Raw genomic sequence first — 144,179 nt, forward strand, 5'->3', positions numbered from 1 at the left:
CGGCCTCCCAACTCCAGCACACCCTGCATTCTCGTCACTCTAATCCCACAGTTAACACTTTACAGCATGGCAGAATTCCTTGAGCTCCAACCTCCCTTGCCCTCGCGCACAAAATGGGCTGCTTTCCTTCCCATCATGGTCAGTATCTCTTTGACCACCTCAGCCACTGAGGCAAGATTTTCTGGGGGAGCCTTGGGTCACTCTCTATGGACAATTAAAGATCTCAACGCCAAACTTGAGGGAGCCCTGACATCCACTGCCAATTCCCTAGCCTCTCTCCAAAGACAGGTCACTTCGCTAGCTAAAGTCACCCTTCAAAACCGGCGGGCCCTAGATCTGCTTACAGCCAAGAAGGGCAGCACCTGCGTCTTCCTTCGAGAAGAGTGCTGCTATTATATCAACGAATCCGGCATTGTAGAAACTGACATTACCAAACTCACCGACTTTGCCTCCAGTCTCCACTCTGCTTCCAATTCCAACCCATTCTCGTCAATACTAACAAACCCCTTCCTCACCTGGCTCTGGCCCATTGCAGGCCCCATAATAATCATTCTTCTTGCCTGTCTCTTCTTACCCTGTATAATAAAGTTGATCAAATCCCAAGTCGGAAAAATCTCTAATCAAACTTTCAACCAGCTTTTACTCAGGAACTATCAGCTTCTGGCCACAGAAGATCCCTCACCCTCACGTGACCTCCTCACCACACGCTGAGATGGACCCCTCTCTCCACTAGAAATTGTTCCTGGAAACAATGGCCGCAGACGCCTGGCTTCTGGCACCCGTATCCTCCTGGTACCACCATTAGAATCAACAAGTCCTCGACCTATGGTTACAGGGAACCTTCATTGATTTCCAACCTGAAGAAGTCCACATCTACTGGTCCTTACTGTGGGGAGTCCTATCAACCCTTTCCCCCCAATCCTCAAGCCCTTACTCCCTTCTCTGCCCGTTCAGCAGGAAGTAGTCAGAGAGAAAAACAACGTCCACAACCCCATAGAGGAGAAAGGGGGGAATGAAGGGCCCCCACCAGTAAGATGGCAAACTTCCAGCTTCTCTTCCAGGTCCTCAGTTCTCGCCGGCACCACCTGAAGCCCAATCACCTCTCGCCCCCCTCCCAATCCCAGCACCTAGCCAACAGCCACCAGCCCCGTAGAAGTAACACCACAATCACCCCATGCCCCTTCCTATATAACCCAGCACCTTTCCCTAATAAAGCGGAATTCTCCAGTGAATTGCTGCTGTGTGTCGCTCCTTTCCTTTCACTTGTAATCTCATCAGTCTCTGGTAATTGTTACAGCAGGCCAGAGAAACTGAGACACATGCCAAGCACTGTTCCAGCACTGGAGAACCAGCAGTGATCTAACATGTCAAAATTTCTGTCCTCTTTGGCCTAAATTTACAGTCTGGGGAAGGAGGAGGAAGAGGGGGGAAAAAGCTGAGCAAATATTTGTCAGCTGGCAACTGCTGTGGGGAAAGACAACACAGGTTAGGAAGTATCCAAAGGGATTGGGTAGAACTGTAGCTATTGGATGTGCAGTGGTCAAGGGTGGGTGTCTTTGATGATATAATATTTGCATGAGCAGAGACTTGAAGGCAGTCAAGGAGCCAGCGCTGGGTTGTCTGGGGAAAGAGTGCTCCAGGTAGAGAGACTAGTAAGTACAAAGTCCCCGGGACAGGGATGTGCTTGGTATATTGGAATAATACCTGGGAGGTTAATGTGCCAGCAGTGTCAGTGAGCAAGGCAGGGAGGCAATGGGAGAGGGCAGTGCAGGGCGAGGAAGAGACGAGACTAGAGGAAGCTGACACTAAACCACAGAGTCTCTTAGGTCACCATAAAGGCTGTGGATTTCACACTGCAGGAGATAAACCACTGGACAGTTTTCATCCAATGCAGGACATGACTGAGTTGCATGATTGCACTTGCAGCTGTGAGGAGAATGAACTGCAGAAGGGCAAGGGAAAATCCAGGAAGACTAGGTGAGAGACTCTTGCTAAAGGCTAATTAGACGGACAGTGGTTTAGACTAGTCTGATGGTGACAGACACGTGTGACTGCAAGGGTCTCGGCCTGAGCACAAAGAAACAGGTCTTCCATTGACTGAAATGACAAGACATTTAGGGGGGAAGTTCAGGAGTTCAGCTTTAAACGTGTTACTTCTGAGATGTCTTTCATACAAAATATCAAGAAGGCAGCTGCTTACCTTAATACATATTTTAGAGGACAGTCCACGGTGCAGAGATAAATGTGGAGTCTGTCAAGGTGCTGATGTTAAATATCATAGACAAGAGCACCTAAAGAGGAAGTGAGCTGGAGAAGAAGCCAGGGACGCTCTACAGTTCAGCTTTTAGAGATGAAGAGGAACCATTCAAGGAGACTGAGAAGGGCTGGGCAGGGAGGAAGGAGGGAAACTTCCTGAAACTTCAAGAAGAGCGCATTTTAAGGAGAAAGTCATCAATTTGGTCCAATACCACTGATGGGTTAAGGAAGATGAGGGCCAAATTGACCTCTGAACTTAGAAGTCATTGGCCAATGGATGGAGGTTATTCGTTTCAGCTACCCTGAAGATGATGCTGGGGTTCTTGTTCACGAAGCCAAAGAATGAACTTCACAAACACTCAAGGTAGGAGAGCAAAGTACAGGTTTTTATTTAGAAATAAAGTGAGGGAATAGAGCTCCCGGCTCACGCCAGGAGGGGACAAGAGAGCCCGGTGGTGCGTTGTCTAGGGGGTTTTATAAGCAGTTGAGGATTTTTCGAGAACATGAAAAAACTTAGGGGTGTGCACTTGCATCACCTGCCCTGTCCTCAGGTGGGCTGGGTCATAGTCTGATTGCCAGGGCTGACAGCGGAGTCAGGGGTTATGCTGATACCCTTGCAGAATACTCAAACATTCCAGGCCAAGTTGCTCCTGGCCTTTTGACCTTTAACTGATCTCACTGAAGATGTCTATATCTTTACCCTAGAGAATTAGTGTGACCTTGACTTTGCATAATGCTTAGCACAGACTTTCAATAGGGACTTCTTTGCCCATTGTTACATTGCTCTGACTGGAGTGTAAATATTCCGCCCTGCTTTTCCCCCCAGAGGCCCTCACCCTACTCTGACTACACCCACGTCTCAAAACGAGTAAAACAAAGTTCTGAGAGATTAAATAAACTGAACAACCAAGGTCATATAGCCAGTTAGCAGCAGAACCCAGCCTGGAACCAATCACTGAACACAGGCCTCCAGAAGTTCGCCATGTTTTTTGAATCGGACTCTTCTTCAATAACAGATTACCATGCCACTCTCCCAATTGCAATTGTGATTCGTGAGAGAGGCTCTCAAGGAACACTGAGACTATCAACAAAATGAAATTAACACGAATAGTAGAATTTCAGGACACAATGGCAGTCAGACAATGGTTTGGAATTTCAGGACAATGAAATCAATCACATGAAATAAGCAGACACCAAAACCAGCGCCTGCCCATGTGTCAAAGAGAAATGTTTACATTTTCTCAAAATAAATTCTGTTCATTGTATTTCTCTAGATGATTTTTATGTATATAATAAACACCTCCAGTCCTGACTGCAGTATGTCACTAGGATAGGGAATGTCAAGGCTTGAATAATGGGGATCTGAACTCGTCAACCTCTTTCCTTTCCCTTGATTTCTTTAACAAGGTGCCCAAAAAGAGGGAGGGAGAGGACATATTCTATTTTAGATTTTAATAAATCAAACAAAGCTCTAGGGGACCAAAGACACAAGAAAGGGTTACACTATTCAGGCACAGAAGCAACAGTCGCTGCTCCTCAGATGCCCAACCACCACAAAGAGGCCGTTTAAGGGGTCCATTCCGTTGCCAACGTCTGCTGAACAATTTTGCAGACTAGGAGGTGAAGATTTCCAAAAGGAGGATGTGCGGGGGGTATGGATGAAAAGGAGAACATAGTTCAGAACAGAAAAGTTCCTCGGGACAGGGCGGGGGGAGTTGGGTGCTGACCGCCACAGGGCAGGAAAGGGGAGGAACTGGCAGGCATTTTTCCAGGGAGAGATGGAGCGAGGGCCGGCGTCCGGCCAACTCTACCTCTGGAGAGGATACAGGTCGGTGCAAAGCCGGGACGCGTGGCGCAGGGAAGCCCAGCCGTGCGTGGGGCTCCAAGCTTTGCAGAGTTCAAGTGCCGTCGCTCAGACACCTGGCGTCTCCCTGCAGGGCTGCAGCTAACCCGTCGCGCTTCCCTTCCCGCCTTTCTTTCTGGGCGCGCGGGGTGGAGCGGGTACGGGGTTCAGCGGGAGCGAAAGCGAGGTGCAGGTTACCGCTCGGTTACCTGGGGGCGCAGGCCGGCGGCTGGCGCGCGGCACAGCGCAGCCTCCAACCCGGCGGACCACCCGCGCCGGCTTCCGGCCGGGTGCCCAGCGTCCAGGGCCCTGCGTTCGTGGGGGCCGCAGCCGGAGCCCGAGGTCCAGCTTGAGAGTGGCTCGGCGCAGGTGCAGCGCCCCCCGTCTGCTCAGGGCCGCGCGCCGGGGAGCCAAGGGCAAGACGCGCGCTCGCTGCGCGGCCCCGCTGGGTGGCGGCACCCGCGCGCCTCCTGCTGGCCAGGCCCCGCCTGCGCGCCGATGCCGGAGTCACGTCCCCCAGGCCTGGGGCTCTGAGCTCAGTGTTTTCATTGCCCGCAAAGCATAGTGCACGGTTGCTGACTAATCAACTTTCCTGTTTTTGGAGTTTGGGCCAGCGATTTTGAGATCCTAACCGCCCTCCCCAAGTCCCTCCCAATTTTTGAGTTTGAGGAGGAAAAAAAATCTAACAAGATAAAGATAAGGAAATCCCCATCTGCCCTTCCGAAGGGCTGGAGAATTGACCTAGGCCAGCTTGGTACTCTAACCAAGCCCCTGAAAATTCCGGTTTTCCTATAGTTATAAGTACCATCCCAGCAAGGCCTACTGGGGACCCAGGATCACTGCAGATATTCTTTCCTAGGGAATGAGCAGGATGCAAAAGAAGTTCGGACAGGGAGTTGACAGACCAATTTCTAGTGGACAAAGAAAGAGGACCTACTCTCCTTTTTACACTTAATATTTGAGCCATTTTGTTTTCATTAATACTCATGTCTTTCTTTTAAGTCCCATGGTGCTGCCTCTCTTCCTAGACTGAATTTAGCAAAGCAAGAGTTTAAGTTTGAGGAAGCAGAATTTTATACTACAAGGAAGAAAACAGAAACCAGGCCCTGCTTTTTCATAGGATGATTGATAAAGTTTATGGATTATGTGACTAATAATAAAATATTTAACATTTATTAAGTTCTTACTGTTAACCAGAAGCAGTTCAAAAAGCTTTATTTTATAATAAAATTAAGTTCATAAGATACTTTTTTTTACATTCAGCAACACATTACATAAAACAACCATCTGAGATAGATAATATAATTATTCCTATTTTACAGTTGAGGAAACCGAGACACAGGGAAGTAATTACTCTTCTCAAGGTCACACAGCTAGAAGTCCCAAAGCTGGAATTTAAACCCAGGTAGTCTGGCTCCAGTATCCATACTCTCACTCTCATGTTATACTGCCTCAGTTAGAAAAGAAATTACTATGATCTCATTTAATCCTCACATGGATTAAAATCTGTGGTGGGTACTACTTGTCTTCATCATACAGACAAGAAAACTTAGGAGAAGCTGAATAATTGTTCAGGTTAATGGAGCTGGTAAATGGTGCAGGCAAGATTATAATAGTCGGTCTGGTCAAGGTTAGTTAAGGAGAGGAGATGCTCTTTTTGTTCATTCAACTGCACAGAGGCAGAAGGAATTGCCTAGAAAGTGTGAATTTTTCATAACTCAAATTCTGAGCCCCTGACACACCAGGGGCACCAATGCCACCCAACTCTCTTTGCTGCTGTTTGGGAAGAAGTGTTGCTTTCTGGAGGGGAACAAGAGCCATCGAACAGGAGACACAGAGGATGTGTAAGGCCGTGATCGTGTGAACAACTTCATCTATCTGTTTATGAAGGTCATTCCATTCTCCCTGCGGAGTCAAAGCCTGTCTTGCCCAGTACAGCGAGTCTGAGGGATTCTGGGGCTGATGAAGGAAAAAGGTATGTCCGTGAGTTGGGAGCAGCATACTGCAAGCTTTATTTGGGCAACATTTTGACAGGTTCAAATGTGGAAGATGGGGTAGGGAAGTCCCACGCCACACGGGACTATCCAAAGGTTTAGGCAGCACAGGGGCCACCATCCAAAAGAGTAGAGGGTAAGGGAGCTCCCCTGAGAGAGGAGAATGGAAGAGGGGACTTCCATGTCTAGGTGAGGACCCTCAGCAGCGCCTCTGGGGGAGTCTGGATCAGGGAACTCCAAAGAGCAGCAGCAGAATGGAGTGTTTGATAGCTACGGAATGTCTCTTATGATGGCTAGCAGATGTTGGATGCAGTTTGTCAGGGTATGCAAAGAAGGCCCATTCTAAAAAGCTAAATATCTGCTTATTTAGGCTGTGTTTAAAACAATCAAATATGTTTTAAGAATGGAAGTTTGGGTTTGGCGCCCACAAGCTCTGAGTTCATGGGTTCCAGCCTGTCGTGAAGAAATCAACAACCTAGGAGTCGCTGGACCAGGGCCGTCTTGGGCTTATTTATGCAACAGCCTAAGCCCCACTAGGAAGCTCGGCCAAATGCCCCGGAGTCCACAGCTCCACCAGCTCCAGACTGGTGCCCAGGTCTCTCTCGGGCATGTCACCCACCCAAATTCTGAGTTCCAGATTCTGACCTAAGGACCCCCTTGAATGTTGGTGATGGACATTCCTGCTGCTGGCGGTTGATGCCTTTACCATCACAAAAACAGAGAAATCTAACTTTCTGACAATGAATTATACGCAGACACAAGAAATGGGTAGGAGGGTAACTTACCTGCAAGAATCTACGGGGCAGTTTGGATTGGTATGTATCCACACAAGTCAGCCAGTTGTCGCATAGGCAATAACTTCACCAGCAGGTGGCTCTGTTACATTACATATCAGATGGTCTGCTTCCCAACATGGGCTTTACAACAAGGCATATTTATAAGTGCCTCAGGTTCTGGTTCCTAGTTCCAGGAAGTCCTATGTCATCTTCGGCATCTGCAGTGACATACATGAAAGGCATCAACTGCTATGTTAAACCCATTCACTGTGTGATCCAACAAATTACTCCAAGCCCTTCAGGAAATTCAGAACTGGGAGATTAATTTCACATAACAAATTAATGAACAAATCTATTTACTAGATAATCTACTGGCTTCTGGCTCCATAGAACATGAAATAACTAAAATGACTACTCGATGAATCAGTTTGTATTATCAGACATATTACCCAATAGCAAAGGTTCTCTCTACATAATACTGTTTATTGTTCTTTAATTTGAAAAGATTCTGAGGCCCTGATAAATAAGTGAACTCGAGTCCAAGAGATTTCATTTGGATTCTTTGGCATGTCTATAGAATCGGGGCATGAAGCACGACAGACATTCTTTCATTTTCTGTCTGTTCCATCAGCCTTAAATTCAGGCCCAAGTTCTGTCCACGGTCCCTTTAATTCTATACCACATTTCCTTCAGGGGAACCCTCCCTCTCTCCCATTGACTCAACACCAGCCTCCCTCCCAAAGCTCTGTCTCCAGCGTTCCGGTGCCACCTGCTTAGGGATGGCACTACTGCTCCACCTGAAAACGCTGGAAATCGGATTCATCACCTCTTTCCCCAAAACCAGTTCCTCCTCCTCGTCCCGTGGCTCCCATTGCGCCAAATGTTATCTTTGACCCATTCCTCCCTTCCCCTTCCTCCCAATTCAATCCCCCCTGAGTCCTTTCTAGTCTATTTCTGTCAAGTGCTGCCTCCCTACAAACTATTTCTTGAACACCTGTTTGCAAGGAGTTTTGAGTACTTGAATGGAGTGGGGTTCCCAAATGTAGGCCGTGACCCCTCTCCCTTTGGGTTTGCTTAAGGCATATTTGAGCTGCCCCAAAGCATGGGACCAGGACAGAGAAGCCTAAGGGTGTCCTTGGCTTTCTTTACCACACCCACTAAGCCTAGGCCTGTGTGTTCTAGACATTTTTCTTAAGTTAGTACAAATGCCTGACAGAGCTCCAATACACAGTGCTCTATAAGCTCCTTCATTTCCCCATCTTCTAGTATTTATTTAACTTCTAAGTTTCTACTGTTGGCTAGGGCCTAGTTCCAGGCAAGTGGGAGTACTCAGAGGCCTGTGTGCAGCCTTCTGTCCTTACACTTCATAGAGTGGATCAGTGAGCACTGATCAGAGAAGCAGTGACCACAGCTCTTGGAAATCCTTCCAAGTGTCATGACACTGGGACTTGTCCAACCTGTTTTATGGATGTCACCCAAACTTGGATTTGTTTTGAAGTGTCATATGATTTTGCTTTTGTTTTCCAAAAAATTAAACACACATGAGGTCTTCTTCCGTCAGAGTCACAGTGATGTCTCTCTCTCCTCCTGATGCCACTCAGATGGGGTCATAGAAGAATCACTGTGGTTTGTTCAGGGGCAGCTGCTCTCTGCCTGTTTTATAACTGACCTGCCTGTGGTTTCTGATCACCTTGCTATGCTTGTGAATCGATTTTGCTCTGTTTTCAAGGCTGAGATACATTGTCTTCTTTTCTTCACTTTATCTTATAAGCCCCTTAATGGTCATCTGTTCTGGCCCAAATTGTATTTTAATATTTTATTTTAGTGTTTTAGTAATATTTAGTATTTAGCAATATTTAAGTAAAACATATTTTATTCATTCAACAATACCTGTATTGAACAAGTGCATTGTTTTAAGTGCTGCAGATAATAGTCAATGAAGATCCTTGCTTTCATAAAATTCCCTTTAATTAATTTATTATTTCATGATTATAATATTGTTTTAAACTTTTATGGGTTTGTAATACCTCAGTCCAGTTTTGAAGATCTGGCTAATAAGTTATATTGGGCGTATTTTTGTGAAAAAGCTTAAATACTAAGCTGAGAAGTTTGTATTTGATTAGGTAAGAGATAGGGAGTCCTACGGAGTTTTTGATGAGGAGGATGACATCATCAGCACTCCATGACAGGATATGGATGTGGCAGGAGTGTGTAGATGGACTAAATTTAACCAGATTCCTCTACTTTATTCCTATTCTGTCACTTCCCTGGGCTTGTCAAATCTCTGACAAACCCAATCAAAAAAATATGTTATGCTGGCTGTGGACCACCCACCCTGCTGATACATGCTGACTGCGGACCACCCACCCTGCTGGTACCTGGAGGCCGGCAATGATGAGCCAGCCAGGAGCTTCCTGACGAGTCCGTGTGCCTCCCAGCAAACCTCTGTTAGGGCACAGGCCTTCCCAGACCACCCTGTACCGACTGGCCCAGCCTCTCAGTCCTTTAAACTTCTTTATTTTTGTTCACAGCTTTTGTCACCGATTCACATATATTATGTATTGCCTTTTTCTCACCACCAGAGTGTAAACTTCTTGACAGTAGGGACTTTGTCTACTATGTTCATTGTATTGAACGAGGAGGGCCTGGCAAATAGTACATGCTCAATAAACATTCGGTTTGCGCGTCCAGAGGAGGATCATCATGGGACAGTGTGCAGTTAGTTAAGCTTTAACCAAAATTTGGGGTGCATGTTTGATTAAGCTTTATTTCAGGAATTCCTAGTACAATTCTGTGCAGTGTCTGTGTCAGAGCTAAAGGCAACTAACTGTATCAGGAAGATATGAGGAGGGGTGTAAGGAGTATTAAATATCAAATCTTGCATAATGAGATGGGTGTGGAAGTATTAAATAGCAATACAGTATTTAATATCAATGAAATGTTAATGGAATAATTAACCTCATAAAGTATATTGGTGAGATCCAGAGAAAGTATTGATATGAGAATATTGGGTAGTTTTCTGATTCAGAGCAATGTGTGATTAAGCAGTTTGTTTCCTGGATCTGGGTAAACAGAATTTCCTCGGTATTATTTATAAAACATGAAACTCGGTGTTCTGAATTTTGACTCATTTTGTTTCTTTATGGATGAGCTTGGCCTACTTAGCCCTTCAGTAACCAACTGGCACAGTAATTATCAACCCAAAGTGTGGTTTACACTCTGCCCTGCCTTGCAAAACTTTCAGTAAATATTTGGGCTTTTGCAAAGTCTTTGTTCAGCAAGTGGAGGTCAGTGCCTTACCACTCAAGGTAAAGCACACACAGCAATCTACGTTTGTAGAAGGGTAATGTATGTCACCTTTCATGGGTGAAGCAAGGTTCTTCAGTAGGTTGATAAAAAGTTAGCCTTTTACACAGAGTATTCTTTATGGATTTAATTATGAATTGAAAGGACTAGAGTGTATCACAGTTAAGTAGTAAACTAACCCAAGTAGTTAAAATTTAAAACAAAGATACAAGTCTTAAAAATATTTTATTTGCTCTCATTCAAGACCGAAGGTTAAAGCAAATCCAAGCATTAAGCAAGATAAGATGAATCCTTTTGTTTATCCGAAAGCATTTTCTATTCTTCCAACCTTCCCTCCTTCTTTGGGAATGTAGAATTTCTTTTCTCTGAAGATAATTTATTTGACAAAATGACCAGAGTGCCCTCAGAGTGATGCCTCCTGTCACCAGAGGTTGGTATCCCTACTCAGAGGCTTTAAAGTTTCCTTCTTTCTGGAGCATATTCTTGTGAATGTGATTTGGCCCTTCAGTAAATTTTTTTTAACCACACTCACTTGCTATTGTAAATCTTCTGTTGATCACATTTAGCACCATAAATCATTTCATAGGGTGAGGGATCTCAAACTGTAGACTACATGAAGACAGAAATAAAGAAACACACCAGGAACTCAGTCACAGAGACCAATTTGGCACAGCAAACACATTTATCACTTCAATCTAACTTCAGTCTGCCCCAGTTCAGGGTGGCTTCAAACATTCTTTACTCTGCAGCCAGTATTAGAAATGGCTGCTTAGTGGCCATTTTTGGCTCTGGAGGTAATTCTGATTGGGATGATTCTTCTTTCTCTGGACACTCGGTGGCTTAGTTTCCCAAACCCCATCCAGAGCACTTTTGAACACTCCTGCCCCCTAAACCAAACACCCTAATGGATGCATGGGATGACTTTATGAGGTTAAGAAGCTTAAAAATCCAACCTGTGGTTGCCACCCTGCCCCCAGAGAGAACTCCATATTATATGCCCCATGTTGTTTCTCTGTCTTTGATTTACATAGTGAAACTAAAAGCTCATTGTTTATAGCCTGTCACAAACATTTTCATTTTCACTTTCCCTGGGCTATTTTTATGAACAAAGCAAATATCCTAACAGACAACATTGTTTCCCTGAATGGGATATTTTTACTATTTGATTGGACTGATTTTCAACATGCCAACAGGCTGTTTTCTTTCTGCCTATTTTGAGGAAATCTAATTCTGAGGAGTCAGGCTATGAATTTATATCTATAAATGGTTTACTTATTAGAAAAACAGACATACTGTCAGCATTGATTTGAGCTTCCTTGGACCATCTAATGGACACATCTTTCTTTAAGCTACAAGGAGAATTCAATTCGTCAAGTCCTCCTGAACTCGAGCCATGTGTTTAGTATTGAAAAACTGCTTCCATCTAAAATGGGACTAAATATTCAAGTATCATATGACAGTTAAAATCTAGGTTTGAGAAAGAATGTAAAAGACCATCCAGCCAACCTTGTCTTTAACCCAGAGAAGATAGGCAGATTAAATAGATAAGACAGATGTAAATATAGGCCATAACAGACACACACATACATATCCTTGCACATATGCATACACAGGTTATTTTTCAAAATTCATAAACTTCATCAAGAACCTATTCTGTCAGTAAATAACTTCTCATAATAATATCTGGCATCTGTGCATCATCTTAGATTAACAAGTGCTTCATGGTTAAGAGTACAGGTGTAGGGCCCATAGGTTTGAATCCCCATTTTGGCACATAACCTCTCAAAGACTCTATTTCCTCATTTATAAGATGCAGATAATATCTACCTCCCAGGCTTGTGAAGATTCAGTAAGAAAATATACAAAACAGCAACAGGTAACTACAGCATGACATCTAGCCTAAAGAAGATGCTCAAGATCAGAGGCTTTTCCTATCATTCCTTCAGGCTTATGTAACTTGTCACCAGGTCACGAAGTCTTAAATTAATTCTACATAATCAAATTCAAATTCAGCAAACAATTATGGAGCAGAAATGAACAAAACAGGACGGGGTTCACAGAGTAAATTATCAATATACGTGAAGACTTATCAGTAGATGTTATATTTTTAATCATAACACAAAAGGTTGGATAATAGGCAATTTGAAAGATTATTATTTCAATAAACAAGCCCATTGACCTCTGAATCAAGTTAAATGATAGTTTTGGCTTAAATACCACCTATGCTGTTTCCAGAAAACAAACCTGGAAGTAGAGGAAATTTAAGAAATATTCTTCTTTCCTGGAATTCATTAATCATTTGTAATTTATCAGGGAAAAACTTGGCCCAAACGCAGAGGAGAACAAGTAGTTAAAATTTAATAAACTGAAGTGATACTAGACTGAATGCAGGGCCAATGTAAGCCACTCAATCACTGTTGGCCATTTCCTCTCAGACATCTTGTCTAATAAGATTCTTATTTAGGACTTGGATTGTGATAAAAAGCAAGTCTTTTCTCTAAAATTGTGACAACCTGTCTCAGATGCCAATGAGCGTCAGTACAACCCAGGAATACTCCTGCTGAATTTCTAAATATGGATAAGATAGAATGCCCAGTTTCCTCAGTTTAAGTGTTTATCAACCTTGTGCAAATGAGATTTTATGTGTATTTAGTTTAACACAGAGTTATGAATTGTTACTTTAAATTCAACAAATCGACATTTAATGTCTTCAACAAAAAGAACCACAATTACATCCTCTATCTGAGCACACTTTGCTTGAATTCTCCTGCTGAAGGGAAGTACATCTCACAAGGCATGTGGTCTAGTTCTATTATCATTTCATCTTTGATTGGTGGAATTTCCACCTAAATTAGACAACCAGATGCTTTCTTCTCTGGGAAACATTATAGAATCAGCCTGCAGCTAGTTGTAACAGATCATTTATTAAAGAGAACTTTCTATAGCTAGAAAAACAAAGCTTGCTCCCCATGAACCAAATCTATGAATAATGGTCCCTCTTACAATTCTGTGAAATGAAATACCTACTTACACAAATTCCATTTGTTACTGAAAACATTTGGCAATTCATAAACCTTATAACTATTTACTTAATGCTTTCTATAAATCAAACGTGTTCGGCACGATTCCATTGAATCCTGATAACAATTCTATACAGTAGGTACTGTATTATAAAACTTACGTCTATCTTACCAACACAGATACTGAAACTCAGAGAGATTAAGTAACTTGTACTGAGGGATACAGCCAGTAAATTGTAGACAGAGGATTCTAACCCAAGTAGATGTACTCCAGAGCTCAAGATGACTTATGCACTTTCTCCTCAGTTGAGCTATACTCTCCTTAAAAGACAGTGCCTTTGTTACTTTTCATGTTCAAATTAAAAAATAATCAAGGAATAATTACTAGTAAAATAAATAAATTATTGTGAATGATCAATAAATACATATTTTAATCATACATACTTTTTGGGTAGGTAATATATGCATATATTCAAAATTCTAAAGATACAGAGTATATAGAGAAAATGAGGCCTTTTACCCAATCTTGTCATTCATCCTGCCACCCTGCACCTCTCCACAGAGACAAACACTTGTAGTTGCTAGTGTGTAATCTTGAAATAATATTCAATGCATATGCTAATATATATGTGTATACATTCTCTTGTCTTTTTGTATTTTGCCTTTGATTTTGTATATAGTGTTTTATTTTGTTTTGTTTGGTGGGGAAGAATTTTTTTTTTTAATGTAGTCAAAATTCACCAGTCTTTTCCAGGGTTTTGTGGCATACTAAGATTGACATTCCATATTCAAATATTATGAAGGATTTGTCTCATATTTTCTTCTAGTATTTTTGTGGTATCCTTTTTATATTTAAATACTTGTTTAATCTGGAAATTACTTTGGTACAAGAAGTTAGGTATGTATGCCACCTAATTTTTTTCACCAGATAATTCCCAATTGTCCTAACAACATACCAAGGCCATATATTGAAAAATTTTTTTCTATTATCACTAATATGCAATGCCAACTTTATCATACTAAACACCAAAATATCTTTAGGCCTATATCTAGACAATACTTATTTACCTGTCCACTATGGATCATTGTCATATTGTTTAAAAATTATAGATTTTTAAAATATGCTTTAATATTTAAAAATATTTAATAATTTGGGAGATACGTTTGCCCTTATCCTTCTTATTCAGAATCTTCCAAAATAATTTTCATTTTTTTCATTTGAGCTTTAGAAACAGACTATTTAATTCAACAAAAAAAAGAAAAGGAGAAAGAAGAAAAAAACCTTATTCATAGTTTTATTCAAATATCAATACAGTTCTAAATTAGCATGAAAATAATTGACATTTTTATTGATTCCTTTTATTTATAAATAGAGCATGATTTCTGTTTTTTCCAATTCTTATTTTATACCTCTGAAGTATTGTTTGGAGTTTTTAATAATATCAATCCTGCTTATTTCTTCCTTATTTTTTCTTAGGCATTTTGTCTAGTTGTGTGTGTGATAGAAATTATAAGTGCTATTTTTTTCTTCCCTTCTAACTGGTTGTTGTTTTTAAAGAAAATGGCTATTGATTTGTGATTAGTAATTTTTATATACCCACCATATCAATAGCTAGTTTCTGGTTGATTATTCATTTACTTTACATAATTACCCTTCTCAAAGTCATTTATTTTTGTGTTTTGTAAGTTTTGAGAGACATAGAAGTGTAAGCTTTAAAGGCTTACTTCCATCTCAATTCAATTCAGTGCCATCAGTTCATTAATTACTGTGTTAAATTACTGGTGCAGTAGCCATAAAGATAAGTAAGTTTACAGACTATTGAGGTGGATATGCATGTATTTGTATGCAACACAAATTTGCTATAAATGCTATAAAAGAGACAGAGCTGGCCTCCAGAGTTTGAGTTTTTAAGAGGGAGTAAGGATCATAAAACAGGACCTTAAGGTTGTATAAGATTTTGACAGCCAGAGATGCAGGCATGTGTATGAGGCAATACAGACAGGGGATCAACAAATAAAAAGAAAAGTACAATGTGAGAGACAGGACTATGTGGTGCACATTAGGGGATGCTATGTGAGTCAGTTTGGTTAGACTAGAGGGTCTAGGAAACAGAATCAAGAGATAAAAAGCAGCAGAGGTAGGAAAGGACATTTATTATGCTTACATTCACTATGTCGGGAGATAGGGAGTCACTGAGGTTTTTTCAGCGAGTTAATTAATTTTATCTGTCATAATCAGAGCTACACTTACAGGAAGAGTAATCTGATGTCAACAGGGCAACAAATGGTTTTGAGCAGGAAGGAAAATCAGTGACAGGCAGTCTGGACAACAGTCTAAGCAAGAAATAAGGGCCTCTGCTAGGATGCTGGCCATGCAAATAGAAAGTAGCAATAAAATGGAAGTGACGATGTGAAAACAGTTTTGACAAGCTTTGACAACCGATTAGATGCATAGCTAAGGATGATGAGGGAGACAGTGACTCTCACTGGCTGGTGGTATGGTGATGTGATTGGCAATAACTGGTGAGTCAGAAAGGGCAACCATCAACGTGTAAAGAAAAGGCAACAAATTTGATTTTTGTGTATTCCCTTTGTTATAATTATTGTTATTTACTGAGTAGGAACATTTATCTTTGTTGCAAGTCAAAACAAATATTCCTTTGTAAAGGTTTAGGATTAACATCAAAGCGCTAGTATTTCCTTCAATTTAGATATATTTTGCCCATGAATAATTTAATCAAAATTTGCAGTAAGTTTGGTTCCCCCATTTTGAAGGAAATGAGGGATAATAAAAAATAGGGATATTAGTAATAGTGGTAATGCACAGGTGTAAATCATCAACAGGAGATGATGACAAACAGGTTTTTCCAGTAAGCGAGGCATCTCCAGAGACAGAGTGCAGAGGATGGTGTTCCTAGTCACACGTATGGGAGGTGGATTTTCCTAGCCTTGTCCCTTCTATCCAGGCTTTCCTTGGAGATACCCAGAAGAATCTCAGGAAAAACAAACTAGACTTCTGTCTGTGTTCCCTCTGTGGCAGATGAGCTGCCACACCAGCCACTTCTTCCAGAGGAAGGGGAGAGTTGAGCTCAAAAGCCAACTGTGACTGAGAGCCTATGAAAATGGTCAACAGATGGATGAAGGGGCCAAAAGGTACAAACTTGCAGTTATAAAACAAGTCAGTCCTGGGGATATACTGTGCAGCATGGTGACTATAGTTGGTACTATTGTACTGCATAATTGAAAGTTGCCAAGGGAGTAGATGAAATAGAAGCAACCAAAGTGTCCATCAGTAGATGAATGGATAAAGAAGATGTGGTACATATACATGATGGAATATTAATTCAGCCTTAAGAAGAAAACAAATCCTACCATTTGCAACAACATGGATGGAGCTAGAGGGTATTATGCTCAGTGAAATAAGCAGGCGGAGAAAGACAAGTATCAAATAATTTCACTCATCTGTGAAGTATAAGAACAAAGCAAAAACTGAAGGAACAAAACAGCAGCAGACTCACAGAACCCAAGAATGGACTAACAGTTACTGAAGGGAAAGGGACTGGGGAGGATGGGTGGGAAGGGAGGGACAAGAGGGGAAAAGGGGCATTACGATTAGCAGACAAATGTAGGGGATGGGGGGCATGGGGAGGGCTGTACAACACAGAGAAGACAAGTAGTGATTCTACAGCATCTTACTACGCTGATGGACAGTGACTGTAATGGGGTATGTGGGGAGGACTTGAGGATGGGGGGAGTCTAGCAACCATAATGTTGCTCATGTAATTGTAGATTAATGATACCAAAAAATATTTTTTAATTAAAAATTAAAAAAAGAAAAGTTTTCATCACAAGAAAAAAGTATTTTGTAACTATATGTTAACCAAAAGTTACCTAGACTTATTGTGGCAATTGTTGTGCAAAACAAATCATGGAATCAGTATGTTGTGCACCTGAAACTAACATATTGTTATTCATTGATTATATCTCAACTGAAAAAGAGAAAAAGCAAATGGTCAATAGAGAGGGGCAGGAATAAATTTCCAGTGTCATTCATTCCTGGGAATGAATGACAAATTGGGACCTAGTGGAAGGCAAAGTCTTCTCCAGCCATTAGCTACGCATTAAAAATGAGTAGGGTTGCCTCATGCCCGACCTAAGAAAGGACTTGTGGTAAGCTGGGCTGGCACCAGGCTCCGTCTGCAGGTGGGGGTGGGTTTGCTCTGGGCTGGGGCGGCCCGGCCTCCGTGTTTGCTATCTCAGCCGTGTACTACCGGAAGAGGTTGCATCATGCAGCCTCCCAGCTTGCCCTCCCTCCTCACGGCAGCAGCTAGTGCTTCAGGAGCCTTTGCAGATGAGTTTGCCCCAGAGGGGAAGAGCTGAGCTGGGCCAAGGAAGGAGGAGCTTAAACCTGTGTGTAAAATCTGGGAACCTGACTGAGCACAGGTTGGGGGCTAGGATAAAGAAGAGACGGGAAAGACATCCCCACCCTTTGGTCCCGTGATCAGCTCCAGCCACTGGCAGTGCGAGCCATCCTCGGTGAGTACATAAAGGGACAGTGGGGGCCCGAGAGGCCACTGCGCTGACGCTACAGGGCTCGGAGCTCGGGCAACTCTGACATCATGAGCTGGTCCTTGCACCCCCGGAGTTTAATTCTGTATTTCTACACTGTCTTATTGCTCTCTTCAACATGCCTGGCAGTAAGTGCGCTATTGATAAAACATTTGTTTTAAATGCAAACCTGAAAAATAAGAAAATTTATGATAAACTCGGGAAATTTCTGTTTTTCTCCTCTAGTATGTTGCTACCAGAGACAACTGCTGCATCTTGGATGAAAGATTTGTAAGTAGTTTTTATGTTACTCACTGTGTCTGAACTGGAGAAGGGCAGAGGAATAGAAGGAATTCCATCACAGATATCATTTGGCATTTTAAACATCTTTTTTTAACATAGCCTAGGGTTAACCTATTTTTATTAATATACTTTTATGTAGCTTTTTATGGTAATTTTTAATCACTCTATTGTATTTTTAGGGTAGTTTTTGCCCCACAACCTGCGGAATTGCAGATTTCCTGTCTACTTACCAAACCAATGTAGACAATGATCTACAGACTTTGGAAGACATTCTGCGTCAAGCTGAAAACAGAACATCAGAAGCCAAAGAACTGGTCAAAGTGCTCCGAGCCAGCTACGATCCTGATGAACCACCAAAGCCAAGTGAGAATCTAAATGCTACTGTCTGAGAAAATACTTTGGGAAGCTCTTCTGCTGCTGTCTTTGTGGTTCTCTTGGCTTACGTGTTTTTATGCCTCTGACCCCACATTACAGATAAGATAACGAGTGCTACTAAGGAATCCAAGAAAATGATGGAAGAAATTATCAAATATGAAGCACTGATTGTAACACATGCATCAAGTATTCGGTAAGCATTTTTGTTGTAATTTACTCTCCAAGACTGAGTTAGTTTTTCTTCAATATTCCAAGCTTCAGGGGAAGGAGTTAATTTTTTTCCACTTACAATATCCAATTGGTATTATGTTTAGCCACCTTGAGCAGAGTGGAGGTAGGAGTTTTTAGAGCAACGTGAAGTATATTGGATTGTAATTGCTTTTCAATAATCATGTGGGAGCAGGGTGTTCTAGACGTCTTCAGATGTCTTCAGATGTTATGACCATAATATCAAAATGTTCACCTCACTCCCACCTGCCTCACATCAATTCAAACTAATGGGAATTTGCATAAAATATTTCATATAAGAATATCAACAAATGTATGGTAAGGCATGAGCAAGCAGAAGCATAGAAAGGATCTTGGCTACAAAAGTAAATTACATTGAAGGAAGAGCACAAAAAAACACATGTTTAAAAGATTAAGTGTAACAAACATGGTAAAGCTCCCTGTTGATCATGGCATAGAAACTGGTACGATTGTTTTCTCCTCCCTTCACTTGAAAGTAAAGTGTCTTTAACAACGTCCCAGGGACTCATAGACTTTCTGAGCATAGGGTCTCAGATATGGTTTTAGTTTTCTTCCTCAATTTATTTCTTAAATTGTTCTCAAAGTAGCATAAGAAATTAGGTAAATGGTGCTTGAGGAGAAGTGACCAAAAAGGAATCTATCCTTTTCTTGCTACTGGAGGGCCATTGTTACTATTTTTGTGATTATTATTAGCATTATAATTTGCATGATTATTGCCAATCATGAAGCTGAAGGAGACTATTGGGCAGAAATTTGCTAAGGTGCCCAAGAGAAAAGAAAGGGTCCAAGAGTCTGCTATTCTTCACTTCTCAGAAAGCACAACAGTCCATGCACTGCAGATAGTTTTGTTCCATTCCTGAATATGTACAAGCAACCCTGTGAGAAACTACAAAAGCCAGATTTTTTACTTACCCCAGCCTTTCCAGAAGCTATGTAAACAGAAGCCTTAAGAAGAAAGGGAGTGTCTGTTGTTTTATTTTGTGTAAGATAATGCCCCTGATGGTTTTTCCATGTAAGTGATAGACTGAAATCCATAAGCAGATCCTCAGTAGAGCCACAAGTGTGTAGGAATAATGCTGCAGCACATGTGAATTACTGAGCAGAGCCTTTCCTACCCTAAGAATATCCTGTCCTTAGTATCTTAAGGCAGTCTTCCTAGTAACCAGAACTATCACTCACATCTGCTGGTCTTTATTCAGAAGGTAAAAATCAGAATGACTTCTTAGGATGTCAAAGTTTATTGACAATGAGTTTGTCTCTTTTTTTTCCTCAAAAAGCTTGGAGTTTTAATTCACCTCAATTTAGTAACATGATTTAACAATTTTCCCATGAATGGAGTAATTTATCAAGAAGTAAATAAGGCAGTATTTTTAAAAGAAAATACAAAATTACTCCTCTGAAAGGAATGCTATGTTATCTTATTCTTCTGCTTATAGATTTTTGCAGGATATATATAATTCAAATAATCAAAAGATCAGTAACCTGAAACAGAAGGTAGTCCAGCTTGAAGAACAGTGCCAGGAACCTTGCAAAGACACAGTACAAATACATGACACAACGGGGAAAGGTAAGTGAAAGGTTTATATTGGGGTTATGTTCATCAAAGCATTTAGAAAGTTAAGGAGATGTTATGTATTGGAATGTATAGGAATAATTTGCAAAGCTTAGCCATTAAGATTAAAATGTACAGTTGCTTAGACATTTCTTGAATAGCCAGAACTAGTTTCAAAAGAATGATGATGTGAGAATAATATGCTTCTGGGAAAATGAATAGTTTGCAATATCTTAGAAACTCATTTTCAAGGCTGGAAGAGCTACCTGAATTTGAAACCATGAGGAAACTTCTTCTTCTTCAGATTGTCAGGACATTGCCAATAAGGGAGCCAAAGAGAGTGGGCTTTACTTCATCAAACCTATGTCAGCTAAGCAGCAGTTCTTAGTCTACTGTGAAATTGATGGGTCTGGATTTGGATGGACTGTGCTTCAGAAGGTATCTGTCCCTCACCACATGTATTTAAGAAACACCCAAACAAACACCTGCCATATGCCAAATACTTTCGTAAGCACCTTGTGAACATTAACTCAGTTAACTCTTACAACCTCTCTCTGAGTTAGGTACAATTATCACCTCTATTTACAGGGGAGGAAATGCAGGCACAAGAGGTTACGTAACTTACCCAAGGCCACATGACTAAAAAGCAGCAGAGTCAGGATTGGAACCCAGGCAGTTTGGTTTCAGAGTCTGTGCTTTGACTCTGTACTAAGCTGTTGTAGAGTCATGAGAGCACATGATCATGGCACCACAGTGACAGAGAATTAGAAGGGACCTCTTTCATTAGGTTGATCAGGACCTTCAGCTGCCCATCACAAGAAGATGAAAGCCCCCTGCAGATACAGTCAGGCTGCTCCGAGACAAGGGCCCACTCTTGCTTCTGCCAGCCCCTGGCACCCGCTGTGGGTCCTTTTACCTTGTTTACCTTTCACCTTTGCTACAGCCAATCCTGCAGGGACTGCTCGGAGGGAGTGTGTGATGGCAGTGCTTGTTGGTAGACAAGATTGAGCAACAGGCTGACCTTTCTACCATTAGTGCAGGAATCACCAAGAGCAAGCCAGAGTCCTGAAGTCCTCTGAGTATCTGCAAAATCCACACTAATTTAGAATTTACCGTATGAAGACACTCTTTTGACTATTTCTCTTACATTCTCTTGTGTAATCCCGCCAACAACCCTAAGAAGTAAGCATCATTGTTCTTGTTTGACAGATGAGGAAACTGAGGCAGCTTGCCCAAGGTCACTATGTTAGTAAATGATGGAATCATATCATCCATAGTTTTGACTATTGTTTATAATATTTTCTTTATGTGCACTGATAATCCACTCTCTCCTTTTGCCCATGCAATTGTGTGATTAGAGGCTTGACGGCAGTTTGGATTTCAAGAAAAATTGGATTCAGTATAAAGAAGGGTTTGGACATCTGTCTCCTACTGGCACCACAGAATTTTGGCTGGGAAATGAGAAGATTCATTTGATAAGCACACAGTCTGCCATCCCATATGTATTGAGAGTGGAGTTGGAGGACTGGAATGGGAGAACCAGGTACTGTTCAGAAAGACTTCTTTTTGTTTTAGAGGTTGTCTGGAATGTGCACATTCTGAATATTAATAGACCAGTAGCAAAGAGAGCCTGACAAATGCAAAGAGCACATCTAACCATTCTTTGAAGAAGTCGCTTTGGTTTTTGGGCAGCCCAAACAGGTGGGTCCTATCCAAGATGGAGACGAATTTTCTGGTACAATCTATTATCCTGGAACCTTACAGAATAATAGCTAATATGTACTGAGCATTTGAAATGTACCAGACATTGAACTTGAAATCATAATTTAATCTAATTCAAATAATCACTGGGCAGATACTTTTATTAATCCCATTTTATAGATTGACTTTCCCAAGGTCACATTGCTGGTCTATGGTAACAGCTGGACTTGAACTCAGGTGGTTTGATTCTACAGCTGGTCCTTTTAATGACTATGCTGGTTGAAAAGCAAATCCAGCCTCTTCAGGTTTCTTGGTGTTTTAATGACCATTTATTCAGTCAAATCCATGAACCATCTTAAAATTAAGTCAGTTAGCTCTTTCAGTGAGGTAGAGGTATCTGGGGGCTTTGACCATTGTATACCTAGTTAAAATTTAGGTGAAATATCCAACCCTCTTGTTATATCCATGAAATAATGAAATGCATTGTCTGAAACATGTATTTTTGTTTTAAAATGTTTTACTTAGGAAGAACCATAATCAGTAGACCTTTTCTTATGAGAACGCCTTCCATTTCACTTGTATACTAGAGATCTGAGAAGAACCTAAATATTTTCTGGAAATCTCTGTTCATGCACCAAGGCCCATCCTTCTCTGCAATTCGATAGAATTATGACTCTCATTCACAGTTTTTTTTTCCCAGGGGAGAATCTCTCTCTGATCCTACAGCTCAGGTTTTGTGGGCCACAGGGACCACTACTTGATGTGACACTCTAGGAAGCCTTCCTCATTGCCACTTCCACACTGTCTTGGGAACGAAAAACTCCTTTAGGAACTCACCATTCAGATAGTATGAGTGGCTTATGGAGCTGTAACTCTCTCAAGTTTGGAACATTAATTAATGGTTAGTTACTGTCAGATAATTATTATAGTTTATGATAACTGTGTGCATAATGCTAAACACTTAGATAAAAGTGGAAAATGTGGAACTAGTCAGATTCACCCACACATTTGGGTTTAATAGTAGGATCTTATAGGCAAAAAACATCCAAATGGCTGAAGTTTTAGTTTTCACAGGGATGCCCAAAAGGCTTCTGGACCTATCCTGGGTGTTGGTGGTAAGATCTGAACTGGTTTACACATCTGTTGCCTCTTGCTGGATTTGTGGAAAAATATTCAATGAGCACATTTCACATTTAAGAAGCAAAATCAAAAATTCCGAACAATTGTCCTATGAAAGAGGGACCTTCTGAGATCTTAGTGAAGCTCAGGATATGATGTCTCTATTCTCATTTTTATAGTACTGCCGACTATGCCTCGTTCAAGGTGGCACCTGAAACTGACAAATACCGCCTGACATATGCCTACTTCATTGGTGGAGATGCTGGAGATGCCTTTGAAGGTTTTGATTTTGGTGATGATCCTAGTGACAAGTTTTTCACATCCCACAATGGCATGCAGTTCAGTACCTGGGACAATGACAACGACAAGTATGACGGCAACTGTGCCGAGCAGGATGGATCTGGTTGGTGGATGAACAAGTGTCATGCAGGCCACCTCAATGGAGTTTACTACCAAGGTAAGACTTTCTTCATAAGATACATGAATTAGTGTACTGTCTATATTTTTATGAAGCAATAAATAGATACAAGGAAATGAGAAATAGCTAGTAAAGATATTGGGATGGGAGAAATAGCTAGGAAAGATATTTCGCCCCAGCCCAGAGCAAACCCACCCCCATCTGCAGACAGAGCCTGCAGACGGGGAAATTTACAGAATATATAACAGTGGAAGAATGGACAAGCAAGATGATATATTAGTACAGTGGAATAGAATGATTGCATAGTAAGCATAATATATCCATATGAACTTGAAATATTTACAAGTAAGGGAAATTTTAAGATGAAAATTCTACAATGATAATTATGTAAAAAATCTGTGCATATAAATAAAACCATATAAATATATATAACTATATAAAGAAATATAGTTCTTTATTTTAAACCAGAATTGGATTAATACTAAATTTATACTTCAAATTCCTTCTACAAGAAACCCACCTGCTGCAAAATACTGAGTGGCTTGTCATTGTGCCTGAAACTACCACCATCAGAACTGACACTTTCAGTTATGGTATCTCCTCTAGACCTGCCATGTATATGATCCTGATGGACTAACATCACCATATCTTTGTAAACAGATTAGTCTTGCTCAGTTTCCCATGAGCTCTGCATCAGATATGATCAGTGAGCAGTGAGCAGGTGTTTGGAGGAGTGGAATAAAGAGCAAAGAACTATTGGTAAGGGCAGGGTCCATGAAAGCTTGAGAGGAGAGGCATCCAACCTGAGGACTGTAGGCACTTATTTTGGGGTGGGGGAGCGCAAGCTACAGTTTTCTCTAAGGCTGAAATAGTTCTAAACACTAGACTTACTGACAAACAATTTTTACCACTCAACAGTTACCTGTGGAGAAGCCCTACTGAAGCTAAAAGATGCATTAGACTAGGCAATCCTACCTCCTTAGGGCACTATCCCAGTCAATATATAACATGGAATCCTCTTAAAACTATTTAAATTTACCTTTTGGTTTTCACAGTATTATTATTATTATTTTTTTTAGAAGCATATCTTGGCACCTACAAATCATGTAATTAGAAGAAACTCTCAGGGAAGGTGTTTGATCCGTATGACCCAGGGTATTCATGTTGACAGCCTGTGGTACACTCCAGCGTTGGACTTAGACAATCCCTTACAAACTTACATGAGATCTGGGTGCCCAGAGACAAGGAAAAGGCAAATCAACCTGGTCTCCACTTTATATTGGAGATGTAAAATAACGTTCTAGATCCATTTTCTGAAGTTCCTCATATTTTCCAGGAAAACTGTGTTTTCAGATCACTTGAGATAATAAGACCAGGAAGTTTGACTCCTGCTATTCTGACTTGCTTGCAGAAAGATAATCTATAATCACCGTGTCCCAGATGGCTAAGCTTAGGGAGAGAGACCAACTGGGGAAATGTAGGATTCTAGACCTACTGGTAGTGAATACATTTAAAGTATGGATGTGACCAAGAAGCACCATACAGACATAGGAGTTGTTTAATATTAAGTTTATTTATATTGTAAACCAAGATTTCAGGAAATCCTTAGGGATATTTTCAGTAAGTAGATAACACTATATATTTGATGTGAGTGACAATGGACTTCATAATGGATAGTTTTTTACAGATTTTCTGAAGCAAGGGAATTCAAGAGCAATGATATGTACATCTACAATTTGTTTTAGGTGGTACTTACTCAAAAACATCTACACCTAATGGTTATGATAACGGTATTATTTGGGCCACTTGGAAATCACGGTGGTATTCCATGAAGAAAACCACCATGAAGATAATCCCACTCAACAGATACTCCGCTGGAGAAGGACAGCAACACTTCCTTGGGGGAGCTAAACAGGTTGGGCCAGACACCATGTTGAAATAGAATATAAATAAATCATCTTACCATGCAAGATAATTGCTAATTTCTGTTAGTCCACAAAGCTTCAGAAACTCTGAAAGTTTCTTCTCATTTATCTCTTACTATATTTATTAATTTTAAGTCTTTTATTAAGGATAGTTAGCCTTAAATGGAAATTAAAACTCACTTGGACTGTATTCCCACATTACTGAACTTGGAGTTATTTAAAATTTATTTGAGGAGATAACATTTTAGCTCATTCCCTATGTATATAATAATAAAATTGTTGCCATATTTTGCATTTTGATATTTGCAGATTGTTGACATATTTTGCATAATGATCATGTCATTTTCTTAGTGATTTTTCATTTTTATTATTTCTTAAATATTTAATTATATACCAGAAATATCCAAGTAAATGATAGCATTTTAAATCCCTAAGTATTTTTCCATGTTTATTACTCCTATGTCATTCATGTTTAATTCTTCTTTTTAAATGGAGAGAATTATACATGTTTAATATTCTTTTTTTTTGTTTTGGTCATAGGCTGGAGACGTTTAAAAGAGCACTTCAACAGTGATTTACTTTTTTTTAAAGGACTTTATCTGAACAGAAAAATATAATATTTTTCCTGTGGGACAATGGACTTGCAAAGTCTTACGTCATTTTAAGAGTAAAAACAACGACCCATATTGAAAACTCCACTAACAGTTTTATTTTGGTGATAATTTATCTACATGCCATTGCAATAAACATTTTGTTTCCTAAGACTAGATACATGGTACATTTTATTGACTATTAAAAACCACCACTTTGATTCAATCTAGTAATTACAATTGGTCAAGCATCAGTAGTTGCTGAGTCCTTATTTCGTGTTAAATACACTCCTAGGGATTTATGAAGGAAATAGCAATTGTTGCCTTTGCCTTTCAGGGGATATAAGACAAATAATGGGAAAATATAGTAACCCAAAGTCACAAAATTTGACATAAGAACATAAATATAAGTCACAATCACATAACTGGGGTTCATGGTACCCAAAGTACAACTGGAGATAAAAGGCAGTTTGGAGATTCTCTCCAAAAAACCTTTTAACTCTGGACCCCTGTGGCCACATGTGGGTGTACTGAGAGGACTACAGCTCAGAGCAGGGGGCTTTAAGGAACAATCTGCTTGGTCCCTCACTGGTGAATGATGAGGTGAGTGGAGAAGAGCCATTACTTCATTCTGAATCCAGGGATATTGACTTTTTAGCTGCCGGGGATTGGCAACTTTCTGTAAGGAATAGCAAAGTCTATATAAGTTGGTGTAAGGCTGACAGGGAAAGTAACTAATTGACTTTATGAGAAGAGAGTGTGGTTGTTCTGAAGCCCTGAGCTATTGCTCTGGATTCTCTTTTTCTCCAAAATTTCCTTTCTAATTCTCTCACTTTCTTGTCCTCCTGAGTCCTGATTTTAAAGTATCCTATTGAGGAGAGAAAACAGTATATCAACTTCTAAGTGTACAACCAAATACGTGTGAAGCTTTGAGAAACAGGAATTAATATTCATTGTCTGCAGCACTCAATCATTCACGCATGCATGAAGTGTTCATTCAGTGAACACTTACTGAATGCCTTCATTGTCCTAGGGTACGGGGGATATCACACAGAGTAGGACCTTCCTCTTTCCAAACCCTTTCTATTCCATCCAGGTCTCAAGTTCCAAAAACCCACTGACTCATATTCTAGTCTTCCTTCTTCTTCCCTCCTTTGATCATCAAGCCTGTCAAATACACTTCTAGATATTTATTATATTCATTTTTCTCTCTATACCTGCTGCCACCATTCTAGTTGGGATATGCAACATCTCTTGCCAAGATAATGGCAATCTTGCTGTCTTGCTGTCTTACATCTTGCCTCCGGCCTTACCTGCTCCTACCTTGTCATGCTCCAAACAACCATTAAAGTCAGAATGCATACAGTCTACCCATTGTAAATCTATAAAACCCATTGGATGAGCAATTTGGTCGTAGATAGGAAGAATTCTATAAATATTCATACGTTTGGATGCAATAATACCACTCTAGTGATTTAGCCCAAGAAAATAATTTTTGAAAAACAAAATACCTATGGACAGGAATACAAATACAGACATATATTTAGTGACAGTGGGAAATTTACAGAATATATAACGGTGGAAGAATGGACAAGCAAGATGATATATTAGTACAGTGGAATAGAATGATTGCATAATAAGCATAATATATCCATGTGAACTTGAAATATTTACAAGTAATAAGGGAAATTTTAAGATGAAAATTCTACAATGATAATTATGTAAAAAGTCTGTGCATATACATTTCGAACAAAATATAATCTTGACAGATATGCATTCTTGGTACATATTTGTTCTCCCCCAACCAATCTATAATGTAGAATTTAACAAACATACTAAAACACAAAATAAGTATAATGAAGTCCAAAAACTTCTGATTTTTCCCATGATTGCTTGTCCAGTGCTTCTTCTGAAGTATCAACTACAACATTCTTTCAAAAACACTTTGGAGCCCCCTTTTACTGTGAGTGTCCCGACTACATACTTGGTTTACATGTTGGGTAATCCAGCATTGATTGGTAGAGGGGGACCTCTAACTTTCTCTTTATAAACCTCTGTATTGTTTGACATGCTATGAGTACATATTAATTTTGAAGTTAATTTTAAAACCTAAAGGTAGAGAAAAGCAGATGAAATTCAAATTTTACTTAGTTACTAATATTTGGTGGTGAACATTAAAGGGCTACAGTTTAAGAACAAATGCATGAGAAATACTTCTAGGTTCAGTAGGATCAGGCCTCCATCAATAAAATGGAAATTGAAAGAACTATCTTGATAAATCAACTTTAAAAAATCTACTTTTAAGTGAAACAAAGAGTTTGGAGCCTTCTAGAGACAGTTCATTTTTTTCCACAGCTCAAATCACAGGCAGTTCTTACTCAATCCTTTCCTAGGCATATAAAAACTCAGGCCACTGCAAAATAGGGAGCCTAAGTGCAAAGCAAATGTGTGTGGTCATGCCCTTCAAAAAACCTACAGAGGGAAGCTTCCATGAGGGAAGGTACTGACACACATGTACAGATACCATGACTTCAGGTCATGCAGTTCTAAGGCAGAGTTGTTTAATCAGCAGACAGAAGTAATCCTTTATTGGACAAATATCAAGCTTTATTTTAAATATAGTTCTGAAGTGTTGTAACTTTTTTCACAATTCTTCCTATGTTTAGTACTTATACATTTGTAAAATAAAATGAAGTCTGTGACCCCCCATGATGGTCGCCCCACAAGCAAAGAAACTATGCCAGCCCTAGAGGGCCCAGGCTGCCGGGTCAGCTCCCGTTCGCTGTGAAGATGCCCTGCAGCCATCCTTGCCTGTCACGAGCAAGTCACAGACTGTGACAAACATTCACCTGTAACAAGTGGGGTGTAAAAAACAGCCTGGCATGCTTAAAGAACAAAAGACAAAAAAAAAACTGGTCTGGTCTTGTCTTTGGTAGAATTTTTCAGGAGAAAGATGAACAATCCTAAACCGTGATTCCTCTCACACACAGATAGCATCAGAATGCTCAGACTGTTCTCTTAAGACACGCCCCTGATGTATGGATTAATGTAACCTCTTTCTCGCACATAATTCCCACCATAAAAAAGTATTAAATTGTCTCCAAACAAAGGGCTTTGGAGCGGGTACACAGAACTCCCTGACTGATTGTGGTCCTCAGTAAGACTCTGAATAGCTTCTATCTTTCTTAAACACATAGCCAGGTTGATTTCAGATGACACTTTAAAGGTTATTTTTCAGATTTGTGGAGATGGGTAGACAGTGAATGGGAAATGAAGAAATATAGTACAGACAAAATACTTGAGAACTTTACAAGATGTAATGTTCTTTGACTCTGACCTTAACCAATATAAACTAGCTAAGGTATTTATAGTATATACATTTGGTTTATTGAGATGATAAGAGTGAAAAACAAAGTACACAATTTAACCCTGGAGAAAATATATCTCCCTGATGATTTCTTATCAGTTTGATGTAACTCAAAAAGAATGGGGGAAAAAAAATATAGAAAGATGAGTTAAAGTAGATGGAAAATAGTAACTTGGTGATAAAGAGACCAAAAGTCTGGGAAAGGCTGTTTCATATACCTTTTTGGAATGTGCGTGTGTGTATGATTGTGTGCGGGTGTGCGTCCCTCAGAGGCAGAAGTTGAGTTAATCTTACTCTTTGTACACCATTCTCATTCATCTGTGCTGGGTCTCTCTCGGGACTGATTGATTCTCTTTTATTCAAACTTCCTTTTCTTCCCTTTATCCCCATTTTAAACAATCATTCCAATAGATTTGATGTGTTTCTTTATTTGAACACATTCTTGTAAATTGTAAAGAAACACAATTCTATTGAGTAAAACTGAAGATCTAATTGACTTTATCAAGTGATACATGGATCAGGCAGTACCTCTTCTGCCAAATAGAGAGATGCTCCAAGAAACTGTACAAAATGGAAGGTTTTTATAGGCTGGAGGGTAGGGCAAGAAGCTATTAACAGAAGAAAAGAAAGGATTGTTGGCAAGGTCACCCTCTTTTAGGGTCTTATCATAGGGATTACCTCATCCTTTGGGTGGGAAGGAGAGGGTTTCTGTGCTGACCAGAAAGTTCCTGATTGCCTGTTAAGACTGCATTTCTGGGGGAGGTTGAAACTACCACTGCGTTAAGCACTAAGCCCAGGTTTGGTGACTTGGCACAAGTACCTTGCTTTTGGGCTCATGGCTTTCTTTTTAACAAAATCATGGATTGTTCTTTTGTGCTGTGTATTTTAAATTATTATAAATGGCATTGTGGTATAAACCAGTGTTACTCAGAATGCTGGTCCTCAAATCTTTTGTCTCTGGTCTGTGCTAAATTAAAAAATTGAGAATCAGCATGTAGAAACATTTTTCCTATATTATCTTTGCTCTGATCATATTCACTGAAATGCAACTTTATGTCTTTGGGATCTAATAATAAAAATTTAGGCCCATATTTTGTATATCTTTGGTTCTTTCATTTGATTTTCTAATAATTGTTTTTATTTCATCTTATAATCTAATGGGTCTCTGTGATTGGTTGGAAATTAAATAAAAATGATCCTTTACCACAAATACTTCAGGAAGTACTGTTAAGGTCTACTTGGTACTCGTTTTCTTCATTCAGCCTTATGTTAAGATCTACTCATGATCTGAGTAATTTATCACTTCCCTTGATTTCTTTTAAACCCAAGGGTTATAAAGTAAATATTATTTGGCTCCAAAGCTTGTGATTTTTAAAACTGTTTTTTAATTATTTACTATTTATTGCCTGTGGTCAGAAAACATAATTGCCATGATACTGATTCTCAAGAGAGAGATTTCACAAAGTATTTTGGAACAGAGAAATTATCAGAGAGTTAATTGACCATAAAAGTGTATATAAACCATAATCACTCCCCAGTCATACCAGAAAGCTATTTATATTTTTTCCTTTAGAAAGGACAATGAACAAACTAAAGATAGACAGTTATTGGCCTCAAAAACAAGAGTTTTGGTCCAAAGGGTGGGTAGCCATGGCCTGGTATGAGTGTTAATAGTAGGTATGGCCGCTGGCTTTTAGAACAAGTCCTCTGTATCAAGTTTGAAAGGCTTTTGGGAAAGGCTGGCTGCACCATTTCAAGCTCTTGCTTCTCTCAGTTTCACTAGGAAATATTTGAAGGTACAAAGTAAGAGAAATTTAATTTACGACATTTAATCAGGTCTACAACTGGGTCAGAAATGTGTTCCCAGAACCCAGCATTCAGTATTCTTGGCCCTTATTCCCATTTCCCAGGTCCTCACCCAGGTTTTCTTCTGCTGACAATTTCAAAAGCACAAAGTGACCCAAGGTAGATGGGAAACCTCCCTAAAAATAAATCTGAATGTTGACTCTCCCTAAATAAACACAGTAGGGCAGATTCCACTCTGTGATGTAAGTGGCCTCTTTCAAATCCTCCGGGGCAAATAGTTAAAGTGTGACTTTAAAAAAAATATGGCCTAACATGTCAGAGACCTTGGACTGGAAATGTTTTTCTTCCTTACATCACAAAGCTGTCTGTGGGAAGGGTCAAATGGGATGACACATGAAATTTCTCCAAGTCAAGAATGAAAGACAGACTTGAATGGCTTTGCTGTGAAGTTGGTATTGCGGCATGGGATTTGAATCCCATGTCAGTTCAGTTTGGAAATACAACTTTAAAACTTTAATATTTTTTGCTTTGACTTCTTGATGGCCTTCTTATTTGGGAACAATTTTTCTACTTACAGAACTTTATAAAGATCCTGCAGAGAGTTCCCCATCATTGTCAGCTCACGTCCTCTCATGTTAACATGCAACATTCCCACGGCTCCTTTGCCAAAACTAAGATATCAACCCCAAGTGGTTACTTATTTCCTAACTTCCACAGTTTATTCAGATTTCATCAGCTTTTACATTAATGTCTTTTTTCTGCTCCAGCATCTTATTCAGGAGACCACACTGCATTTAACTGTCACATCTCCTTAGTCAACTTTGGTAACAGCTTAATCTTTTCTTGTTTTTCATGACCTTAACACTGGTCAAGTATTTTGTAAAATGCCCTTCAATTTGGGATCCTCTGCTGTTATTATCAATAATTTTTTGATGAATTTTATCTAAGCAAAATTTTACCCAAGTGTCTCCTTTAAGTTTTACTATAGACTGGCCCATTAAAAATAGGTAATAAGAAAAACCACAGAGAATTAAATGGATCTTGTAATTAAATAACCCCATATTTGTCCTATAATTCCTTGGTATGGACAGTCTAAGTGGCTTACAGATGCTGTTCTCCCAGATTTCAGTATATCACTATTAAAGCAGTAGCAGCTGACCGCTCGTTTGCTAATCTTAATAGAAGAACCCCAGTGAAACCAGCGGAGAAGAGTGCCAAATTTAAGGTTTAAGGTGTATGAAGTTAGAATGAATTCACTTTTCAAGAATAACATTTATGCTTTAATATGTATTCAATGCAAACATTTTATGAATCTAGTAAAATTTAGGAAAGCACATTATAAGTTAAGTTAATTTATCTTGAAAAATAAATAATTAAAAATGAAAAGCAATAAAGCAGAGGGAAAAACTCAGGAACCTCACTTTCACCCATCTCTCCTCTACATCCCCATCTCCCTCTCTCTCTTTCTTTTTCACAAACAGACATCACACACACACTCATAACTACTTAGTGGAAAGTTGATTAAAACTGCTTAAGTAAAAGATCATGAAAATTATGCTTAAGGACAAAAAAAAAGAGAATGATTGTTATACTATCCGGGCATTATCTAATTTAATTCCAAAAATGCAAAAAAATTATTCAATTAGAAATTATTAATCTGGTGACAGTTCGATTATAAGAAACAAAGTAGGTTTATTTCCTGAATAAGGAGATTATGAACTACAGTTCTCCATTAAAGTTCTTTTTTTCCCTTCTCACTTTTGTACTTACAGTTCAGAATCATGGCTGTGTGTTTAAGGAAATTTCCATCTTCTCCCCACAGCTGTAACTTCTAGGAAAACCATCTGGCGTCAGGGTATTTATTGATGCGTTCTGAAAATGAAAGTTCCATTAGTTAGTCTTACATAGATTATCATACCAGCTCATTCACCTTTCATAGTAAAGAAGCTTGGTTAAAAATAGGCTTTTGCAGTAGCCTTGGAATGCAGGAGACAAGTGGAGAAAAGAAGATACACAAAGCTAATTAGCCTTGTCAGTGTTTTCCCATGAATCCTTTTATAGCTCAGTTGCTGTTGTAAAAAGCTGAGGCAGAAGCCCTGAAAGTATTGAGCGCTAGAGTCTCCTAAATGTTTATAATTCAGGCATTTCAAAATTTAGGAGTTAATTTTAGTACTTTCCAATTGTGCATTAATATTGTTTTAACAAAATATTTCCTATCAAAATACCATTATGTTCATCATATTAGATCAATAATAAATGTACAGATTCATATAGATTGTTATGCTAGAAGACGTAATGTGCATTTTTCAGAAAGATCTGCATTTTTAGACCTGAATGAAATCTGACATTTTTAAGGAATATTTTTAAGGACACTTTTAAGGAACATTTTACATAAAATGTAACAGAAAGCAATACAGAAATGGTATATTACCCTATGCGCTGTGTTCTAACAGTACTTTGAATATACCTTACAGAATTTTTTCCATTGTTTTGTATCAGGGTAAACCACATGAAATGGCAGATATTCATCTGATCTACAAAAATGACAATTTTTATAGGGTTTAACATTTTAGCTGCATATGTATTGGATTTCCTCACCAATTGCAAGCAACTTAAGGTATAAGACTACATTATTTGCATTTCTATCTCAAGAACATAGCATGCAGGATGGACAAATAATAGACATACAATAAATAAATTCATTTAAATGAATGAATACGGGAACTGCTCTCAGAATTCCATACATTTAAAACAAGTTTGTTAAGAAAGGGATATTCTCTCACTTCCCTGAGATGTAACCCAAGGACAAGCACGCCATTCAGAACAAAGCCCCTGAGGGCTTGTTTTGTTCTGTTTTGCATTTTTAAGTTATGTTTACATATGACAAATATTTAGATTGTTGGCTATATGTTTTACTCTTCTAAGTTTTGATGTGTAGATAACAGTTAAAATTGAAACAGTCACAGCTATAGAATTTCTATTCTTTTTACATACATTACATGCCACACAAGTAAAACCTATGCCAGTGCAGCCAGATGTTACAGCATAACAAATGTATGAATCCCTGCACTTAAATATTTATACTTTGTGGAACATTATGTTAATTTCAAAAGGATAAATAAATGAAACATCACTCATTGTTGCTAAGGGATTTAGGATATAGTCATCTCTGGAAAAAATGCAATAGATAGAAGTTGTGGTTTAATAAACTGAAAAATCCTCAAAATTATTCCTGCATTTTTACATTTGTAAAGATAACCTTATTTTCACATACTTTAAAAAAATGATACTCCTTGTATTATTGTGATTTGTTCATCTGCATGGCCTCCTAGCTAAACAAAACCTATTTCTCCATAGCTTATGCTATGACTTGCTTATGGGGAAGGGGGCCGGGCTAGTGCTCAGTCCTGCAGTGCCAAACCAAAAGAGTGTCTCACAGAAGTGCCTGATTAGAGGATTCTGGCACTGGAGAGATAATCTGATAACTTTTCTATTTGGTGGGACATTCTAGGAACAATAAAAGCAACCATTCTGGGGGTCCTTGATGTGTATATCTAACATGCTATGTATGCCATTTTATGTAATCCTCCCGACAGCCCTGCAAGATAAATACTGTCAACCCATTTTACAGAGGAGTAAACTGGCTCAGAAAATTAAATTTGTCAATGTCACTTATCTAGAATCCAGAACTCACTCTCTGCAAAGTCCATTCCCCTTCCACCATCCTGTGCTGCTTCTGTGAGAGCCGCCATTCCTCCAATCAATGCTTGTTAGTGTTTACTCTCTACCTAACATTGTACTAGGCAGCGTGTCTTGACATCATGAAGCTTAGTGTTGGGAGACATAATTCATTTTCCAAATACATATCGTCCACTGGGGATAAAGTACTAAGAAGGAAAACAAAACTGGGTTAATGGAATGGCTATACGTCAGGTAAGATAGTCAAAAAAGGCCTCTCTGAAGAGGTGCCATCTGAGCAGTGCCCTGGATGATGCAAGGGAGTGAGGTGCACAGGTACTTGAGGGACCCACTGGACAGCAAGGATCAGCCCTCCAATGGTGCCTCAGACATGCCCTGACGTACTCCCAGAGAGGTGGCCCTCAAACTGTTTTTTGTTAACTTACTTTTAATCAGATTATGTTCAACTAACTCGCCTGCAGCCTCCCAGGTTACTCTTAGAAACTGCTTCCATACACCATGCTCACCTCCCAAGAGGAGCCCTTCCTGTGGGCAAAGGAAATCATCCATAGAGGTCAAGCCTTGAGTTGCTGTGTATGCCTGGCCACTTGAGTCACTGTCGAGTGTAACCCAGCTTTCCATAGAATCACTGCTTTCCAGGACCTGGGCAGGGCTCTGGGGCTTCCTCTGGGCACTGCAGCTGCCACTAGAAATCCAAAAAAAGTCACATCAGGAGTGAGCTTGATCAGAACAGGGACTTTCCATAAAGCGAGCGGTGAAGGAGGGTTCTGCACTGTGTGCGCCTTTCATCCATTTACAGCAAGCTGCACATGGTGGCAGTACCGGAGGGGGAGCAGGCCAACCTCACAACAGTGGAACCTGTTCTTGCTTTCTTGCTCAGCGAAGGCCCATACCTTCAGGAGAGGGTATAAAGAACAATAAAATATGCCAGTTGTCAAGTTTGTGATCTAGTGGAAGAGATGACAAGTCTCCCACAGCGATAAATGCCAAAAGTGGTACATGGTCAAAGGAAGCATGGAGGAGTAAGGTTGCTATGAACTGCAGAGAAGACAAGTAGTGACTCTGTAACATCTCACTAGGCTGATGGGCAGCGACTGCAACGGGGTGTGTGTGGGCGACTTGATGATATGGGTGACTGTAGTAACCACAATGTTCTCATGTGAAACCTTCGTAAGATTGTATATCAATGATACCTTAATAAAAAAAATTTGCTGTGACTTGGAGAGATGAAATCAGGTACTATGTAAAGTGTCTAGCAAAGTGCCTGGTACTTAGCGAACACTCAAAAAATACTAGCTATTACTAGTTTTGAGGACTGGCTTCACATAGGAAGCAGACTTTGAGGCAAGGTAGGATTGCCACAGATTAAAGAACTACAGGGTGCCCAGTTAAAGGTGCATTTCAGAATAAACCTCCCCCTCAAAATTTAAAGTACGTCCCAAATATTACATAGGCATACCTAAACTAAAATGTATTTGCTATTTATTTGAAATTCACTTTTAACTGGGCATCCTGTTTTTTTGTTTGCTAAATCTGGCAACTTCGAGCCAAGCAAAATTTTTACATGGAGATGAAGAGCCGGGAAAGTAAGTAAACATAACCAAAGGCATAGAAACAGGAGGGAAGTGGTATTTTTCATGGCACTTTATGTTCTTCTGTAATTGTTAACACTCCCTGAGTGCTTACCATGTAACAGTCACTGTTCTGAGGGCTTACAAGGATGAACTCATTTATTCTTCATAAAAACGTGTGGTAGGATGTCGTTACCCTTATTTTTAAAATGAGGAATCGGAGGCATAAAGAGGTAATCTGTTTAAAAGTACAGAGCTGGGAAAGGGTGTAGCTGGGATTCTAAACCAGGATGTTTGCTTCATGGGGTGACTGTCTCAGCCCTCTGGGTAGAGGAAAATCATCTGCTCAAGGTCAGCATCTAGAAGCCCTTCAGAGTGAGCCTATCATCACAGTCATTTTTTAAAAGTCAGGTCATCCAGCCATGACTCCTCCATCAAGTGAAATGTCACTCGCCAGCTCTCCGCTTCACAGTGGGCTACAGCTGGCCCGTGCCAGCTGCCTCCTACGTTCTTTCCTACTCCTGTACGGTTATGGGCTGCTGTGCTTCCATATGCATTTCCAAAGTCCCGCTGTTCCTGGAATGTGGGATCTTCCCCGAACTGCTGCCGCCTTTGCGACAGCTTATCAGAAGCAAACACGCTTGGGGAGTTGAGCAAGAACTTCCAGGACACCAGCCTTACAGAAGGGGCAAGGGACGTAGAGCGCATGTTGACTGTCTAAACAGGACAAAGATAATGATTAATCAAAGGTCTCGCAGATTTAAATGGGATGGGAACCAGGAGTGGAGGTGATCCTTCTCTCCTTCAGCCGGAGCCCTCATCAGGAGCCAGCCCCACCCTCAGAAAAGATGCTCTCCGGGAGAATCTTCTGCCTGGTCCTGAGTGTGGTGGGCACAGTTTGGGTATGATCCCCTTGGTTTTCTCTCTTGCTTTCTCCCTGGTGTTTCTTCCATAAAGAGCTTGCAGGTCTAAATCAGCCTCTTGTATGCCCTCCCACCCTGTTGGCTTTATAAGCCCTAGGCCATGGAGGCCCCTAGATGGGCCTGACACCTCCAGACTGCAGGGAAGCAATCACATCTACAACTCAGTCTTAGAACTTTGGTGTTTTCTTTTAAAGGGAAGAAATCTTTGCCATCTTTATCACTATAAAGCCTCAGGAGAGTTAATGTTAGTGAACAGAACAAAGTATTCTAATGATAAGAATTTTAAAAATCTACTAATTTATTTCTATCTGTCCATAATAAGCAGAACAGTGGTTTGAAAACATTACATAGCAAAATAAGAAGAGATTAATTGATTAGGTAATATGCTTTTTGGGAAGCAATTGTATTCTTTTAAGGTAATTACTAAATATTGAAATAATTTGTAAAGTTTGACTCCAGGGACTTTTAGAAAACAAGAGAAACTGCCTTCCAACAAGGCTTTTGGAATACTTTGGTCTTATAAAAACATGATAAATCTGGTCAAAAAATTCAGTTACTTCCAGACTGCAAATTATTCTAGTCTATTTCTTCCCATTTACCACTCATAAACCATAGTAGCAGAGCAGAACAAACTAAAGAGGGTTTCTAACTTAACTTTTTCCCTTGTAATAAGATAATAAGTAAAAAAATTAATGCTGAATAAAACTAATATCATTTGTTAAAGTGGTATTCTGTATGCTGCTTGAGCTTCAGTTATTTCTCTCTTGCTGGCTAATTTAACTTTTGCCAGTTTTTATAATTGTGCCATTTTATTCTGAAGTATGTTTGAATTAATAATTATATTTCTTGAATGAAAAGATTGACAGTGACTGTAATGGGGCATGTGGGGGGGGCACTTGATTATGGGCGGAATCTAATAACCACAATGTTGCTCATGTAATTGTATTTTAATGATACCAAAGTGAGTGAGTGAATGAAATAAATAAATAAATAAATAAATATATGTATATATTTTTTTTAAAAGAAGAAATATTGTACATGTTCCCTTATATATATATTGTTCTTGATTGCTTGAATTAGTATTATTATTACTGGGGTATTTTTAAAACAATAACATGGCAAATTTTAATTGATTATAAAAAATAAATTATTCAAGGTTCAAATAATCACAGCAAAATCCTTATAAGCTGATGATACAAAATAAAAATAGTAAAACCCACATTGGTTTATGAGGATATAAAGCCATGTTGGAAGAATATTTTTATAACTTATTTCACCTTACACTAGATCACAATGGAAATTTTTTTAAATCTGTATTTCTCATTATAGGATGTTTAAAAAAAGTTGTCAGTCATAGGCCATTATTTTTGCTTTCAGTCCTTTTTCGTTGCAAATAAAAAAATATTATTGGATGAGTGAATAACCTTAAAAGCCTTAAGTCTGAATTGGCCACATTTTTGTGTTTGGTATATATGACTCAAATTATGGACCCATAAGGTCATAGAAGAAACTTGAAGGTTAGACAGACATGAAGATGGTGTAAGTATTTTCCTACTGAAACAAGAATTATAGTAGAAGGAACTCTGAATCTGTCAGTTATCATTTTATCTCCAGACATTAATGAAAGTGATAAGGTAAATTTAGCTATGTTTTTATTTAAATAATTTTCCTTATTATAGTGAACCCTTTAAAATGCCTACCATTTATTGGAGGCTTTTCAGTGTCAAACATAGTTACAAAATTTGTACACTTTTTCTCCTTTAATTCTCACAACTCCATAAAAATGGGTATTAGGATTTTCATTCAAAAGATAAACCTGAAGCTTGTAGAGGCCCCGGAGCTGGTGCTCTTAATTTCTGCCAGAGCCCCTCCTCGTTGGACGTTATAGGCATGCCAGGGTGTCCTCCACACCTGACTAAGGGTGCTTCTCTCTTTTATGTGTGTAAATGAACCTCTGAAGACGGCAGAAACCGAAGGAGGTGAGTTTTTAGCTGAAGGAGGAGGTGTACGCGGTCCAAGACTTGTGGAAAGACAGCAATCAGCCTGCAAAGAGACAGACTGGCCCTTCTGCTCGGATGAAGACTGGGTAAGCTGGGGGCATAGGGAGCACATGCTCGAAGAGTGCACAGCATGACCCCTGAGGTCACAGAAAACCTTTCCAATGGGAAATAATGGAATAGTTCCTTATATGTTAAATTATAGAAAACACATGAAAAGGAACCTAGTCTTGAGAACACTACTTCAATTACCTTCCGAACTCCAGAGCCCTGGTGCAATTAACAGATTGAATTTTAGTTCCATATTCAGGCATATACTGGGAACCTGAGTATTATGGCCTCAAGATTTTGTGGGGCCGAATTTATGGTTCAGTGGACCCACATTCCAGAATTTCTCTAAGATCTCTGACTAGCCCTCTTAAACTACTTATAAGTTGATAGATGATCTGAAGATAGAGGGGAAAGAAACAATGGGGGCTGTATGGAAACCTTCTGAACTGTACTGGATCCAAGACACAGACCCTTAATGTAATTTTCCTCTTCACTTGCAGAACTACAAATGCCCTTCTGGCTGCAGGATGCAAGGGTTGATAGATGAAGTCAATCAAGATTTTACAAACAGAATAAATAAGCTCAAAAATTCACTCTTTGACTATCAGAAGAACAATAAGGACTCTAGTTCAGTGACCAGGAATATAATGGAACTTGTGAGAGGGGATTTTGCCACAGCTAACAGTAAGTATTATATTTAGTGCTTTGATTTTACAGCATACAACAAAAACAACAAGAAAAGTCCTAAATAAATATGATGTCTCCACAGAGCAACTGCAATTTTATTCCAAAGTACCTAGTATAGAAACACATGCCTTTACAATATCCCTAAATTTTTAAGAGGGGCTTGTTTTTTGTTATTTTGATAATATAGAAAAGGTTAGGTTAGAATTGTTTAGTCACAAGGTAAATCAGTGTTTTGGATTGAGGATTAGAATTTAAGTGTGTTCTTTTCAAGAGCATATACTGAAAATATGATGGGCCCAACCTGTTGAGTTTCTGTTTTTTGTTTCTATCCTTCAGAGAGGAAACTTCCAGAGGTTAAAGGACTTGTCAAAGACACAAAGTTATCATGTAATGGAGCTGGAAATTCAACCCACAGACTTAACTGAGCTGATTACAGCTTTCTTTAAAATTTTAAATGTAGAGCTATATTTCAGCTCTCTCATAGGATTAGGACTACGTCCCATTAGGACTAGGAAACACTGGATTCACTCAGGACATGGGCAGCAAGGTTAGTGAGGCCTCAGTTCCTGAAGCTTTGCTTTAACTTTTTCGTATTTTTAGGAGACAAGTGACTAAGTTAAAGTCAGTGGTGCAATAGTAACTGGCAAGTGAGTAATCCCATTGACCTAAAAATGCTCAGGAACAATTTAAAATATACAGGTAAGAAGAAAGACTCAGTAAGAATATCCAAGAATATGTTCAAGCCCCTTGATTAAGGATATGATGAAATAATTGTAATGTTCAAACTTACTATTTTACTTCCTAATTACAGCTTTAAAATTCCAAAGATATTTCTTCCTTTTCATTTAGTTAGATCACTCCTTGCTAGTAGGGCATCTTAATTGACATCTATTACTAACAAGGACATAATATTGTCCAAAAATCAAATGCTTGCTACATTTGGAACTCACAAATATAATGTCCAGAGAAAAAACTATTATCAAAAAAAAAAATGGAGAATATTTGTAAACAAATTTCCTTCTTTTGCTGGCTATTATAAGCAAATCACTCAGCAGCTACTTCAGTATCCATATTTTCTGTTTCAGACAATGAAAATACATATGGCCAAGTAATAGAGGATCTGAGAAGCAGAATTGAGGTCCTAAAGCGCAAAGTCATAGAACAAGTACAATATATCCACCTTCTGCAAAAAAATGTCAGGGATCAGCTGGTAGATATGAAACGACTGGAGGTAAGTAAGCATGTGGCTCTGACACCAGATTACTTTGTTTCTAAATAACAGTGAAAAGAAAGGCAATGCTCATTCATTGAATACCTACTGTACATATATATAGCAAAGTATTATATCCATCATCTATCTACAAAGAGGTATTATTGCCCCCACTCTACAGATGAGAATAAAAGCTCGGCTACATTAAGCAAATTTTCCAAGGGCATATAGATAGTAAATTTCAAAAGCAAATATTCAGTTCCTGCTTGTCTTATTCCAAAACCCAGATAGTACCTTGCCTCTGAGACTTCAGCCTCAGTCTCATGAAGGATCACTTCTTTGTTTTCTTTCAGAGGAAATTGTACCTTACTCTTAATCTGCTTTAAGTCTAAGACGAATCCAAATACCTCCTATTGCTTATGCTGGCTTGCTTATAATACTTAACATCTCTTTCATTGAGGATACTATATAAATGGAAAATAGAGTATTACTTGGAAGGTCTCCAAATCAAAGAAATGAAAAGTTTCCAAAAAATAAACAAACTACAAAGAACTCAATAGACATCATTTGTTTATTTATAGCCACCTTTTTTCTTAATTGTTCTTCACCTCTCTCTAGGTGGACATCGATATTAAGATTCGATCTTGCAAAGGGTCATGCAGTAGGGCTGTACCACATGAGGTAAATCTAAAGGACTATGAAGATCAGCAGAAGCAACTTGAACAGGTCATTGCCAAAGACTTATTTCCTTCTAGAGACAGGCAATACTTACCAGTGATAAAAATCAGCCCAGATTCAGACCTGTTTTCCAGAGAGTTCAAGAACCAGCTTCCGAAGCCCCCTCCGGAGTGGAAGGCACTAATGGAAATGCCACAGGTAAAAATGGAGTTAGTGGGGTCTGGTAGAGATGGAAATACTAGAGGAGACTCTGCATCTCACGTACCAGGATCAGCACCTGAAAGCCCCAGCAGCCCTGGGAGCTCCGGACCTGGTAGTGCTGGCCCTTGGAAGCCTGGGAGCACCGGAAGTGGAAGTTCCAGCACTTGGCACTCTGGGAGCTCAGGAACTGGAAGTTCCAGCACTTGGTCCTCCGGAAGCTCAGGAACTGGAAGTGGGGGCAGGTCTGAACCTGGTAGAGCTGGCACTTGGCCCTCTGGGGGCGCCGGAACTGGAAGTTCTAGCACTTGGCACTCTGGGAGCTCAGGAACTGGAAGTGCTGGCACTTGGCCCTCTGGAGGCGCCGGAACTGGAAGTTCCAGCACTTGGTCCTCTGGGAGCTCAGGAACTGGAAGTGGGGGCAGGTCTGAACCTGGTAGTGCTGGCACTTGGCCCTCTGGGGGCGCCGGAACTGGAAGTTCCAGCACTTGGTCCTCTGGGAGCTCAGGAACTGGAAGTTCCAGCACTTGGCACTCTGCGAGCTCCGGAACTGTAAGTGCTGGCGGGTCCGAACCTGGTAGTGCTGGCACTTGGCCCTCTGGGGGCGCCGGAACTGGAAGTTCCAGCACTTGGTCCTCTGGGAGCTCCGGAACTGGAAGTGGGGGCAGGTCTGAACCTGGTAGTGCTGGCACTTGGCCCTCTGGGGGCGCCGGAACTGGAAGTAGCAGCACTTGGCATTCTGAGAGCTCTGTCTCTGCTGGTGTTTCTTGGAACCCTGGGAGCTCCGGAACTGGAAGTGCTGGCAGTTGGCCATCTGGAGGTTCTGAGCTTGGGATTTTTAGGCCAGACAGCGGCACAGGACATGGGAGCACCAAGCCTACCAACCCGGACTGGGGCACATTTGACGAGTTGTCAGGAAGTACAAGTGCAGGGACAAAGAAAGAGTACCACACAGGTAAACTGGTCACTTCCAAAGGAGACAAAGAGCTTCTGATTGGTAATGAGAAAGTCACCTCTGGTAGTACAACCACCACGCGTCACTCATGCTCTAAAACTGTTACTAAGACTGTTATAGGTCCTGATGGTCGCAAGGAAGTGACCAAAGAAGTGGTAAATTCTGAAGACAGTTCTGAGTGTGGTGACTTGTCCCACATGTTATCTAGCAGGGGTAGCCTAGATGAGCTCCTTGCACAACCTGGTAAAACTTCTTTCTTTGACCTACCCTCCACTGGAAATTCATTCTCGAGTAGATTCTCATCTACAGGCTTAGAATCTGACATTTTCACAGACTTAGGGGAAACTAGCTCTCACTTGGATGTACCTGAGTTCCATTCCAGCGGCAAAACTTCAAGTCAGAGCAAACAATATGTAAGTAGCAGCACAACTTTCAACAGAGGAGACTCCTCATTTGAAAGCAAGAGCTATAAAATGGCAGATGAGGCTGGAAGAGAAGCAGATCATGAAGACGTCAGAGAAGCACATACTACCAAGAGAAGCCATGTTAAAACTCGCCTTGCCAGAGGTATCCACACTTCTCCTTTGGGGAAGCCTTCCCTGAACCCCTAGACTAAGTTTATTATTCCTGCAATGTGCTCCCATAGCACCTTGAATTTCTTTCCTAACACTCTAAATGCATTATTGAAATTACACTTCTTGTTATTTTTTGTGCTAGACTGTAAGTTCCATGGGGGCAGGGTCTTTGTCTATAATGTTCATCTCTGTATTCCCAAATGCCTAACAGTACAGAGTTATCACTCAATAAATACATGTTAAATGAATGAATGAATCCCTTTGAAACTCGATGTTGAGTTTGTTTAACCAAATTTTTTCACCATTCAAAATGTGTGCTGTTGGAATTATCACCTGATTTATTAATGATACTTTTAGTGTATGTCTCAGCTGACATCTAGATCAGGTCATAAACAAGGCATATTAATATTAAATGATGCTTAGATATCTTTCTTTGTTGGTTACTTGCTATTAATCAGTAGATGCAAGTAAAGTTCCTAATTCACTGAGGAAAATCCCCTTTGAAATGTGTAGGTTTAAATGACACTCACTTGCATATTTTCCATCCTAGTGTAAGTGAATCCTTTTCCCATTATGGAGGAAAGGAAGGAAGAAAGGAAGGAAGGAAACAAGGCAGTATCGGCCTTCATTTAATCTGGGCTATGCCTATCTTTGTAAAGTTAAATGAGAGTAACGTCCTCCAACCAGCTTAATTTTTCTTTTTAGACTGTGATGATGTCCTCCAAACACATCCTTCAGGTGCCCAAAGTGGCATTTTCAATATCCAGCTACCGGGATCCAGTAAGATTTTTTCTGTTTATTGCGATCAAGAGACCAGTTTGGGAGGATGGCTTTTGATCCAGCAAAGAATGGATGGATCACTGAATTTTAACCGGACCTGGCAAGACTACAAGAGAGGTTTTGGCAGTCTGAATGACAAGGGGGAAGGAGAATTCTGGCTAGGCAATGAATACCTCCACTTACTGACATTGAGGGGTTCTGTCCTTCGGGTTGAATTAGAGGACTGGGCTGGGAATGGGGCTTATGCAGAATATCATTTGAGGGTAGGCTCTGAGGTGGAAGGTTACCCCCTGCAGGTCTCCAAGTATGAAGGCACAGCAGGTGATGCTCTGATTGAGGGTTCTGTAGAGGAAGGGCCAGAGTACACTTCTCATGCTGGCATGGAGTTCAGCACTTTTGATAGGGATGCAGACCAGTGGGAGGAGAACTGTGCAGAAGTCTATGGAGGAGGCTGGTGGTACAACAACTGCCAAGCTGCCAATCTCAATGGCATCTACTACACTGGGGGCTCCTATGACCCGAGGAACAACAGTCCTTATGAGATTGAGAACGGAGTGGTTTGGGACTCCTTCAGAGGTGCAGATTATTCCCTCAGGGCTGTTCGCATGAAAATCAGACCGCTGATGACCCAATAGGCTGAAAGAGTGAAAGTAAGAGCACTCTGTTTTCTTTGTATGATGGAGTAGAGAAAAAATAAGGAAGCTAAATGAGTCAAGATTCTTTACAACTTACTAAAACAATTCTCAGGTGCTAGTTTAATATTCTTTGTACTGTAGCTAAAACTGAGACATATTAGTGCTTTAAAAAATAAAGTTACATGAATTTTTTACCTTTAAAATAGGTCTGTGGGTTTTAAAGTTTCTTTAAGGACACATCAAGGAACAATCTTCATAGCAGGAAGATGGAGTCAGTGGGAAGCTCCTTTCTATAACCCTTAAGGGTGGTGTTTTGAGAACATCTCCATTTCACACACCACTCAAATTCATAGGATCATTGTTAAGTAAAAATTTTTAAAAATCATTTCATCCATTCTCTTTAAATGGTTTTAAACCAATATTTTAGGTTACAAATCACCGAACTAACAACAAGGACTGGACTTTGTATAGGAATTTACAAATTATAAAGTATATTCATCTCTTCTGTTAGCAAGCAAATCCAGAAGGCAGGAGAAGCAGTCTTTCCTAACAGAAGTAGAAATTAATTCTTTATGTACTTCAATGAAGACCATAATATGCATCTAATATTGTTCCCCAGGGTCTAACCAATTTCTTTCAAATATACATGGAAGAATGCATTTAAAATCTTTTAAATACTTGCAAGTATTCCAAAACCTGATTGAATTTATACACTGATAAACAATCCCCACAGCATTGGTTTGACCACATTTTTCCACAAATCATAAAGCTGAACTATATTAAAATATCCCAAACACATTGGGATCCCAGTACATTTACTTCACTTGCATTATTTCTATCCCAATGTACCTGCTTCCTTTCTCTTAGAAAATAAAAAAAGAAGGAAAAGAAAGAAGGAAGGAAGGAGAGGGAGAAGGGCTCAGGGTGAGGCTGTGAGCCGGAGCATGGGGGGCAAAGGGAAGGAGCATCAGAGCTTGCAGATGAGTCACACGTGAAGCCTGAGTGTTCTGGCATTTCCTTATGTGCAATTAAAAATCCTCGGCATGACATCTTCAGAATCAACAGAAGTTTCATTTTTCAGTTCCAGGTCATCTCTGTGCCCATTCTATTTACACTCACGCATATGCCCCCACGGACGTCGAAAAGGGAGTAGAAGGAATTTTATTTCTCAGAATGCTAAGGGACAGAATAGGGTCCCAAAACGAAAGTGACCTTGAATGCGAAGCACCATTCTTTTCTCATTTATTTGAAGGCTTTGCGTTTATTAGCAAAGAATAGGAAACCTCTTTTGATTTAACAAACATTAGCAAAATCATTATAATTGATGATACAGTTTCCTTGTGAGAACAAACACAAAATGTCTCTTTTCCCTTGTCCTTTCTCTATAACTTTTTTACTCTATTTCCCTTATTCTTGAAATTAAATGTTAGTTTAGCTTCTTTGACTTTTATTCACATGGAAGCTCACTTTAACTTTGTTTTCACTGAGTTACCACTCCCTTGAAATTACTCTCCTCAAAGTCAAGGAAAACTTTGTAATTCTAAATTTTTGTGTGTGTGTGTGTGTGTGTGTGTGTGTAATTCTAAAGTTAATGTCCTACATTGAAGGCTCTTCCTGTTTGACCTCTTTTAAATACCTGCTACTCTCATGCCCATCCTACCTCTTCAATCTTTTTTCTCTTGGTTTCTGTTCTACCATTCCCATCCGTCTCACCCTTCTGTCTTTGAAACTGACAATTCCTTCCTAGACCACTCCTTAAATGTAGTAGTTTCTCATTTAAAACCTTTAGTATTCATTTTTAGCAGTTGTAATTAGTTTTGACAGATGTGGCTCAACTAAGACACTTATTTCTTGTTCACAGAAAAATCTACAGGCATATACCCCCAGAGTGTCTTCAGGGAGCCATCATCCTCACAAATGGCTTCCATTCTCAAATTTACCTCATGGCTCAAACATCATGTCCATGGAAATCTGGAAGAAAGAGGAAAGACAGTAGGGAAATGGAGTGACTTCTCTCTTTTAAGGAACTTTCCTGAATGTTCGGTACAGCACTTCCACTTAGATCCCATTAGCCACGGGTCAGTCACATAGCCTTACCCAGCTGCAGGAGAGATTGAGACTCCTGAACTGTCAGCTTAGCTACAAGGCTATCCTAATTAAAGTTAGGATTCTGTTAATAAGGAGGAGAGGGGAATAGATATTGATGTAGACAGTTAGCAGTTTCAGCCAGACCATGTTTTTTCACAATTCAGGAGAGTTTCTCTTCTCCTTGGTTAGCTTGACAATCACCATAGCTTCAAGTTATCATCAACAGGCTGACTGCTACCCAAATCTAAATTTCAGTCCTGACCTTCAAATCTCTATTTGCAGCTCGTATTGAACATACCCTGTTAGGTATTTCTCATTAACCTGTCTCTGATGGAACCTTCCCATAAAAATCGATTGCATTTTCTGTATGTCTTCTCCTAGTCAGAGCCATCATTAGCCCTCCAGTTTCCTAATATGGAAAATTTGGGCTTCTTTTCAGCTTCTACTTTTCCCTTAATTCCCACATCCAATCTATTCCCAGACTATCTTCTATTCTAAAAATGGCCATTCTTACAGTACTTTCATGCTCTTCTGTAATCTTTTCTCATTTGGGCTGTTTAACAGTCTCTTAACCTTTCCATTTGCCAGTGTTCTTTTGCTCATTCATTCTCCACAAATAACCTTTCAAAAATAAGTCAGTCATGTCTTTCTGCTGCTTCAGGCCTTACCTTACTTAAGGTTAAGGTAAAACTTCTCAGCTTTGCATTGTTGGAGAGGAAGAATTTTCCTCTACCCTTCAAGGTTCTTCTAGCTGACCTAAGAATCTAATAGATAAGAGATAGATTAACAGGAGAAAAAAAGATAATTTAATTATGTACAGATGGAGGCCCAATAATATAACTGACACTGAAAGAAATGACCATGGCATATAGCTTTTACACATTTTAGACAAAGAAACATTAATCTGTGAGGAACTGACAGTACAAAGAAAATTTAGGTTTGGGAGTTTCTATTACCTAGAAACTCTAAACAGCAATTGGCTGGAGCAGAAAATTAGTAAAAAGTAATAAGGTTTACTCATATAGGCTTCTTAGCCTTGAATTTCCTGTCTGTGATGATAAGGATGTGTCTTTACCTCCCCATGCAGGGAGAGCACCTTTCCTATAATGGATTTATTTCCTGGTTTCAAGGCAAGGGGGGTGGGGGGGAGAAGGGAGGTCAGAGAATCTATCGTGCTTCTGATGTTTCTCCAGTATTTTAATTTAAAGTAATCGATGTGCCAGAGTGATACCTTTTGGGGCAGCCTACCCTTGGTCCCTACATATTTAAGCTCCTTCACATATTGGTCACTTTTCAGCCTCTGCAAGTCATTCACTCTACACTTCGATTGGATTGAATTTCTCATTGGTATTGGAATATCAGGACCTTAATGATTCTGTTCCTCTCCGCATGTATTGCCTAGAAACTTCCCAGCCAATCCATAAAATACAGTGGAAAAATACTCTTGTGAACCCCTCCCTAATGGCCACCATAGAACACAGAACCAGGAATTGTTCTCTGGGCCCTCATTGTTCTTGTCCATATCTCAAAAATAGCATATTTATGTTGTTATGACACTAGTTTGTGAATTCCTTTAGGCTCATTTATGTAGTGTTTCTTGCCCTATGTAAGAATGTCTCACCCACTTCAAGATTATACAGGTTAAATTTGAAAGTTCCTTTAAATATTTTTATTCTTTTTTTTTACATGTAAATACTTAATTAACCTAGAATTAACTTTTCTTGTGGATGGACATTATGCTGGGATCATTTAAGGAATTCTTTGCCAGTGGAATTGAAATGCCAATTTTGTTGAATAAAACTTTCAATGGATCTATATGTAGACTCTCTCCTGTGGTTATACGACCTTGCTCATCTTTAAAATGTGGCTTTTTAAAAAATAACTATCATCAAGTCATTGTGGTTATTAATGTTCAAAACGTTTTAAAATACACTGAAGTACCTACAGGTGAAGCAACATGTTTCTACTTTAAAACACAAGAGCAAAACCGATTTGGGGTGGAGGTGTTGATGGATCAGGACTGACAAAACACTGTTAACTGCTGGAGCTACACGGAGGTTCATTATGATATTTTCCCTTCCTTTTGTTTATGTATGACATTTGACATAAGATTGTAAGAAGGAACAATGACTATGTATCTCATAGGTCTGTTGTGATCACTGATTAGGAAAATGTATGTACAGTGCTCAGCAGAGGGCCTAGTGCAGAATAAAGACTCCAGGTAAAGCGTCATACTGTTATCCTCTGCATTGCCATAACTGCTTGGCCAGGGCCTTCATCTCCTATATTTGTCGTTTATCATTAATGTGTCATTTATATTACTCTAAGAGCCTTCTGTATGGATGAAAACCTATGTCAGATTTTTTCTCCTGTCAAAAACCTCCTCCACACATGTTACTTATTTTTTTTGTATCATTAATCTACAATTACATGAGGAACATTATGTTTACTAGACTCCCCCCTTCACCAAGTCCCCCCCACATACCCCATTAGTCACTATCCATCAGCATAGTAAGATGCTATAAAATCACTACTTGTCTTTGTGCTGCACAGCCTTCCCCATGCCCCCCCACGTTATACAAGCTAATCATAAAACGTAGCTTTTTGATGGAGTATTCTCCCTCTTGCCTTCCACCTGTCTTCTTTTTTTTAGTCTAGAAAGTTCCACTTTCAATTTTTAGTTCTTTTGTTTATTTAGGGGCCACTTAGAAAAACTCTTTCTTAATTTCCAGTTAGTTACTTTTTTAGAGGGTTCGGGTGAGTCATCTTTTATTTTCCTAGAACCCTAACTTCAAGTGAAATTTCTGAGTCATCTTTTAATTATTAATTTCCAAGTATTTCATAAACTATTTAGTTCAACCAATTATTTCATTGTTTGAGTATTTTAAAGATATTCTTTGTAGACACATACATGATTAATTTTTGTAAATGTTTCATACTCAAAAACAAGACTGTATATTTTCACATATATAGTTACAAAATTTTATATTACCAAGCTTGATTGTATTACTTAAATCTTCTATATCTTGTCCTATTTTATGTAATTGATCTATCATATTTTAAAATATGTACATATGTATGTGTACATATGCTTATAGACACATACATGTTCATATGTGTGTATCTGTGTTTAAATAAGATCTCACTATATGATTTTTTTTGTATGTGTGTGATGGCTTTGCAGCCTAGGAATTTTGTTGTGAGTGACTGGCTCTTTTATTATCCCTTACAAGAAAGTTTATGACTGCTATTATCTTCTTCATGGAGTGTACTTTTTACCATCACATAATGTCCCTCTTGTTTCATCTTTTTAGAATTGAATGCCACTTGTCAAATATTAATATTGTCATTCATCACTCAAAATTTCTTTTTCTCTGTATTTACTTAGCTATCTTTACATGTCATTTTATTTTTAACACTTCTTTATCACTTTATTTAGAAGACTTTCCTAAAATAATAGATGAATTTTTAAACACAGTTTAAAAATTTGCTTTGTTGTTTCCCCTTTCCTTCATTTTCAAACTTCCTTTCTCACTTAATATAAATTTTCTTATAAATAATGAAATTTTTAAAGCCCACTTTTATTTTACATTTACTTTAAAAATTTTGTTTCCTCGTTCTTTAATTTCTGCTTACTTACTCATGAAGGTCCTCACCCACTCACCCCTACCCTCCACACCCTCTTAATTTGCAAATTCTATTTAGGTTGTTCGTTTCAAAATAACCCCTCACTGAAAAAGTGAATGAATGAATGAATGAATGAAATAGATATGAACTTGAAAGCTTTGTCAGAAAAGGGCATGGTTTTTAAATATTTCTTCTAGAGAGGCAATGTTGAATTAGGAATTTTGATCTTCAGTGATGAGTGTAAAAAATATTCAACTGTATCTTAATTTTACAACTAGATAGATTGGTCTTCATCTTTAGCCTGTAGCTGTATTCTTCTTTAGCATACCATGGCAAATGGGGAAAATCTCTTAATTAATTACTTTTACCTTAAGTTCAGAAACGTATTTTATTTCCACTACTTCACACAAAGTCTGGCACAAAGTAATGACCCACTAAAAATGTTTGTTAATTCAGGAATCTAAATGTTAAAAGGAACTTTAAAGGTCATTCATTTCGACCTCCTACTAAATGCATACATCTCTTTTATATCTGTTGACTGAATATATCATATTCAGTTTTTATTAGAAGACATTATTTACGTTTTGATTCATGTGTTTGGTTTACATATTTACTTTCAATTTCTGGAAACCCTTTAGAATAAAGTATTCCATTTCCAGAAAATATTATAAGAATACACTTGATCAGTAATTACTAGAGTTCCTTTAATAAAAGGGAGAAAATTTTTAAGTTGATTTTTCTGACAAGAAAATAGTAGCTTATGGGGTTTAAATAATGTGATGATCCAGCGCACATCCAGGGATGAAGCTCACAGCAGTATTCTTACAGGCCCTCACCACTTAAGTTCCACACATCATTTATTATGAGTCCTAGGATACTGATACTGTAGTTCATAGATAAACATGAAAATATTGTACTTAAAATTTAAATTTTATTATTTTCCCAGTGGTATGACTGATCTAATTATACTCTGTCATGGGTTCCCCTTATAACCAACAAAATACATTTCTAATTAAGTTAGCAGATGCTAGGGGTACAGCTGGTGAATCAGAACTAGACCTACCCAGCCAAATTCACTAATCTCAAATCACATCTAAGAAGCCTTAAAGAAAGTGATATCATACCAATATAAGAACATGCAGGATGCAAAAATCATAAACTATTTGTTATACAAGAGTGAGATATCACGTTTTCCATTTCCACATAGTAAAAGCATCACTTCAAAAACCACAGGAATAAGAAAATTTAAGATAAGCTGCCAGGTTTGAGCTGAGAACGTTAAGCTGTTAAGCAGTGCTCTCCGTATCAGCAGCTCACGGCTGAACGTGGCTACCTGTCAATTGCAACAGAGCCCTCTGGAAAATATTTGTTAAATTCACCTTTGACTCTACCTACAATAGGTCTATGACCTCAGGGTTGCATGCCTACATAAGCTGTTGCAAAACTGCATTAAAAGTATCTTCTTTTGAGAGATAAAGTAAATGCAGCAAACAATTGGTGAAACTAGGTGAAGGACATAGAGGTATTCATTAAACTGTTCTCCCAATTTCTCTGGGAGACTGAAAATGAAAAATAAAAGTTGTTGGAGAAATAAATATAATTCAGTCAAAACAAAACAAAATTAAAAAGAAAATATATCACTTGTTAGTCACATCTTGCTTGGAAGAAGGAAAGAAAAGGTACAGCGGTTAACATGGATACAGTTAAGATTATTTACTTAAGTATACAACTCTTCCAGTCTAATTACTTCGAAAATAAAATATTGAAATAAATATAGGGTAATTCCATGTTCCATGACTGCTATCCTACAGACATAAAGAATGGTTAAGAAGTCATAAAAAAAATAATTATGATAGCAGAAAATAGGGAATAGGACATGAAAGGTATTTCTCAAAATAAGATAGACAATTGGCCATTAAGCATTTCAAAATCTCTTACTTGCACTAGTAACTAAAGATATGAAAATTAAAGCAATTGTCAGTATTTTAATCATAACATTCAGCATTAGTGATGGAGAGGAAAAACAAAAAACAAACACCTCTAATTCTGTGTGCCAAAGGTAAATTGATCCAACCTTTCTGGAGAGTTATAGTTTCAAAACCTTTGGAATACCAAAACTCTTTATTTCCATCACAAATTGTGCTGCTAAAAATTTATTCTAAAAAGAAATAGTTAATATATGTTATATATAAACAGAATATACACATGCAAAAAAATATCTGTAGAAGGAGGCTAATTTCAGTATTCTCTTCACTAGAAAAAGGTTAGAAAAACCTAAATGTCAAATGACAGGGACTTGCTTTAAAAAAGTTAGATTATATTCACATGATGAAATACTTTATGGCCATCAAAAAGCATACTAGAGAAAATAACATCATAGAAGAATATTTAGTAACATGGAGAATTTCCTATGACAGTGTGAAAGATCAGGCAGTAACACATGTACAGAATAACAAAATTATAAACCAAGATATTAGCTGCTTCTCTGTTAGTGCCGAAATTATAAGTGGTTCTACTTTTGCCTATATTCACAAAATGTCTACAAATAATATGGGCTACTTTCATTATTTGAGACCACAATTAATGTTGTTAAAATAAAGAGAAGTTATTTCATTTGCTGGTTTAGCTGTGATTAGGCACCAACACATTGTGATTTGGTGTGGAGTTGAACAACAGTGAAAGCTCAAGCCGGGAGTGCCACAGTGCAGGAAGGGATGGAATTCAGAAAGCAGTTTCGGCTCTAAATATAAATGGTAGGTATCATCTTTAATTTGTTTCAACCCTTCAAAAAAATCTAGGGGTCCAGCCTAGAGAACCACCTGAGACTGAGAAGTACCAGAGTAGAAACAGTGGTTCCAGTGTTTAGAGACCATGTTGTTAAACCCAAGTTGAGTTTAAAAATAGGCAGTGGTCACTTATGAGGTCACAATAATTCCAAAGATGGTCACTCACTCTAATTACTGTCTCATGGTTATTGGTTGAGTGGGGAAAGTGCTAGATAAGAAAGATGGGTGTCTCAGGTAAATGCACATAATGGTTAAACAGAAATGTCACCTAAGCTTCTGCAGCTGGTGGCCAGACACAACACGTTTTTGCTCCATGTGAGGATATCAGTGTTCAGCTTAAAAGACAATCCCTTGGTTACACTGTTTAGCTGTTTTTCTTGGTTCATAAATGCAGAGGAACTGGAAGCTTACATCCCAAGTGCATATATCCTTCACAGTTTGTTCCATACTTTCTGCCTCAATTGTATAATAAAATACACTTCTCATGCTGTAGTGGGGGATTAATAATTTTCAACTAATTTTGTTATCTTCATAAAACTCACAAGTTAAGCTTTTTTAGACACTTTTATATATTCTAACAGGGGACACTATCTTTTTACTATATTCAAAACTGTGATGCTTGAACAGGCAATATCAGGTATGTAACTTTCCTCACCAGGTGGTACCTTAAGAAGGTTTACTTTGTCTAGGTAAATTTACGTATGACACATCACCCAGGAGTGGCCTCTCTGTTTCTGCTACTTGTACATTAACTAACAATTGACCATCAGATTATCTACTGGTTTTTAACCTGCAGTTTTACTTTAAGTTCTAGGGATTCATTAGATCCTCTGTGAACACGTAAAGGGGATGAGCAAAAGAGTGAGGGAGACTGCCCTTGCCTTGGGGCCCTGCCATCCCCCCATTCGGTGGGCTTTTATACATTCAAATCTTGCTAGAAAAGTTCTGCTATCAGGTATTTTGCTTATTGAGTTTCTGGTGTGTGCCTTTATTGCAAAATGGTTGCTATATGTTACAAAAAATGGATAGCCAAGATCTTGATAATATTGGATTTAGTCATCCAAGTTTTTTGAACTTATGAAAATCAGCGTTTCTGACAGGCCAATGATTCAGGAATCAAAGATGAGTAAGAGCTCATTATTGGTGAAGAAGAAAGGTGTGTAAAACAGATGAATTGCAGTTAAAGTGAGGCAAAAACAAATAGCAATTTGTGAGATGATGTTGGGAGAAAGACTGTTAACAGTAGAAGTATCATGTAAAAGGGCCTGACCTTCCCTGGAGTGGCGAGAAACACACTGTGACAGAAATGTAGGTGTAGAGTAACGTGGGGGGGGGTGGCAGGATGCCCTGCTGGGACCAAGCAATGAACTATTTCACTCCCAGCTAAGGAATTTGAGTTTAACATTTAAAAAACAGGGAGCCAGCATTAAACAGGACAGGAACTTAGAATTTCCTACTGTTAGGACAATATATGTGATGGCAAAGTAACAGAATATAGGCAGAGGTAGAATAGCAATGACAGCAGAGAAATGAGGTAAAAGTTTAGGCTGTCATGTAATTGTAGATTAATGATAACAAAAAAAAAACTGAACTCAAAAAATAAATAAATAAATAAAATAAAAAGTTTATGCTGGGTTTGATGAGGAATTAAAAGAATAACAGCATTTCTATAACAGAAACTAATGACCTTTGCAAAGGCTACAAGAATAAGGTTCAGGACAAGTTTCCGTGAAAACCCATGGGAGTGATGCTGCATTAAGGGAAGGAAGACATAGAGTCACAGGGTCGCCCAGGGCAGTTGGGGTGAAGTGATGGGAGAATACAAGGCACGTGGAGTTGATACACTCATCTCTTGGGGAGAAGTAGAAAGAACGGAAAAGCCACTTCTACTTTAGTTCTGGTGTGACTATAGAAGAAAGTAAGATCTCCGTCGGATTCTATAAGCCTAATTCCAGGGCAACAGCAACTGCTGCTTTCCACCTCACTACCTCCCTCAAAAACAAACAGTGAGGACTTGATCCTGACTGTCCTCTGGGGACCTCAGATCCCAAAATCTAGCTAAGCACCAGAGTAATGATTTTTCCAATGTGCAGAGTGAGATTTTGAATCTTCAAATATTCACTGCCAGTTTATTGCTACTTGAGGTTGTGAATACTTCTCTTTTCTTAAAAGTTCAAATCCTAACTCATCGGCCATGTGGATTACAAAATCAGAAAAGATTAATTTATTGTAACAGAGACTGTTTTAATTAATAAATCTTTTTGAAAGTTTTCTATGACAGATCTTCCATAAATAAATAGAGTTTTAAAAGTGGACTTTTAAACAGAAGTTTTTAGTTTGCCTCACAGTTTTTCTACAACAAGGATAGAAAATTCCTCTTCCTAATCAAACTGTTCACAATTATCCTTCTCGTTACTTCTTGGTGTGCAACATAAATGAAGGATATAAAAGAAAACTGTGTGCTATTTTTAATGTCAATCATTGTAAATAGTTTTTTATAAAGTCACACTCGCAACTTTTTTATAGTTTTAGAGGGATCTAATGTGTGAAAGAAAATTCCAATGACATAATATACAAAAATGTTGTTACTTATAGAAGAATAAAAATCTATGTTCAGGAGATCATTGTTTTGGGAAGAAGGGCCTGATTTTCATAGACATCTTCTTCATTGAGTACCAGGAACCCTTCCAATTCATCCACACCACACCGTCATCTGTGCCATGTTTTGCCATGTCCCAGCTGTAGTGTCCACCCCAGTAGTATCTGCCATTTGGATTGGCTGCATGACATCTATTATACCACCATCCACCACCATCTTCTTTCGAACACTGTTTATTGGGATCTGCAGTTACCCTGAAAGGAAATGTGTTTGGGTTATTAGAACATCAGTGCTCAAATTAATTCTTTGCCAAGTACCCACAGAGGAGCGCTGTGTGAAGCACTTCTTCCCTCTGTAAAGTCTAAAGATAAAGTCACACTAACACACAAAGACCCTCTTTGTCCTATAGCAAGAAAGAGAGATAATGGACCTATAGGGCAAATTCATTAAAATTGTTACTTTATACTAAATGACAACTTTCAGATCCCTTAGTGTAAGAGAACCCTGGAAAACAAAATGAAGGTTTCAATATACACATTAAAATATAGAGATATAGAAATTTATCTAAACACTCACTGCTCGGAAAATAACTGTGTTCTGATTCCAGTTCTATCATTGATAGCTGTAGGACTTTAGGTAAATTACTTAACCTCTCTAAATTTTATCTATAAAATGAGAATAATGGCAACTTTATAGCTGAAATGCTTTAAAGTGGCACATAAAAAGCTTAGTACAATGGCTGACACCCAAGAAATAATAGTTATTAATAACATCAACCATCATCAATGATTCCAAGTAACAATACTAGTAGTGGGCTTTAAAGCAGGAAAGAAGGACACAATACATACCAGCCGTCATTGTCCCTGTCATAGGTGCTGAAATACATGCTGTTGTGAATAGTCATGGTTCGGTTTTCTCCAATCAGTTGAGAAGCTCCTTCCATAAGGGCGTTGCCAGCTGTGCCCTGATACTTGTTCACTGAGATTTGGTATTTGTTAGCCTCATTCTGTACAGTGAATCCTCCATAGAGTGCCTTCACCTTGTCTCCTTTCCAATCCTCCATTTCAATCAAAAGTTCTGTGGGTCCCAGGTTGGTAAGCTGGCTAATCTTATCATTTCCAAGCCAATACTCACCTAAAGGAAAAATAAAATGATATCTCACCAAAAACAAAATGTTTGGGAACTAAAACCTGCCTTTCTTCCCTTATCTTTAGTTTTCACATCCTTTTTGTAAACTCTTCTCAACCTCCTAAAACTCACCAAATCAGACTCCCAATACTATGTTTTTTCACATGGAAAAATAATCCATTTTAAACAGTATGGTTTTTATTTGCACTCCCAGATTTTACCTGGTAGGCCACAGTATTTTTTCCCTTCTGCACTGGTTGCAATATTTCCAAATCCTTGTTTATATGGGTTCCATGTCCTGCCAAAGTCAACACTACCATCCTGACGGTTCTGAATTACTGTCCATCCTTTGGTCAAAAGAAACAAAACAGCACATATTAACCAATAACAAACAATGTCACTGTGAGGGGAATGTCTGCATTTCTAATTTCCATTTGTCTGAGTGTCTAAATGTCCATTTGTTTTTATACACACCCCTTTTTAGTGCTCCAAAATAGGAAATAAATATAAATAAATATAATAATGAAATACGTATGAGCAGAAAACTCTTAAAATCTTTGGAAACTATGAGTGCTATACCTTACCCCAAGTTGTGAGGCATAGATATTTTATAGCTTTCAATATATCAGATTGAATTCCAAATCAAATGGCTCATTCTTAGTTATGCTGAAACTAGGTTGCATTTCCTGGAATTTTACAGTATCAAAATAATTACAGAAATAATAGATTAATAACTATCAAATACTTACCTCCATTTTCTGTGTTCATATCACAGTATACTCTGTATGGCTTGATAAAATTGAGAGGCTGAATGAGATACATTTCAGATGTTTCACCTCCTCTCCTGATAATTTCCTCACATTCTGCAACCATAACATAACATTGTATTCAGAGAACTACAACATAATTACTTGGTCTTTAGTCACTAAATTTATAAGACAACTGATTACATAAGTTACTGAGGAATGTTTTAGACATTTGTAATTATATTATAGAAATTAAATCTTCCTTTCCCTGAAAATCCAACTGTTTGGAGGAGTTCTATCTGCCAAAGGGATGAAAAAAGTCCTTCCCCATCTTTTGTGTCCTGGGATATCCATGAACTAGAACACGTGGGGCAGAGAAATTCCCACATCTATCCATGCTTCCGTCATCTCTTCAAGCAAGCATGTACCTTACACAGGAGAAGCTACCGCTGTCATTACACTACATCCTGTGGTGTACAGCATCCAAAGCTGACAATCACATTGCTCTAAGTCAGGACATCGCAGGCTGGGATATCTTCATGATGGGTTGTAATGTCATTAGAAGATGTTGGGGGAAAATCCATTGAATTTTTTTTTTTTTAGTTCTCTTATTTTTAGAGTGAGTAAGTTCTTCTGGAACCCTCTAGAAACATGTTTATTAACTAGTTACCTTTGCCAGACACCACAGGAATATTGCAGCTGACAGTGCACGGGCTGCGGCAGTATTCCATCTGAGCAGAGACATCAGATTCTAATTTTTGTATTTTGCTTCTCAAGTTTTCCAAGATTGCACGGAGCACACGAAGGTTAGTGGGGATATTACTGTTCACAGTCTCATCTATATATATTCGATGCTTTTCCAGCTCTGAGGAGTACTCAGTTACTACATTTTCATTATCTGGAAAAATAAATTATGTAGGAATGGTTAGCTTTTTCTCTGAATGAAAAGACTAAATATATTCAGTCATACAATTGTGATTTTAACTTTCTGAGAATAAACTTGTGGTCACTGAGCTACCTTCAGGCAGCTGTGATATGCAGTTGTACCTAGGGAATATTATTTGGCTCATCGCATACACAAATTGATATAGAGTCTCGCTACTATCCTAGTAATTTACCTTAGGTGTAAGCTAAAAATTATGCCTAATAATAAGTACAACAGGTAATTCATTTCTTTGGTGAAGAAAAAAGGAGAAAGCAGTATTTCGGCTTTTCATCTCAGAAGTTCAACATCTTATGGAGTGGATACACTTGATTTACTTATCCATCTCACGTAAGTCAGCAGAGCCTTGATGTTTACGAGAGACATGACGTGATTCCTTTGAAAAATGTCCAGATTTGGGTATGCTATTCAGTGAGATGCCTCTGCCAGGGGCACCCACCAGCTGGTCCCCAACCACCAAGTCAGCGCACTCCAGGCTCACAGGTCAGAGATCATCATGTGCAGTACAACTGAGGATATCATCAATTACTCTCTTATATTCAAAACCTGAATGTTCAATCTATAAATAGGTTTTTACCTTGTGAATATTGTCTTTTGAGTCATACATTTCTTATATACCAAGAATAAGGGCATGCAGTGAAATTTTTCACAGAAAATCATCCTTACTGATGCCATACTGGGAATGAGTTGAGTTGTGTCTATCTGACAAATTGCAAGTTGAGGACCGTGGGTGATTAGACCCACTCTATGACTGCTGTTTAGGTTAACTTAGAAATGTTACTTTTCTCATAATTGTGCATTTGCAAGGCAATCTAATGGTTCCAATTTTATGACAGAATCAAGCCAATAACATAAGGATATCTACCTTTCAATTGCTTCTGCCTATTTTTCCAAATATCTTTTAGCAGAGTCATGTAGTGAACACTGGTAGAAGAGGTCTGGGAAATAGACTCTATATTACTATTTAACTCATTTATACTGTTTCTGATGGGTTTTTCCTGTTTTATCAAAGCATCTTGCAGCTGACATCCTGTAGGACACAACACTCCCTGCAAACAAACAAAATAGAAGGCATTAGGTAAAGGATTTGGGTTATGGATATTTGTGAAAGTTGCACATAGTGAAAATTTAATGATATCATTAGCCAGTATAAAAACATGTAACTGGATTTTCTTTATGTAAGACCGGAAATTCTAGTGTTGTCATCACATTCCCAGGAAGATTAAAAATAGTCCGTACGATAGAAGGAATATAGTTGGGCTACGAAAATTTCACCACCTGAACAAATGAAGAGGGTGAAATAAAAGGTCAAGACAACATCCACATGTTCTAATTTGTAATCTTAGGCCCAGACCAGAGAAAACTGGAACGGAACCCTTAACAAAAGGGCCCAATAAGTTTATATTTTGTGTTTATTTCCAAAATAAACAAACAAAATAACCATGAGGGTAATGTGGGTCAGTGCAACATGAGGAAGGCATGATGAATAGGCCTCCTGGGCAAAAGTGGGCGGCCACTGTGAGCACGGGTGAGTGCACTCACCAGGTCCGGGTCAGCATGAAGACAGCCCCCCGCATCAGGGGCTTTTCTTTCCACTTTCTTTTTGCTGGCAGCTGCTTTGGCTGGACGAGCTTTATAGCCAGTTCCACTGATGGGAGGTGGGGCAGGTCTCAGGCTGGGAGCCTGTTCCCTCTTCTTGTCAAGGGGTCGGTGACTACGGGCATCCAAGGTGGCCTTCAGGGAACCGGGCAGAAATAAAATACAGTGTCATAGGAGGTTTGAGATGTAACTGTTCCATCACCCTCACTTTCTAATTTAGGTTATCACATGTCTGCTCATTTTCTGAAGGTCCATCAACTGGCTAGTTGTTGTCAGTAAATCAACAGGCTGCTTAGGTCTCTTCAGTAACAGAAGAAAGAGAAGCTGCCAAAGCTATTGCACCTGAGTTCTTTTTTTAAAAGAGGCTGTTAAAAAACAGCTGCGTTAGGTTATGGATAATAAGAACGACCTCAGATTCCTGAAACCTATGCACTGGAATACACAAAATAGTAAGGAATCTGTACCATCAGGAAGAATAAATATTCTTAAGCAAGTTGAATTTACTAAATGCCTGCAATTATTCTTAATTATTTCCCGACTTCAGTTTTTATGACATGATGATTAAGTTGGCTAACTCCTATATAATAGTATTTAAGAGGCAATACACATTTACTGAAAAGCGAAATTCACTTAGGACCTATTTCCAATAAGACATCCTTTGACTCTAACACATTTGCAGAGGAGTAGGCACTCTGGGGCCAAACTGCTTGTGCTGAAATCTTCACCCTACCACTGATTAGCTATCTGATCTTAGGCAAGTTATTTTGTCTGTGCCTTTATCTGTAAAATAGGGACAATAATATTTAGTATCTACTGTATAAGATGACTGTAGGGATTGAATGCCATTGCATATAACATAGTACCTAGTACATAATACATACTCATTATTATTTTTATTGTGACCACACATAACAGATATTATAGTTTAAGTGGCTTCTCCACTACAAATTCCAGTCTTACTCTTATCCTCTATCAACAAAATTACTTGTTAAACCATTCTCATGAAATTTCCTACATGATTTCTTTATCAAACACCATGATTTTCTCAGATTTAAAATAATTCTCAAGGTATGTGCATTGGAATTAAAATTATTTGCTATCTTACAAAATATTACATTAAAATATAATGAGGTAGAAAATATGCAATATAATACAAAAGTGTTGGCTTGGATTAACTATATTATCATGTGATCTTTGCCAGTAATTATATCCTTTGGGACTTAATTACCTAACAAATGACAAGATTTGAAGCAGAGACTAAACTCTCTATTTTGTGAGCCTAAAGTCATAGAACGACTCTACTTGAAATACTATTGTCATTTAATCATTGAGTTATAATAATATTTAATTTAGTGGGAGGGTGTGAGGCTTTAACCCAGGCAAGCTGGCTTCAGATTCCCCTGCTTAAATACTGAACTTAAACTATAGTATTTGTTATATGTGATTGCAATAAAAATAATAATGTGTGAAGATATGGAAAAAATACAAATATTGCACATTCAAGACATGGTACCAGCCAGAGCTGGTCTGTTCTAACAGGAATTTTATGAAATTTGATTCCTGTTTATTACAAAATCAAATATTTTTGTTTAATTCAGAGTGCCATTAGAGAGATAGATTGTCAGCTTTACTAGAGAAAAGGAAATCAAAAGGATTTAAAGACATTAAATGGGCATTTAAGGTTATGAAAACCATTCATTGAAATAACTAAAACATAACTAAATAAATACTAATAACTAAAAAACTAGAAAATCCATCTTGGAATCTAAACTGGTAAACCGTAATTAGTTGGTGAGCAGGTATTTGAAAGTGCTTAGCCAAATACTTTACCAAAGTTTACTCCTACATATTCTTTACATTTTTCTTACCTAATGTGATTTACCAGACAACTATCTTTTTATATGTATATTTAATTATTAAAACCACTTAAGTTCCCTTCACAGTCAACAAATAATCCAAAGGGAATCACTTCAGTTAAGTATTATTGTGCACTCTTATTTCTAGAGCAACGATACTGTTTGCAAGAAACTTGACGATGATTCATTTGATGATAAAATTAAAACTCTTTTAATATTTATTTCCCTAAATTCATTTCTGTATTTTGGTAACTTCAAACCAATATGAATAAATCAGCAAAGGTAGTACTTGATGGAACACTGTTCTACAAATGAATAAATTAAACTGAGCTGTCTTTCATAATCATTAATAACAATAAATACTACTTATGAATTAAATTTTCTCATTTTAAAAAAACATTTCATTTTCTATTACTGCACTCAATCTATTCTGCTTCTAGATTTAGTGTATAATCTTCATTCATAAAAAGCCAATGATTTTTATGATTCAAGATTATCATATGATGATTCAAGAGCTACATATTACCCTCCTTCACCAAGGAGCAACCTACCTACCACAGCTTTTTTCTCTTAAAATACTGCTCTTCCATTATTTCATAGTCTGAAAAATTTTCAGATTTTTGTCCTCATAACCATAATAATGTATTATTATATAATATTATTATTACATACAAAATAATAATAATGCTAGAAGTAAATGAAAAATCACAGTACTCAGGGTAACAACAAATGAGAAAAACACATCATACCTTAGCTTTGTCTTCTTCCTGGGAAAATAAAGGTGATAAACCGGAAAACAAGAATTATTATTTTGGTTTTATATAAGAAATACTATGTAACATTCTTTGAATAAAATGGGTTTCTTAGAATGACAGTTCAATTTCATAACTAACGTCAATGTTAATTTCATTAAAATAAATATTCACATATAATTACATTCTATTATAGTTTATGTTAATAATATTAGTAATAATATAATTTTTTAAAAGTCACCTCATCGTAGTCACTGACAGCTTGTAACTTAACTATAAAAGCACACAACAGTAGCAGTAATAGACGTTTCATGGTTTAAAATTTTTGGAAGTTCCAAGAAATTGTCTTTTGCTTGTGGATTTAACTTAGAGATCTTCAATCCTATATATACCTGAGTTCTCTGTTAGATATGACTTTAGAAATCATTACCTTCTTTAGTTAATATTCAATTTTTTGACTCACTTGTTGGCTGAACCATTTTATCTCTTAAGCAACATCTTCCCATCAAGACTTATTTACTTGTCATACAACTCTTCTCTGTTCGCCGAATTTAGAAACATCAAAGTTTTTCAATGCACTTAATTGGGCAGTATGATTGGAAATTAGGACATTCCTAAAAGATATGTGTAACACATTTTCTGTAAATTGATGTGGACACTACACAGGCTCACAAAGGATGTGTGAAGAAAAAAATATTTTTAATCCAAGCACAAAATATCGGACCTACTCACAAGGCATCCACTAACGTTGTAAGCTTACTAAAAGTATATCATAAATATTTATGTTTTAAGGTAATTCACATAATTCAGTTCCAAGAAGGGCTTTTGAAATCAAGAATGTTATAATACCATGTGTTTATTTTCTCCTTTAGACATTAATCAGAATATCCAAATTACAATTCATGTCTTAGGCTGTAATAGAAAAAACAAAAAGAAAATGTCATCTCTTTTGCTCTGACCACCTCTCATATTTTGTCCTTTATTAATATAAGTTAAAATGTTCAGCAAATTCTAAATAATATTTAGACACAGATTCCTAAATTAAAATCATTATTATGGTGATTACATCTATATTTAACATTTTATTTTATTTTTACATTATAACATGTATTTTATTTTATACTATATTATGTTGTTTATGAAAACAATGTTATTATAACATTAATGCATTTGCAGTCTTCACACATTTCAAATAGATGCTGACACTAAATGTCGCCCACTTTCTTTCATCATGTCCTATAAGCCACTAAATCCATCTCTCTCATCTTTTCATTTGTTTGTCGCAATCAGACTAACAACTCCTATAAGAATCAATAGGGAAACTAAAGCCAGCAACACAATTCCCAGCAACCATGCTGCTTTATAGCTTTGTGTATGTGCGCGTGTGTGTAAAGTGAAACATTCTCATTAAATGAATTTTTTAAATTATTTTATTAGAAAGATAGCAGGTTATCCAGAGTTGAATCAGGAGAATGTTTTAAATAATGCTTTGAAGCAGACTCTTTATAATGGTATGAGATCCACTAAATTTCTTTCTGTTCTTGGTAACAAAGGTTGCATTCCCAAATTCTTTTAACTCAGATTTATAGAAGCAAAATATTGAGTTTAAATTAAGTAAAATACATGGTTAGATTGTTCCAATTATGTGTCCCATTTATTAGTACTTTAAATAGAGTATTAGAGTAAATAAGAACACTTTAAGATTAGCTTAATTTTAATTTTTCTTAGAGAAATACACAATCTGACCATAAAAGCAAGAATGTGTGCTGGCATTAATTAAAATAAGATGCAAGAATATGAAGAATACATTTTTCAAAATGTAACTGAGAAAAAGTTCATTTTAATAATCTGTATTTTAAGTACAGATATTATATTAATGATGTCAGATTCTGATTTTAAAAAACTACCTGATAAGACTAAAACAATATTTTTCTTTTGAGGTAACACTGTCTTATTGTTACTTCGGTTTTGAGCACTGACATTTCACCAACTAACAATAGAGCTATTACCTGATTTCTAGAAGTTTGTTTTTTATTTTTTTTAATTAAATGTTTGAGAGCTTTTTCTAACATATAATAGAATATCATACAACATTAAAATGAAAATTCCTTTACATTCCCACTTTTTTTCTACTATGATTGGCATTCTTGCCATCATCAGCAGGAAGATGGAAAGAAACTACTAGAACGTACATGCCATAGGAGCAGAGACTTAACATTCATTCCACAAATAGTTCTTGAGAACCTCCTATGCAACAGTGGGCTGAGACTTGGGACTCATTGGGGAACAAGATAGACATGGAAGGCATTCAGTAAAAAACTGTAGCATGAATGAGTGAACTAGCCTTCACTGAAACATGCCTCAGATGCCAAGCTCTGATAATCATTTACCTTAATTTGTGAAACCACTAAGTTCCACAGATGATGAAACAGGGTCAGGGAAGTTAAGTAAACTGCACAAGACATAACAGGTAGTAAGTACTGGAGCCAGGGCTTGACACAGGTCTGGCTGACCCTGCAGTTTCTGCTCTGTGCCCATTATACTATACAGCCCAACAAAATATAGACATTGTAAAGAATGTATCTGTACATTTTTGGTTTGCTTGTTTTGGCCAGCCCATTGTCACAGGACTATAGTGTCTCAGACTGGCACCCTCATTTTAGCCTTTATTTTCACCCTTATATATATGGATGTGGGTGTGGATATTCATGTCTATGTGAGAGGCATAACCGATGCATGATAATAACTATGAATATTTTAATTCTAGCTCTTGTTAGATATTTTTTCCTAGAGTTATGTACAACTACACTAACACTCTGAAGTGCCTAATACCACATGTTTTATGTAAATTACCATATTTTCATAGAGAATAAATATATTTTCAGATATTATGCTACTAAAATACTACATTTTTTAAAAATGTTGATGCCATTGGTGGAGGTGGAAGGGAGTACTATTTGTTCTGTTACGTTTCAGGTCAATAGGGCAGTGTTCTTCCTATTAGCTGATGCTGTTACATAAGTCAAGGACAGTAAATCAGTGATAGAACTGAGATATTCTGTCCTGCCCAGCAGCTCTCTGGCATGAAGGACAGACTTGTGGACACTGACTGTCAATGTACTTGTTATTGGTACTTTTACAAGTCATGTTAGCTCCAGTGTACAGAGAACAAGACAATTTGAGTTCATCAAATATAGAAGACCTAACTTTGCAGCAGGCAGTGTGTTGGGGGTTCACTTTGGTGACCAAGACAGACAAGCAGTCTGTACTCATGAAGGTTTATGTCTAGAGTGGAAGACAGAAAATGAAAACTATTTATAATAACATGCACTGAGCCTAAGACAGGGAAAGTGAGGCTTTGGGAACTGTAATATAAGGACCTGACCTTCTTTAGAGGGAAAAGGGTCTTGAAAGGAAAAAACTTTGGGACATGAAACTTGTGGTTCGAATGATTGTATGGTTTATATCACACACCTGGCACATGGTAGGTATTTGATAATATCTGTTGAACAAGTTTATGAATGTATGAATGAATGATTGAATGAACAAAATGAAATACAGACTCTCTTTGTCTAAATAAGTGTAACCTTTTGAGAAATTACTAAATCATTTGTCAATCACTGTGTATATTTTTCTTGTCTTATCCTGAGCTACAGTTTGAGAACCATGATGCAAGGGAAAATTAATACTTAGAGGCTAGCTTGGATCCACGCTTCCCGAGCAAGGCTGAGACCCATACGGCAACGACAGATGTAACTGGTTAGCCACCTACAATGGGAAAGCCCATTGCAGGGAAGAATAGGGCCCAGCTCTGTCTCTGGTGGAGAGTCTCCCTCTATTGACCTGAAAGACGTTAGTTGTTTCTCTTACGGAAGCTGATACAGAGCATGGCGGTAAGTGGGAAAATGGGACATTTTCTTCTTCAACCCAATGCTGACTACGAAAACTAGAGATGCCCTTCTGCTTCTGTTACACTGAGACTCAAAACCACAAAGGGTGTAATGAACATCCGCTGGAGTGTTTCTCTCTTGGAATGACCACTAAGATGCAGAAGTAGGGTTCCAGTTGTCCTATTAGTACTGTGTTAGCCTGACCCTCTACTACGGGTCCCTGACCTAGTGGTAGCTAGCCCTATCAGCTTCTCTCCCTCAATTTAATGCTTGCAAAAGAAATAAGCAGACAATCAGATTCATTGGTCTGATGTCACACTCATGCACATTCTAGAGAGAAAGCCTACGAACCTCAACAGCAGAAGTAACCAAAACGTCTAAATTTGATCATTCGATTCTTCTGTCAAATCTGTGAGACACCCAACGTCCTTCTTAAAGTACCCATGCCCCTGTTATCTTTTGGTAAGTTAGGCTGAGATGGCTTCTGGGTTTGCTGAACTAATTCAAAAGAAAAATTAATATCAAATTTTCAGAAATCAGACTGACTTTTTTTAAAGCATAAATTGTGCATTAGAAAGAGAAACTGTATTTTCAAACAGTGTAATAAATCACCAGAAATTTTTACACATTAAATATATAGTACCAGCAGTAAAATTCTGTAGAAATGAAAACTTTTATTTTGGAGTATTTTAGTGACATTTGTTTAAAAAACTTTCAGTATTTAATAACTATTTCTTAAATTAAATTAAAAATATTTTCTGTTAAACATGTTTAGCAAAATTTTAATGGTGTAACAGGCATTTTTATAATTTTGAGTGTTTCCTATCCAGGAATAATATATGCATTTTCATGGATTCAAATCCTTTTTTTGTGTGTCCCTTAATATTTTTTCTAGGTCTTGCACAGTTTTAATTTATTGCTGTTATAAATGTCACTCTCCCCATTATATTTTTTAACTGCATATATGAAAGCTATTGATTCTTTGAATATTATTTTGTATTCGGATATTTCAGTGAATTCTTAATGTTTCCAATAGCGATAGCAAGAAATCTTGTTTTGTGGCTAATGAGAATGTTTTTAATGTTACTCTATAAACATGATGCTGACTTTGGTATTGATTTTTAAAAGACAGTCTAAAAAATGCCTAACTTATTATAGTGAAGTATTCCAACAATGAAATGCTTTCATCTTCTTAGTTACTAATGTCAAGAAGTTTTTGTCAACTAAACCCATATTTGAAAATTATATTTTTACAAACAAATTAGTATTTTATAACTTAATGTCAGAGTTAAGTTTTATATAAACTAAGTAAAATTTGGCACTAATTTACCTAAAAATCATGGAAAATAATTCATTTTCATAAAATGTACAAAGATCAGAAAGACAGATTGTTCTTATACAAGCAATTCTCTGCTTTACACACAAAGGTTAAGATTAAATTAATTGTTGCTGAAATATTAGGGTGAGCATGTAGAATACATATCGAACACACACAATATCCTTCTTATAAATACCTGCTATTCCATATCAAAATTAATGTCTCAATGCCTTTCATCCCTGTTATTTAAGTGTCTAAAACTTAACACCTTTCTTATTCATTAAACAAACATTGAAAACTTATTAGTTGCAATCAACTAGATGCTGGGTTTGTGATGGTGAATATCATGTCATACTGCATATACCTGTTTGGGAATACAGATAATTAAACAAATATTACTATCAAACATAGTAGTATATAAAAAACTGGAAACAGCACATAGTTATTTTTTTCTGTGCCAACATAAACATTTGTGCAAAAGTAGAAACACAAAGTCATGATCATGTTGAATTTTGACACTTGTTTTTGTGATACGGGATGGGACTTCATTATGTAGAAGACAAAAAAATTGTGATACGCATCACTTCTCTTGTCTCTCTGTCTCACACACACACACACACACACACCTTTCTAAGATGTTTACAACTGACAGTGCAGCTTAATTATGTCCCAGGTTGTCCCAAGCATTAGCTGTGAGAATAGCTCCTTCACTGTCTCCTGTAGTCTGGTAGCTTTCCTCTCAACTGTGTTACCAGAAAGCGCATGCTAACACTACCTAGCATTGGGGTCCATTTTTAGCATTGTAATAAACAAAGACCAAACTCCTGGAAGAAACGTTCAAGTGTTCTTTTTCAAAAGTTCTGACTTCAGAAATTCAAAAAAGAAACAATAACGTCTACCATTACTCCCTTTTGAATTAGTAAGGAATTAAAAATCAGAAATTCACTGGGAAAAGGACATATTGAGCCAAACAACTGTAAAGAATACTGGTATAGAGTAGTATTTAAAAAAGAGTATATGTTTAACTCTCTAAACGGAGAGAAACAGGAAGAAGAGATAGTATCCATCTTTTGGTGAGTATAAATTTCAGAAAACACTTCCTACAAAAAAAAACTGATGAAGATGACACTGAAATCTACACTCATGTGACCTTTTATCTCTACTCAAGAGCAAAAGACTCAAGTATTTGAAGGAGAATAAAGAGATCTTCTGCATTGCTGAGTAAAAAAAGGTAGATTAAGAAAGGATGGAAGGCTTCCTTAAAATTTGTACTATTTGTTCCACACTGTAAAGACTTAAAAATATTTACATTATGCATCATGTCTGTTTTAGGGAAAAATTCTATCCTTATGATGAGCAGCAGTGACCCCTACTGTTCAAATAAGGCAGCTAGTGTGTCTGCTAGGACACGGATTCATAAATTTTTCTGGGTCCTGGATCCTTTCAGGAATCCGAAGAAACTTATAGATTCCTTCACCAGAAAGAAATTCAGGTTCTTATATAAATACACAGTTTGCATACAATATAGGTAATCCATGGGTCCCTGAACTAGATAATAGGGTCACTGAATTCTATCTATCCAAAACTTTCAAGTGGAAAATGTAACTTTATAGATTCAAGAGACCTTTTAAAAGGAGCATAATTAGTACAATTGGCCTCAATTACTACAATTTTTAAAATGAGTTTTTAGTTACAAATTTTTTCAGGATGATTAACTAACATGTTAATAGACCTAGCTGGACAGTTACTATATTACCATAGATGTATTAGGATCTTGTTTATATTTCTATAATTTTATTGGTATTTAAAATCATGCTCTTTTGTATAGTTATTACTGTCTATAGATAAAACATAACTTAGTGTTCCAAGTATATATTTTGTAATATGTATCATTTGAACTTATGTCACTTCTTTGCAAAGCCCACTGCCAGTAGCCACTGTTATAGAAAACAGTACTTAGGCCAAATTCACACTCAAATTCAGAGATGATTGGAATTTCAAGTAGAAATATGACCTGCTTTTAATGAATTAAAAATCAATACTTTCAAAATGAGACTATCAATTCACATTGCTAAATTTTTGATAGATTTTCTCCCCTTCTCAAAGTATATTCAGTACGCTCTGGGGACAAGATCTGTAGAACTGATTAGCGTTAAGGCACAAGCAGAGTCATTTAAGTGTTTGTCTAGCCAAGTTTACAAATGTTCAACTCCATCAGTTCGTTTTTTTTACCTAGAACATTAATAAAAATAGCTCAACTCTCCAGTTGTGTTTTAATTCCACCAGCTTTGATAAGCCGTATCCTGGCACTGCTGATGCCACATTAATCAGCAGACAACAAGGAAATAGCCAAGAGCTAAGCAGTTTTGAGAGTTTTCAAAATCTCTTTATAGCAGAAAATAAATTCGGGGTTTTGTCTATGCTGTTAAAAAGCTCTTGAGAAGTTTCTCAACTTGTAACAACTATTCCACAATATTCATTCAACAAACGTTTACTGGAATTGCTTTTAGATGCTAAGGCTACAAAGACGTGTAAATGTTTCCAAAAAAGTTTAGCCAAGTAACGGAACCAAGCCACATAAACCGCGGAGGGGAACTTCCGAAGAGGACGGGACGGTGGAAGGCCTTAGCGCTGACCAACTTCGCTCTCTCCAGACCCTCCCTGCAACTGATTCCTAAGGTCCTCTAGATAAGCATTAAGCTTCCGGGGAAAAGGGCAAACACAACCCTAAACCAAAGTATTTAAGGCTGAGAGTAAAGCAAAAGGCATAAGGCATTAAACATTCCTTCGGAAAAGCAAGTAAAACCTTTGACCACGCCCCTTCAGGGCCGCCACTCCTGTCCGAGACCCCGCCCCAGAGGCGGTGCCGAGTAGCGAGGCCCGCGGTCGACCCCAGGCCGGCGTGCGACCAGCGCGCGTGCGCGTGTTACGTCACATCCGGCGCTTGGGCGCCCGATTCCGGATGGGCTGCATGCTTGTGGCGGCGGGTTGTGCGTCGGTGATTCGTGTTCTTTTTGCGGCAGCGGCGGGCTGCGCTACGGAATCATGGTCGAGGTAAAGTGACGCTTGGACGCTGAGGAGTCGTTTGTTTATGGCTCGTCTTTCTTTGGCGTCGAGCTTGGGGTATCTAGGGGAGTTTGGGGAGAGTAGAGGCTACGAAGGGAGGCTGTTTGGGCGAGGCCGGGTAGTGTTTTCTTAAGGTTTTCAGAGAAGGAGGGAGGCAGGCTAAGAGCAAGAGTTGGACGTTCCGTCCGGGTGAGAAGCCTGAGATAATTTCTCCAGTCCTCATCTGACCCTGGGGCACTTGAGCTGGCCGCCGCGCTCCGAGGCGGAGCTTCTGCCGTTGTTCCACCGCTCGTTCTCGCCGCCTGCAGGGTAGTGTCAGTGATTGTTTCAAAGGGCTGGTGTTCTTCCCTGGTGGTCACTTTGTTTCTGCAGTTCTTTCCCAGGAAAACCTGCCAATCTTCAATTTTTGCATCTTTCCCTAGCTTTAACAATTGCTCTGTTAACCAGTCTTGTCCGCCTATATCCACTGCCATCACTTGCACTCAGACCGACATCATCTTCCTCCTGGGCTAGTGTGTTACCTCCCAGCTGGTCTTGCTTCCATTGTTGTTATCCACCGCCCCCATCCCACCCACCCCATGAATTGAATCGATTTGTTTAAAACTTAAGTTGATCTTGCTTGCTTGCTTGCTTAAAACTTACTGGAGCAAAAATACAGACTGCTGCAGTAGTTTAAAAAGAAACTTACCTGATCTGGACCTTGTCTTCCCTTGGAACCTCATCTTGCATCACAATCCACTTTCTCACTGAACCTGTACAACTCCAGCAGCTCCTGGCATTATTTCAGTTACTGAACACCAGTGCATTTTCTTTCTGTGCAGATTGTTCTTGCCTCTGCTCTGTGCAAGGCTACCCCCCTCTCTGTTTAGATACCACCTCAGAGAGATCTTTAATAACTCTCTTAAGCTCTTTTTGCATTCTCTGTTTCAGCCCCTCGCTGGTTTCCTTCATAGTAATTGCTATAATGTTGAGTTATTTTGCTTTTTCTAGTTTCCTCATGAGCACAGGGACCATGACTGCCTTTTCATCATTTTATAGTTAGCTTCTAGCACAGTATCTGCCAGGCACATAGTAAGAGCTCAGTAAATACTTATGGAATAAATGACTAATCTTAGGCATCACTCAGTTGATATACGTGGGGCTCTGGCCATGGAGGAGCTTCCTCCTCTTCTCTGATCTTGATTCCTATAGCTTGCTACAAATAGGTGTGGTGAATGATACAATGTTTTACATATTTAAACATGTAAAGTGGAGAGCTAATTTGGCTTTAATTTCAGTTAAGATTTCTGTGATTTGTAACTAGATATGTAATTACACTCTTTCTTTCTAGGAGGTACAGAAACATTCTGTGCACACACTGGTATTCAGGTCATTGAAGAGGACCCATGACATGTTTGTAGCTGATAATGGAAAACCTGTGCCTTTGGATGAAGAGAGGTAGGTATAGTTCCTTTTCAGTTGCTAATATTTAAACTTCTAATATTGGGGAAGAGAACAAGGAGAGGGGACCTTTAAAGATGAGTGAGTAATACACTCAGATGAAATCTACTCAATAATGAGTGGTGTTTGGGTATAATTGAAGCTGATTGAACTTTTTTGGCCTTAACTTGTACAGTAAATATCCCATTAATTAATTGCATTTACAAATACCCAGTAATTAGGAGAGTCCCTTTTAGGTATATTTTATAATCAATCACTGTATATGTGCTTTCAGCTTCCCGCTGCTCTCAGAGCCTTGCTGAGCTGAAATTGTACCTGGCCAGTACCTCTACTCCCATCTTTTCTCGTTAGTATGGTGAAGATTTTTGAGTGTTGGCATATATTTGGTTCTGCATCTCCTGCTGCAGTCTGGGATTGCATTATGTGCAGCATTCCTTCTTTGTCCTTTACCCTTCTTTTAAAATCTACTTAATTCCTCAGACAAGCATTTATATTTAATTTATAAACTGGGCTATTCTTAAAAGTTATATAAGTCCATTTCTTTTAAAAATATTGAGCTAATTAAGTAGGTCAACTAATATTTGATTAGTTCTAATCTTTTTAGGCACATCCAGTAAAGGTTATATAGAAGCTTTTACTATTATATTTAGGCATTTGAAGGGAAGTATATTGACTGAGGTTTTTAAAAAGATATATTAATTCTGTATGTTTTTAAATCATTTAGACCCTTGATAACTCATCATGAAAAATTGTATATATTGGTTAACAAACTAAAATATGTAGCAGTTTCATGTGGATGCTCTGTCGTGGATTGTGCACAAATGTGAAAATGCACTTTAGCTTTTTACAATACTGTGCAATTTTAAAATATTAAAAACTTTTCCTATGTGATTAGGTAAACTTAAGTTTTTCAAATTAAAAAGCTACTTAAATATCTTTTTAAATATGTAAAAGCTATTTAAGTACTTGTTTCCTGGCTGTCTGTGAATATATTTACATTGGTCAATATATAAAGTATTCAAAGTTACATTCTTATGTTCATAATTTTTAAATAGCCACAAAAGAAAAATGGCAGTAAAGCTGCGTAATGAGTATGGCCCTGTGTTGCATATGCCTACTTCGAAAGAAAATTTTAAAGAGAAGTGTCCTCAAAATGCATCAGATTCATATGGTCATAAACAATATCCTGCCAATCAAGGTGAGTGTGGCACTGTCAGAAACGTCAAGGCTTATATGTGAATGTTAAAAATAGAAAAATGATACATCTTACTAGTACCTTTCCTGGAAGGACTAATTAGAGCCGTGCCCTATTAAATACCAAGACTAGTACTAAAATGGATGTTTTGACTTCCTCATTGGAATAGAAAGTAAGATTATTAGTTGGTGAATTTTTTTTTCTTACAGAAAGTAAAAAAGTGGTGCTATGCTGATGGCAGAAATTCTTAGGATATAGGAAAGGTCACAGTGGAGACTGAAGGAAAAATTGCTAACCTGTGGGGAGACTATATCCATTTTGGCTCTAATTCAGAAAGATGATATTAAATATGGAAATTGTAGTGAATAAAGATAATCCAAGATTCCCCAGGGACACCATTTGCTTGAAAGAAAAACCAGGGTGAATTGTTGATAGGATGACCTATGTATACACCATTGCAAATACAGCAAATGCACAAGCTTTCTTGACATCATGTTAACAAAATGGTCAAGGAAATAGCTGTGTACATGGTCTTCAGAAGTCAAAACAAAAATATCCAACTTAACTTATTTCTGAGGCTGGGTTTTAGTTGGAAAATTTGAGAAATCCAATTATAATTATTATTATTTAATTCATTAAAACAGATAATATTTGTATATAAGTTAAATTTGCCATTGATGAATTTTCTTTTATTCTCTCTCTTATTTTTTTTTTTTAAGGACAAGAAGTTGAGTATTTGGTAACGGGTACACATCCATATCCACCAGGACCTGGTATGTGAGCTCTGGCATATTGGAAGTGTCTTACTGTCACGTATATGTCCGTGAAGGAGCCAATATGACTCCCACTGCCTATAAAATTCAGGCTAAACTCAGTAGCTAGACATCCAGGCTCAGCTTTTAGATACTCAGTGTAATGTGCACTTACTCAGAAAATATTCTTAAGCATCTGTGTATTTTCAGACACTGTGCTGGAAACTCAGACAAAAAGACTGCTCTAGGCTAACACAGGTTTATTATACAGAGGTTTAGACAGACATGTAAATATCATCAAGCTTATAAAAATGATAGAAGTATTAGTATACAAGCAGGTATGATAGGAACATGTCCTGGTGTGTGTGTGGGTATTGGCATACAGAGTGTCCAGTAAATAAGTTGGAGAACAAAAACTTTAGTATGTCTAGGTTCTAGTAATTTTGGTATGGAAAGTATAGGCAAGTTGGTGCTGCTTTGATATTTCTTATTGTAGTAATTTACCCTTGAAACATTCTGTTAGTATTTGGGGAACTGCATAATTTTTATATCTGTAGGTAATATCCCAAGATAATTGAAATTCAACTTTACTGTTTAACAAATTTAACTCTAGGTATTAATGCCAAACTGGTTATGATTAAATCTTTTTTTGTTATGCATTGTATTAAGCATTGTTTATTGTAAAAAAGTTAGAAACAAAAGATATGCAGAACTTAATCAGTATTTGTAATATCACCACCTGGAGATAATCACCATTTCCTTTTGGATAAATTTTCCTCCAGTATTTTATTGTAAATGAAAACAAAAATAGCAACTAGAAGAACTGATTTTTTATTTATTTTAAATTTTAACAGGGGTTGCTTTGACAGCAGATACTAAGATCCAAAGAATGCCAAGTGAATCCGCTGCACAGTCCTTAGCTGTGGCATTACCTTCTTCTCAGACTAGGTATGAAATATTAGGTTTCTGACTACAAAGATTTTGAGAGCATAGTTCTTTGTTCACATTTTTTTCTCCTTCTTTAAAAATTTGTTTCTTTCTAATTGTGTATCACATGATATTTTCCTTTATCACAGCTTAACAAAATTTAAAATATAAAGAGTTGGTTCTGCAGAACACATGGGTGGAGACATTAATTACTTACACTGTGATGTTTCTTTTGCCTCAGGGTTGATACAAATCGTGGTGCACCTGCTGGAGGTGAATATCGCCATCCTGGGGCTTCTGACCGTTCACAGCCTGCAGGGATGACTTCAGTAAGCTTCTCCGTGACAAATCTGACAAATCATGTTAGGTCTCTAACTTTTGGGATTTGTTGCCATACTTTTTTCCCATTAGTCTTACGTTAAGTATTAAATAAATGAACATTTTCCTTGAAATTGTTTAAGTAGCAACTTGAGCTATTTCATAGCCCTAAAATTTACCTTGCTAGTGAATTGACATATTTTTTAGAATTTCAAATTGTTAGTTCTCTACTTGCATGTTGTATATAACATTTATTTTGACGGAGATAATGTGATTTGGCACTTTGCTCACTATAAAAAATATAGGGAATATTCTGAAATGTATGAGTTAGATGTGAAAATATTTTTTATTAAACTTAAGTTTTATACAATTAGAGTTGAGTACTATTAGTATATAATATTCACGAGCTATATAAGTAGTGTCTTATGAATGAGTGTTTAGAAATACATCAGTTTATCTGTAAGTAAAAGGCTGCTGCTGTTATTGGTGAAGGTACTATAGAAAGAATACCTGGAAATACAGTTTATTTTAGTATGCTGTCACTGAAATAAATACAGGCTTTACTTCCTCATTTTAATATGCAGTTGATTTGGCTTTGTGAAGTAAATGAATCTGAAGTCTTCCCACCATATTTTTTTCTTTAGATTTTCATAGGTCTCTTTGCCCAGGCATTCTGACTCCTTAAAAGGATGTAATGTAAGCTTTCTGAGGATGGATGGATGGATGCTAACAGTTGATGACATAGCGTATTTTATAATAATTTTTTTTTGGAAGTTTTTTTTAGAAGACAATACCAGTTTCTCTTTTGCAATATTAAATCAATGTTAGAATGGTGAAAAGCAATGGCATTAGTCTACTTTAATAATAGGAGCTTACATAAGGCATTTTCTGCTCTGTGAATCTTTATAACAACTGGATAAGGTAGACACTGTTACCTCCATTTTACAAATGAGGCACAAAGTTTCCATAGTTTTTACTGAAGTGAAGCAGCTAGTAATTGGCCTAGCTTGGTTTTGAACCCATGAACAGTGATATATGCTCTTAATTCTAATGTTCTGCTTTGAGATTTTAAAATTGCTTTTCAAAATTAAAATTAACATACAGAAAATAGTTCTGATCAGAAGTCTTAGACTCATTTTCTAGTTGTGCAGACATTTTTAGTTATCTCTTCCTCTCCATTTAAGGGAAAAAAGTTTCATAAGTTCTTTCTTCAAATTTCCAGTTTTGAATTGATAACATGAAACCTTAGGTAATAGAGTGAAATCTGTTCTGTGTCCAGGTTGCTGTTGAGGGTGGAAATGCCAAGAACTCTGCGCTTGTGGCTAAAAAGGCCCCTACAATGCCGAAACCCCAGTGGCACCCCCCGTGGAAACTCTACAGGGTGAGTGAATGTGCACAGCGTCCCTCTGCGTGAAGCAAGCTCGCGGCTCCCCAGTGGGCAGGAGCTGAGGAATAGAATGAGGAACAAAAGGAGTGAATGTGAAAACTGGGAAAGTGATCTCAGGTGCTTAGGCAGTATCTTAAGAGAGATCTTGGAAAGGAGACTTCTTTAAGCCAATGCTAAACTTGTCTTTTATATAAAATGTAATATAAAATACTGATAAAAGGCCTCTAAATGTGGAGAGCAGATGAAGTAAGTTTAGGATAAGTGAGGTGTTAATATCAAGGCCAAGGGGGGAAATAATAGCCAAGGACATACCTTTGGCCCTACCAATTATCTTTTCAATTAAGCTAAAATAATTAAAAATGTACATACTGGGGAAACCTACAGCTGCACATAATTTAATATTTATGTTAAATTTTGTTTGTCTAATTATATGGACTTTTTTTGGTGTACCGGCCTAGTAAATTTTAATAGATACATGTTTGGGTACACCTAACACGATCAGGACTTAGACATTCCATCAACTTAAAAGTCACCCCTGTGTTACTCTTTTCTAGCAACACCATTTGCTGCCTTTAGCAGCTATTCATCTGTTTTGCATACTGTAGTTGTGTATTTTGAACTTTGTCATTTAAATGGAATTGTATAGTTTGTACCTTTTAAGACTGACTTCCTTCACTTAATGCCTTTGGAATTTGTCCAAGCTCTTATATGTATTAACACATTATTTTTTTATTGCTGAGTAGTAGTCTGCTATACAGGTAAGCCAGAAATTATGTATCCATTAACAATTAAAAATGTCTTAATACTTACTCTAAAGCCTAATAGTCAGCTAATCTTACGAACTTAACATTTGAAGATGTGGGTGAACTTTATGTGTAATGTTTTGAAATTGAATAAACTTTAACTTAAATGTAATGAATGTGCTCATTCTCCCTTCTTTTAATGCAGGTGATCAGTGGGCATCTTGGCTGGGTTCGATGTATTGCTGTGGAACCTGGAAATCAGTGGTTTGTCACTGGGTCTGCTGACAGAACTATAAAGGTAATAAGGAAGTACTGAAAAAACAGACATGACTTTGTGTTTGCCATGTAAATCTAACTTGTTTTAAGTTATTTCCTCTGGTGGAAATTGCTGTTCCTTTATTTTTTTTTTAGATCTGAATGTGGAGTAAAATTATTATCTATACCAAAGTTCCCAATAAATACCTGTTTGAAAGTTGTATTTAATAATTTTTTTCCAAACATTGTTGACTACTTGCCACTAATTCCTTTATATTTAAGTTTTTTCCCTTCTCTGCTTACAAAATTAAAGCATTCTCATCAATTAAAAATGTGGAAAATAAAGAGAAGTATAAAAGAATATAGGCACACACATAATCCTGTCTCTCAGATACTATAATGATTACTTTTTAGTATTTATTTCTGAGCATATGTATTAATGCATTTCCTTCTGAACTTTTTTCCTGTGTGAATAAATGTGTATCTTTTAAAAATCATGCTTGATATATAATGTTTTAATATTGTTGAATATTAAAGTTTTCAGTTTCCTGATTTTCACTATGATAGCTATAATCTTTGTGCCAAAAGTTTTTCTGCATTTTAAATTACTTTGTTATTCTAGATCGCCACAAATGGAATTAATGGGTCAGATGTCTTTAAATTTGACAGCCAAAGTACAAATTATTTTCCAAAATGGGTGAATTGATACTTGTAGTGTATGGAAGAATCTTTTTAACACATTGTGTGTCTTTAAAAATAACTGCTAATATGATAAGCAGAAGTGGGTATCTAATCTTTTAGAAACTATATATAAAAATTTTCTAGTGAGATTATACTTTCTGATAACCTTATAAAGCAGATTTTAGGTATTTAAAAATATGTACATGTATTTTTATTGACATAATTGACATACATTATATATTATATTAGGTTCAGGTGTATAACAAAGATTCCGCATTTGTATATGTTGCAAAATGATCTCTACAGTAAGTCTAGTTAACATCTGTCACCATACATAGCTGTAGAATTTTTTCCCCTTCTGATGAGAACTCTTTAAGATCTATTAGCAACTTTTAAATGTGAATATGTTATTATTAACTGTAGTTGCCATTGCTGTACATTACATGCCATGATTTATTTATAACTGGAAGTTTATACCTTTTGGCTTATTTCACTTCATCCCACCCCACCCCCAACCTCTGGCAACCACCATCTGTTCTTGTATCTGCGAGCTCTTTCTTTTTTTTTTTTTTAAGATTCCACATATAAGTAAAGTCAAAGGGTATTTGTCTTTTTCTGACTTAATTTCACTTAGTATAATGCCCTCAAGGACCATCCATGGAATGAATGGTGATACTTCATTCTTTTCTGTGGCTGAGTAATCTTCCATTGTATGTGCATACCACATTTTCTTTATCCATTCATCTGTTGATGGACTTTCCTTTCCATAGCATTTGTTTTTTTAAAGTTGTTGCCATCCTTGGCTAATTTAATACTGTGGTATTCATAGTTTCATTGTCAATGATATCCTTTTATAGATTAATAATATGAACCTTTCATTACCTATGCAAATATTTCCCCAGCTTGAACACACTTTTTAATTCTATTTTTTCCCTGCTTTTAGGAGTGTCATTTTTCAGATCTTTCTAAATTTTTATGTTTATATCTTTCGCATTTTGAAGACTTAATTGAGCATCAGCATTCTAAAAATTTGCTTTGGCATAATCAACATAAAAGAAAAACAATATTCTTTGATTGCAGATCTGGGACTTGGCTAGTGGCAAGTTAAAACTGTCATTAACTGGGCACATCAGTACAGTGCGTGGTGTGATTGTGAGCACGAGGAGCCCGTACCTCTTCTCCTGTGGAGAAGACAAGCAAGTCAAGTGCTGGGATCTTGAATATAATAAGGTGAGCTTGGAGTTAAGGGTTCAAGCCTTATCAGCCACTGTTTTTCTTTCTAATTAGACATTTTAACATTACTGTTTTGTTGTTAGGTTATAAGGCACTATCATGGACATCTAAGCGCGGTGTATGGTTTGGATTTGCATCCAACAATTGATGTGTTGGTAACCTGTAGTCGAGATTCAACTGCACGGGTAAATGGAACAGAGCTTTGTGTTTATCTATGAACATACTGCATTTTACAGTATGTATACTTGGCATTGGAGTCACATACTGTTTGATAAAGAATTAAAAATGTTTGCCTTGGCCCACTAATACCCTAGTCTCCCAGTTTCTCAATTTACATGTTATTATCACCCTCACATACAGTTCTGTGCCGTCACCATGTTTATTATCGGAAGTGCCCTGGCTCTGAAATGTGAAAATCGCATATTCCATTCTGTCATCACGACTATTATCCATTGGTGGTTTGATTCAGTTGTCCTGTTATACCCAATCTTGGACTTTCAGTGTCTTTATCTTTTAGCTTTCTCCCCCTGAATCAGCTACCTCTTAGCTACATTCCCTGGCCAGCTTACAGATCCTTATCTTTAATTTAAGCATATTTTTCATTATATTCAGGCACAGTTGTCTAGTAAATTCCCAGCCTTGAATTGATAGTTGCCTGCCTGAGATGTGAATACCTATTCTCTTTGACAGTATGTCTAATATATTTTTACAGATTTGGGATGTGAGAACTAAAGCCAGTGTACACACATTATCTGGACATACAAATGCAGTTGCTACAGTGAGGTGTCAGGCTGCAGAACCACAAATTATTACTGGTATGATTGATACTTCCCAAGTTTACAGCATATTCATATCAGAATACATTATGATTATACTTTTCACATTCACTGTGACTTGCTTTGTATTATGGATACAGTGTTTCTGTGTTCACTTGAAATTTATTGTGATAAGATTTCATTTTGTTTTTATCTCATACTCTTTACATATCAGAAAATATGTCATACACAGTATCATGTAATAGCTGATTACAAAGTGATGCTGTTAGATATAACAAAGCATTATTTCATAGTATCACCATGACTGATCCAGGAAATTGGAAGTTGGAAGATAAAATATCAGGAGACCAATAACCTTTAGAGCTGGTTTGAGTCTTGTTTTGCTTAAAATAAGGTTAATAACAATGGATCTTTAAGACTAGAAAATAACTTCTAGTTGTATTGATATATTTTATTAACTAAAAATAAATGGATGTATTGATGTAGTTAACTAAAAAATCATTAGTTTTTTTCCTTCCCCCTCCACTAGGGGAAAACATCATGAAGTTATTTGTTATTTGCATTTTTTCTAGCTGCTCATTTGATAGTGTATCAAGTGTTTATTGCAGTTTTTTAAAATAATTAAATTTAAAACCAGCCTGAAATTTTTGGAACTGTAAAGCAATTAGCCAAGAGTTGTTCTAACTTTGATTTAGTTGTATGTGTCTGTGGAAGAATGCTTCATATTTTATGTTATTTAACTTCTGTATTCTTTTTTCTGATCTGTGTTTTGAGAATATGTGTGTATTTTCATTACAGGAAGCCATGACACTACAATACGATTATGGGATTTGGTGGCTGGAAAAACAAGGGTCACCTTGACAAATCACAAAAAATCCGTCAGGGCTGTGGTTTTACATCCAAGACAGTAAGTATATTTTCCTAGTTAGTTTCTCTTCTCTCCTCAGTTTTAAGTGTATGGTAGTACAGAAATACCAACATTAGTACTACTTTGGTAATCATTTAGCCACTGTCAGTTCCAGGCTTCTGCCACTTACAAACATGTATTACTTTCATTTTCCCTATATAGTATTTTGCTTCATACCCTATATAGGGTAAGAGGAGTTTCCTACATGGTGAAAAATGATAATGTCAAGTGAGACTGAATAAATCATGGTTTGAAGCTACTTCTCACATTAGAAGCTAATAGTAGCTAGATTTAAAGTTTTGGACATAATTGTTATTGAATACTGAGATATATATAGGATGGTTTAATTGTTGAGGAAGTTTTGTATATATGCTATATATATAAAAATATATAGAGAGAAAAAATATATCTTGTATATACATAAATACATACATAGAAAAAAATATAAATATACATAGGGGAAAAAAAGTAGGAAACATTAACATTTTAGTCAGGGTACCCAAAGAGATAGAGGGCAATATCACAGTATATTGTTTATTGTGTCATATCATCCTGACACTTTCCAGGTCACATTCCTGTCTTTTCTCTCCTCCTCCCTCTTTTTCTTAATGTCATTCCCTCCCTCCTTCCCTTCCCTGTCTTCCTCACTCCCTTTCTTTTTCACACCCTCTGTTTCTTTCCTTCACTCCTTTTCTTCCTGTTCTTTCTCTCTCCCTCTCTCCCTCTCCATTTCTCCAAAATAGTTGCATACCCCTAGCCCCTGATATCAGTGTAGGGATTTGCGTGTTTATTGCTTAGCTCAGTGTAGAGCACTGGGGAAATGAGAAGAAAATTAAACATTTATGGATTTAAAATAATCTAAAAATCTGATTTAACTTAGAACATATATCTTGATTTTTTACTTCTTGGTATGACAGTAATATTTTGCTAAAACTATAGGGCAAGTAAGTACATATGCAAAGTATAATGTAATAAGCGTTTTAAATCCACCATTTTATTTAACATAATTTACTTTGTTGTTAATTATTTTTAATCTTATTTCAGTTATACATTTGCATCTGGTTCTCCAGATAACATAAAACAGTGGAAATTCCCTGATGGAAGTTTCATTCAAAATCTTTCTGGTCATAATGCTATTATTAACACATTGACAGTAAATTCTGATGGAGTGCTTGTATCTGGAGGTAAAATAAGATTTCTATGATGTATGTTTCAGTCTGTCACTTTTTCTTTCTTTTAGTAAATGAGTAAGCATTGGTAAAATTTCTAAGCCATTGCATCACATCAGAACTTGCCTGATTAATGTCTGTTCATATGTGTGTCTATGCATATTCATAATACATGTAGCATATTTCATAGTTTAGCCTTCTTTGAATTCCCACATGATAAATCTAAGTTAGGGGTTTATGCTGGGAATCACCAAAAATTTGGTTGTATATTTCACAAATTGGATGTCATTTTGTGATGCTTTTTGTGATATATAAAATGAATTTTAAATTAAGCGCAAATGAAAGTTGACAAACTAATACTAAGAGAAGTTTGAGTGCATGCGTCCTACATATCTTTATAACCGGAATTATTGCCATGGTGCTTGGTTAATAGATGGTGCATAGTAAATATTGGTCAAGCTGAATTGTGGTACAAATACCAAGTTAACTAACTAGCTCTTTCCTTTCTAGCTGACAATGGCACTATGCATCTTTGGGACTGGAGAACTGGCTACAATTTCCAGAGAGTTCATGCAGCTGTGCAGCCTGGGTCTTTGGACAGCGAATCAGGAATATTTGCTTGTGCTTTTGATCAGTCCGAAAGCCGGCTGCTAACAGCTGAAGCTGATAAAACCATTAAAGTGTACAGAGAGGACGATACAGCAGTAAGTTCTCTACTTCATATACATTTTAAAGTAAAATCAGCCATACCAACTTTACTAGTATTTTCTCATTTTAAATTACTGAAATTATCAGAAGGGAAAATAATCTTTATAACCTTAAAGTATTTTTCATTTCAAATAGTGTCTGCTCATCGATTTCTGTATTGGTTTCATTGTTGCCAACAAATAGATGTTTTAATTTTATTCCCCCTTTCCTTATTCCAGTTACTGGGAAAATCTTGCACTAAGAAGAGCCACAAATAAATAGATTGCTGTGCAAATTAATTTTAGAATTATAAGGTTTCATATTACTAGAATATCCAAATAGCACTTTTGAAAGGAAAAACCATAAAATGAACTTGTAGGGAACCCATCCATCCTTCATTAGATTCAAATACTGCCAAATGTTTGTCAGCTATTCCTAAAATTGGGAAAGAACTAAGCATGTAATGCCAAGTAATATAATTTAGAATAGTTACCTTATTTACATTAGAAAAGAAGTTACTAGTATGAAGCAAACTAATGATACTTTAACTTACTTTTCTGTTTTTAGACAGAAGAAACGCATCCAGTCAGCTGGAAGCCAGAAATCATCAAGAGAAAGAGATTTTAATGTGGCATCATTTTCATGTTGGTTCTCTTTTTTTTTTTTTTTTTTTTGATACTGGCCTTGATGTGGATATCCAGTCATTTTGTGCTCTGGCTCAGAATATAAAGCAGAAATGCACATGCTCGAATCATTGCGGCTTCATATTTTACAATAAACTCTTCCCCTACTTCTCCCCCTTGTTTTTATTTCTAAAACAGTTTGAAATCCTAGAAAGTAAGATGAAGATAGAAAGATTCACAGATTCATTCAACATAACTATTTTAAAGAGAGAATATTTTGTCAGTTGTATTAAAAGACTTTTTTTTAAACTTATACAAAACTGCTTACTGAAATACAGGACATGTTTTGAGGGAGGAGCAGGATTTTGGTTTTGTTTTTTAATTCCTTAAAAATTGTGACTCGTAATTTGGGATTAAAGGATTTGAAGTTTTAATTTAACTGATATATGTTTATTCCACAAACGGTTTTAAAGTGCATGTTGTGCAAAGTTGTGTGCCAGATGCTGTTCAGGAAATGCGCATATAAGATGTGTTCCAAGACTCCCAGTTTCATAACTTATAGAAATGCTCTGAGAGAGGTGCAGGTGATCAACTGGGATAGAAAACACACAAGAATCATCAACTTAATTTTTTTTCAAGTTAAACAACTACTGTATTTTTGAATAAGCATTTCCAAATTAAACATATCCCATCTTGCGTGCTGTAGGTGGGAGTATCATTGTTGTAACATCTAGGAGGGTAGTTTTCCAGAGGATATTGAAAATGCTCATACCCTTCAGCTAACTCATTAGAAGTGAAATTACCAAGAAACTGCTTTATAGAAATAATTGGATAATTATGCACAAGTTCATTGCACCTTTGTTTTTTAATAATTTAAACTAGCCCAGGTGTCCTATCAATACAATAAGAGACCAACTTAATGGGTTATGGTACCTTCATGCAATTTATATCCATTAAAGGAAGACTGAACTCATGTCCAAATTTTTATGTAAAAAAGTTGTACAAGCAGTTTTTGTACAGTAAGTTGTTAATGCTCTGAAAAATAAGTCTCACACTGTTTGGCTTTCTGAGGGAGTGAAATTATGGGAGAACTTTCATGATCAGCTTTATATATTTCTATAATTTTTTATAAGCATGTATTTTGTAAACAAATAAAAAAAAAAAACTTGGGTCCCTGAGAGATTCTAATATGCCTTCCAACAACAGAAAAATAGAGGTGAATAGTGCCCCATCCCCAAAGACCAAGAAGAAGTGAACATGAGATAAGAAAGGTATCTCCTATTCTGCTTAGCAAGGCTTCAACTACTGTGTTTATTGCAAGTATCAACTTTTGAATAGCATTTTAAAGAATAATCCTGTATGCTGTCCTGTATTATACTTGAATACTCTTACAAGAAGTTCATCTACTTGTATGTGTTCATGAGCCCTGTGAAATTCTGGGCAGAATTTAATGCATGTGCCCGTTTTTGTTACCTACTTGGCAGAAACCAACTCAGGTTAAACCCAAATCTTACTCTGCCTATTCTTTATGTATAATTAAGCTGTAAAATGTTACCAGAGAAAAACAGCTGTGGTAATTCTCATTTTTTGTTTATGATGACATCTAGGGGCCATCAACAATGACCACATGCACATTTGTATAGTTAATGCTTTCTTGTGTTACATGATGAACTACCCACCTACCAACTCCAAGTGTACAGTATCTTTAGACAGTGTTCCCTTTGAAGGGTGTACCTCTATTCCCTTTTATAGCCAAACTCCTAAGAGTTTTCACAACCTCATCTCTGATTCCGCACTTTCCATTCTCAACTGACTCCAAAAGTAATGAAGATAAATGTGTTAATATTAGAAAATAAAAAGCATGAAGGAGTTGATAATGAAATAAAATAAATAGAGTTAGTAAACCTAAATGTTGATATTTTGGTACATAGAACTGAGAAACCAATTCAGAAACAAATAGACTCATCCTAACAAAAATGATAAAAGGTAGGGGGTGGGGATGATTCTGTCCAGTTCTATGCCATTGTATTTAAAAGCCAAATAGGTACAAATTTCCACTTACAAATAACTCACAGGAATGAAAAGTACAACATAAGGAACATAGTCAATAATAGCTTCATGTGATGAAAGACGGTAACTATATACAATCATGGACATTTCATAATGTATATAATTGTTGAACTACTATGTTGGAACACCACAAACTGATGTAATGCTGTGTGTCAACTACAATAAAAAAAGGGAATCTGAAAGCCAAATAAAATGGTTAATTTTAAAGAAAGAAATTTTATGACCGATTCTAGAAGATGCAGGAAACCTAAAAAGGTGAATTGCTACAGAAGAAAACTTTTTCAAGGAGTTAGTTAATCCCTACCGTCACCACCCACATACATCATCAAGCATATGAAATTGCAGAATGGAACTCTAATTTCAATGCACTACAAATTTTTCTGGGACTTAAGAAGCTTTAGTGTGCTTTAAAGTTTGAGTATACCCAAAGATTCCCAAGCCAATAATACACATAGAAAATGATTTCAACTTGTTTATGAATATTGGGGCAAAATCATTAGTAAAGGCAAATAGTACATATCTAGGTGGAGTTTATTCCAAGAGTGCAAAGAAGTTTTATTCCTAGGGAATTATATATTTTGCATTAGAGAAATTGTTTTGCATTAGAGAAATCATGAGCATCTTCACAGAAAGTATAGAGGCAATTCAATATAATTTAGAAACCATGCTTCATTAAATAAAAAACTTATTAATATAAGAACAGATAGACATTTTAAAAACGACTAAATACAACTACCCTGAAATCAGTTGATAATTGTGAAACACTAGAAGCATTCCTATTAACATCAGAAATGACAAGGATGCCCACCATCACTATCTTTTAATTATTTTTTCAAGAACTTTCCAACACATTTAGACAAAAGAAATTAGAGAGATGATCATTGGAGAACAGAAAATAAAATAATCATTATTGGCAGGTGATTTGATAATACACCTGAAAAATACAGGAATTAAAATGAAAAACTTGCAAACTGGTGAATTCATAAGGGCTGTCTACAAAACTGATATTCAGAAATAAGCAGTAAGATCTAATTTTAGGGGGGGAAAAAGACCTAGTATAAAATGGCAAAAAATAAAAAGTTGGAATAAAATTAAAAAGAAATATGCAAGTCCTATATGAAGAAACTCTTTAAATCCTCCTTGGGGACAAAGAAGGCTTGATTAAATGAAAGGCATACTGTGGTCCTGGGTTAGAAACTTCATGATGTCATTTCTCTTTAAATTCTATAAACTCAATCCCAATAAAATTACAGATAGTTGCTTTTTTAGAATTAGACAAGCTGATTCTTAGTTCCTGTAGGAAATTTTAAAAGTGGTCACAGCTAGGATAATCCTGGAAGAAAAAGAGGAAAGGGTGGGGTGGCTAATATGGTGTTGACAGATGATAAATCAATGGAATGGAGTCCAGAAATAGACCCAAATACAAATGATAGTTAAGTATATGATTAAGATAGCCTAACAAAAGATGTTCAATCTTACTGAAACCCAAATTTAAAACTGCAATAAAAGCTGCAATTTTCACCAATAAGATAGTAGTTTTTTTTTAAGTGATAATGTATGTATTGGTGGTGTAGGAAATAATCTTTTTTGCTGATCAGAGAATAAATTGGTAGAAATTTTTATTAGCAGTACTTTAAAAAATTACAGATGCATATACCTTCTAATCCAGAAATTCCAGTTCTAAGAATTTTTGCAATGTGCATGTGTACATGAGATATATGGTGTGTGCACTGTTTATAATAGAAAAATATTGAAAGATACGTAATTACTGGACTTAACCTTAGGATCTGATAGGGCATAGTCTTTTGTTAATAATGATACCTTGCAAATTGATATTAATGAATTACATTCTACACAGAACTGTCTAGTGTACTACTGCCCGTGATCCCTCAAGACATTTGAGAGGTAAATTGGGCTAACATCTCTGTTTTAGACTTGCAGAATCAGCTTTAATGGACTCAAGACATGATAACAGGAGGAGCTAGTGTGAGAACCAAGTCTTTTTGTTTTATTTGTTATTTTTTTAAAAAAGACATATATTTATTATCTTTCCATGGGTCAGGAATCTTGGCACACCCTAGCTGGGTGCTCTGCTGAAGCTACAATCAGGCTGCTGACCAGGCTATATTCCTTCCTGAAGCTCTTTCAAGCTCACACGGTCATGGGCAGAATTCAGTTCCTTGTGGTTGTAGGCCCAAGGACCCTACCTTTTTTTTTTTTTTTTAAGTAACATTGGTATGCAATCTTATGAAGGTTTCACATGAACAACATTGTGGTTTCAACATTCACCCATATTATTGAGCCCCCCCACCCCCACCCCATTGCAGTCACTGTCTATCGATGGAATAAGATGTTATAGAGTCATTACTTGTCTGTCTTCTCTGTGCTGTACTGCCTTCCCTGTGACCTACCTATATTGTGATTGCAAATTATAGTGCCCCTTAATCCCCTTCCCCCTCCCTCCCCACCCACCTCCCCAACCTTCCCTTTTGTAACCGCTAGCCCCTTCTTGGAGTATGGGAGTCTGCGGCTGTTTTGGAGAATCAAGTTTTTTAATGTCCTTATTCCATTTTTCCCGGTAGGAAATTACTTATAATTTCTTATAATTTTATATAATTTCTTATAATTACTTACAATATCTTAATAATTTTTCATTACTTCCTTAGGGATCAACTTCCCAGTGATTGAAAGGGCACTCAAAGGGGAGAGTAAAGCAAATATTCACTCTTCTTCTGACTGTCAATCTTCCTAACTGGCCAAAAGTAACATTGCTTTTAGCAATGGCCTCAGTCTATATGCCTTTCCAGCTATTCAGGGCTTAAACATATTTTTTAAATCTACTTATCATCTAAATTTACTTTGATGTTAAAGAAATGCATATTCAGAGATTAATATTTATTACTTGGGTTCTTATAAATTAGCAAGTCTTTAAGGATTTGGAGATTTGGGAGATGTTAGGAAAGAAAATCACTGATTTGAGGATATTTACTGAATATTTTCTTTGACCTCATATACACTTGATAAATTATAGTACGTGGTGTCTACTTCCCTAGCTAGATTCTAATAAGGATTAAATAACAATCTAGGAGATTCGTTTCCACCAGAATAAAAAAATGAAGTGTTAAACGATGTTGTATCTCATGAGTGATCTGGGAGAAGGGAAGACTGTGTGGTCTAGAAACGCAGTTTTTGTGAATCAGCTATCTTGGACTACACCTGAAAGAATGATGAACATTTAGGCAGCTAGTCAGTGGGAAATGAACAGATGAACCTGGTCTTATGTTGCCACTAGGTAAGCTGGACTTGAATTAAAATGGGACTTCTGGTAACTCAGCGACTTCTTATTCTGGGAGATGAAGAAAGACCTGACCTTTTAGTAGGGTTGACCTGACACCTGGAACGAGGGAATGTAGTCTGTGGTGCACTGGGAAATTCCTTGAGACCACAGTTGCCTCAGATACCCCAAAACTGTCCATTTGTATCTGGACACATCATAGACACGTTGATCAAATTGGTTTCTGTTAAGTTGGACAAAATCATTTTGATAAAACACTATTTATCATGAGAAGGTTTTAAATAACAAATCCCCATCAAAAATACGGACCTGACTGAGTTAAAGAAGCATGAGAGGCACTGGGAGCTTAACAATCCCTCGCTGCCAAGTTGGCCTCTTAGCTCATGCATAACTGAAGCAGTGGTGGCCATTGTTTATAGCCTGCACGACACACTCCATGTGCACATACCCAGAGTCAAAGCCAGAATACCACAATGTCGGCCAAACCTTGAGCTCAGTATGCAAAGACAGCAAGAGACATGGAAACTTCAGGGTTATTTGGTTAAAAAAAAATAGGAAAAATAAGACTTTGACCTAGTAGAATTATTTTCAGTAATGCAACAGTGGTTAAATATTAAACAACATTTTATTGTAAATAATTCAGATAACAAGATCATCATACCAATATATGCAGAGAAATCATTTGACAAAATTCAACTCAAATATTAGACCAGAATTCTGAAAGAATGGGGAGCTATGTCAATAATTTTTTCAAGAGTAAATTACAGAGGAACACTAAGTCATTCTTCACAGTGGAAAATAGACACAGGCACAAGAATAATTAAAGTCAGAAATAATAAAGGATGCACTCATTTAAAAACATTCAATGTGGTACTAGTAGTTTGAACTAATGGATTAAGAAAAATAAGAAATGGGAAGTCAAAGTATAATCATTTGTAGGTAAGGCATACAAAGCAAACAACCAGAGAAATTTTAAAATTAATGAAAGTGTCCAATAAGATAATTCCACACAAAGTAAACATAATACATGAAAATTTACAGTTTTCCTTGATAACAGCAATTTTTTATGTTGTGTAAAAAATAGCCACCTTTACACCATGAAAAAAAGCCTATAGACTATTTAAGAATAATTTTAAAAGGACTTATATTCACTTTTACAAATGAACAAAAACTGTAAAATTCTACTGACAATCTTAATAAATGGAAAGACATACTGTACCCCTGGAAGAAAAAACACAAATTTTAAGATGTGCTATTTCTATAAAAATGAATACCTATGATAAAGAAAAGGTACCAAATGTTTTAGAAATTTTTGAAAGAGCAAAATCATGAGAGGTCGAGGTGTCTGTTCTACCAGGAATAAAAAGCGTATGACTATAACAGAGTTATTAATTAATGCAAGTCAAGACAACAGAATAGACAACCCAGAAATGAGTATGGTTATACGTGGAAATTCAAGTATGGATTCTGATATGGAAAATTCCCAGTATTTTTTTAAAATAAAAGAACTGTGTTCTAGTCTAAGTGAAAAATTTATTTACATTCATCTAAATGTAAAATTTACTAATATAAACACTATGGCATAGATATATGTCAAAAGACATAAGAAACTACACATTGATGCCTATCTGAAATTGGAGAGGGTCTTATGTAGATAATGGACCCTTTTAATGTATGTCCTTGGTGTACAGAGCATCCGACCATGAATAGAGAATTGGTTAATAGATGTTTTTCAGTAAGAATAAGTAATATGCTTTGTTTGAAAAGAGTATAGTGGACACTTACATTGATGTGGAAAGATGGTCACATACTAATGGAAAAAATGTATAGACAGAATATTGTGTATGATGTTAATATAAAAACTGTATTAACATAAGTCTAGAAGGATATTAATTACACCCGTAATAGGAGTATAAAGTAGGTGCTCAGGTAAGTGGCTTACTTCCCATATTATTGGAACTAGTAATTACTTGCAGTTAAAATAGAAAATACCGAGACCCGCTAATCACATCCATTAGTTATTTCCTCACCCATACATCACTGCTACACATCCGGACACATTCACAGAAAAAGCACTATAGCCTTTGTCTCCCACTTCTGATACCCTAACAACAATCTATAATTCGTTCAATACAAATTAGTTTAATAGTGAGTTACGGTGCATGAATGCCATGGCACAGGGGATACTGTGCTGCCATCTTTAACAAGCAGAGTAGATCTGATCATGCTGATGTAGAAAAAAAGATAGAAAAAAGTTCCTGAAATTAATTAAATAAATATACAAACTTCTTTAAAGGTTGTTGGTTGAACACACACATCTACTTTTGCTTCTTCCCAAAATTTCACTGAACTAACAGTACAGATGTTTTTGTTCGTTTTAGCCATAAAACCACTAGGATAAGAATTGGCAAAAACAAAAAAACAAGAATAACGTTTTGGAAACAAGAAGGCTTCTGGACAAGCAGTAACCAACACCTGGAGAAAACTGAATCCTAAGCTGCCAGTGAAGGAAGCCAAAAGGCCTCCTAATTTATTCAGCAGAATTCTCAAAGACTCAGAAACAGGCAGCAGCAAGCTAGAAATGGGAGCAAGGGGAGATCATTAAAACAGAGTGCTGAGACCCTGTAATTAGTGTTGCCAGATAAAATACAGAACATGCAGGTAAATGTGAATTTCAGATAGGCAACAAATAACGTTTTAGTAAAAGTATATTCCAAATATTGTATGGGATATACCTATAGTAAAAAAATCATTCAATGATTGCCTCTGGCTAATGAGTGGAAAGGTCAGGAAATAGGGGAGAGAAGACAAGGATTAACATGTACAGTGTCTCACTACAAGAATCTGCCATCAGAATGGTCTCTAACACAGTGGTAATATGAAAATACACTTGCCCAAGCAAATCATACTCAGTGAAGTTTCTGTTTATTTTTAAAAGTACTAGTGGGAAAAGAATATTCATCAACCCTCCTAAAAAGTATTGCCCTGTATTGAGCATCCTTATTTTAAAAGAGAATTCTCAAAAGGAGAACCTATGAATACCTTGCCAAAAAGTCAGTGTGGCATTGTCAACATTTAGTAGATTATTTTATGAATGAAAACCAGTGTTTTGAATATGCAGCTTTGCCTAGGTACCATCCCCACTGGAAGCTATTTGCAATCACACCGCTTCTCTTGCCTTTGGCGGCAGTACACGTGAATGAAGCTGTTGTCTTCCATAATGAATTAGTTGTAGAATTTTTAATTTCCTTCTTACAGAGTCTGAAGTGGAGATGCATTACAGGCAACCCTGTACATTGGGAATGTTGCAAAAGGAAAATGTGGAGTGTATGAAAGCCCAACAGCTGTAAGGAAGCAGGATGGAGTAAAACATCTCAGGTACTAATACATCTGGAAGTCTTTTCAAGAACAAAGAAATGAGATTCCATGGATGAGTCTGCAATGAGAGAAAGTACCAGAGTCTACTTCCCCCGGGGCCAGAGGCCACCTCCTCCTTGCTCCCCACCAGTGTTTTGACAAGTTCGATATTCACCTATTAACAATGGTCAAAAACCTAGTTGGAATAGCTGCAGGCATGTACTCCAGAGGTAATAAAAGTAACTCTGGTTTATTTCTGAATCCTGGTTTTTGAAACTTATCTATTATCTTATTTTAATATGATATTAGATCTTTGCATGTTTCCTTCCTCCCTTGAGCAAACATCTATTGACATCATCCTTCCCTTCTTTCAGCACAGATGCAGATTTTTCTGTTTTTCATTCTTATTATTTCAGTTAGGAAACCTCTGGAACTATATTTAAAATGTGTATTTATGTACATATTTATTTAAAGCTGTTGCTACGTTTTGAAAAAGCATTTGTAAAAAAGTGAAGTTTTGGCTACAATGTAACATACATTACTATTCTGGGGTTTAGGAATTAGAGTATGGGCAAAACAAGTTATACTTGCTTTTCAAATGTATTTAATTTCAGATTTAGTTTAATTTTAGATTGAATTTTAAATTTTATTATTGTGTAATATTATTAATTTTGCTAGTTCATTTGATCAATTTTTAATTTACCAAATTATACAATGATAGATGCAACTTTCTAGCAATTGGTTTATTCTAGATAGCAATAATTAATTTTACCAAGTATAGTAACAGGACGGTGAGGTACATGGGTTAGAAGTCTGTATCAGTGGAAAAGCTCTTCAAGAACTTTATCATCATTGCAGATTCATATTGGATTCTAACCCTAAATTTGGTTGGGGACATTGTCATTTAGTTGTGGAATCCACTAACTTGCCTATCTATGAATGATCAGAATGCAGAAGCCTTTTCACATTTAAACTATTTATAAATTGTTCAGTACTAAGCCTTAAATCAATTTTTGATAATAATACTGCATTACTGATAAATACATATAAAGGAGAGTGGATGCTTCAGTGTTACTGTATAATTAAACCTGAATCAGGGATGAAAAATGGTGAATACTTTTTGTTTAAATACATTTTTAAGTGAGACATGAATTTGATAGGGTAATAAAAAATAAATTCTAATTTAACTTCATGGATTCACAGCTGATTTTAAATCTCTGAGGTCTATACTTACTAACAGTAACATATTAAAGAGAAAGAGTTTCATTCATAAGGTTCCTGGTAAATAAGGAAAAATATAACTATCACCTGCCACTGTTCCCTATCCCATGCCATGCCCAGCCATAGGGTAGAAGGCACTAGTGGGCGAGAACATTTATTTAAGGATAAATATGATTTATGAATTCTCCTGGGTCTTGCATGTGTGGCATGGTTCCCCTATTCTTCCAGTCCTGGAGAGCTTGGGCAGGGGATCTAGGTGTCTGAGAAGTCTCCCCATGTGACACATATAAAGCCTTCTGCGGGGCCCTGTCTGTGGTCAGGGTTTGCACCGGGAACATGCTCACTCCCCCAGCTCTTGTCCATCACTGCAGAATCCCCATTTCACTGTTCTTCCAGCAAAGACCTGGCAAATGAATGGAGATCTAACTTCCCCTGCCTTAATTTCTTTATCTTAAATAAGAAGACAAATTCAATAAACCACAACATTATGATTTGGTCCTGTTAACCAATAAAAATGTGATCTTTGATATCTCTTGAAATAAAACATTTACCAAACATACTATAAATAAATACTTAACTGAAGGTAGGAAAACATACACAGGTGAAAATATCCAAATCAAAAACTGGCACCAACTTTGCTTGTTAAAAAACCCCAGTCCAACTCTATATCATCATAAGCAGAAATTTCAGAAATATTCTTATCACAGAGAAAAGGGAAAACAGTTATGTTTCTAATGCTCTGAGACTTCTTTTCTTCAAAGGTTTGTTCTCTGTTGTCCTTTTCTGTAACATTTTCTTAATCCTCTATGTCTCTGATCATCCCAGGACTGGCAGAGAAACCTCTATAAACCCCTTTCTCTCACCTTCCAGTCAAGGTTCTCATCCTCTTCCTCCTCAAGCTGCTCTTTTTCAAGAAGTACCAAGTTTTAAATGTGTTGGTTGGTGTTATTTTTATATGCTAGGTCAATGTAATATGTACGATGTACATGTGAAAAGTAAGCAAGTTGGGGAAAGACTTGGAAATTGGAGATTGTCACTTTCTGATCTTGGGCTGAACTCAGTTTTGACTGGTGATACGTGATGCCGTTTTCGTCATGCTAGGTTTGTTTGAGCTCACATGGATCAGGGTCCTCCTGCCAAAGGCGCCTCGCTCAAGATTTTATTCCCCTTTATTTAGTTAGGATGGTCCTTTATTTTTATTTTCAACAATTGAGGAGCCTGCCCCTAACGTCCAAACATTTTTCATTTCTCTTAATTTCTTTTAATTGTGGTAGAATGCACATAACATAAAATTTACCATCTTAACTATTTTGAGTGTATATATCAGCCGTAGTAAGTACATTCATATTGTTATGCAACCAATTTCCAGAATTCTATCCATCTCATAAAACTCAAATTCTGTATCCACCAAATGACTCCTTGTTCCCCTTTCTCTCCAGCCTCTCATAGCCACCCTTCTAATTTCTGTCTTTACGAATCTGACTTCTCTAGGTGCCTCATGTAAGTGGAATCATACAGTAATTTTGCCATTTTATTACTGGGTTATTTGACTTAACATAATGTCCTCGAGTTTCATCCATGTTGTAGCATGTGCCAGACCTTCCTTCCTTTTTAAGGCTTAATAATGTTTCATTGTATCTTTGGAACTCCAGAAATAGCAAAATTAAAACTACCAGATCAATGAAATAATATTTTGTAAAAGTTTATCATGCATATACAGTTTTCACACTGGGTGCTCTGAAACCAACAGAGGAATGAGAATCTTTATAAGACAGCTTACATAGTGAAAATGTAGAGGCTGTTTCTTCTTTATAATGATTGGTTATAGCATTAGGGTTTTCCTAGCGGTAGAGGATTGGTTGAGAGTGATTACCTCATGCCAATTCTGGTAAGTAGCTTTAATTTTGTGTATGATGCTGAGAAACATTTACAAGAAATGGCTGAAGGTAAGTTTTGCTTGTTTCTCAGGATAAGCTAAAAATTAAGTTTCGCTTATGCGGTTTAAGTGGTTTGGTCTGTCCAGGGAATTTTCAAGTTTGATATCCATCTTGCATTTTACCTAAGCAGTATGCATATACCACATTTTGTTTACTCATTCATCCATCAACAGACATGTGGACACTCCAGTTGCTTCCACCTCTTTGTTGTAAATAACACTGCTCTGAACATGAGTGTACAAATATATCTTCAAAACCCTGCTCTCAACTTGTCTGGGTGTATGCCTAGATGTTGAATGCTGGATCATATAGTAATCCTATTTTTATTTTTTTTGAGGAACTGCCATACTGTTTTTCAAAGTGGCTGCATCATTTTACACTCCCACTTACAGTGCACAGGAGTTGCAATTTCTCCACATCCTCACCAATATTTATTTTCTGTTTTTTTCTTTAATATAACATCCATCCTAATGAGTATGAGGTGGTATCTCATTGTGGTTTTAATTACCATTTCCCTAAATATTAGTGACATTGAGCATTTTTTCACGTGCTTGTTCGCCATGTATATCTTCTTTGGAGAAATGTCTATTCAGGTTCTTTGCCCATTTTTAAACTGGATTGTTGACATTTTTTGTTGTTGAGTTGTAGGAGTTCTTTATATGTTCTAGATATTAATCCACTATCAAATACATGATTTGAAAATATTTTCTCCCATTCCATTAGTTGCCTTTTCATTCTATTGATTGCATCCTTCAAAATACATAAATTTTAATTTTGATGTAGTTCAATGGAACTATTTTTGCTTTTGTTAACCTGTGTCTTGGTATATCCACGAAGTCATTGCCAAATTCAGTGTTGAAAAGCTTTTACCCTATGTTTTCTTCTAAAAGATTTTTAGCTCTTAAATTTAAGCCTTTAATCCATTTTGAAGTAATTTTGTGTATGGTATTAGTATCTTTCCCCCATTTAATTGTCTTGACAACCTTGTTGAAAATCATTTGATCATATATGTGAGGGTTTATTTCTGGTCTCTCTATTCTTTTCCATTGATGTATGTGTTTATGCCAGGACCATGTTGTTTTGATTCCTGTATCTTGGTAGTATGTTTCAAAATTAGAAAATATAGAACTTACAACTCTGTTCTTTCTCAAGGTTGTTTGGTTATTTGAGGACCCTTTAGATTCCATTTGAATCTTGTGATGAATTTCCCTATTCTATAAAAAAAAATGCCATTGAAATTTTAAATCTCTGGATCATTTGGACAGCATTAACATCAGAGTTTTCATTTTTGGTGATACAAGATTAATTTTGACTTCAGAATTGTTATCCACACTTTATATAGGAAGCAAAGAGAACAACCAGGTTTAAGACTTTCCAGAGATATGAATACCAAAGAACATCCACTCTGTACCACTGGGTCCCAGAGTCATGTTCCAAGTACCCTTTCTTGAAGTGGTTAATTTGTTTATTCCCAGCCTGCCCTCCTCCTAACAGAACATTCCTATAAATGTGCTTGCAATTTTTTTTTACTGGTCAACTGACAGAAGTTCAAAAGGTGAAATGCTTGAAGTATCTGTGCTACTTTCAATTCCAGATAAAAAGGACTTTCATGATGATACCTGGCAAATTATAGGTCCACTAAAAATGAAAGCTCCCTCCTCTGCTTCTTTCAGTAATAGGTCTTTAACTGCCCCTGAGGAATTTTGCATTGTGCATTTGGCCTTTAATTTTTTTTTTCTTTACAGGACAGAGAATCTGAACCTTTTTGACAAGTCTACTTTTTAAATAAATAATACAAGGGAATCTAATTATGCTTAGGACTTGAATAATCATTTATTTTTTCCTTTAGGGCCATTCCTTTACCTGTTTTACTCACTTAGATGAAATCTAATAGAACAAACATCATGATTTTCAGTCATTTTGAAATAAGAGAGACCTTGCCCAGCCCTTTAAAGAAAAGAGCCTTCTTTAACAGATTTTGAGGGGTATTCTAGCAACCACTCCATAGTGAAATTTCTCAATTTCTCAAAGAGAATTGGCACTAAACCCATGAAAGAGACACTTCAGTTTTAGATTCTTAAGCATTTTTTAAATAAATTATTCCACAAAATTGTATCTACTTAGATATCTTCACTCTTGAGACTTCATTTAATGACCACTAAAAGCATTTTTTATATTATCTTCCTCAGCCTAGGTCCTTTACTGGCACTGAATTCTACCAGGTGATAGATAGATAGATAAAGGGAATATTTTTAAATTGTCTAAGTAGTCTAAAACTTATTGCAAAAATAGAACATGTGTTTGTGCTTTTTAGTTTTACTTCTGTATATGCAAAAATATGAGGTAAGCTCATACCAGAAGATGATCATCAAAAAACCTCAACAAAGATCCAGGCGCTGCTACAGCTGTAGCTGCATTCATCCCACCAGTTCCTGGACTTGCCATGGGAATGAAGAAGGAGATATCTAAGCTGGCCTGTGCATACAGTAAAACAACAAATTTGACTGGATCTATACTGTTGAAACTCAACCAAGAATTAGGAGAAGTGCAAGTTGTAGCACTCCAAAATCCTACGACTATAGACTATCTACGGTTAAAAGAACATATGGGATGTGAACAGATCCCAGAAATGGGTTGCTTTAATTTGTCTGATTTCTCTCAGACTGTTCAACTACAGTTGGACAATATCCATCATATCATAGACTAATTTTCACAAATGCCTAGGGTGCCTAAATGGTTTTCTTGGCTTCACTGGAGATGGATGGTAATTATAGATTTGCTTTGTTTATGTCACCGTATTCCTATTATGTTAATATGTGTGCGCAAGTTAGTTAGTAGTTTAAAACCTATATATACTTAAGGTACTCTACAAGAAGATATGTCAAAGAAATAATCAGTCCTCCCATGTTTTCTTCCATCTGCTACCTCTATAGCTTTTCTTCTTCCTTCCTAATTACAACCCTTAAATAGAATTCGTGCCTCATATCGAAATTATCGAATATCATAATTCCTCCAGGTGGTAAAGATAACTCAAGACAAATGCTGGGCATAGAAGCCACAGGGCATAAATCCACAAAGAAGTAAAAAGCTAACCTTTTCAAACAATATGGCTTCTCTCTCACTTACCAACTTTACATCTCCCTGTATGGCCCCGGAAGATGACTGGTTAGCCAGAGACGGGTAAGATTCCTCAAGGGAGGAACAACCTAAGAAAGGCACAGTCGCGGGGGGGCCATCAGGTGAGAAATTGGGGATCAACAGAGGTGAGGCTTAGAACCTCGCCCCCCCTGTTTTGAGAGAAATCTGCATCCGTGGATGTTTTATTGCCCTTGTCTAGCTTGGATTAACACATAGTCTACAGGCACACACCTGATCATCTACATTTGCTCTCTTACAACACTAAACTATGCTTTCTACCTTTATCTTGCATCTACCTACCACCTCAGCATTTTATTAAAAATAATAATAATAAAGGGAGAAATGTGGGATCCACATATAAATCAAGTATAAAAATCAAACAAATATTCATATTTGACCTGTTCATAGTTCATAATGTGTGATCAAAACCGAAAGCTTTTGTGATGACTGCCCTTGTACTGTTCACCATGTAAGAACTTACTCACTATGTAAGAATTTGTTCACCATTGTAAGAACTTGTTCGTTATGCTTCAGAAGATTGGAGACTGACAAAAATTAGGCTTGGGGTGGATTAATGATTGTGCATTGAGCATTGATTCCCCTATACAGAATTTTATTGTTGTTAACAACCATTTGATCAATAAATATGAGAGATACCCTCTCAAAAAAAAAAAAAAGAATGAAACAGGATTCAAACTAAAGATTCTGTCTTAAAAATATTGATGGGTTATTATGAGTTTGAATGGTGTACAGTATTGTAATGATATCTTTGAGGAGCTATGAAATAAAATATGCCATTTAAAAAAAATGTGATGTAAGACTTCCTTGATTCTAAGGAAATACTGACAAAAGCTGAGGTATGCAAAGCCTGCCTCATTTATTTTTTCCTTAAGGGCCATTCATTTACCTGTTTCGTTCACTTCAGTGAAATCTAATAGCACATCATGATTTTCAGTCATTTTGAAATAAGAGAGACCCTTCCCAGTTTGGTTATCCAGTGTTGGTTATCCTGAGTGATGTGAGTGGGAGATGTATTTGGCTGTGCTTTCAGGTTATTAGCTGTTTCCACACTGATGACTTAAATTCTGAATGCAAATCGAAATTGAAATTCCTCCTGTGTGGAAAAGTCGAGTATGAAATATCAAGAAGTGAGCAGCCACTCTGCAAGTAGGTTTCAGAATTGAAAAGGCTGTTAAAAATTAAATAGTTCACAATGCAGCTCTGGATAGCCAGGGAATAATGCTTGCATAGAAAATTTACATAGGTGAGCATGATTTATTCTTGTCTTTTTGCTATTTTGAAATATAACATGAAATTGTTATGTGCATTGGTCTATGGGGATTTAGAATTCATGCTTTGTTTAAAAGACAGTCATTTATTGTTTGCCTAAGTAACTGTGTGGATGTGTATATACAGACATGGACATATACAAGCAGAGAATGATTTTAATTAGTGCTATGAAAAATAATTGTAGGGGAGAATTTCCATGATCTATCAGACTTAGTAACAATGCTTCCTTAAGGTATTCTGGTGAATTGATTTAGAAATCAAAATTTATAAGGATCGCTTACTTCTGGCAAAATACACATTAACAAAGTTAAAATTACTTTCTTATTAAAATATTTAGGTATTCAATTAAAGGCCTGTTGATTTCACCGTACCAAAGAATCCTTCAATAAATTTTTATTTTAAGAATAATCTGAATTAAAATTTTATTTTTTGAGTTATTCTTTGAGCTGTTTTAACATTACTTTTGCTTTTTACATTCTTTTTATTTTTAATTCTTCATCCATTTTAACTTGATCATCTTAAAGATTATTCTTCCTAAGGGGCATTACGATTAGCACACAATGTAGCAGGGGGCACGGGGAAGGCAGTACATCACAGAGAAGACAAGTAGTGACTCTAAGCATCTTACTATGCTGATGGACAGTGACTGTAATGGGGTATGTTGTGGGGACTTGATAATGGGGGGAATTAGTAACCACAATATTGCCCATGTAATTGTATATTAATGATAACAAAATAAAAAAAAATGCAAAGCAACAACATGGATGGAGCTAGAGGGTATTATGCTCAGTGAAATAAGCCAGGCGTAGAAAGACAAGCACCAAATGATTTCACTCATCTGTGGAGTATAAGAACAAAGCAAAACTGAAGGAACAAAACAGCAGCAGACTCACAGACTCCTAGAAGGGACTCACAGTTACCAAAGGGAAGGACTGGGAATGGTGGGTGGAGAGAGAGGGAGAAGGGGATTAAGGGGCATTAAAGGGCATTATGAGTAACACACATAATGTAGGGGGGCGCACGGGGAAGGCAGTACAGCACAGAGAAGACAAGTAGTGCCTGTATGACATCTTAATATACTGATGGACAGTGACTGCAATGGGGTGTGGAGGGGACTTGATAATATGGGTGAATGTAGTAACCACAATGTTGCCAATGTGAAACCTTCAAAAGATTGTTTATCAATGTTACCTTAATAAAAAAAAGATTATTCTTCCTTCAACTTTGATCTCTGCCACATTGAATCCTGCTTTGTTCCCCTTTCCCTTTGGTTTCCCAGAGGGAACTGGGTCATTGTCAGTTTGTGGTGCATCGCTGATGATGGCAGCCAGGAAGTCCGGGCACAGTGACAGTGGCAGAAAGTGCACATGCCTTGGAGGTGGGAGACGTGGAAACCCATCCACTTCCCTGCATGGTCCTCCTCCTTTGGCTTCTTTCATCCCCAAGTTCTTCAGTGTTTATTCTCCAAATAATCTTAACCAGGGTGATTTGAGAATCCCACAGGCTAAGACAGCTTTTCAAAGCAAAACCCACACAAATAGCACACTTAACTTCCTATCATCTTAGGCAGTCCCCAGTTCACAACTCACTCAACAGCAACGCTTGATTGAATAATGACTGTATACTGATTTTGTGTCTTAGATTTATAGTCAATTGGCTCTTTGGAACTCAGGAAGCGTGTTCCAAAAAACATTGCCGTTCTCATACCTAGACTGCTAGGTCGCCCAGTAAAATCCCAGGAAATCTGGACCAGCTTTATGACTGTTTAATTATTCCTGCTCCTCCCTTCTTTTATTAAAAAAAAGTTCTTGTACACTAAATGCCTTTTTGTCCACATTTACAGAAATCTAAACAAAATTAGGTTAGCTTTAAACCATTCCTTGTAGGATGAAGTGAGATAACTAAAGAGAGAAATAGGCAGAGATGTCAAAACCCAGGGAGGATGTAAACTTCAGCCACAGAAGCCTCCTTTTGGGGCAAACATGAGCTTGGGAAGCATCCCAGTGGGAGGAACCTAGGAAAGCAGAGACAGAGATGGGCACAACTGCTGATTGAACACTGCAGAAATCTGTTGATCACTTTTGATGGCAGAATAGACAGAGACCAATGCCTTTTAGTATGCATTTTATTTTAATAAAACTAAACAAACTTATAAGCATCTCCCCAAAATTGTCTAGGCAGGGGATCCCCAAAAGATTCCAGAAAGCAAGGGATGGCAAATGGAAATTAATAATATTATTACAGTCTCAAACCAGTTTTTCCTTAACACCTTAGATGTCTGTCTCTGACTACTGCCATGTGGTTTATAGGCATCCAGCCACTGAGCTGGAAAACTGAATATTGAAGGCAATGAAAAATAGCATTCTGATGTTGCAATTCTCTTAATTAAGAGAGAAGGGCATTAAACTACATTAAAAACAGCATGTTGTTTTGAAGGCTGGTGCTTAAAGAAAGGCAACTCTAATTAGAGGAGGATGGAGAGGTTCCAAATGGGGCTTGTGGCCACTTCCAAGGGCTCTGAGAGTTGGTGGCACTGATTCTTTTTGAACCTGTTTCTTTTTAACATTTCTAAGTAAGTCTGGGCTGTGGCCCTTGGTGTGCCTCCAACGTTTCAGCTTTTGCTTATTTTTTTTTTCAAGGAAAAGAAAGACAGATTCCTGAAATAAACTGGCAAAAAGTGGGAAAAGGAAGAAGAAAAGGGATCAAACAGGGGAAGATCTCTTAGAGCAGAACTGAGAGTAAGGGGAGAGAGAAAAAAGGAGAGAGGGTGTGAGCAAGGGAGAGAAGAGGGCAAGGGAGAAAGAGAAAGAGTGAAGTGAGGAGGAGGTGGGGGGAGAGAGAAATAGGAAAACAGAGAGAGAGAGAGAGAGAGAGAGAGGAAAATGCAAGATTCAGGCAGGAGGATCTGTGGGGCCTCACAGCAATCTCGTTCAATGTGCAGGGGAATGTTTGATCTTGTAGTTCTTTAAGCTAGGGCCAAAATGGTCCATGGAACTCCAAGTGCTTGTTCTATGGCAGAGAAACCTGAAATCAGAATGGCTGACTGCCCTGGTTTTTGAAGCTGGCTGCATGTAAGATTCACCCAGGGAGTTTAAAAATGTGTGGACTTGCCTCACTCCAGAGAAAGGTACTGATTGACCTGGGGAGAGACCTGGGTATTTTAGAAAGCTCACTGGAGGCTCTAATGCTCACCCAGAGTTGAAAACCTTGGAAGAGGTCTGGAGACACTGGCGCAGCATGCAATTGGCTGCTTGTGTTGGGGGGATGCTGTTTGTGAGGTGGTTGTTGCCCTTAGCAGTGTGCCTGGATCTAAATACTTGTTTCGTACTAATTTCTTTGGGAAAAAGGAACTTCAGGATACTCTTCAGTGCTGACACTTTCTAAAGAGTTTGGGTTGCTCAAAAGCCATAGATAACCTGGAAGGATATGGCTGTCATATAATTATCAAAGAGCTTCTTTCAACCACATCACTTCTCCACTATAAAATCTTTCTTTGTAAAAAAAAAAGTCCCTATTTCCTCTTTTGTGAACTCTTCTGCTGCTCAGATATATGAAAAGGGAAGGAAGCCTCTTAGTTTCAGACTCAATGTTGTCAAACTTCTCAAAAGATATGGAATTCTGTAGTTGATTAATTTAAAAAGTACTGCAACTAGATGTTTAAAGCAGGAGCCAAGAAATGTGAAGGAAAAGATCCTCACTAGCTAAGTCATCATCATCATCCTTACTGTTTAACAGTTACTCTTTATTGAGCACCTACTATGTGCCAGATACTGTATTAGGTAAATTATATAGGAAATTGAATTTCACTCATGTAACTCTCTTTTCAGGGCTCAAATGTTGTTGGCACTGATTATAAAATCAGCCTAAACATTTAACATAGTTTTGTCCCTTTCCTTGAGCAATTACTGTGGTATACTGGAATCTATGTTTACAAGTTAGAGACCTTGGGAGAACTTACTCATTTATCCAAGCTGTGGTTTCTTCATTTATTAAATGATGTGTTTGGACTGATTGACTTTATGACTTTATGAAAATCATGATAAGAAGAACTATTCGGATAAAACTAGGCATCATTGAGTGCATTTTTGGTGGGTGGTGATTTGCAATTTCCATTTCCATTGTAAATGTTGTTAGTTTTGATTCTCGCTCCCTTGTGTGGTAAGCAGGATGGATATCACCTCCTCATCCCTGGGAGAAAGCCTGGGAATGGTATTCTTTCTTAAGAAATTCTAGAGTGGTTTTTGTATTCTTTCTTGTAGTGCGAAGCAGTGGGAAAAGTAAATGAAAGTTTCTGTGATAGCTAAAACAAATACCCAAAGAAATGTAGAAGCTTGACTTTTTCACTAGTGCACTGCAAACATTGCACAAATTTTAATTTTACTAAAGAAAAAAATCATGTGAATTGTTTCTCTCTAAAATACTCTACTTGAAAAGGCAATTCAGTCTCCTAGCAACCAACACTTCTCCAAATGAGACAGCTGTCTGCAGGCAGGGAGAAACTACAGTTACACACAGTGAATAGAGGAGAATTCTCATGAGCCTAGAAGAGAATCATAAAGGGTGTCTTAGCCCATTTCCATTTTCCCAGTGTCATCTCCTGGGATCCTCAGAGGCTCCAAACAGGGTCACCAGCAAGGTCAAATGTAATGGCCTACCTTTTACCTATGCCTGCTGCTGGGGCCTCTTGCTTTCCCACCCCCTGGGAGCTTTGTCCTTTCTGAAGGGACAGTATTTTTATAAACAAGTCTTAGAAATCCTCTAGAGCAGCCCAGTCCAAAACAGTAGCCACTAGCCTCATATGCTTATTTAACTTTAAGGTAACATTTTAGTTAATTTAAGCAAAATGAAATAAGTTCCTCATTCACACATGTCGCATTTCAGGTGCCCAACAGCCACATGTGGCAGTGGCTACCATACTGGAGTGCCCGGACTTGGAACATGTCCGTCATTGCAGAGTTCCGTGCTGCCCGGTGCTCTGCGCTGCGCAGGGCCAGCAGGCGGATTCCCAGGGAGGAACCCGAGGTGGGAAGGAGCCCACGTGGTCTCCCTGGGTTGTACCTTTATCATCAGATTTTCCCCATCCTGGTTCTGCATTAGATACTTGTTTCTCCCTGTAGTTTTCGCCAATGGGAAAAGTAGTGCTCATCACTGGTAAGTTACGACGGTGGCTACTGGTTACGGGGGGAAGTCAGTGAGAGGACAAGCACTTTCTTGCAAGCAAAAAACTTACGTCTTCTACAAACTTAAATCATCTGAAAGTTTATAGCAGCAGGAGGAAGAGCCGGTCGCAAATAACACAATGGACCTCAAGATAACTCCACACGGAATAGCCCGAGAGCCTTCAGTGATTATTTTTGGTTTCTGTTTTTGGATGCTGCTCTTCGGCCGGCACGAGAGGTAATGCTGGCACTCAGGCTGGGAATGATGAGTGCAGGTGGTCTGCCCCGGGGAGGTTGATCTGTGATTCAGGCACACTGAAAAATAACCGAGGCGTAGACGGAACAGTGAACACACGTGTCAGCCGCCGCAGAGCTTCCCAGGCAGCCTTCTCACAGGGCTCGCAATGCGTGCCGGTGAGCGTATCCTCACCACTGTGTGCAGGACAGCAGGCAAGGTAACGTAATACCGAATCACGCCTTTCCCAGTAGCCTGCATGAGGGAGCCCGACAGGCACCGTGTTCTTGTCCATTTCCATTTCCCCACAGTCCATCCTTCAGGGTTCTTCACCTTGCAGTCTATGTGGAGGAATTCTTCCGGGATGATCTATTGCTGAGGAGGGCTGGGCCCTGGACCCACGGGCCGCGGCAACAATACAAACTGCAGCAACAGGTCACTGAGAGACAGGCTCCCCCTGCAAGCATGGCAAACAGCAAACACCGTGTTGTCCCCACTTGTGCCCACCACCCTTCTTGCAGAGAGGATCACCCATTAGGCGTTGGACTTCATGTATGTCCTGCTGTATATGCTGGAGTGCCCGACTAACATTATGGTGAGTATCAGGGATATAAGAACAACATGCAGTCTGAGTTAGGCACATACCCCCTCTTGGGCTGCTGCCAATAAATCTAAAGCCATACAATTCTGAAGCACTACCTTTTGTATTTGATAGACTCCATCATTTCCCATGGGTAATGCTTGATGGGCATGATTTAAGGCCCAAGCAGTGTGCAAGGCCAAAGCTGTGACTTCTGTCTTGGACACAATAGCGGCACCTGCAGGGAAAATTCAGCTGAGGATAATACCACCAGGGGGGGTGTTTTACGTGATACCTAGCCTGCATGCATCGTTTCCCCATTTTGAGGTTTTCTGCCTAGAGTTTCCACATGGTGGGGTACCCCAGTACAGACCCTGTCCTATTCCTTGGGGGCTAGAGCCAACCATGGACACCACAGACACATAGTGTGCCTGAGGGTACAGGAATTACCCTACTGCCATTCCCACGGGTTACATTTTCAACTGTGACTTTCTGACACAAGGAGGTAGGAACCCAACCTATAGGCTCAGTACCTCTGTATTTTTCAAAACACCATAGTGTTGGGATAAGTAATTCCACAGCCATAGCTGAAAGCCTCCTTACACTGTCCCATATAGCATACCCGGTCCAGGGCTTAGTTTTATGCCCTCTTCCCCTTGTTCCAGTGACGACAGACACCTTCGTATAGTTCCATGTTGTCAACGTGCTGAATTCATTCTGAAGCCATGTCCTATCTGCCACCGAGGCTGGCCTAATCCACCATGGAAGGCCAGCTGAGGCAGCAGTGGGTAGCTCAGTACATACCCAACAGGAAGGAATGCTGGCCATGAAGGCCTACGTGTGTGTCCAAGTAACCACAGTATTTGCCTAAAGGCAGCTAAGGACAAAAAGACAAAGCAGTTAAAGGGAGATCCCACCCCACAGGCAAAATGCATGCTGACAGCTCATTGGTGGAAAACACCACTGCTGGCAGTGGCAGCTGGCCTGGGCGGGCGTACCACACCTTCTGGGCCAAGGCCTGTGGAGTTGCTGACTCCACATGTAGTAATAAGGGGGAAAGCGTGATAGGCCATAAGGAAATGACAAAAGTCCCCTTTAAGATGAAGGCATCATCTGGGACACGGCGAAAGAACACTTGAATTTCTGGGGGCCACTTCCCTGGAACACAAGGGTTGAATTGCAATTCATATTCTAATCCCTTTCCCCAAGGTGCCAATGCCATCCATCACAAATAGGGAAGCTTTATGGCCCATGGCCATGTCCAGGTGGCCCTTTGGCCTCCGGCCAGCCCCCTGGAGCCGGTGAGGGAATGTTACCTTGCTGCCAGAGCCAGGCTGAGTGAGTCATCACGTGTGGTGATTGCAGTTGGGTGGGGTCTGCTGTCTGGTGAGGTAAGGCTTTTGAGGGCATCGGCCCCCCTTCCAACTTTGTTCATTCGAAGTGTACAGGACAGACCACAGCCTTCATCAAAGGGATATTGAGGGCCACTTTCAGCTCTCATTTTAGCAGTCCATTACACCTCTCTATCATTGCCACATCCTGGGGACGATAGGATGTGCAGAAGTTCCATTGAACTGCAGCCAGGTGGCCTACTGCTGTATCTCTTGTCCTATACTGTGGGTCCCCCAGTCACTTTCAATTGCTAAAGGCCACCCATAGAAGGCACGGAGCACATCTAGGGCCTTCTTAACTGCAGTTTGGTTAGGACAACGGGCTGGAGCTGCGAATAACAGTCCTGGAGCCGTGTTACTGCTGTCACAGCACACTGACACCCATCTACCTTGGGGAGGGGGCCCATCACACCTACCTGTCACCAGATGAGAGGCACTCATTCTTGCATGATCTGCCCCTCTCCACCAGGTGGGTCTCCTAGGAAATACCTGTGAGCATGCAGGGCACCTTTTACAGACTTCCTGTATCTCTGACCACTTTAGTGACAGTCCTCAGGTCGTGTTGCTGACCACATGTTTTTTTGTCCAGCATGTAAGAAATGCTGGCAGAGCCATTCTGCAAGGCCAGACTCGAGGGCAGACTCAAGTCAATGTATCTTTAAGTGCCTCCTCATTTCCTGGATTAGCTAAAGGAACATGTCCTGTGACATGTTACAATGTGACAGACTTCTGGTGACTGACCTCCCAAAGGTCCTGCCCCATGGCTTACTCCCAGACAGGTCTGCGACCTATTAACCATTGATTCACTTTTCCAAGGTGAAATCCAAAGAGTAAATCCTGGTATGCTGCCCAGCTGTCTGTACAGATAATTACTGGGGAGGGCTCATTCATTGCCACCATCCACACTGCTTGTAATTCAGCCTGTTGTCTGCTTTGCCTGGTTACAGTTTCAAACCAGAGGGTGTCAGTGGATGGCCGTCCACTGAGCATTGGCCATGCTACTCGCCCTGTCAGGACACCAAGATCCTTCTGGTATAGGGGCTGTCCCTTCCCTAAAAGGGGAAGGTTCCACATGATCACTCACCTGGGGGGATTCTAAGGCTGTAGATACATATGTGACTGGACCTAGAATTTTCTGTAATCCTGTGCTAGGGTACTAGCAGACAACTCCCCTCTTTGTTCCAAGCACGTTCCCCAAGTACTTTACCAACAAGGGTGTCTGAGTGACCCCAGTACGGGGCTTTTGAGCCCAGTGTCAAGCCCTCCCAGCAATGGGATAGGTTGTTCGCACAAAGACAGTAGCTCTTCCCCTAATGGGTTCTGTGGTTAACAAAACCACATATACAGGTGCTAGTTGTTGTTTGGTGAGGGAGTATCTTGACTCAGCTTCTTTCCATACCTGTGACCAAAACCCAATGGGTTGGTGGGGCACTCAGGCCTCTGCCACAGGCCCCACCCAAACCCCTCAGGGCTTTCACGGACATCCAATTCAAAGGGCCTGCTAGGGTCCACAACCTGAAGGGCTTGAGCCTCTTCAATGAGGCATTTTGCTGTCAAAAATGACTGCTCCACTGGGTCATCCCAGTCCCATTTTGCCCCCTTTTTAACCATATTATATGAGGGCTGGCACACTTGTGCCAAATGCAGTACAAAAGCTCTCCGGTGTGCAAAAAGTCCCAGAAACATTTGTAGCTGCTGTACAGTTGTGGGACAAGGGAAGGCCTGTCCCTTTTCAATTACAGCTTCTAGTATAACCTTTGCCTTCCTAACCAAACAACCCCCAAACATTTGATTGGCAAGCCAGGTCCTTATAGGCGTTCATGGCCCAACCACAGGCTTGTAGATGGGAGACCAAAGTTGGAACTGCTTCTGAGAACTCTGCAAGAAAATCCGAAGTTAGTAAAATATCATCCACGTAATGAAACATTTTTACAGCTGTGGGTCAGGGCCATTTTGCCAGATCAGTAGCCATCAGGCCATGGCAAATAGTAGGGCTGTGTAGATATCCTTGTGGCAGGACCGTAAAGGCCACTGTCATCCTTCCCACATGAAGGCAAACTGATCCTGGCTCTCAGGGGCCAGTGCTATGGAGAAAACAGCATTAGCAAGGTCCAGAACAGTGGTATTTCCTAGAGTCAGAGTCAGTTTATCCATAAAATCAGCAACTGATGCACGGCTGCATGCGGTGATGGCACCATTTTAATTCTCAGTAATCCACTGACCTCCATCCACTGGTAATTCACCAAGTTGTATTCAGCTTCTTGACAGGCCACACCAGGGCATTGAATGGGCTGTGTGCAGGTCACACAATGCCCACCTTTTCAGCTCCCCAGTAGCAGCAGCTGGTATTGTTTGACATAGGTTTTGTGCTACAGTGCAGGCAGCTGTCGGGAGGGAATGCTTAGCACTGCCTCGTATCACTGCTTTTATCACTCACACAGAAAGGCAAATTCTACAGCAGTGAATTTCAGCCACAGTCCTCGCAGGACATCAATGCCCAAAAGGTACTCTGGTATGGGAGAGACAAACATAGTGTATATTTGAGATAGAAGACGACCAAGTCCCAAAGTTATTGAGGCCTCTTACACCTTACCATACCCATCAATGTACGATGCTGGGCCAGGAAACCATTCAGGGTTCCCATATAAGAAGCTACACTCCACCCCTGTATTCACAAGAGCCAAAACCTGTTATACATTTGTGGGGGACCAGTAAGTGGTTAATTCTTGATGTGGCCTCCAGCACCCACTGGCCTCTGCCAAGCAGGTCCCTCAGCCTTGCTCCTAGTCATACTTAAACAGGAGACCATCATCCCCAGGGGCCGAGGCCTGGTGCAGTCATGTGGTCCTCCAGGGGGAGGTCCCATGTAGCAGGCATAGCCTTTGCAGTCTGCGACTTTATGTACTGCTGTTCTGGTTTCAGTTGCTTCCATAATTCTAACAGATAAGCATTTGATTGACAATCAACTTGGGCCCTGTCTACACAGGCAGTTAACAAGTCCACCCACATCTAGGTCCGGGTTAGTTTTGGAGGACCACAGCCCTGCATTTTTCCCTTCGGGGGCCCTCGCTGAATCACTGTTTGCACACCCCTCTGCTGCCTCTGAGTTTCAGCTTCTCCCCAACTGGCCACCATGCTTGTTACTTCATTCATTGGGCCTCCCACATAGGGAGCCAGGATTGCCATAGGCGAGCCAAAAGCACTGGAGGGGGCATTCTGCAAGACAAAGTCCCACATTCCAGCAGTAGACCGCTCATCATCTGGGTCATGGGTGTTCATGCTGAACATAACCTGGCACGTGCTCAGCTCATGCAGGACCTGCACTAGGTCTACAAAAGAGTGGCATTTACTCACAGTCTCAGAGACATCCCAGCACCAGCCCGGACAGTTCACATGGCTGCCATAACCCAATCCAGGAGGGAGTGATTCCCTTGCCCTTGCTTCTGGCTATTTTGTAGCCCCTGATTGAAGGAGGGGTGAGTACTCACAGAGGCCAACTTCTCTATCTCCTGGGCACCACAGGTAATGCCGTCCACCCCTAAATCCCAAAGTCACAACAGCCAGCCTGCCAGTGGCTTCCCTGCTCACTGGCAAAACCGTTTTCCTAAGCCCACCAGCTCGGCTTGTATATATGTCTGGTATGCATTGACCTCACACTGGGGGCCCCTTGAAGCTGCCCTCCTGCAGCCATTGGTTACTCAAGTTTCATTTTTTGCTGCACCACTGGCCTGGCCTGCAAGTGCACATTCTTACATTTCTCCTCTGAGTCTACCATCTCCACATCAATGGGACTGGGCTCAGAGCTAGTTACCTCTGTTTCCAGGGCTTCAATTCATTCCTCTGAAGCTTCCTCTTTCTCCTGCAACTGTCACATATGAGCAGCCTCCTTCTAGGTTGATTCTGCACTCACCACAGTGCAGTTAGAAACAGCGGCCTCCTTGGCCAGCTGCTTCCCGTGGGGTCTTCTTACTCAAGTCAGGCTCCATGGCCTGTAATGCAGGCTCCAGAGCTACATGCCTTGGATAAAGGCATGTTCACCATTCCTTTAAAATAACTCTGGGCCAGCCTTCTATGTGCCCTTCCAAAGGAGCACTGGGGTTCATACCAGCCCATGAGGAATCCTGCCTACTATGCCAGCTGTAAGTACAGGCAATCCTCACCTAGGAGGTTGAACTGCAGTTTGGGCAGGCCAAAAAACAACCAGAGCACAGTGGGAACAGTGAACATGCCTTTATTCGGGGTGTGTAAGCGGCAGCAGAGCTTTCTGGGAAGCCTTCTTATAGGGCTTGGGAACAAAGCCAGCACAAGGCCAATGAGCATGTTTTCTGTCATGTGCAGTATAGCAAGCAAAATAACATAATCATTCCTCTCTGGATATCCTGTGTGAAGGAGCCTGACAGACACCATGTTCTTATCCATTTCTCCCACAGGAATGAAACAGGATTGCAAGACAAATGGGGATTTTTCCTGGATTTTATCATCTTCTTTTTTTCTCTTTCCTTCCTACACATAGCTGTAACCAGCTGTTTGTATGCCCCATCCACTGAATGACAGTGAGTTGGGAGAGAAGGTGAGGCAGCAGGGGAATGTAGAGATCCTGAATTCTGGATCCTTCCACACTGACACCCGAGGCTACTGAACATCAGGTCTAGTCAGTGACATATCCAACACAGGCTGCCTCCAGCACAAATGCCCCAGCTTGAACCCCAGTGTCCACATGGCGGGGGTTGGCCAGCTGAGCCAACATGCCTGCCCAAAGTGGACACTGTCCTTCCTGACAACAGTGCTCGTTTGGATGGAGCGGGCTTCCTCACATGCTGTAATTTGAGAAAGTGTATGTCAGCCTGAGAGGTGAAGCAACTGAAGCAAAAGCAAGAAGTCTCTGAAACTTTGACCTAGTGTATATAAAGTGTGACTTATGAAGAAATGGCCAAGTGTAAAGGCTCTGTGAGCTAATGAACCCAGAAGACTCTGGACATGAAGTGACTGAGCAGCAAAGCCAACAGGAGGGGAGTTTATTGACACACTCAGTAAATGATACAGCACCCATATTTCTGTCCATGGGGAGTCAATTTTTACGTTAGAATCCAAGCATGAACTGATCCAGAGCATTAGTGGAGGTTTAAAGCAACATGCAAAGAGGAGACCTTGGCAAGAAAAATCATGGTGCATTGACCTACTTGAGAGACTAACATTTGTAGGTTCATGGTCTTGTTCCTTAAGAACCTCTTTCCTTAAGAGTTTGTAGGCAGAAATCCAGAGCAAAGGGAAGGAAAAAAAATTACCTTCCTGGAAATCAGTTTTCACATAGTTATAAAAGTCGAATGGTTAAACAGTCACAAGACTGTATTTGGTAACTGTATGCAAGTCAACTTAGTCCTCAAGCCCACTAATGGAAAAAACTTAACTGGCCAATTCATCAAGACCCAATCATGTTAGGTTTGAAATATAGCCAGGTCACAGTTTAAATTTATTCAAGAAGAATTTTTCTGGGCTCGCTCCCTTCACGCACACACAGCTGAACATACACACGCTGCCTCCCATTGGAGCTCTGGGATATAGCTGTTTATCTCCCTTGTGGTTCATCTTGTCACAGGGTCCTCTGTAAAGCTGTTTTCTCCTATGGCTCCAGATAGAAAATGGGGCACAGGCCTCCTGTGCTTTTGGAGACCTCAACATGTTTGGGATTCTTTCTGGGATTCAAATGCTGATGACAAGGTATGGGGTGGGGTGGGCCACTCAGTGGCTATGTTATGGCTGTCTAAACACCTTTGTTCTCTCTCAGCTCCTCCACCCTTCTCCCTGCCAGTCCAGGGAGGGTTGCCCTTTCTTCTCTGTGTGAAGGAAAGCTGTAGACACCATGGTGCATTCTTCTGGCGCTTGTGATTTACAGCCTGACCTCAGTGAATGCCTTAAGTACTTCCCTCTCTTGGCCTTTGGATACACAAATCCTTGTCTCCCTTGACAAAGCTAGATTCTTGCAAATGAATGCCTGCTTTCTAGTTTGCTATTTCTGTAGTAGATTTACGAAAATTAATTTAGCACTTTAATGTTGTCTTGTCCCAGGTCTTACCCATCCTTCTCCTGGAAACAATGAATGCCATTGATTCATTGAGTGGAGAGCCCAGGGGCAACCAACCAGCAGCTATGAGGATGCATTAGGAATGAGAAAAACACATCAGTTACCAGGTCAAGGACAAGGTTACAGTGATGAGGATCGTCATGTTCTGAGCTTTTGGTATTTGCCAACACTGTTCTAAAACCTTTCTTTGCCTGTCTCATGCCATTCTCAGATCTATTCTGTATGTAAGCACTGTTCCCATCCTACTTTACTGATGAGGAAGCTGAGTATTAGGGAGCGTCAGAGAAGTGACCAGGTTGCCCACCTGGAAACCAGAGGAGAGAACATGACCCTCTGCAGTCTGGCTCCGGGGCCCAGGTTCAGAACCTCTATGCACTTCTTCCCTGAGTGTCCTGACATCCTCCACATGGGAGAACTAAATATTAAAGCATTTTTATCATATGGTGTTGACTATGCACTCTTCCAATACTTTGAAAGAGAAGGTAACTCCCAAGATCAAACTGTATTGGAGAAGTCAGAAAGAAAGAGGTACCCAGTGGACTCTGACGTTACATTTGAAGGGCCCCCACCAGTAAGATAGCAAATTTCTGGCTTCTCTTCAGGGTCCTCGGTTCCCGCCAGCGCCACCTGAAGCCCAATCACCTTTCGCCCCCCTCCCAATCCCAGCACCTAGCCAACAGCCACCAGCCCCGTAGAAGTAACACCACAATTACCCCATGCCCCTTCCTATATAACCCAGCACCTTTCCCTAATCAAGCGGAATTCTCCGGTGAATTGCTGCTGTGTGTCGCTCCTTTCCTTTCATTGGTGCCGAAACCCGGGAGATGGGACACCCCAACTGGGCCCCGTCTTCCCCCCGACACCAGCAGCAGCTTGCCCTCGTCCTCTTTTTCCGGCACTGGCTCATCACACTCACCACTCCTCTCTGGCCTTTAGGTAAGTTTTCCCCCCGGAGTGGGCCACTCTTCCCCGAGCTTTCGCAGTGCCATTGACTGTGATCATCCGGCAAGGCCCTGACGCTCGGGGATGAGGAGGGAACTCTCCCCGCCTCAGGCCTTCACGGCTGCGGGGGACCCTCAGGCCCCCCCTCCAACAGCCATAAACAAGGTGACTCCTTTGCAGATGAGAACGCTCCCTTTCCCCCCCCTCCTCATTCTCTTCCATCTGCCGAAATCTGTTCTGTCTGCCAAAAATTCCTAGCGCTAGGTACCTCGTGACTCCGGCACTCTGCCTTCTTAGGGAAGTCTGGGTGACGACCCACACTTCCTAAGAAATTCCGACACATATACGAGTTTCTGCAGACCACCAAGGATCATTGGGAATGCCCTTTGTCTCCTTGTGGTCTGCCTCCAGTCCGAGGATCTCCGTTCATCTTCCCCTGTTTGTCTCCTTCTCTGTCCTTTAGCCATGGGAGCCTCCTCATCCATGCCTCCCTGAAAGTTCACCTCTTGAATGCCTGCTTAAGCATCTGGCTACCCTCTCCCTGAAACCTGATATAAAACCAAAACTTCTCCGTAAATATTGCTCCCAAGATTGGCCGACATACTCCCTAGACAATAACAACCAATGGCCCGCAGGGGGAACTCTTGATCCTAACATCACTCGCAATCTCTTTACTGCCAGCGACTGAAAAAATGGAAGGAGATTCCCTATATGGAAGCTTTCCGCCTCCTCCTTCCCTCACCCCCTCCCAAGTTCTCCTAGCCTGCAAGCCTCCACCCCCGCAGAAGCCTCCCGTTCACTCCCTTCCCCTTCTTCTCCTACAACAGCCCCTCTCCCTTCCTCCCCCACCATCTCCTCCCCCATCTCACCTCCTCCGCTTTTGTCCCCCGCAGATTAAGCATGAGCCTTTCAGCCCCCCCTTTAACTATGTCCCGGAGCCTCCTCCGTCTTTGCCCTCATCACCTGTTTCTCCCCTGTTGGGACCTCCTTTGCTTCTCACATGTTTGTAGGGAGAATGGGAAAGCACCTTCCCCCATGTCTGAATGCAGCATGGGAAAGCACAAGCTAGAGAACAATCGGTGCAGTCCTTGGAAGTTATGTGTCCACAAAAACATATCTTGTCCTCGAAGACGAGCCAAGACTCCTCACTCTGAAAATAGGGAGACCTTGAAGATATGTAGAAACACCGCCCCTGCTTCTAGCTATGCCCTTCCCCCACTTGCCGATGTGGCAGGAATGGAGAACAAAGAACATTCTGTTTACGCATTCCATAAGCAATTAACTGGAGCCCTGCTGTAGCTCAGTTAGTAGAGTGTGGGACTCTTAACCTCAGAGTCATGGGTTCAAGCCCAACTAAAGCAGCAGAGGCAAGCAGCTGGGCTGCTGGCTGGCTACACGTGGGTCCGATTCTATCTTTCTTTATTTTCTTTGCCCCCATTCTGCACTTCAGGACCTGCTCGACTAAGCACGGCTAGGCTACGTCACTCCCCCACAGACTGAGCCAGAACCCTTCAGTCCCCATCAGACTCGGTCCCAAGAGCCTCCCAAAATTATCACCCCTCTCCAGGAGGTAGCAGGATCCGAAGGCATCGTGCGCATTCACGTCCCTTTCTCCTTAGGAGATTTAGCCCAACTAGAGAAACGCCTAGGTTCCTTTTCCACTGATCCCACGACATACATCAGGGAGTTTCAATGGACCCTCCAGTCTTACAGCCTCACACATCATGACATTTTCATGCTCCTGGCCAATACCCTCCTTCCTGAAGAGCGTAGATGAGTTTGGGACTTCGCCCAAACGCACGCTACCGAAACCCACAGGACTGACCCCACCTATCCCCCTGGCCCCACTGCTGTCCCCGAACAAGACCCACACTGGGATTATAACACCGCCATGAGTCTCCGCTCTCGAGATATTTTTGCCTCCTGCTTAATAGCAGGTCTGAAAAAGGCAGCTCGTAAAGTAGTCAATTTTCAAAAACTCCAAGGCATAATTCAAAAGAGAGACAAAATCCCCTCCGAGTTCTTAGACAGACTCACTCAAGCCCTATTACAGTATACCAGCCTGGACCCAGAAACACCTGAAGGAAGACATGTCCTTATGACATACTTCCTAGCTCAAAGCTACCCCGACATTAAAGCTAAACTCAAAAAGTTAGAACAGGGCCCCGCTACCCCACAGACTGAGATCCTAACAGTGGCCTTTAAAATCTTCCATAACCGGGAGGAGGAGAAAGAACGCTGTAAACAAAAGGCTGATCAGGCCAATTTCCAAATGTTGGCCCAGCTGATAAAACCACAACCTGGGCGCCCCTCTACAAACAAGCCCCCCCAAGGAGCTTGTTTCAAGTGCGGAAAAGAGGGACATTGGTCAAGGGCGTGCCCCTCCCCCAGATCTCCTACCACCCCATGCCCCAGATGCCACAAAAAGGGCTACTGGGGGTTTGATTGCCCAACCACCCGAAGGGGAGGCTGGATGAACAGCACCCATCCTAAGCCCACCATAGTGGGGCTGGCAGAAGAAGATTGACAGGGCCCGGGGGCTTCTCGCCCGACCATTTCCATCACCAAACAGGAGCCCAGGGTTACTTTAACAGTAGACAGTCACCCCATCTCCTTCCTCCTAGATACAGGAGCCACCTTCTCAGTCTTACGAGAATACCGGGGCCCTACCACGCCAGCAATTACTCCTATAGTCGGGGTAAGAGGTAAACAGATTTTCACATTAAAAACCCCCCCTTTTATGCACAATCCAAGACAATCCCATACCTTTCTCCCACTCCTTCCTGGTTATGCCCCAGTACCCCATCCCTTTACTAGGATGGGACATCCTTTCCCTCCTCCACGTTTCCATAACTATATCCACTCCCACAGCCCCCAGTACTCCCTTTCTGATGGCCCTCATAGCCGATGACCCCCCTCTACCCAATGAAAGCTCTGGTTCCACCCTCATACACCTTGTAAATCCTAAAGTTTGGGACATTACAAGCCCCTCCGTGGCTCTATGTCCTCCTGCCTCTATCAAATTACGTGACCCCTCTCAGTATATCTGTCAGGCCCAATTATCCCTAACCACTTCAGCCCTCATAGGCCTCCAACCCATCATTCAAGATCTCTTAAACAAAAATTACCTCAGACCCACTCACTCCCCATTTAATACCCCCATATTAGCTGTTAAAAAAACCAACAGATCTTTCCGCCTTGTCCAAGACCTTCGCTCATCAACATGGCCATTGTCCCTATCCTCCCTTAGTTCCAAATCCATACACCCTTTAATTGCAGATCCCTGCCTCGGCCTTCCACTTCTCAGTCCTAGATCTCAAAGATGCAATTTTCCTATCCCTCTGGACCCGTCCTCCCAAGATTTTTTCACCTTCACCTGGATGGACCCATACACAAGACATTCTGAACAACTCATTTGGACAGTTTTGCCACAAAGCTTCCGAGATAGTCCCCATATTTTTGGACAGGTCCTAGCTCAGGACCTCAAACAGTTTCATCATGATCACTCCAAGTCCACCTTATTACAATACATGGACAATCTTCTACTCTGCAGTCCCTCGTGGGAACAGTCTCAACTTGACACTGCCTCCCTACTTAACCTTCTAGCGTCCAGAAGTTACCGAGTATCCTCCGTCAAAGCTCAAATCTCTTCCCCTCCTGTCACTTACCTCAGATTCCTTCTATCTCAACAAAGAAAGTCCATTACCTTAGATAGAAAATGGCTCCTCTCTGACCTGCCCGTTTCCAAAACCAAGACAGAAATCCTTTCCTTTCTAGGCCTGGCTAGATATTTTAGAGCGTAGATCCCTAACTTCTCCCTGTTGGCAAGACGCCTATACGACCTCAGCAAGGGCCCCCCTAAAGAACCATTATCCTCCTCACCCCGACATTCTTTCATTAAGCTCCTTCAAGCCTGTGTGGAAGCCCCAGCTCTCCATCTTCCTGATTTGTCGAAGCCCTTCTCATTATACATTCATGAGAGGTCCAGTCAAGCTCTAGGAGTCCTAGGCCAATATTATGGCCCATTCTTTGCCCCAGTAGCTTATCTCTCCAAGCAATTAGACCCCACAGTTCGGAGATGGGCCCCCTGCCTATGGGCATTAGCCGCTAGACAGCTCTTGCAGAAGGAAGCTCATAAACTGACATTCAGGGCGCCCCTTACCATTCTGTCCCCACATCACCTAAAAGATCTCTTAACCTACAAAAGTTTACAGACTCTCCCTCCCTCCAGACTCCTGACCTTACTGTCCTCTTTCCTCCAAAATCTCGTTCACCCCCTTTGCCATCCATACCCGAATCATGATTTTTTCTCCTTTACTGCTCTCTCGCTTTTTTTCCCCTCATTCCTATTGTCTTCCCCACCACTCCAGTCTCCTTTGTATGGCGATTCAAAGTCAGACAGACTTACACATAGCATCAAACAAAAGTTACTGCCCTCATTGCCACATCAGACGGCCCTCTGAAAAGCTGCTCTGAGCCTTTATACCTCCACTTTCCTCCCTCCACTGAAGTGTTCACTAGCAGCTACCCTTATTCTCCCTACCTCTGCTTCCTCTATGACCAAAAACAAGCCTATTGCAGGTGATGGCCAGACACCTACAGGAGATGTCCCTACTGGTCTTGCACCATTCACTACATGGGTAACTTCCAGTACCCACAGTATTACTCCTCTAACGATTTCATGAAATATCCCAACGGCTCATTCTCCTTATCAATCCCAGATCCCTGGGACTTTCGATGGGCTGCCAGAGTCACAGCCTCAGTTTACTATGGGGGGTCCTCAATCCCCCACGGTACCCTTCATATCTCTCGAAAGTATGTTCCCTCTCATTCCCAGATCTCTCAAGTTGCATCAGATATCAGACATTCCGAAAAAGTCATCCAAACTCTTGACGGTACCTCTTCATCTTCTTATCCCCGCCCCTCTTCCCATTTCTCCTACTCTTCATTACAGCTCATTCAGGACACCACCATCTTTCTCAACCACAGCCTTAACACCACCAATTGTTTCTTGTGTGCATCACTACAGCGCCCACTGGTGGCTGCCATGCCCCTTAATATTTCCAACTACTCCTTGCATGCAGAAAGACAACCCCTCTGCCCCCTGGCAGACATACCCCTATGGGAACCAGAATACGCAGATAATCTCACCATCGACCACTGTGTAGGCCCAACTCCACCCCCCTCCAGCACACTTCACTGCCTCTCTATCTATACCCCTACCTCCAGCTCTAAGACTTTTACGCAACTGGGACACTTCTTTTGGTGTAATGGCAGTCTTTTCAACTCACTGCCTTTCAACTCTGATACACCCTGCATTTCGTCCCCCTAATCCCACAGCTTACACTTTACAGCATGGCAGAATTTCTTGAGCTCCAACCTCCCTTGCCCTCACGCACAAAAAGAGCTGCTTTCCTTCCCATCATGGTCGGTATCTCTTTGATCACCTCAGCCATTGGGGCAGGGTTTTCGGGAGAAGCCTTGGGTCACTCTCTATGGGCAGTTAGAGATCTCAACGCCAAACTTGAGGGAGCCCTGACATCCACTGCCGATTCCCTAGCCTCTCTCCAAAGACAGGTCACTTCGCTAGCTAAGGTTGCCCTTCAAAACCGGCGGGCCCTATATCTGCTTACAGCCAAGAAGGGCGGCACCTGCATCTTCCTCTGGGAAGAGTGCTGCTATTACATCAACGAATCCGGCATTGTAGAAACTGACATTACCAAACTCACCGACCTTGCCTCCAGCCTCCACTCTGCTTCCAATTCCAACCCATTCTCGTCAATACTAACAAACCCCCTCCTTACCTGGCTCTGGCCCATTGCAGGCCCCATAATAATCATCTTCTCGCCTGTCTCTTCTTACCCTGTATAGTAAAGTTCATGAAATCCCAAGTTGGAAAAATCTCTAATCAAGCTTTCAACCAGCTTTTACTCAGGAACTACTAGCTTCCGGCGACAGAAGATCCCTCACCCTCACGTGACCTCCTCACCACACGCTGAGATGGACCCCTCTCTCCACTAGAAACTGGTCCTGGAAACAATGGCCGGAGACGCCTGGCTCCTGACACCCATATCCTCTTGGCACCATTGGAATCAACAGGTCCTCGACCTATGGTTACAGGGAACCTTCATTGATTTCCAAACCTGAAGAAGTCCACATCTACTCATCCTTACTGTGGGGAGTCTTATCAACCCTTTCCTCCCAATCCTCAAGCCCTCACTCCCTTCTCCTCCCCTGTCCACCAGGAAGCAGCCAGAGAGAAATCAACGTCCACAACCCTATAGAGGAGAAAGGGAGGAATGAAGGGCCCCCACCAGTAAGATGGCAAACTTCCGGCTTCTCTTCAGGGTCCTCGGTTCCCGTCGGCGCCACCTGAAGCCCAATCACCTCTCGCCCCCCTCCCAATCCCAGCACCTAGCCAACAGCCACCAGCCCCGTAGAAGTAACACTACAATTACCCCATGCCCCTTCCTATATAACCCAGCACCTTTCCCTAATCAAGCGTAATTCTCCGGTGAATTGCTGCTGTGTGTCGCTCCTTTCCTTTCAACATTACCTTACTATGAAAAAGAACGCAACGGATGAAGAGAGTCTAAAAAATTAAACTATTAATGTGTGATAACAGGAAATACATATATTGGCCTCTGTACCCAATCCCTGGTGCAGAATTCATAAAACCCTTCTAAATTCCTAAGAGATAACAGTGCTAGGAGCATCTTTTTGGTCTATGACTCTGGTGGGCTCCTGGATGGGGGCTGGCCACCAGAAAGATCAAGCCACTATTAGAAGGTTGTAACTTTCAGCAACCCCAACCCTCATACTTTCTAGAAAGGAGAGAAGGCAGGAAATGGAGTTAATGGCCCATTATGCCTATATAATGAAGCTTCCTTAAAAAACTCCCCAAAATACAAGGTTCTGAAAGCTTCCAGGTGAGTGCACACACCCACACCCGGGGAGCATGACTCAGCCCACCTCCTTGGGGGCAGAGGTGCCTGCCTCAGGGTCCCCCCAGGCCCAGGTATCTCTCCCTTTTGTTCATCTATATCCTTTATTGCACCCTTTGAAAGAGGAGTAAATGTACGTAACTGTTCTCCTGTGTTCTGTGAGCTGCTCTAGAAAATTAATTGGACCTGAGTAGGGGCTCCTGGGAATATCTGATTTATATCTGATTGGTCACAGGTACACATGACAATTGGGGTTTTTGAGTGGCATCTGAAGGGGGCGAAGGGACAGTCTTATGGGACTGAGCCCTTAACCTATGGGATTTGATGATACCTCCTGGTAGGTAGAATCAGAATTGAGTTAAACTGTAGAAGACTTAGTTGATATCTAAGAGGATTGCTTGTTGGTGGAAGAAAACACCCACACATTTGGATGCGTGTTTTGGGCAAGTAGTAAAGGAGAAACACAGGAGAACTATAGGCTTTCCCAATACAATTACCTTTGATAGTCTAGAGGCCATATTTGATTTGCATATAATGTACTTGCCTGAGTGAGTAAAATTTCTAAAGAGTCTATATTATTAAGAGGGGCATGCATTATCAGTTTCATCTATTTCCTCTGACCTACTTGACTGATTCACACATTTACATTATTTACTGGTTTCTGAAGAGGTTTTGAGTTGCCACTAAAGTCACTTATGATTGCAGACATATAATCATAAATGCAATTTATTAGATTCTTTTCTTTTGAAGATATGAAGTATGTGACCTGTTGCTCTTTTTTTTTTTTAGAGGGCATCTTTCATATTTATTGATCAAATGGTTGTTAACAACAATAAAATTCTGTATAGGGGAGGCAATGCTCAATGCACAATCATTAATCCACCCCATGCCTAATTCTCGTCAGTCTCAAATCTTCTGAAGCATAACGAACAAGTTCTTACATGGTGAACAAATTCTTACTTAGTGAATAAGTTCTTACATGGTGAACAGTACAAGGGCAGTCATCACAAAAACTTTCGGTTTTGATCACGCTTTATGAACTATAAACAATCAGGTCAAATATGAATATTCGTTTGATTTTTATACTTGATTTATATGTGGATCCCATATTTCTCCCTTTATTATTATTATTTTCTTATTTATAATAAAATGCTGAAGTGGTAGGTAGATGAAAGACAAAGGTAGAACACATAGTTTAGTGTTGTAAGAGAGCAAATGTAGATGATCAGGTGTGTGCCTGTAGACTATGTGTTAATCCAAGCTAGACAGAGGCATTAAAACATCCACGGATGCAGAAGATTTCCCTCAAAACAGGGGGGTGAGGTTCTAAGCCTCACTTCTGTTGATCCCCAATTTCTCACCTGATGGTCCCCCCACGACTGTGCCTTTCTTAGGTTGTTCCTCCCTTGAGGAATCTTACCTGTCTCTGGCTAACCAGTCATCTTCTGGGGCCATACAGGGAAATGCAAAGTTGGTAAATGAGAGAGAGGCCATATTGTTTGAAAAGGTTAGGTTTTTACTTCTTTGCAGATTTATGCCCTGTGGCTTCTATGCCCAGCATTTGTCTTGAGTTATCTTTACCACTTGGAGGAATTATGATACTCGGTAAATTCGATATGAGGCACGAATTCTATTTAAGGGTTGTAATTAGGAAGGAAGAAGAAAAGCTATGGAAATAGCAGATGGAAGAAAACATGGGAAGATTGATTATTTCTTTGACATATCTTCTTGTAGAGTAACTTAAGCATGTATAGGTTTTAAACTACTAATTAAATTGTGCACATACATTAACATAACAGGAATACAGTTACATAACCAAAGCAGATGTATAATTACCAGCCACCTCAGTGAAGCCAAGAAAACCAGTTAGGCACCCTAGGCATTTGTGAAAATTTGTCTATGATATGATGGATATTGTCCAACTGTACTTGAACAGTCTGAGAGAAATCAGACAAATTAAAACAACCCATTCCTGGGAACTGTTCACATCCCATATGTTCTTTTAACAGTAGATAGTCTGTAGTTGTAAGATTTTGGAGTGCTACAACTTGCACTTCTCCTAATTCTTGGTTGGGTTTCAACAATATAGGTCCAGTCAAATTTGTTGTTTTACTGAAAGCACAGGCCAGCTTAGATATCTCCTTCATTCCAATGGCAAATCCAGGGAACCAGTGGGATGGATGCAGCTACAACTGCAGTATCGCTTGGATCTTTGTTGAGGTTTTTTGATGATCATCTACTGGTATGAGTCTTCCAGAGAGTGCTGATGTTGGAGGTTCTTCTTCATATCATATCTAACTTCATTATCTGGGTAGCCAAATTAGGCTTTGATCCTCTGTATAAACACAAACAGACCCTTTGCCCACACTTTGATATGCCCTTTATACCATTGTGTAGAACTCATTAGAGGTCACCACACTGGAACTGCTTTTTTTTTTTTTAAGAGAAAGGAATATTATCAGAAAAGTGCACCTCCATAGCTGATCATCTGACACCCTTTAAGTGATCAAAATTAAGGATATTTAAAGCATGCATTAATCGTTAATTTACAGTTAGTTTTATCTTATCAAGGAGTAATCCCCTTTTTCTTTCTTTTTTTTCTTTTTTTTATCTTTAATCTACACTTACATGAAGGATATTATGTTTACTAGGCTCTCCCCTATACAAGGTCCCCCCTATAAACCACTTTGCAGTCACTGTCCATCAGCATAGCAAAATGTTGTAGAATCACTACTTGTCTTCTCTGTGTTGTACAGCCCACCCCTTACTCCCTCAACCCATGCATGCTAATCTTAATACCCCCCTTCTTCTTTCCCCCCTTATCCCCCCCTGTCCACCCATCCTCCCCAGTTCCTTTCCCTTTGGTACCTGTTAGTCCACTTTTGGGTTCTGTAATTCCGCTGCTGTTTTGTTCCTTCAGTTTTTCCTTTCTTCTTATACTCCTCAGATGAGTGAAATCATTTAGTATTTCTCTTTCTCCTCTTGGCTTATTTCACTGAGCATAATACTCTCCAGCTCCATCCATGTTGCTGCAAATGGTAGGATTTTTCCTCTTCTTATAGCTGAGTAGTATTCCATTGTGTATATGTACCACATCTTCTTTATCCATTCATCTACTAATGGACATTTAGGTTGCTTCCAATTCTTGACTATTGTAAATAGTGCTGCGATAAACATAGGGGTGCATCTGTCTTTCTCAAACTTGATTGCTGTGTTCTTAGGGTAAATTCCTAGGAGTGGAATTCCTGGGTCAAATGGTAGGTCTGTTTTGCGCATTTTGATGAATCTCCATACTGCTTTCCACAATGGTTGAACTAATTTACATTCCCACCAGCAGTGTAGGAGGGTTCCCCTTTCTCCACAGTCTCGCCAAGATTTGTTGTTGTTTCTCTTTTGGATGGCAGCCATCCTTACTGGTGTGAGTTGATACCTCATTGTAGTTTTAATTTGCATTTCTCTGATAATTAGCGATGTGGAGCATCTTTTCATGTGTCTCTTGGCCATCTGTATTTCTTTTTTAGAGAACTGTCTGTTCAGTTCCTCTGCCCATTTTTTAATTGGGTTATTTGTTTTTTGTTTGTTGAGGCGTGTGAGCTCTTTATATATTCTGGACGTCAAGCCTTTATCGGATCTGTCATTTTCAAATATATTCTCCCATACTGTAGGGTTCCTTTTTGTTCTATTGATGGTGTCTTTTGCTGTACAGAAGCTTTTCAGCTTAATGTAGTCTCACTTGCTCATTTTTGCTGTTGTTTTCCTTGCCCAGGAAGATATGTTCAAGAAGAGGTCACTCATGTTTATGTCTAAGAGGTTTTTGCCTATGTTTTTTCCAAGAGTTTAATGGTTTCATGACTTACATTCAGGTCTTTGTTCCATTTTGAGTTTACCTTTGTATATGGGGTTAGACAATGGTCCAGTTTCATTCTCCTACATGTAGCTGTCCAGTTTTGCCAGCACCATCTGTTGAAGAGACTGTCATTTTGCCATTGTATGCCCATGGCTCCTTTATCAAATATTAATTGACCATATATGTTTTGGTTAATGTCTGGGGTCTCTAATCTGTTCCACTGGTCTGTGGCTCTGTTCTTGTGCCAGTACCAAATTGTCTTGATTACTAGGGCTTTGTAGTAGAGCTTGAAGTTGGGGAGTGAGATCCCCCCTACTTTATTCTTCTTTTTCAGGATTGCTTTGGCTATTCGGGGTCTTTGGTGTTTCCATATGAATTTTTGAATTATTTGTTCCAATTCATTGAAGAATGTTGCTGGTAATTTGAGAGGGATTGCATCAAATCTGTATATTGCTTTGGGCAGGATGGCCATTTTGACGATATTAATTCTTCCTAGCCATGAGCATGGGATGAGTTTCCATTTGTTTTAATTTCTCTTAAGATTGACTTGTAGTTTTCAGGGTATAGGTCTTTCACTTCTTTGGTTAGGTTTATTCCTAGGTATTTTATTCTTTTTGAGGCAATTGTGAATGGAATTGTTTTCCTGATTTCTCTTTCTATTGGTTCATTGTTAGTGTATAGGAAAGCTACAGATTTCTGTGTGTTAATTTTGTATCCTGCAACTTTGCTGTATTCCGATATCAGTTCTAGTAGTTTTGGAGTGGAGTCTTTAGGGTTTTTTATGTACAATATCATATCATCTGCAAATAGTGACAGTTTAACTTCTTCTTTACCAATCTGGATTCCTTGTATTTCTTTTTTTTTGTCTGATTGCCATGGCTAGGACCTCCAGTACTATGTTAAATAACAGTGGGGAGAGTGGGCATCCTTGTCTAGTTCCCGATCTCAGAGGAAATGCTTTCAGCTTCTCACTGTTCAGTATAATGTTGGCTGTGAGTTTATCATATATGGCCTTTATTATGTTGAGGTAATTGCCCTCTATTCCCATTTTGCTGAGAGTTTTTATCATGAATGGATGTTGAATTTTGTCAAATTCTTTTTCAGCATCTATGGAGATGATCATGTGGTTTTTGTCTTTCTTTTTGTTGATGTGGTGGATGATGTTGATTGATTTTCAAATGTTGTACCATCCTTGCATCCCTGGGATGAATCCCACTTGGTCAAGGTTTATGATCCTTTTGATATGCTGTTGAATTCTGTTTGCTAATATTTAATTTAGTATTTTTGCATCTACATTCATCAGGGATATTGGTCTGTAATTTTCTTTTTTGGTGGGGTCTTTGCCTGGTTTTGGCATTAGGGTGATGTTGGCTTCATAGAATGAGTTTGGGTGTATTCCCTCCTCTTCTATTTTTTGGAAAACTTTAAGGAGAATGGGTATTATGTCTTCTCTGTGTGTCTGAGGTAAAATTCCGAGGTAAATAGGTCCGGCCCCGGGGTTTTGTTCTTGGGTAGTTTTTTGATTACCATTTTAATTTCTTTGCTCTTGATTGGTTTGTTTAACTTTTATGTTTCTTCCTTGGTCAGTCTTGGGAGGTTGTATTTTTCTAGGAAGTTGTCCATTTCTTCTAGGTTTTCCTGCTTGTTGGCATATAGGTTTTCATAGTAGTCTTTAATAATTCTTTATATTTCTGTGGAGTCTGTCGTGATTTTTCCATTCTCATTTCTGATTCTGTTGATTTGTGTTGATTCTCTTTTTCTGTTAATAAGTTTGGCTAAAGGCTTATCTATTTTGTTTATTTTCTCAAAGAACCAGCTCTTGGTTTCGTTGATTTTTGCTATTGTTTTATTCTTCTCTATTTTGTTTATTTCTTCTCTGATCTTTATTATGTCCCTTCTTCTGCTGACTTTAGGCCTCATTTGTTCTTCTTTTTCCAGTTTCGATAATTGTGATGTTAGACTATTCATTTGGGATTGTTCTTCCTTCTTCAAGTGTGCCTGAATTGCTATATACTTTCCTCTTAAGACTGCTTTTGCTGCATCCCATAGAAGTTGAGGCTTTGTGTTGTTGTCATTTGTTTCTATATATTCCTTGATCTCTATTTTGATTTGTCCGTTGATCCATTGATTATTTAGAAGCGTGTTGTTAAGCCTCCATGTGTTTGTGAGCCTTTTTGTTTTCTTTGTAGAATTTATTTCAAGTTTTATACCTCTGTGGTCTGAAAAATTGGTTGGTAGAATTTCAATATTTTGGATTTTGCTGAGGCCCTTTTTGTGGGCTAGTATGTGGTCTATTCTGGAGAATGTTCCATGTGCACTTGAGAAGAATGTATATCCTGTTGCTTTTGGAGGTAGAGTTCTATAGATGTCTATTAGGTCCATCTGCTCTACCGTGTTGTTCAGTGCTTCCGTGTCCTTACTTATTTTCTGTCCGGTGGATCTATCCTTTGTGGTGAGTGGTGTGTTGAAGTCTCCTAAAATGAATGCATTGCAGTCTATTTCCCTCCTTAGTTCTGTTAGTATTTGTTTCACAAATGCTGGTGCTCCTGTGTTGGGTGCATATATATTTAGAATGGTTATATCCTCTTGTTGGACTGAGCCCTTTATCATTATGTAGTGTCCTTCTTTATCTCTTGTTACTTTCTTTGTTTTGAAGTCTATTTTGTCCGATATTAGTACTGCAACCACTGCTTTCTTCTCGCTGTTGTTTGCCTGAAATATGTTTTTCCATCCCTTGACTTTAGTCTGTGCATGTCTTTGGGTTTGAGGTGAGTCTCTTGTAAGCAGCATATGGATGGGTCTTGCTTTTTTATCCATTCTATTACTCTCTGACTTTTGATTGGTGCATTAAGTCCATTTACATTTAGGGTGACTATTGAGAGATATGTACTTATTGCCATTGCAGGCTTTAAATTCGTGGTTACCAAAGGTTCAAGGTTAGCCTCTTTAGTATCTTACTGCCTAACTTAGCTCACTTATTGAGCTGTTATATACACTTTCTGGAGATTCTTTTCTTCTCTCCCTTCTTATTCCTCCTCCTCCATTCTTCATATGTTGTGTGTTTTGTTCTGTGCTCTTCTAGGAGTGCTCCCATCTATAGCAGTCCCTGTAAGATGCCCTGTAGAGGTGGTTTTTGGGAAGCAAATTCCCTCAGCTTTTGCTTGTCTGGGAATTGTTTAATCCCGCCATCATATTTAAATGATAGTCGTGCTGGATACAGTATCCTTGGTTCAAGGTCCTTCTGTTTCATTGTATTAAATATATCATGCCATTCTCTTCTGGCCTGTAGGGTTTCTATTGAGAAGTCTGATGATAGCCTGATGGGTTTTCCTTTATAGGTGACTGTTTTCTCTCTAGCTGCCTTTAAAACTCTTTCCTTGTCCTTGATCCTTGCCATTTTAATTATTATGTGTCTTGGTGTTGTCCTCCTTGGATCCTTTCTGTTGGGGGTTCTGTGTATTTCTGTGGTCTGTTCAATTATTTCCTCCCCCAATTTGGGAAAGTTTTCAGCAATTATTTCTTTAAAGACACCTTCTATCCCTTTTCCTCTCTCTTCTTCTTCTGGTACCCCTATAACATGGATATTGTTCCTTTTGGATTGGTCAGATAGTTCTCTTAGTATTGTTTCATTCCTGGAGATCCTTTTATCTCTCTCTATGTCAGCTTCTATACATTCCTGTTCTCTGGTTTCTATTCCTTCAATGGCCTTTTGCATCTTCTCCATTCTGCTTATAAATCCTTCCAGGGTTTGTTTCTCTTCTGTGATCTCTTTCCTGACATCTGTGAACTCCCTCCGGACTTCATCCCATTGCTCTTGCATTTTTCTCTACATCTCCTTCAGCATGTTCATGATTTTTATTTTGAATTCTTTTTCAGGAAGACTGGTTAGGTCTGTCTCCTTCTCTGGTATTTTCTCTGTTATCTTGATCTGCCTGAAGTTTTGCCATTTCATGGAGATAGAGATAGTTTGCAGAGCTGGCACGAATGATGGCTGGAAGAACTTCCCTTCTTGTTGGTTTACGGCCTTCTTCTCCTGGGAGAACAGCGACCTCTGGTGGCTTTTGCTGGGTAGCTCTGCAGAGACAGGGCTTCTGCTTCCTGCCCGGCCACTATGGAGTTTATCTCCGCTGTTGCTTTGAGCGTGACCTGGCTCTGGCTGCTGCTCCAAAATGGTGGAGCCCCATTGGAGGGGGAGCGGCCAGGAGGCTATTTATCTCCATGAGGGGCCTCCGTGCTCCCTGCTGCCCAGGGAGTTAGAGTGCCCAGAGATCCCCAGATTCCCTGCCTCTGGACTAAGTGTCCTGCCCTGCCCCTTTAAGACTTACGAAAAGCACTCTCCATACCAAAACAACAGCAGCAACAACAAAAACAAAAAAAATTAAATCAATAATTAAAAAAAAGAAAAACGCAGGATTTTCTTTGTCCTCAGGTGCCGGTCTCAGGCACCCGCTCACCGGTCTTGCTGCCCTGTTTCCCTAGTATTGGGGTCCATGTCCCTTTAAGACTTCCAAAAAGCACTCTCAAAAAAAAAAAATGTCCACTCCCATTTCTTTGTTCTCTGGCATCGACCTCAGGCACCTGCTCACCGGTCCTGCTGCCCTGTTTCCCTAGTATCCAGGACCCCACGCATGCAGTATGTCTGTGCTCTGGTCCGGATGGCTGGGGCTGGGTGTTCAGCAGTCCTGGGCTCCCTCTCCCTCTGCTCTGACTCCTCTCCTCCCGCCGGGCCGGGGCTTGTATCTTATCCCCTTCGCGAGGCACTGAGTTCTCGCAGGTGTGGATGTGGTCTGGATGTTGTCCTCTGTCCTCTGGTCTCTATTTCAGGAAGAATTGTCTTTGTTATATTTTATTAGATATATGTGGTTTTGGGAGGAGATTTCTGCTGCTCTACTCATGCCGCCATCTTGGCTCCACTTGTTGCTCTTTTTAATTTTGTTAAATATAACTTTTGAATCCTGCTCATGAGGCAATATCACTTGGGGCTACTAGAGTTAACCTGTCAATCACCAGCACTCATATCTCCACATTGTTCTCTACTTGTGAAAGTAGATTCTTCTATATAGTAAATGTGGAGATTCATAATATCTTGGTATGTGCTAGCAAGTATAAAATAATCATCTACCACAACCAAGGAAGGCTTAGTCCTAAACCTTTAATCTTATCTTAAAGGGTAAGGCTACTAGGAGTCAATACATTGAAAGCAATGCCAACTGGCCCTAGGAGACAAGAAAATATGTTCAAATAAAAAAAGAAAGCCTAGAAAATTCAATCTAGGATGTTTGTTTTTTATTGAGGTTCAATTGACATATAACACTATGTTTATATCAAGTGTATAACAATGATTTCATATTTGTGTGCACTGCAAAATGATCACCACAGTAAGACTAGTTACCGTCCATCACCATAAAAAGTTACAAAAAAATTTTTTCTTGTGATGAGAATTTTTAAGAATTATTCTCTTAGCAACTTTCCAATATGCAATAGAATATTATTGACTACACTCACCATGCTGTTCATTTCATCCTTACAACATATTTATTTTATAACTGAAAGTTTGTACCTTTTAACCACCTTTATCCATTTGCCCACCTCCCACCTCTGCCTCACACAATCAGTAATCTGTTCTCTATATCTATGAGTTTGTTTTCCTTTTTTGTTTGTTTTGTTTTTAGATTCCACAGATATGTGAAATCATACAGTATTTGTCTTTCTGTGTCTGCTTATTTCAGTTTAGCATAATAACTTTAATGTCCATCCATGTTGTTTTAAATGGCAAGATTTCATTTTTTCTATGGTTAAATCATATTCAATTAATATATATATAAACTATATTATCTTTATCCATTCATCTATTCAGGGACACTTAGGTTGTTTTCATATCTTGGCTATAAATAATGCTAGAAGGAAAGGTGCATATATCTTTTGAAATTAGTGTTTTCATTTTCTTCAGAAAAATGCCCAGAAGTGAAATTGTTGGTTCATACTTTCAACTTTTTGAGGAACCTCCATACTGTTTTCCACTATGGCTGTACCAATGTACATTCCCACCAATAGTTTAGGAGGGTTTCCCTTTCTCTGCATCCTTGCCAGCATTTGTTTCTTGTCTTTGGAATAGTAACTATTCTGACTGGTGTGAGGTGATACCTCCTTGTGGTTTTGTTTGCATTTCCCTGATGATTAGTGATGTTAAGCATATTCTCATTTGCCTGTTGACCATCTATATGTCTTCTTTGGGAAAATGTTTATTCAGGTCCTTTGTCCATTTTTAAAATCAGATTTTTGTTTGTTTGCTATTGAGTTGTATGAATTCTTTATATTCTTTGGATTTTAACCCCTTCCTTAGACATGATTTGCAAATACTGTCTCCCATTCAGTAGGCTGCCTTTCCATATTGTTGATGGTTTTCTTTGCTGGGCAGAAGCTTTTTAGTTTGTTGTAGTCTCAGTGGTTTATTTTTGCTTGTTGCCTCTGCTTTTGGAATCAGATCCAAATAGTCATCACCAAGACCACTGTCAAGGAGCTTACCACCTATGTTTTCTTCCCACCTATGTTTTCTTCTAGGAATTTATAGTTTCAGGTCTTACCTTTAACTCTTTAATCCATTTTGACTTGATTTTGGTGTGTGGTGTATGATAGTGGTCTAGTTAATTTTTTTGCATGTGGCTGTCCATTTTTCCCAGCACCACTTTCCCCATCCTTTACCCATTGTATATTCATGCCTCCTTTGTGGTAAATAAATTGACTGTATATGAATGGGTTTATTTCTGGACTCTGTACTGTTGCATTGTCTGTGTTTGTGTTTATGCCCATTCCATACTGTTTGATGACTATAGCTTTGTAATATAGATTGAAATCAGGGAGTATTATACCTCTAGCTTTGTACTTCTTTCTCAAGATTCCTTTGGCTATTCATGGTCTTTTGTGGTTCCATATGAAGTTTTAGATAATTTGTTCTATCTCCGAAGAATACCATTGGAATTTTGATAGAAATTGCATTGACTCTACAGATTGTTTTGGGTAATATGTACCTTTCAACAAAATTCTCCCACTCCATGAGAATGGAATGTATTTCCATTTATTTTTATTTTCTTCAGTTTCTTTATCAATGCCTTATAGTTTTCAGTGTACATATCTTTCACCTCCTTGGTTAAATTTGTTCCTAGGTGTTTTATTCTTTTTGATGTAGTTGTAAATGGTATTTTTATAAAATTTCTCTTTTGGATAGTTCATTGTTAGTAAAAGAAATGCAGCCAATTTTTGTATATTGATTTTTGTACCCTGCAACTTTTTTGGATTCATTTGTGAGTTCTAACAACAGATTATTTAGAGTTTTCTATATATAAAATCAAGTCGTCTGAAAATAGTGACAGTTTTGTTTCTTCCTTTCTAATTTGGATGTCTTTTATTTCTTTGTCTTGTGTAATTGCTCTGGCTATGGTGTTCAACATTATGCTGAATTAAATTGGTGAGAAGGTGCATCTGAACTCCAGGGGGAAAATCCCAGGGCAAATAACTTTGAAACTGATATCAGTCAAAGGGAGAAATAAAGTAAGAGAAATCCATTTATTTCTTACAAGCGGTTGTCCACTTCTGCTCTCCTGTGTCTCTCACAACCCAGCTGCAGAAGAAGGCACCCCACCCAACCTTTCCTGTCCAGATATGCCTTTTCTTGCCCTTGTAATTACCTGTTGATATGGAGATGGACTGCTTCTCTCCACCCCTTGGAAACACCTATTGATACAGAGATGTACTAAGGCCAGGTGAGAGATTCTGGAAATATTGCAGTTTTATCCACAGCATCCTTGTTTTGTTCCTGATCTTAGGGGAAAAACTTTGAGTATGATGTTAGCTGTGGGTTAGCCTTCATTACGTTGAGGAATGTTCCCTTTATACCCACTTTGTTGAAAGTTTTTACCACAAATGGATGTTCTGTTTTGTCATATGCTTTTTCTGCATTTATTTGGATGACCGTATGATGTTTAACCTTCATTTTGTTAACACTCTGGCATGTTTGGATTGCAAAATTCTGCCTCATATACCTAAACAGGCCCTGAGGGCATTGGGAAATTGAAGAAGCAGTGATGTCCCTATTTGTAACACCGATTCGTTATGGAAAAGTTTAGGTTCAGCAGACTTTATTTAAAAGGCAGGATGCTAGTAATATAAAAATGTACATTCCAAAAATATATTTAAAAACATAAAGGGTATTTCCAGGTGTAATGGAGCCAACTATAATTATCTGGAAAATTTACCCCATCCTTTGACAGTGTTTGGTTGGATAAATCATTAATCTGCATATTATGGTTTTGCAAAAGTATTTCAAAAATAAAGCAGAATGTTTTCCTACCCATATGGTCTTTGCAAACTGCCTGCCTGTGGGAAATTTGTAAATGTGAGAATGGATGTGCAAGAAAAAACCTGATACGTAGGAATGAAGGGCCATTCCTGCAGTTTCAGAGAGAAGACTGTGCCCACACACAGGGGTAACAAATAAAGAACCCCTGTATTATGCTTTATGCATGACTGAAGTGTCTATGCCTGACCAATAAAACTCCCAAACGACAGGTCCCAGATTTTCTGCAGGTAAGCCAGAAAAATCTGAGTACTCCACTGAAGTGATTTGAAACCATGGTTTTCTGTACATTGAGGGCAGGGAAAGCAGCTTTACAGTGCATTATTACAATCTGCTGAAATTACACAGTTCAAATTGCCAAATCCATTTTACAGACTCCAGACAGTATCTCCTATATACCTATATAAAGAGGTTCTTTCACGGATTACTTACCCTTTAGTAGACAGGAAATGAAAAGCCTGAGATCTGAATGATGTTAATTTGCTACCAAGAGCATACCAGGTGGATAACTATCTCCACCATGTCTGGTCTACTGTGTGTGTCTGATCAAGGATGTGGGAGGTGGCTTGTTTTCAACACGAAACAGATAGGGCATGGAAATTAGAGAAGGTCAGGAATGGCCAGTAGGTCCTAGGTCCTATTAAATTTAAAAGGCTGTTTAGAAGTTTTTTTATGTCGATGTTATGTGAGTTTAAATATTTATCCTAGTATTAGGAAGACTATCTTTGTATATATTTTTAAAAAGTGGTTAGTTACATGGTTAACCACTCAGGGGACTTGAGGTTTTGCCACCTTATCCTGGGGTTGTATGGAAGCTGTGCTAGAAATTTTATCTGCATAACAAATGGCAGAATGTGAAAAATTAGCATTTCAGATAGGCATCTTGTGATCCTTAGACCAGAATGATGAAACGACTAGAAGACATGTAGATAAAATGTTTCTTGATGTTGGTTTGGGCAAAGATTTTTGGATTTGACACCAAAAGCACTGGCAACTAAAGCAGAAATAGACAAGTGGGATGACATTGAGACAGGGATCATGGGCTTAGACAGAGTAGGGTGAGGGCCTCCGGAAAAAGCAAGGCAGGATATTTACAGTCAAAACAATGTAACAATGTAAAGTCCCTATTGAAACTGTGTTGAGCATTATACAAAGTGAAGATCACATTAATTTTCTAGGATAAAGATACCAGACTAGGAATATAGACTTCTTCAGTGAGATCAGTTAAAGATCAAAAGGCGAGGAGCACCTTGGCCTGGAATGTTTGAGTGTTCCACAAGGGTATCTCAGCATAACCTGGACTTCACTGTAAACAGCCCTAGCAAACAGACAACAACCCAGCCCACCTTGACGGCCGGGCAGGGGGTACAAGTCCACACCCTAAGCCCTCAATTCCCCAAAATCCCCAACTGCCTATAAATCCCCTAGACAACGCACCATCCTGGGCTCTCTTCTCCCCTCCTGGCGTGAGCCAGGAGCTCTGTCCTCTCACTGTCTCTCTCAATAAAGGCCTCTCCCTGGCTCTCCTACCTTGACTGTTTGCTAAGTTCATTCTTTGATTCCGCAAACAAGAACCCCAGCATCTTCAAACAGAAAGCTGTGGTATAGCAAAGGAAGCAATCAACTGAGTGAAAAGGTAGCCTACAGAATAGCAGAAAATATTTGAAAATCATATAATAACAAGGGGTTAATATCCAAAATAGATAAAGAATTCATACAATTCAGTGGCAAAAAATATATATAACCTGACTTAAAAATGGGTAAAGGACCTTCTTTGAAAGAAGACATACAAATGTCCAAAAGGCAAAAGAAAAGGCGTTCAACATCACTAACAATGAGGGAAATGCAAATGAAAACCACAGTGAGATATCATTTCATACCTGTTAGAATGATTATTACCAAAAAGGCAAGAAATAACAAGTGTTTATGATAATGTGGAGAAAAGAAAACCCTTGGGCACAGTTGGTGGGACCATGCATTGATATGGCCACTATGGAAAACAGTATGGAGGTTTCTCAAAATATAAAAATAGAAACTACTTTATGATCCAGCAATCCCTTGTCTGGATATATTTTCAAAGGAAATGTGATAAGCATCTCACAGAGAAATCTACACTCCCATGTTCACTGCAGTTTTATATACAGTAGTCAAGATATGGAAATAACCTAAATGTCCATTAATAGATGAATAAATAAAGAAAATGTGATATGTATATTTACCCTTAAAAAAAGAAGGAAACTCTGCCACCCGGGACAGCATGGATGAACTTAGAGGCTATTATGCTAAGTGAAATAAGTCAAGTGGAGAAAGACAAACATTGAATGATCTCATTCATATGTAGAATCTAGGAGTCAAAGTCACACAAGCAGAGTTAAAATGGTCGTTGCCAGGGGCTGGGGGAAGGGTGAAAGGGAGAGAAGTTGTCACAGGGTATGAAGTTTCAGTTGTGCATGATAAAAGTTCTGGAGAGCTAATGTACAGTATGATGACTATAGTTAGTAAAACTGTATTATATATTGAAATTTGCTAAGAGGGTAGACCTTAAGTGTTCTCACCACACACACGCAAAAGAAGAAAATGTTAACTATGTGAGGTGATGGGATATGTTCATTGTGTACCTTCTTTGTCTCTCACAACCTGCCTGCAGAAGAAGGGACCCCACCCAACCTCTCGGTCCAGATCTGCCCTTGCTTCCCTTTGTAATCACCTATTGATATGGAGATGTACTAAGGCCAGGCAAGAGATTCTGGAAATACTGCAATTTTACCCACACTCTCCTTGTGAGAAAGAATTCAAGAATCTGCAAGAAGTGGCTGAGCATTAAAAGTTTATTTGGAGAATAAGAGTTTAAAGATAGGTGTTAGTATATGCTTGAGAGGGGGTTGTGGACAGACCCAAGGGGGTTGCCTAGAGGAAACAACAGGGGGGCTCTTTATGTATAGGGAGATGAATATTCACTAAGTGGGAATAGGCTTTAAAGGGAACAGATGGAGTCATCTCAGAGTTCCGGCCTACTTCACCCTCACATTGGTCAGGGGAGTTTTGGCTATATTTCATTCTCATTGGAACTGTTGAACTGCCCTGGTGTGAGGAGGTGTGATTTTTATTATGTTAATGATGACAAGGTATGATTTTTACTATGTCAATGAGTGTATAATGTATTTTGGGGTGAAGTTTGTGTCAACTTCTCCTCCGTGTTGGACCCATCCGGTCTTGGCTGATCAGTTATTTATATTCTTCCTCCCCACATCCCGCGAGAACAGCTTACATGGAATGTGCAGAATGTAGGCGTCCAGCCCAAAGTAAAGACTAGCTGAAGTTCATGTCTGGCTATCCACCTCCTTCAACAAACTGGACTGAACTTCACGGACCTCCTGGAGTAAGGCCCTCTTCACCATTTCGGCTTTATAGTCATTTGCTTGTACGTTTCCTCTGTAAGTCTATTTTGCCCTTCAACTCTACCAGGCAACAAAATATTTGCTTTTTGGCTAGAGCTCAGCAGTCATCAAAATCTCAGTTTTATTGCACCCAAACTGGGGGTGTTTTATTAAGAATAGACCATCCCAGAATCCCTGGGCCAGCAAGAATTTTGCATTGTGTGGACAAGCAAGTCAGAAGTAGCACAGACAACTTAGCAAAGTGGAAATGACACATGTGGGCATGGAGAGAGTAGCAGGGAAAGAACATGGGTATCTACTGGCATTTGCTACTAGCCTGGTCATAATCCTCACTGTGGCCAAAGTAGGTCCCTGGTGTCTTGACAACTTATTTTTTTTTTAATGGTAAAGGTCTTTGAAGGAGAGTAAGAAGGAAAATTGAGTTTCAGAGACAATGTTAAAATTGTTTCAAGCACTTAAACTGGTGGAGCTACAGAATCAGTGCCGTGATTTCATTCTTTACATACTTTTCTTTTTGACTGATTGCTGAGTGTGGATTCTGTTCTGTATCATAGAACCTGCTTCATCTTCTCAACAACTTAAAAGCCAAAAACATTTTCTAGGATCATTGATTTTGTAAAAAGTTGTAAATTCACATTAGCCTTGCCTTACTTTTCTATTTTCATACTTTATCATAATAGTGAGGGATGGAGGGGGCCGTTTAAAAAAGAAATGTAAAGAGAGCAACAAAACAGAGTAGTAATCCTGGGGTTTGCTGTCTGGTCAGTCAGCCAGTCATTTCCATGATGAATTCACTTGGACTTACTTTCCAATATTGGTTTATTTATAGGGCTTGAGCTGGTAATTAGTTATCGACTCTGAAAAACAAATTATTTATAAAGCATTTGTTCTATGATGTCACATGACACAAATGAGCTTTAGAATGACTGATGACTTTTCAAAACAGTTTAGTTTATTCCTATGTACAAGTCCCCAGTGGCTACCACAGTGCTTATGGGAAATCCAGTTCTAAGTCACTTGAAAACAATCATTTTGAGAACACTTTCAAAAAACTAAGCTAGTATATTTGGTGAAATAATAGCTGAGAAATAGAGTCAAAGAAAAGCAACAGAAGAGTTTGACAAAGTTGTTTTTTGCAAAGCAGCACCAAAAAGAGATTGTGGATTTCTATGATTTCCATTTACTTCATGCCCACTCATGTCATTACGGAAAAACCTGGACTGGATCGCTGAAGAAAAAACCAAGCAGCACTTGGAGTGTTGAGGTTTATTTTACATTGGTGGGCTCAGAGGGGAGTAATCTCTCAAGGTCTGAGCCCCGAACAAAGGCAAGGGGAGCAATATATACCATTCTGCTTCCGTATCTGCAACATTACTACATGCACAGTAAGCAAGCAAGCAATCAAGCAAGGGCGAGTGAGTTTAGGAAGTGAGTGCCTGGCAGAGCGGGAAGTGAAGGGGAAGGAGAAAACGGGAGTTTCTGCTGTCTTTGTTGAAGAAGAGAAGCAAAAGGGAGCCACCTGGACTAGACTGCTGACTTGTAAATATTTCCCTATCACTTCCCCCTCTGATGCCCCTTTAAACACTTCATTTTAAGGGGCATCATCTCCTTGGTTTATAATAGGGTCATAATGGCTCTGCATATACATGAGCTGTATGGAGGAAATGTGTTCCTTGATAAAGTTAATGAGCCAGTTAAAGATGCAGGGTCCCACTAATAGTCAAAGGAGCAACAGAACCACTGGCCCAGCAAGGCCAGTTAAAAGAGTTATTAGCCATGGGTTCCATCTTGACATCTGCAGCTCGGAAGGCACCAATGTCAGAGGTGTGGTTGCTAATTGGAAGGAGATGGGCACCTATTTCAAGGGCCGACTAAAATTAGAAGGGAGTGGGAGGGGCATGTGTCTCCCACCTCCCACCCCGCACCCCCACTTGGAGTCCTTGGCGTACCTCCTTAGCGCAGACCTCCACCAACTTTGTGCAGTGGGAGCTGCGGACACTCAAGGGGCTGAAGACAGACCCCATAGGAATACTAAACTGCTTAATCTGTTACAGAAAAACCTGAGAGGTCAATATTGAGGTAAGTTGGCTCTTTAGTCAGTGCCTTTAGGGCCTGCTTGACCTTTTCATCCCTGTCCCTTCTGCCTGATCCTGGACTCCTCCCCATCAGACATTCCAATGTGGGTGAGGGAGGTCCAGCAGACAGTGGAGCCATTTCTTCCCCTAATTGCACAGTCTGAGTCCCATTTATTTATTGTTCAAGTCCAGTACCTTTTCCCGTCTTTAAGGAAAAGGGTGGCCCTGTTCTTGTCATAACGTTTAGCAGGCATATAGGTGTAGGCACTGAACCAGTTCCCGATTTGTCTGGCTTTATGCAACCACGCTGAGATTCCCCAGGAGTGAGGGGGAGGAAGGGAAGGGAAAGAAGGTATAAAAATAACATTACAGAGTAAGGGTGAACGTAGTAACCACGTTTTTCTTGTGAAACCTTCATAAGAGTATATATCGATGATACCTTAATAAAAAAAAAAAACATTGCAGAGTGGTAGTGGGGAGATGCAGGCTGAGGCTTGAGTATAGTTAGGAGCAACAGGTAAGCACAGCAAAACAACCTGCAATTACCCAATAGACAATAGAAAGGGTGGCTTTCTGAGGAATAGTCCAGTCCGGCGGGGGACAACAGCAGAGAGTCCAACCACTCCGGTGGGGGCCCGGATCCACGGCACGCAGGTGTTCATTAGTCAGAGGGTAATCATTCGATGCGGAGGCGGAGAGGATTCTGGAGGTCTGGTGGGCCTTCCACTGATGTATTTCTTCGACCACCACATTATGGGCCTTTTGCACTCTGGAATGATGGATCCATGGAGTGATGCCTGCAACTTTGAGGGCAGTAGGAGTGGTTAGAACATGAATGTGGGGGCCAGACCATGGAGGATTGAGGGGGTTCCTTTTCCAATCTTTGACCTAGACTGAGTTCCCAGACTGGAAGGAATGTACTGGGGTCCGTAAGGAGATTGGGGCTCTTTCTGTGGTGTATTGCTGCAGCTTACTTAGGGTGGCTCCCAAGGCTTGGAACTGTTCTCTTGCTCCCTTACCTCCTATCTGGTGTAGGTTCCCTGGGAGGCTTCCTAGACATGGGGAGGGCATCCATACACTAATTCAAAAGGGGGAAAGCCTTGAGTCCCCGGTGTGCAGCGAGCACACAGTAGAGCCAGGGGCAGTAGGTCTGGCCATGGAAGGCCAGTTTCTTGGCAAAACTTAGCTAGGGTCCCCTTGAGGGTACAGCTCATTTGCTCTCCTATCCCTGAACTTTGTGGCCTGTATACAGTGTGGAGTTCCCAGGTGATTTGAGAGGTTTAGTTAAAATCTGTACTGTATCTGCTACAAAGGCAAGCCCATTGTCGCTGTGAATTGTAGACAGTAGGCCAAACCGGGAAACAATTTCACTTAAGAGGACTTTGGCTACCTCCCAGCTTTGTTCTATACTGGTTGGGAAGGCTTCAGCCCACCCAGAGTACGTACATGCTATCACTAGAGGGTATCTGAGTCCTCTGCCTGGCTGGACATCTGTGAAGTCTATCTCGAGGACTTCAAAGGGGGCAACTCCTGCTCTTCGGGCACTGGGTGGGGGTTGTGGTATGCATTGAGCATTATTTCTGGCACAAGTTACACACTGCTCACTTACTGCTTGGCCTAATGCTGGCAACTGGCTGATGTAGTATTGCTTTCTGAGGAGGGCTTCCAGTGCAGTTTTTCCTAGGTGGGTGAGCTGATGGTATTCACTGACTAAATGCCTTCCGGTTGCAGTTGGGACAAAGATGCATCTGTCAGGCAGCATCCATCATCCTTTTTCAGTTAGGGTGGCTCCTTCAGCCATGGCCCAATCCTTCTCCTTTTCAGAATACTTGGGTGGAGGGAGCACCACTGGGGGCATTACGGCCATGGTGAGGGAAGGAGCTTCACCTCACTCCTTACTGACTGTTGCTTTAGCTGCTTCATCTGCCAGCCGATTTCCATGTTATAGGGTTGTTTCCCTTTTGGCGTCCTTTGCAATGCAGAATTGCTACTTCTTTTGGGAGCACGACAGCCTCAAGGAGTTTTAGTATTTCTTCCTTGTTCTTAATTGCTTTTCCTGCTGCTGTGAGACCTCTTTCCTGGTAGATTGCCCCATGTATGTGTACAGTGGCAAAGGCATATCGGGAATCCGTGTAGATGTTGGCTTGCTTGCTCTTGCTGATGGTGAGGGCTTGAATCAAGGCATGCAGTTCAGCTTGTTGTTCTGACCATCTGGCTTTTGCTTCTAAGACCTCAGTGGCAGTTACTGCATAACCTGCTCTCTGGATACCCTCTTGTAGGTAACTGCTGCCATCACTGACCAGTGTGAGCTCTGGATTTTGTATTGCTTGATCTTACAAACCTGGATGACTTGTGTATACTTCGTCAGTTACTTCAGAGCAGTCATGATCTGGTTTCTCCTCTTCATTGGGGAGGAAAGTGCTGGATTCAGTGTCCATACTCTCTCAAGAGTGACTCATGGGTTTTCACAGACAACAAAACTCATGTTGCCTGGGAGAGCGCCGGGCAGGGGCGACGGCTCTGAGGCTAAGGGATGCACCGCCGCTCGACTGTGGGTGCCACCGCCTCCCGGAGGAGGGCACTGAGGAGCGAGGCCATGGCCTCGGTGGTGGCCACAGGGTGAGCAGTCCGAGCGTTCTGTGAGTACCTGCCTCAGAGGCACCCGGAGAACCGGCTGGCTGATGCCTACTCCGGCCACGATGGGTCCCCTAAGATGCAGCCAGCTCCCCCAGAACAGGTGCCGCCTCTCCCTTGTGTCCAGTGGCCGCCATGAGGGCAGCCTCTCAGAGGAAGTGGTCAGTGGGAAGCCGGCTGGCGAGGGTCCCCAGACCTGAGTGTACACCATCTCTGGGAAGCCAGCCCTGCTGCCCCGCCCAGAGGCTGAGGCCATTGAGCTGGCTGTGGTGAAGGGGAGGTGGCTACGGGAGAGGCACCCCCACCACCACAGCCAGCCCCTGCGTACCAGCCCAGACAGCAGCAGGCCCTGCCAGAGCTGAGTGGGCAGCCACCAGGGCTCCAAGGAATGGCCTGTATGCACCCAGCTGGGCCCCCGGCCCCTCCCGTCGGGCGGGTGAGCTTGACCAGCCGCCGCTGCCTGAGGCCCCTAGCCGCCGCAAGAAGCTGGAGAGGATGTACAGCGTGGACTGTGTGTCTGATGACATCCCTATACGTAAGAATGCCTAGTCCATCAGCAATGCCCCAGAGCAATTGCTCTGAGCTTGTTTTTGGTATGCCATTGGACAGGTCGTTTCCCCTCTCCACACGTCCATTATTTTTTCAACCCCACTTTCAAAGTAGCATGTTTCCAGGTACTGCTAGTTCTTGGGTAATTAGAGTTATAGAATATGTCAATATCCCAAGATGGATGTGAAATTTCAAAATAAAATAGTTGCTTTAAAAAGTATTTGAAAAACTTTTCCTCCAGTTTTGAAGTTGTCACCATATCAGCTGTTCACTTATTCATTTACTCTCTTAATAGAAAGTTCTTCAGTACTTTTTACATGCACTGCTTTGCATTTCTATTGGCAAACAGAATCAATACATTCTGCACCTCATATTAGCTTCTTAAAAGACTTAAAATAATTTGCTGGACCAATGAGAGACCTGAATTTGCAAATGGCACTTACATTAATGTGTCCTTCAAATATCCTTAAACAATCTCGTTAGGGGAAATAAATGGAACTATACAAAAGAGCGACCCTAAAAGTAGAGACACTGAAAGTAGAATTGTAAAATTTAGAGTTTCTAGTGGCAATTAAGTGTTAGTTTTAAAGCCTAGGCAAGGGGGATAGTGCGAGAATTCCTCCAGATCTTAGCACCTCCTGAACAAGCAACTATTCATAAAGGGAAGATGCCTTTCCTTTTCACCTTCTATGATCACAAGATGGCAGTGTTTCTGAGTTTTGCTACTGTAAGTAATTTAACTTAAAATGGAATTGGGTAGAATTGCTGTAGGGAAGTCAGAATAAATGTTGAGGAAGAATGTTAGCATGTGAAATAAAATCAACTAGCAAAGAAAATTAAACTGATCGTTTGCATTTCTGGAGGGGTGAGCTTGTGCCCAGATCTTGGATATATTTGACTGTTTGCAATTTAGTGATGTTTTCTAGAACTCTCAAAAGACTTGAGCTGGTAAATGTCTTGGAAGGAGAAAAGGAGGGTGATGAGGCTGGGAAATTAGCTGGGGTTAGATAATAAAGAACACTGTGTTCTGTATTAAGATGTGACTGGTCTTCAGTGGGGAGCCACTGAACAGTTTTTAAACAAG

At 39.3% G+C, this 144,179-nt stretch overlaps 4 protein-coding genes, 1 long non-coding RNA gene and 1 pseudogene across 10 annotated transcripts; 4 read left to right on the forward strand and 2 right to left on the reverse strand.

Moving 5' to 3' along the window:
- The first annotated feature begins 17,735 nt into the window (after positions 1-17,735).
- Positions 17,736-26,152, forward strand: FGG (fibrinogen gamma chain). Its single transcript, XM_017674942.3, has 10 exons — positions 17,736-17,892; positions 17,990-18,034; positions 18,226-18,409; positions 18,521-18,614; positions 20,107-20,237; positions 20,527-20,660; positions 21,581-21,765; positions 23,222-23,499; positions 25,206-25,375; positions 25,926-26,152. The coding sequence occupies exons 1-10, from the start codon at positions 17,815-17,817 to the stop codon at positions 25,938-25,940; spliced, it is 1,314 nt and encodes a 437-aa protein (XP_017530431.1). The 5' UTR covers positions 17,736-17,814; the 3' UTR covers positions 25,941-26,152.
- Positions 26,153-28,200: 2,048 nt separating this feature from the next.
- Positions 28,201-35,525, reverse strand: LOC140848538 (uncharacterized). The gene is made up of 3 exons (XR_012129607.1): positions 35,354-35,525; positions 32,919-33,020; positions 28,201-28,824 (listed from the first exon to the last, which is right to left on the reverse strand). It is a non-coding gene; the product is annotated as an uncharacterized lncRNA (long non-coding RNA).
- A 1,636-nt stretch (positions 35,526-37,161) lies between these two features.
- On the forward strand, positions 37,162-45,310 carry FGA (fibrinogen alpha chain). Its single transcript, XM_017674928.3, has 6 exons — positions 37,162-37,320; positions 39,302-39,427; positions 39,890-40,073; positions 41,162-41,307; positions 41,905-43,684; positions 44,398-45,310. The coding sequence occupies exons 1-6, from the start codon at positions 37,183-37,185 to the stop codon at positions 45,105-45,107; spliced, it is 3,084 nt and encodes a 1,027-aa protein (XP_017530417.3). The 5' UTR covers positions 37,162-37,182; the 3' UTR covers positions 45,108-45,310.
- Positions 45,311-55,831: 10,521 nt separating this feature from the next.
- On the reverse strand, positions 55,832-63,611 carry FGB (fibrinogen beta chain). Of its 2 annotated transcripts, XM_017674920.3 has the most exons (9): positions 63,473-63,611; positions 63,229-63,246; positions 60,567-60,758; positions 59,890-60,073; positions 58,752-58,979; positions 58,085-58,198; positions 57,557-57,682; positions 57,056-57,341; positions 55,832-56,461 (listed from the first exon to the last, which is right to left on the reverse strand). In XM_017674920.3, the coding sequence occupies exons 1-9, from the start codon at positions 63,542-63,544 to the stop codon at positions 56,230-56,232; spliced, it is 1,452 nt and encodes a 483-aa protein (XP_017530409.1). In that variant the 5' UTR covers positions 63,545-63,611; the 3' UTR covers positions 55,832-56,229. The 2 variants fall into 2 exon arrangements, with proteins under 2 accessions (XP_017530409.1, XP_036854894.1); XM_036998999.2 differs by lacking the exon at positions 63,229-63,246 and having other exon boundaries at positions 63,473-63,606.
- Positions 63,612-66,366: 2,755 nt separating this feature from the next.
- PLRG1 (pleiotropic regulator 1) lies at positions 66,367-84,769 on the forward strand. 5 transcript variants are annotated; one of them, XM_017674875.3, is made up of 15 exons: positions 66,367-66,715; positions 72,836-72,942; positions 74,001-74,143; positions 74,860-74,913; positions 75,747-75,840; positions 76,061-76,148; positions 77,417-77,518; positions 78,473-78,565; positions 80,284-80,433; positions 80,520-80,621; positions 81,149-81,251; positions 82,011-82,119; positions 83,164-83,303; positions 83,799-83,992; positions 84,543-84,769. In XM_017674875.3, exons 1-15 carry the CDS (start codon positions 66,662-66,664, stop codon positions 84,600-84,602), a joined length of 1,593 nt encoding a protein of 530 aa, XP_017530364.1. In that variant the 5' UTR covers positions 66,367-66,661; the 3' UTR covers positions 84,603-84,769. The 5 variants fall into 5 exon arrangements, with proteins under 5 accessions (XP_017530364.1, XP_017530380.1, XP_017530387.1 ...); XM_017674891.3 differs by lacking the exon at positions 66,367-66,715 and adding an exon at positions 67,101-67,124; XM_017674898.3 differs by lacking the exon at positions 66,367-66,715 and adding an exon at positions 67,429-67,583.
- Positions 84,770-142,445: 57,676 nt separating this feature from the next.
- On the forward strand, positions 142,446-143,095 carry LOC140848284 (NMDA receptor synaptonuclear signaling and neuronal migration factor pseudogene; annotated as a pseudogene).
- The last annotated feature ends 1,084 nt before the right edge of the window (positions 143,096-144,179 follow it).

This window comes from Manis javanica, chromosome 3 (assembly GCF_040802235.1).
Source record: "Manis javanica isolate MJ-LG chromosome 3, MJ_LKY, whole genome shotgun sequence".
Taxonomy (NCBI): domain Eukaryota; kingdom Metazoa; phylum Chordata; class Mammalia; order Pholidota; family Manidae; genus Manis; species Manis javanica.

What these genes read in the sequence shown, in the direction of transcription:
- PLRG1 (XM_017674875.3), top strand. Translation starts at nt 66,662, where the DNA reads ATGAAACTTGTGGTTCGAATGATTGTATGGTTTATATCACACACCTGG. An exon ending in AGCCTGCAGGGATGACTTCA is followed by an intron (nt 76,149 to 77,416) that starts GTAAGCTTCTCC and finishes TTCTGTGTCCAG; the next exon opens with GTTGCTGTTGAGGGTGGAAA. An exon ending in GTCGAGATTCAACTGCACGG is followed by an intron (nt 80,622 to 81,148) that starts GTAAATGGAACA and finishes ATATTTTTACAG; the next exon opens with ATTTGGGATGTGAGAACTAA.
- FGB (XM_017674920.3), bottom strand. Translation starts at nt 63,544, where the DNA reads ATGAAACGTCTATTACTGCTACTGTTGTGTGCTTTTATAGTTAAGTTA. An exon ending in TATGAACACAGAAAATGGAG is followed by an intron (nt 57,683 to 58,084) that starts GTAAGTATTTGA and finishes TTTTGACCAAAG; the next exon opens with GATGGACAGTAATTCAGAAC. An exon ending in AAAATACTGTGGCCTACCAG is followed by an intron (nt 57,342 to 57,556) that starts GTAAAATCTGGG and finishes TTTTTCCTTTAG; the next exon opens with GTGAGTATTGGCTTGGAAAT.
- FGA (XM_017674928.3), top strand. Translation starts at nt 37,183, where the DNA reads ATGGGATGGGAACCAGGAGTGGAGGTGATCCTTCTCTCCTTCAGCCGG. An exon ending in GTGTGGTGGGCACAGTTTGG is followed by an intron (nt 37,321 to 39,301) that starts GTATGATCCCCT and finishes GAACCTCTGAAG; the next exon opens with ACGGCAGAAACCGAAGGAGG. An exon ending in TAGATATGAAACGACTGGAG is followed by an intron (nt 41,308 to 41,904) that starts GTAAGTAAGCAT and finishes ACCTCTCTCTAG; the next exon opens with GTGGACATCGATATTAAGAT.
- FGG (XM_017674942.3), top strand. Translation starts at nt 17,815, where the DNA reads ATGAGCTGGTCCTTGCACCCCCGGAGTTTAATTCTGTATTTCTACACT. An exon ending in TGATGAACCACCAAAGCCAA is followed by an intron (nt 18,410 to 18,520) that starts GTGAGAATCTAA and finishes CCCACATTACAG; the next exon opens with ATAAGATAACGAGTGCTACT. An exon ending in GATGGACTGTGCTTCAGAAG is followed by an intron (nt 20,661 to 21,580) that starts GTATCTGTCCCT and finishes TTGTGTGATTAG; the next exon opens with AGGCTTGACGGCAGTTTGGA.